Raw genomic sequence first — 144,179 nt, forward strand, 5'->3', positions numbered from 1 at the left:
CTTCTACTCTAGGGGCCGGTGTTCCACAGAGACCCAGACTCTCTACACCTTTCTTCTTGGATCCTGAACGGCGAACCCTAAAATCCAGAGGCCTGTCAGAGGATGTCATTACCACACTCCAGGCAAGCAGGAAGCCGGTGACCTCAGCGATCTATAACAAAATCTGGAAGCGTTATTGTTCCTTCCTAGGAGAGGTTCCTGTGGATACTTCAAAACCCGACATTCCCAGAATCCTCGACTTCCTACAACTGTTTTGAAAAGGGCCTCCGGCCTAGTACTTTAAAAGTACAGATTGCAGCGCTTAGCGTCTTTGATATGTGATTAGCCTCCCATCCTTGGATAGCAAGATTTTCCAGGGCCACACAGAGAATGAGACCACTTGTAAGGAAATCAACTCCTCCTTGGGACCAAAACTTGGTCCTTAATCATCTGTGTAAAACCCCATACTTGTTATCAGAAGATATGGACATAGCCAATCTCTCCTTTAAAACAGCCTTCCTAATTGCCATCACGTCAGCTAAAAGATTGGGGGAGATGCAGGCTCTATCCATTCAGGATCCATATCTTCAGATCTTTGATGACAGAATAGTCTTAAGACTTAACCCAGCCTTCCTCCCCAAGGTAGCGTCCTCAACAAATATAAATCAGGAGATAATTCTTCCCTCATTCTGCCGACACCCTAGAATCACAAAGTAAGGGGTCTACCATAACCTTGACGTTAGAGAGACTGTTCTAAAATACCTGGGGGCGACGGAAGGTTGGAGACGGGACACTAACTCGTTCAAACAGTACGGGGGTCCAAAGAGAGGTTGTAAGGCAGCAAAAGCAACCATTGCTAGGTGGATCAAAACCATGATAAACCTAGCGTATACAGACCAAGGGAAAGATCCCCCAGATATTCTTAGAGCCCACTCAACTCAAGCTATTTCTACATCATGGGCAGAGAAGGGGGGAGCATCAGCAGAGCAAATTTATAGGGCGGCGACTTGGACCAGTCTTTCTACCTTTGCCAGACACTATAAATTAGATGTCTCATCAGATCAGTTAGCTTTTGGTAGAAAAGTATTACATGCAGTAGTCCCACCCTAGTTTACCATCCTTTGGTATTCCTCCAATGGTGCTGTCAGGTGGTGGACTGGAAAACGGTAATTAGACCTACCGGTAATTGTATTTCCAGGAATCCATCCTGACAGCACTACTAGTTCCCTCCCACTGCAAGTTTGTATTATAGACTAATGTGATGTAACATTGGTGTATGACTCTTAATAAACTCTTTTTGCATCCATCCAGATGTGGTACTTAGAAAATCACTGGTGGGTGGAGTGGGGAGGGTCCTTTTAACCGCTTATTGTTCCTGTCCCGCTGAGGGTAAGAAGGACGTACTCCAATGGTGCTGTCAAGATGGATTCCTAGAAACACAATTACCGGTAGGTCTAATTACTGTTTTTTTACGGACCACCTCACATTTAAAGTCAGTTTGAGGGGTCTATATGGCTGAAAATACCCAAAAGTGACACCATTCTAAAAACTGCACCCCTCAAGGTGCTCAAAACCACATTCAAGAAGTTTATTAACCCTTCAAGTGCTTCACAGCTGCAGAAGCAACATGGAAGGAAAAAAATGAACATTCAACTTTTTAGTCACAAAAATGATCTTTTAGCAACAATTTTTTTATTTTCCCAAGGGTAAAAGGAGAAACTGGACCCCAAAAGGTATTGTACAATTTGTCCGGAGTACGCCGATACCCCATATGTGGGGGGGACCACTGTTTGGGCGCACGACAGGACTTGGAAGGGAAGGAGCGCCAATTGACTTTTTCAATGAAAAATTGGCTCCAATCTTTAGCGGACACCATGTCGAGTTTGGAGAGCCCCTGTGTACCTAAAGATTTGAGTTCCCCCACAAGTGACCCTATTTTGGAAACTAGACCCCCCAAGGAGCTTATCTAGATCCATAGTGAGCACTTTGGACCCCCAGGTGCTTCACAAATTGATCCGTAGAAATATAAAAGTACTTTTTTTCACAAAAAAAAAATTCTTTTAGCCTCAATTTGTTCATTTCCGCAAGGGCAACAGGATAAAATGGATCCTAAAATTTATTGGGCAATTTCTCCTGAGTACACCGATAACTCACATGTGGGGGTAAACCAATGTTTGGGCACACGGCAAGACTCGGAAGGGAAGGAGCGCCATTTGACTTTTTGAATAAAAAATTAGCTCCTATCGTTAGCGGACACCATGTCGTGTTTGCAGAGGCCCTGATGTACCACAACAGTAGAAACCCCCACAAGTGACCCCATTTTGGAAACTAGACCCACCAATGAACTTATCTAGATGTGTGGTGAGCACTTTGAACCCCCAAGTGCTTCACAGAAGTTTTTAACGCAGAGCCGTGAAAATAAAAAAAAATTTCTTTCCTCAAAAATTATTTTTTAGTAAGCAATTTTTTATTTTCACAAGGGTAACAGGAGAAATTGGACCCCAAAAGTTGTTGTACAGTTTGTCCTGAGTACGCTGGTATCCCATATGTGGGGGTAAACCACTATTTGGGCATACGTCGGGGCTCGGAAGGGAAGTAGTGACGTTTTGAAATGCAGACTTTGATGGAACGGTCTGCGTGCGTCATGTTACGTTTGGAGAACTCCTGATGTGCCTAAACAGTAAAAAACCCCAAGTGACCCCATTTTGGAAAATAGACCCCCCAAGGAACTTATCTAGATGTGTGGTGAGCACTTTGAACTCCAAGTGCTTCACAGAATTTTATAACGTAGAGCCGTGAAAATAAAAAAAAAAAAATTTCCCACAAAAATAAATTTTTAGCCCCCAATTTTTTATTTTCCCAAGGGTAATGGGAGAAATTAGACAAAGTTGTTCTGCAATTTTTCCTAAATACGATTATGCCCCATATGTTTGGGTAAACCACTGTTTGGGCACACATCAGGGCTCGGGAGGGAGCACCATTTGACTTTTTGAACTCAAGATTGGCTGGAATCAATGGTGGCGCCATGTCGCATTTGGGACCCCCTGATGAGCCTAAACAGTGGAAACCCCTCAATTCTAACTCCAACACTAACCCCAACACACCCCTAATCCGAACCCTAACCCCAACACACCCCTAACCCTAATCCCAACCACAACCCTAACCCCAACACACCCCTAACATTAATCCCAACCACAAGCCTAACCCTAATCTTAACTAATACCAACCCTAACTCTAATTCCAACCCTAACCCTAAGGTTGTGCCCACGTTGCAGATTTGTGTGTGGATTTTTCCGCACCGTTTTTGAAAAATCCGCAGGTAAAGCACACTGCATTTTACCTGCAGATTTCCTCCTCAATAGGTATCCGCAGGTGTAAAACGCTGCGGAATCCGCAGAAGAATTGACATGCTGCGGAAAAATACAACTCAGCATTTCCGCGCTGTATTTTCCGCACCATGGGCACAGCGGATGTTTTTCCATAGGTTTACATGGTACTGTACAATGCATGGAAAACTGCTGCGAATCCGCAGCGGCCAATGTGCTGCGGATCCGCAGCCAAATCCGCACCGTGTGCACATACCCTATTTCTAACCCTAACCCTAATTGCAACCCTAACCCTAGTTCTAATCTTAACCCTAGTGGAAAAATAAACAAATATATTTTCTTTATTATTTTCCCTACCTGTGGGGGTGATAAAGTGTGTGTGTGTGTGTGTGTGTGTGTGTGTGTGTGGGGGGGTTATTTACTATTTTTTTTAGTTTTGATCACTGTGATAGATTGTATCACAGTGATCAAAATGTACCTCGGGAATGAATGAATCTGCTGGCCGGCAGAATCGGCGGGCGCACTGCGCATGCGCCTGCCATTTTGGAAGATGGTGGCACCCATCACTAAAGACCGCCGGCACCGGGAGGGACGTCAGGACTCGGGAGGCACAGAGGGGGTGAGATCAGACAGCGGGGGGGCGGAGGACAGGACTGAGGGCTGACAGCGGAGGCAGATCGCCGCTGTCAGTAGGTGGCGGGGGTGGATCGGGGTCTCCAGCATGATATTGCAGCATCGGCCATGGCTGGATTGTAATTTCAGCAAGTTTGACTGGTGAAATATTACAAATTGCTCTGATTGGCTGTTGAAAGTGAAACAGCCAATCAGAGCGATCGTAGCCACGTGGGGGCAAAGCCACCCCCCCTGGGCTGAAGTACCACTCCCCCTGTTCCTGTAGGTCGGGTGAAATCACGGTTTACCCTTTCACCCGACCTGCAGTGACGCGATCATTCTGTGACACAGCATATGCGTCACAGGTCGAATTGGCACCGACTTTCATGACGCATAAGCTGTCACAGGTCGGGAAGGGGTTAAAAACGTCAGCTCGGCACGCAAAAATTAAGCCCTCGCCTGACCCCAGATCACGACAAATGGAGATGGTATTGGAAAATTGCACAATTTACTTATTTTTTTCAGCAAAGTTTGGATTTTTTTTTTACCACTTAGATAAGACATAAGCTAGACATATTTGGTGTCTATGAACTCGTAATGACCTGGAGAATCACAGCGGCAGGTCAGTTTTAGCACTTAATGAACCTAGCAAAAAAAGCCAAACAAAAAACCAGTGTGGGATTGCACTTTTTTTTGCAATTTCACCGCACTTGGAATTTTTTTCCCATTTTCTAGTACACGACATGCAAAAACTTGTCCCGCAAAAAACAAGCCCTCACATGGCCATATTGACGGAAAAAAGGTAATTAGACCTACCGGTAATTGTATTTCCAGAAATCCATCCTGACAGCACACTGGAGGACGTCCTTCTTATCTATCATGGGACAGGAAACACGAGAGGTTAAAAGGACCCTCCCCCTACCACCCTTCAGTGTTTTTCAAAGTAACACATCTGGATGGATGCAAAAAACAAGGTTTATTTCAATAAAATAATCAATCATACAAATGTTACATCACATGAGTATAAAGATCATACAATAGGGAGGGAACTAATAGTGCTGTCAGGATGGATTCCTGGAAATACAATTACCGGTAGGTCTAATTACCGTTTTCCAGGTCACCACCTGACAGCACACTGGAGAAATACCAAGGGAGAATGGTATTTAGGGTGGGACCACTGCTTGAAGTACCTTTCTACCAAAAGCCAACTGAGGCGATACTACATCTAACTTATAATGTTTAGAAAAGGTACTAAGATTAGACCATGATGCAGCCCTGCAGATTTGATCTGACGTAGCCCCCCCCCCCCTTTCTCTGCCCATGACGTGGTCATGGCCCTAGATGAATGGGCTCTGAGGTTAACCGGGGAACTCTGCCCTTTAGTTTTATAAGCTAAACTGATTGTGGATTTAATCCACCGTGCAATAGTCGCTTTAGACGTTTTTTTCCCTTTATTCGGACCCCTGAACTGAACGAACAAGTTATCCTGTCTCCAGGGCCTAGATAAATCAAGGTACTTGAGTACCGTCTCTCACGTCCAGATTATGGTAAAATCTTTCTTTTTGGTTTTTAGGGAACTGGCAAAATGACGGTAAGGCTACTTTCACACTAGCGTTAACTGCAATCCGTCACAATGCGTCGTTTTGCAATTTTGGAAAAAAAAAAACGGTCCGGTGACTAACGCCGCCGGATCCGTTTTTTTCTCATAGACTTGTATTAGCGACGGATAGCCTCACGTTTCTTCCGTCATTCACTGGATCTGTCAAAAATTGTTGATCCAGAGACGACTGACAAAGTAACGTTTTTTGTCTCCGTTGAAAAAAAATGGACAGCGACGTTGCCATCTGTCGTTTGCTAGAATGGAAGCTTATGGCGCTGGATTCCATTTTTTTTAACTGAGCATGCTCCGATTTTTAGGATCCAATTAGCCGGATCAGCTAGTCAGATCCATCGCATCAGTTTTTTACAATCTGAGACGGATCCGTCGAGCCAACAGATTGTGACTGACGGCAAACAACGGATATGTGAAAGGGGCCTAATTCGTCCAGTTTCTTATTCGGCAATTTTTTCTTTTCTGTTTTTTTATAGTTGTGACAACAAATAATAAGCATCACAATAATAACAAACAATGCAGCGAGGTGCCCTAATGTGAATACATTTAAAAAACCGCTACAAAAATGATAAAACTGGCACTAAAATGGGCATCAAAGTGGGCACAAAGGGCGTCAATGAAAGCGTTAAATAACTTTGGGCCACTGATATTACACTGCAGCCATTTAGAACAGGGAGCCCCACATCAAACCCAGGTCCCTCCAGCCTGGCGCAAATGGGTTCTGGGCATCAGAACTGGCATCAAAGTGGGCAGTCGATTTTGGCCATTTGAATAAGTAACTGGTGTTTAAGGGGTTAAATGACTTTGGGCCACTGATCTCGCACTAAAGGTACCGACACATTTAGCGACGCTGCAGCGATCTAGACAACGATCCCGATCGCTGCAGCGTCGCTGTGTGGTCGCTGGAGAGCTGTCACACAGACAGCTCTCCAACGACCAACTATGTGAAGTCCCTTGGTAACCAGGGAAAACATCGGGTTACTCAGCGTGTGCAGGCATCATAACAAAGAGCCACCTTGTCAGAATGCTGCATTAGTGCTGCACAAGGTGGCTCTTTTAGTTACAAATGCCTGGGGGGTGACAGGTTCCCTTTAAGGGATTAAATAACTTTGGGCCACTGATATCACACTGCAGCCATATAGAACAGGGAGCTCCACATCAAAACCAGGTCTCTTCAGCCTGGCCCAAATGGGTTCTGGGCATCAGAACTGGTATCAAAATGGGCACTCGATTTTGGCCATTTGAATAAGTAATTGGTGTTTTTAAGGGGTTAAATGACCTTGTTCCACTGATGTCACTTAAGATACTCAGACCTTGATGCCCTGCATCAATCCCAGGTTCCTCCAGCCTGGCCCAAATAGGTTCAGGGCATCATTTGGCATCACAGTGGGCAAACAGTCCATTTTCAAAGATTTGAAAAAGTACCTGATGTTTTTAAGGGGTTAAATGACTTTGGGCCACTGAAACCACAGTAAAAAAAAATACATAGATGTCATAACCCCTTAAAAATATCAGTTATTCAAATCTGTGAAATGGGCAGTTTGCCCACTTTGATGCCAGTTCTGATGCACAGAACCCATTTGGGCCAGGCCTGAGACCTGGTTTGATGTGTGGCTCCCTGTTCTATATGGCTGCAGGTTGAGATCAGGGGCCCAAAGGCATTTAACCCTTTCATTAACGCCCTTCGGTGCCCACTTTGATGCCCAGTTTTGTGTCAGGTGTTAAGTGTATTCACATCAGGGCGCCTCGCTGCATTGTGTGTTATTAAACCTATAAAAAACAGAAAAGAAAAAATTACCGAATAAAGAACCAACTGCAGCCTCGTTGTGTGGGAATAGTGATGCCACACTGTACAGCAGCAGCCGCCATTCCACACCGCATCCCCACAGCTGCCGAGTACTACAGACGCGCTACCGCCGTGTCCCGGATGTTGCTAGTGTTGTTCCCGCCGGATGTTGCTAGTGTAGTGTTGTTCCCGCCGGATGTGGCCGGTGTTCCCGCCGGATGTTGCCGGGTATACGCTGCAGCTTTTCTCTTCCTGTTCCAGCTTCCTCCCTTCGCTTTCTCGTAATGTTTGGTGACCTGTAGCGGCAGTGAACGTGTTACAGCAGAGCCCCGCCCCTCCAGCGTCACCACATATAACTCATTACCCACAATCCTCTCTCTCTTCGCCATCTTAGCCGGCGCTATGAAGTAAGTCCGCACTCCATCCCGTGTGAATCTGCCGCCATCCTGCCCGCTGCTCCCGGTCCTCTCCGCTCCATGGCGGGCAGGTGGCGGCGCCGGCTCCTCCGGTCTCTGACCGCTCCTCATTTTGTGTTTGCAGGGTCGAGCTGTGCAGCTTCAGCGGCTACAAGATCTACCCGGGGCACGGGCGGCGGTACGCCAGGACTGACGGCAAGGTACGGCTGGCGATGGTGCCAGGGCTGCTGGGCGCCTGCTGCGGCCTCACATGTGCCCTGTATGTAGGGGAGATGGTCTGGATGGGGGCGCTCCTGGGCTGGCACTGGCTTGTAGCATGGGGGGCGCTCCTGGGCTGGCACTGGCTTGTGGCATGGGGGGCGCTCCTGGGCTGGCACTGGCTTGTGGCATGGGGGGCGCTCCTGGGCTGGCACTGGCTTGTGGGGTGGGGGGCGCTCCTGGGCTGGCACTGGCTTGTAGCATGGGGGGCGCTCCTGGGCTGGCACTGGCTTGTGGCATGGGGGGCGCTCCTGGGCTGGCACTGGCTTGTGGCATGGGGGGCGCTCCTGGGCTGGCACTGGCTTGTGGGGTGGGGGGCGCTCCAGGACTGGCACTGGCTTGTGGGGTGGGGGGCGCTCCTGGGCTGGCACTGGCTTGTGGGGTGGGGGGCGCTCCAGGACTGGCACTGGCTTGTGGGGTGGGGGGCGCTCCTGGGCTGGCACTGGCTTGTGGGGTGGGGGGCGCTCCAGGACTGGCACTGGCTTGTGGGGTGGGGGGCGCTCCTGGGCTGGCACTGGCTTGTGGGGTGGGGGGCGCTCCTGGGCTGGCACTGGCTTGTGGGGTGGGGGGCGCTCCAGGACTGGCACTGGCTTGTGGGGGGTGCTCCAGGACTGGCTTGTGGGGTATGTTCCTGCACTGGCTGGTGGGGTGGGGGGCGCTCCAGGACTGGCACTGGCTTGTGGGGTGGGGGGCGCTCCTGGACTGGCATTGGCTTTGGGCATTGTGGGTGATGCTTCTGGACTGGTACTAAATTGTGTGGCGCTCCAGGACTGGCACTGGCTTTGGGGGGTGCTCCGGGTATCTAGCACTACTGTCGGCTCTGCTACATCTGTGTAACGTGGCCTCTGTTCTCATCAGGTGTTCCAGTTCCTTAATGCAAAATGCGAGTCTGCGTTCCTGTCCAAGAGGAACCCGCGTCAGATCAACTGGACGGTCCTGTACCGGAGGAAGCACAAGAAGGGGCAGTCGGTATGTGCTGCGCAGGCGGTGGTGCCCGTGTACCTGTGATGCCTAACATGCAGTGACGGCTGCTCTCCGGCTCCATAGCGCTGTGTGGAGACTCTTCTCCCAGCTCCCCATTATACAGGAGCGCTCGGCCCAATGCTCCGGAGCTCTAAGCTGCTGCTCTGCGCTGATCACCAGGGTCAGGTTGAATTCCAGCAGCAGGGACAGTCTGTAGGTCACTGTACACATTAGATGGCTGGCTGAGCCTGCAGCTATCGGTGGCACTGACCTATTTAATGTGTATAGGGACTGTAACATCTCTCGGAAGTGAGGCGCTGGATAACCCCTCAGATATGGGTGTATATACTGATAATCCAGGGTTTCAGTGTATGACATGAAATGGCAAAGGACCTTTTTGGCACACTCTTGAAATGTAGGTCTGGCACATGGGGTGAATGGTTCTGCAGTCTGAAGCTTTAAACTTGGGCCCCAATGTATGAAGGCTTTTACTACAACCAAGTGGGGTAAAACCTTTGAAAGCGTTACCAGTTTTTCCCTGCTCCAACTCATGCCGAGCTGTGGTATTTGTATGCCAGAAATGTCACTAGTCACTGACTGTAGTAAGATCTCTGGGTTAGCGAACACCATTCATCAGATGCCCATGTAGAGGCGTGCACCTTCATATATCAGGAACGTGTAACTCCACTGCACCCCTACATGAAGACCAGCAAGAAAACCATCAGTCCCGATGAATCAAGGCCTATGTCATGTGATCCTAATGGTGCTGTTATCTGATTTGACACATCTTGTAAGTTTGTCTAGTGCATGAAGGTGTAAGCAGACTGCAGTATTTCTCCTGATAGAAATGGCGTGGTCTCTGATACTTGGTGGGTATTTAAAGGGAAAATGTCTGCAGGTTTGCGTGATATAGGCTAAGTTCACATTTGCTTTGTGCGGTGCTGCGTCGGCGGCAAAACGCAGCTTTTTGTGACGCATGCGTTCATTTTTGCATGATTTTTGGCGCAGAAAAAAATGCATCATGTAGCGTCTTCTGCGCCCTGATAGTTGCGCCAAAATGACGCATGCGTCACAAAACGCAAGACAACGCATGTCCATGCGCCCCCCCATGTTAAATAAAGGGGCACAGCCTGACGCTGCCCCGCACAACGCTAATGTGAACGTAGCCATACAGCATTCTATAATGCTGTATATATGCCCCCAATCAAGACAAGAAAAAGACCTTTTATTATGGTCCGGTCTGAGGGTTTTGCAAGTCTTGGTCCGTTGCCTCCCTCCTTTCTTGCTCCTCCCTACATCATCCGCACTAAGTCTCCCCAGCATTGCGCTCCTGCTCAGGCGTACTTCTGTTCTGCAGTTGGCATGCGCTGGGCTATGCAACCTTTCCCTGCAGATTGCAGTACTTTGCTCTCGTCAGAGCACAGGAGAGTGATGCCAGGGAGACTGTGTGGATGACGTAGGGAATAGTCATCCACACGAAGCAAGAAGGGAGGTGCTGGACCAAGACATCAAAACCACTTGGACCCGTTCACCCAGCAAGTGAGATGTAATAAAAGGTCTTTTTCTTGTCTTGCAGGTTGGGCTGGGGCATATATATGGCATGATGGTTGTATTTCATACTAGTGATGAGCGAGTATACTCATTGCTTGGGTTTTTCCGAGTATTTGGATGTACTCAGATATTTAGCTTTCATTTTTGCAGCTGCATGATTTGCGACTACTAGCCAGCTTGATTACATGTGGGGATTCCCTAGCAACCAGGCAACCCCCACATGTACTCAGCCTGGCTAGTAGCTGTAAATCATTCCACTGCTGTGATGAAAACTAAATCTCTGAGCAGTCATAAATACTCGGGGGGGGTCACCCGAGCAACGAGTACACTCGCTCATCACTAATACTGCCCAAACCTGGTGACAGGTTCACTATAACTGCTTTATTGTATTGAGGACTTGTCTTATTTTCCTGGGTTGCCATTTTGGTAAATATTTCTCGAGCATCTTGTCTTTATAACTCTGTGTCGTACCATTGGTCTTATTTGGAAAAGAAAATATACTGGCATTAGTGTCTTCCTTAAAAATCCATATTTGAAAATGCAAAACCTGATGCATGTCCTTAATCATTGGCTTCGCATTTTATGAAGTATGGTGCAGGGGATCGCGTTTTCTAGAATATTTCAATAAAACATGTATTTTTATGGAAGACCCTGATACTGGAATATATCTGCTTTTCACTTCTCTGGTGCATCGCAGCTTCTGTGCCGTGGATCTCCATCTGGGTGAGCAGACAACAGGGGTTTCCTCCTCCTTTTTTTTTTTTTTTTTTTTTTTTTTTTTTACTATTGCTTATTTCTCCCAGAAATTTGTGAATAAATTAAGTTAGCACTTGATGTGACAGTGTCCAGTGAGTGATTTGCACCTCTGACATACTCTTCCAGGAAGAAGAACCAAACTGGAATATTGTAGAATTCTAAGGCTTGATGGTCCTTAATTATAAACTTATGGACTTCACTATAGAATACAAATATTTCCTAAATCAATATCTGATGATTTGATAAGTTCTGTGATTTCTAAGGCATTTTCTTTATAATATTTCTGTATTTGTTTTGTTTTTATAAAGTTGTTTGGTTTGTTAAAGCAGACAATGGGTTGATTTTAATACTTACTGATTTTATCCTCCTTTAGGAAGAAGTCCAAAAGAAACGTACACGCCGTGCTGTAAAGTTCCAGAGAGCGATTACTGGTGCCTCTCTGGCTGAAATTATGGCCAAGAGAAACCAAAAGCCTGAGGTGCGAAAGGCTCAGCGGGAACAAGCGATCAGGTAAAGCTGCTCACTAACATGAGCCAAATTGAGAGTTCGGTCCGCAGCTCTCTCCTGACTCCCCATACATTGGGGCGCTCAATTCGGCCAGAATCATCTGCCAGCTGCTCATCTCCTTGCAGCACAATGGATCAGACCGTTTAGAATCCAGCCGCCTGATGCATACGTCCTCCGATATAATACACTAGCTATTGAACCCGTTCTACGCCCGGGTGGCGAGCATTTATATTGGTATATGGTCTCCATCCTGGTATGTGCTGCCCCATCCTGTGTCCCCATCCTGTCATGCGCTGCTCCCATCCTGCGTCCCCATCCTGTCATGTGCTGCTCCATCCTGCGTCCCCATCCTGTCATGTGCTGCTCCATCCTGCGTCCCCATCCTGTCATGTGCTGCTCCATCCTGCGTCCCCATCCTGTCATGTGCTGCTCCATCCTGCGTCCCCATACTACCTCTGACCCGCTCAGCGCCGAGTGCTGGGGGGCCTGAGCAGGCGGGGACACCGGCACGCTGTGGGGGTCAGGTGCCGGTATCGCCGCCAGCTCAGGCCCCCCAGCACTTACTATATTCACCTGTCCTGCGTTCCAGCGCTGGGCGCCGCCATCTTCCCGGTCTCCTGCCTGTGACTGTTCAGTCAGAGGGCGGCGCCTGCGCGCATTAAGCGCGTCATCGCGCCCTCTGAACTGAAGGTCACAGGCCGAAGACCGGGAAGATGGCGGCGCCCAGCGGTGGAACGGGGACAGGTGAATATGGCCGATACTCACCCTCCTGGCGGTCCCTGCTTCTCTGTTGGAGATCGCGGTGTGCGTTCAGTGTGAACGCATACCGCGATCTCCCGGGAGCGTCACTCTGTGAGGCCCAGACTGCGCCAGTGCTTGCGCCTGCGCAGTCTATAAAGGCTTCGGACAGAGTGACGCTCCCAGCGTTATATTATAGATCTGTACTGTCAGAGGCCACCAGGCACATTAGATGTTTGGCTGATCTAATGTGTTTGGAGTCTTCTTGTTGTAACTTCTACGCCAGAATTAATTGTTGCATTAATCCTCACCAGATTGTATGATTTGTGCTGAATTCTATTGTAAAGCTAGTCGGATTTCATGATGTCTGTTTCATCAGCTCTAAAATGTTAAAGCGAACCAGTCAGCAGTCTTGGCCGATATAACGTGGCCATTGCCTTTCAGGGCTGATAATACAGCATTCGATAATGCTGTAGATAAGCCCTCAGTCTGACCTGAAAGATAAGAAAAATAGGTTTTATTATACTCACCGGGGGGCAGTCCGGTCCTATGGGTGTCGCGGGTCTGGGTCCGGCGCCTCCCATCTTCTTGCGATGCTGCCCTCCTGCTTCTTCATCACTCCCCAGTATTGCGCTCCTGCGCTGGCATACTTCTCTGCCCTGCTGAGGGCAGAGCAAAGTACTGCAGTGTGCGGGCGCCGGGAAATGTCAGAGGCCAGCGCACTGCAGTACTTCACTGTGCCCTAAACAAGGCAGATAAGTGTGCCTGCTCAGGAGCACGATGCTGAGGAGTGATGAAGCAACAGGAGGGCGGCATCACAAGAAGATAGGAGGACCTGGACCTATAGAATGCTGTGGATAGATGTGGCCGCTGCTTTTCAGGGCTATCTGCCAAAACTGCTGACAGGTTCGCTTTAAGTCTGCAGTCACTTTGTGTGACTGCAGACTTTTGAATCTCGTGTGCGCTGTAGGGATTTGTTGCTGCTCTTACACTGGAGTGGAGCAAAGCCATGCCCACTATACTGCTTCTGCCCAAGAGTATCTATATCACATACTTTACTGTCGTTCCTGGCTCAGAAACCAGCAAATCCTCAATGCGTACACTGGGGGGATACAGATACGTGCAGTCAGTGACTGCACACGTCTCACTTTAGACCAGACAACCCCGTTAATCCTCCTGGAACTACAACTGTACAAGTTTGTCAGTGGCTGAGTCCTTACAACTAACCTCGTAAGGTGGTATATAGAGAAATGGTAAAGCTTGTCAGTCTGATCATACAATCCAGGAGCAATTACTAGGGAATAGTGCTACAGAGTTCTAGGAAATCAAGCTCCACTACTGTTTAATGGTGAATTGAAGTACTTCTTAAACCAGAGATAATAGTCTGAAAAATAAGTTGTTGGTTTTTTTTTTTTCTCTAGTAACCCCCCACGACAGCACACCTGGAGGATGTTACCCCTTTCCTAATAGGGACAGGAAATGACAAGAGGTTAAATAACCCCTCCCTCATCCTCCCCTCAGTGTTCTTTCCTGTCCCTACTAGGGATGAAGAGGTCATCCCAGGTGCACTGTGCCGGCAGCGGTCACCGGGGGGAATACAGATAATCTGGCCGGGCAGCTGGGATCAGACTTACGTCCATTCCCTGTCGCTGCTCCCGTCTCCTCCGACTCGGGACTCCTTCGCCACCATTCCGCGCCTGCGGGTAAGGTCTGGGGCGTTCTTCGGCTGGAGGCCTCTCTGAGCTCTCCAGCCCTTCTCCTCCTCCGCACCGCGCGCGCGTGTGTGGGTACTTCCGGTCTGAAGCCGGCGGCCGGATGTGACGTCAGACGCCGGCCGGCTTCTCTGAATCAGGAAGTTCCTCGTGCGTTCCAGCCAGGAACGCTAGGAGATAGCATGGAAGACGTCGGCGTTCTCCCCCCACGTACTTCCGGACACCGGAGGAGGAGGTCCTCATCCAGGAGGACAGGTGCTGCGTCCGGTCGCCTATATATTCAGGCCCTGGACAGGAAGACATCGCAGGTAGGACCACTGTGTGGTGAATACTATGGAGATGTCTGCTTCCTCGCGCTCTGCACCTGCAGAACACAGCACCATCCCGGCCCCAGTGAGTAGTCTGGCCCCGGGTGTCCATTCCCTGATGTGGGTTGTAGTCTTATGATTCCTTCTCCCCTTTCTTTTTAGGGGGACAAGGAACCCACATCAGGAAGCAAAACAAAAACTACCCGCAAATGCGCAGTTTGTATGAAGAAGCTGTCCTCTTCATACAAGAAATCATTGTGCAAAGAATGCACAGACAAAATTATCAGCGAGGAACGGCCATCCCTGATAGAGGAGATTAAAACCTTAATCCAGCAGGAGATTAAAACATCTCTGGCCACTCTTTCTCAGCCTACACCATCTCCTAGTGCCCCTCCTGAGGCTAAGAAAAGGAAACTTAATCCACAGGAGGAAGAGCAGGAGGACTCTCAGGGAGAGACGTCGGACGAACCCCCAGAGGAGGGTGAATTATCCCTGGACTCTGAAACTGTCCAGCAAGAGAGATATTACTTCTCTTCATCTGATATAGAAGAACTCCTTACGGCTGTAAGGAAAACTATGGAGGTTGAGGAAGAGAAGACGGCACAGTCCGTGCAAGAAGAGATGTTTGGAGGACTTCGTTCTAGGAAGCGTCAGGTGTTTCCTATTCACCAAAACATCCGAGATTTAGTTCTGGACGAGTGGGAATCCCCAGAAAAGAAGCTGACTACTCCAGCGGAAATTAAAGACAGATTTCCTGTGGATGCCGAGACAGCGTCATGCTGGTCAGAAGTCCCAAAAGTGGACGTCCAGATTGCCAGAGTAGCCAAAAAGACCACGCTACCATTCGAGGATGCCTCCCAACTGAGAGACCCTCTGGAACGTAAGATGGACGGACTACTAAGGAAGTCGTGGGAAACGTCAGCATCTTTACTGAACATCAATTCAGTATCCACTTGCGTGGCTAGATCGATGCATCGCTGGCTGGGGCAGCTAGAGGAGCACTTGTCCTCAGGTACTCCGAGAGAAGATATTCTGGCCTCCTTGCCTATCTTCCAGAAAGCAACAGGCTTTTTAGCAGATGCTTCTGCAGAATCCGTGAGAGTGACGGCGAGATCATCCGCACTGTCAAACTCGGTAAGGCGTGCACTCTGGCTAAGATCCTGGTCTGGGGATATGACTTCCAAGATGAGGCTGTGTTCTATTCCCTTTAAAGGAAAGTATATGTTTGGACCAGCCTTGGATGACCTTTTGGAGAAGGCTTCAGACAAGAAAAAGACCTTACCAGAACCTAGAAACCCTAGGAAAAGACCCTTCCGCACTCAGCAGGAGCATACTCCTCAATACAGAGGAAAGGGTAAAACAGGTCGCTGGAGCTATCCGAAAGGAGGGAAAGACAGGAATCTTTTTCTTTCACAACCCCAAAACCAGAGAAAGCAATGACGCCGTCATAGTGGGGGGTCGAATTTCGAACTTCCTCCCAGTCTGGCAAGAGATCGGTGTGGATCAGTGGACCTTAAGATTGGTCAAAGAGGGGATGAAAATAGAGTTTACATCATATCCCCAAAAAAGAATGAAAACTACAACGTTATCAACACCGAAGCTACAGTCCACCCTGATAACTGGGATAGAAGATCTCTTAATCAACAAGGTGATCTCCACAGTCCCAAAAGACGAAAGAAACAAGGGCCATTATTCCAGCCTATTTCTGATAAGGAAACCAAACGGAACCCATCGGATGATAATCAATCTGAAACCGCTGAATCAATATGTAACCTACAGAAGATTCAGAATGGAGTCCGTCAGATCGACAGTACCCTTAATAGGGCAAGACTTCGTCATGGCAACCATCGACTTACAGGACGCATATTATCACGTCCCAGTCCATCCAACCTATCGGAAATTTCTAAGGTTTGCAGTCACCAGAGGAGAAGTTATAGACCACTTCCAGTTCAATGTCCTCCCATTCGGACTATCATCAGCTCCAAGGATCTTTACAAAGGTCATGTCCGAGGTGATGGCGTACATCAGAAGTCGACGGATATGCATAATCCCATACCTCGACGACCTCTTGGTAGTGGCTCCCACGGTTCCAATTCTACAGGAACATCTTCAAACAACAGTCCAGATCCTGTCATCTCTGGGTTGGGTGATAAACCCCAAAAAATCGGATATGGTTCCGTCCACAACGAAGATCTTTTTAGGGGTCTTATTAGACTCCCACAGACAAACATCTTTCTTGCCCGAACAAAAACTGTCCCTGCTTACATCAAGGATAAGAACATTGCGGGACAAGAAGAGAGTATCCCTAAGATGGGCCATGTCGGTTCTAGGTACCATGACATCTTGCATCCAGATGGTGGCATGGGCTCAAGCCCACACCAGGATACTTCAGACTCATATTCTGTCAAGCTGGGACGGATCCCCAGGTTCTCTAGACAAAAAGATCCGGATACCACCGCATGTAAAGTCCTCATTAACATGGTGGCTACAAAAAGAGAACTTAATGAGAGGAGTTCCCTGGTTGCAGGTCCCAGCAGTGACCATAACAGTAGATGCCAGTGGAAAAGGTTGGGGAGCTACGGTAGACCAGCACATATTCCAGGGATTCTGGTCAGCCGAAATAACACAACAATCCTCGAATTACAAAGAGCTAAAAGCAGTAGAAGAAGTTCTCAAAGCGGCGGTAACTCTTGTACAAAATTCCCACTTAAAAATATACTCAGACAACATGACAACAGTTGCCCACCTTCGCCACCAGGGAAGTACAAGACACGAAGATCTAAAAAGAATATCAGCAAGAATATTTTCGTGGCATGTTCTCTCCATATCCGCCCTACACATAAAAGGGGAGATAAACGTACAAGCCGACTTCCTGAGCAGAACAGAGGTCCATCCAGGAGAATGGAGCCTAAACCCAGAAGTCTTTCAGATACTAGTCAAAAGATGGGGACAGCCAGAAGTGGACTTGTTCGCGAACAGTCAGAACGCAAAGGTAGACCAGTTCTTCTCGCTAGATCCGATGAATCCGGGGTTAGCTGTGGACGCATTGGTCCAGCCATGGACATTCTCGCTAGCATACGCGTTCCCGCCATTGCCGATCCTACCAAAAGTCCTGCAGAAAATAAGGGCAGAAAAACTCAAGGTGATCCTAGTGGCTCCACTTTGGCCCAAAAGAGGTTGGTTTGGGGCCCTCATCAGTCTAAAGATAGATGGGCCAATAGCACTTCCACCGGTCAAAGACCTTCTCTACCAGGGGCCAATACTGCATCCAGATCCCGAGAGGCTACACCTAAATGCCTGGCTTCTGAATTCTCAATTCTGAGAACTAGAGGACTATCAAAGAGAGTAATTGAAACATTACAAAAAAGTCGCAAAACGGTAACTAATTCTATTTACCAAAAGATCTGGAAGACGTTCATCACGTGGTGTGCTCCTGAGCAACCTAACCCAGATAAACCAAACCTAGCCAAGATCCTGGATTTTCTACAAGATGGGCTGGAGAAGGGTCTCAGACCCAGCACCCTCAAGGTACAAGTGGCAGCCTTGAGCTCTTATTTTGACCAGTCTTTAGCCAACCATAGATGGGTAAGAAGATTCATGACGGCGGCATCCCGCATATCTCCAAGACCCATAAATATAGTTCCATCCTGGGACCTGAATATAGTCCTGAAAGGACTTACACTGCCACCATTTGAACCCTTATCTTCCATAACCATGGATAAACTCGCTTGGAAAACCACCTTCCTGGTAGCTATAACAACAGCCAGAAGAGTGGGTGAACTACAAGCCCTATCAATCAACGAGCCCTACATGAAGATTCTTCAGGACAGGCTTATCCTACGATTAGACCCATCCTTTCTCCCAAAGGTCGTCTCCGATTTCCACAAATCGCAGGAGATAATTCTTCCATCATTCTATCAAGAACCAAAGAATGAGGAAGAGGAACATTTCCATACTTTGGATGTTCGAAGAATGGTACTCTATTATCTTCATGCATCAGAAAAGATTAGAAAAGATCAAAATCTGTTTATTCATCTTCTCGGCCAGAATAAGGGGAAGAAGACTTCCAGATCCACAATTGCAAATTGGATCAAAAGAGCAATCCTGGAGGCTTATCAAATTCAAGGCCTTCCACCACCAGGAAAGCTTACAGCCCATTCTACTAGAGCAACAGCTGTCTCCTGGGCCGAGAAAGCCAGTGCTTCCATCGAGCAAATATGCAGAGCGGCCACGTGGTCCTCGGTCCATACGTTCTCCAAACATTACAGGCTTGACCTGATGTCAAAAGAAGACTTAGCCTTCGGAGAAAAAGTCCTTAGTGCTGTAGTCCCTCCCTAAAAATTACTCTTGGGTACTGCTCCAGGTGTGCTGTCGTGGGGGGTTACTAGAGAAAATAGAATTATTCTTACCGTTAATTCGGTTTCTAGTAACCCACCACGACAGCAGGAGTAATCCCTCCCTTTGCTTAATATACGTTCTGAAAAGAATAAATATAATTTGAAGCATTCATTCTCCTGTGGTCCTTTATAATAACACTGAGGGGAGGATGAGGGAGGGGTTATTTAACCTCTTGTCATTTCCTGTCCCTATTAGGAAAGGGGTAACATCCTCCAGGTGTGCTGTCGTGGTGGGTTACTAGAAACCGAATTAACGGTAAGAATAATTCTATTTTTTTAAGATTGAGCAGCAAATTGTAATGTACGAAGTTAGAATATGGAGGCAATAGCTGTTTCTCTGCAGTAGGTGTTCTACACATAGCTTTACAGCACACACAACACTGCTGCATGCACACTTCCATGCAGGTGACTGATCACATGACTAGAAAGGTCCTGCAGCATTAGTGATGTGCGGTTCCTGGAAGGAGCAGAGGAGAAAGCTATCAGATCATTGTGGAGCAAGAAGATTTCCCCAAACTGTGAAAGTGCTTTTTAGGCTATATACACAGGTTTTGGAGCAGAAACTCTGCAAACTCTCCTCAAACTTCTACTTTATACTCTAAAAAGACTGCACACACCTTATTGTATGTAAAGTTCATTAATTGATTAGGGGATATTCTCATCTTGCACACAGATGGTATAGGTGCAGCTTTTGCCCATCTTTAACAATTGTGTAATAAGTGCACCCTGTCCATGAAGCATCTCTGCACCTGCTCATTATTGACCAGTGTTGGGGAGTTGGAAGTCAGGGAAATCGAGGAGTTTTTTGGTTTGGCTTACCCACTCCACAGCCCTGCGTTTTGGATTCAGCTCACTTGTGCTGTGTCCGGACCGGAGCGTTCTACAATACAAGCAGTGGCTGGGATTTGTAGACATCCCATGCCCACCGTGTTTCTATTTGAGGCTGCGTAAACACACAAGCCGCGTTGGTTTACAAGCCAGTAACGGATGCGGTAATCATTCGGATTTACTTGCGTGATTGAATGCAGTTTTGGATGTATCTGAAGCGATGCTATTTCAGGATGGTGGGCATGTACGCTTAGAAATGTAGTTCTTGAGCCGTCAAAGCTCTTGCATCCAAATTCTGGTGTAAAGAGCTTTGAGAAGCCACAATGTTAGTGCAGTGCGAGGCTAGGCTATAACTTTGTGACGTTTGCTAGTCTTGTCATTTTCGCCCAGCTCTAAGCATGGCAACCCCTGCTCAGCAGCATTTCTTGCACTATGAGGCACACAGGCATGTACGGCGTGTCTAACCCACCAGATTCATTGAGGCTTGTCTCTTAATGAGTCCTGAGCGTTTGACTCCTGTATGCCTCCTCAAGACAACGTAAAAATATCTGGCCCGAAGTCCATAAGGCCAGTCTCACACCTCCAAATAATTCCGGTACCGGAATTATCCGTGTCCGTGTGCCGGTGCGTTTCCGTGGCACATCAGTGTGGCACACGTGTGCCCACTGGGTACCACACGCACCGTGCCGGAGACAGCGCTAGAGTTTAGCACTGTCCCCTGCATCTGGTGCTCAAACCCCATTCATATCTTCCCTGCAGCAGCGTTTGCTGTAGAGAAGATATGAATAATTGTGTGTAAAATCAAGATCCAGGTGTCCAACCCCCCCCACCTCCCCCCTGCTGTGATGAAAATACTCAACCAGCTCCATCGCTGGCTGGCGCTGCTTCGTGTCCTGGCCGCATCTTCTACTGTATGAGCGGTCACGTGGGGCCGCCGATTAGTCATGAATATGTGGCTTCACCTCCCATAGGGGTGGAGCTGCATATTCATTACTGTAAATGAGCAGCCCCACGTGACCGCTCATACAGTAGAAGGTGCGGCCAGGACGGGACGCTGCAAGGGAGCCGGGTGAGTATTTTAATCACAGCAGGGGGTGGGAGAGGGGGCGCACAGGGGGTGGGGACCTGGATCTTGATTTTACACATAGTTATTATTCATATCTTCTGTACAGCAAACGCTGCTGCAGGGAAGATATGAATGGCGGCTTCAGCACCAGTGGGGGGGACAGCGCTTAATGTAGCGCTGTCTCCTGCACGGCACACGGACAACGTCTGTGTGCGGTACTTTTTTACACGGACCCATTGACTTTAATGGGTCCGTGTAATCCGTGTGCTCCCACGAACACTGACATGTCTCCGTGTTTGGCACACGGAGACACGGTCTGCAAAAAATCAATGACATCTGCACAGATGCATTGATTTTAATGTGTCTACGTGTGTCAGTGGCTCCGGTACGTGAGGAAACTGTCACCGCACGTACTGGAGCCACTGACGTGTGAAACCGGCCTAAAGCTGGGTTGTAGAATTCCTATCGATCCACATGGTGAGAGCACTTTGATCACACATGGCTGTACTGCAGTGTCTTGTGAGTTTGGAATAATTTTTTTTTTTTTTTTTTTTTTTTTTTTAGAGACTAATCCTGCCTTCCACAGGAAGTCTATAACTGCTGCTAATCTTTTTTTTTTTTTTTTTTTTTTAAATTGTTTTGAGTTTCAAACAGAAGATTCAGTGAGTTATTCTTTTTCAGGGCTGCCAAAGAAGCAAAAAAGGCTAAGCAAGCATCCAAAAAGCCTGTTCCTGTCAAGGTGAGTGTTTATGGTGAGGATTTTTCAGTCAAATGATATAGGAAGCACAGTGGCTCAGTGATTAGCATTGCAATGCTGGAGTCCTGGGTTCAAATCTCACCAAGGACAACATCTGCAAGGAGTATGTATGTTCTCCCCGTGTAAAATAAAGATTATCTGACATCACAGGTAATGTCTAGTGATGAGCGAATATACTCGAGATTTCCCGAGCACGCTCGGGGGTCCTCCGAGTATTTGTAAGTACTCGGATTTAGTTTTCATTGCCACCAGCTTGATTACATGTGGGGATTCCCTAGCAACCAGACAACCCCCACATGTACTTATGCTAACAGATGTAAATCGTTCAGCTGTGGCGATGAAAACTAAATCTCCGAGCAGTAAAAAATACTTAGTCACCCCTGAGCGTGCTCTGGAAATCTCGAGTAACGAGTATATTCGCTCATCACTAGTATTGTCTATGAAGTGCTTAGTGTTGGCCGTTTTAGCTTTCAAAGGGAGTCTCAGACAAAATAACTGTTCAAACCAAGCACAGGAGCTGGGTTCACCTTTTGGCAAGGCCAAACAGTTCAGGGCATCTTTCTATCTACATGTATCTTTGTTAAACCAGTCGCCTCTTTAAGGCACCGCATAACCCACTATTTTGTTGCTGCTTCTCGTACACAAGAATAAGCCTGATGTTGCCTTTCAGCCTCTGAATGTGTGTGTAACGTTGGCATATGTAAAACCTAAATATCTAGCTGCTAGTTCCCACATACATGTAGACCACCTGCATATGTGTATTTAAGCCTCTATAAACATGACTGAGTGAACTGGAGGCTAAAGAACTATTTCATAATTTGTTGGGGTTTTTTTTTTTTTTTTAGGCACCAGCAAAGACTTCATCCAAACAGAAGGTCGCCAAGAATGTGAAGATGCAGGCTCCCCGTGTTGGTGGAAAGCGCTAAGCATTGTTACACTTGGACATGCTAATAAACTGTTTGTGAAAAATCTGAGACTTGGTGTGTGTGCTGCCATGTTACCACATTGTGAAATATGTAAATTCTCATGTAATATCCCTTTCTTGCAATTTTTACAGTGAATTGGTTTATATTGATCTCCAACTGTTTACCCTTAACTGAGCACCACAGAGCAGTCAACCTTGCATATGGCTGTAGACTGGCATGGTCCTCTGCTTCTATGGGCTGTGGGAACATTGTCCACATTACCCCCTTCACGACATATATTTCATTTTCCCGGACTCTGATGCTGAACCTGCATCTTTCCCCACACGACCGCTGATTTCATCAGCTGCCATGTATGCCATAACAGCCGTTGGTGAAGTGGTTAACCTGTTTGAATCCCACTGTCAATCTCAGTGGGATTTACCACACACTAACAAGGCACACCTTTTTTTCCATCAGCGCACCGTGATGTGATCAGTGTGTGGATGGGTTGTCATGACAGCTGGGGGTCTGCCAATGGGTGTCATTACAGTACTCCTGTTCATGCCTGCTCGTGGCCAGCGTTAATAGCAGATTGTGATTTCTGCTGTTATAGCACAAGTGACTGGACAATCGCAGTTTCAAGTCTCATAAGGCTATGTTTCCACGGTCAGGAAATGTAGTGCTTTGGACGCAGCGGATACCTGGCACCGCCCAAAGCGCTGCCCCTTTTTGTATGTGCGGTGATTCTGCCTCCTATCCATAGACTGCGTGATTTATCTTGGAGACAGCATCTCCACAAGATAAAGACCTGCTGCAGTCTAGAAGGACGTGCTGCATGTGTGTAAATGCAGGGCTGCCGGACACACATAGTGGAGATGGGATTTCATAAAAATACCCTCAACCATGCTGTAACATCTGGACGCTGCGGATGTATGCAGTTTCCAATACGCAGCAGATCCAGATGTATTACGCCATGTGGAAACATACACTCAGACTGAGCACACGTTGAGTAACATTTCTCCAGCTCTTGGCAGGGAAAATGTAGAACTTTTTTTTTTTACTGATTTGAATGAATTCAATGGGCAAAAATGTACAGCAAAATGACATGCAGCAGATTATTTTCTGCAAGTCAAAAATATTCAACATGTGCATAACACTTCAGGCTTCTCATTTACTTTGCTGGCATTAGGATTGCGTCAGGTTTATCTAGAAAATCTGCAAGGAAAAACGGCCCAAATCTGCAACGTGTAGAGAGCTTTAACCCCTTCCCGACCTGTGACACAGCGTATGCGTCATGAAAGTCGGTGCCAATCCGACCTGTGACGCATATGCTGTGTCACAGAAAGATCGCGTCCCTGCAGATCGGGTGAAAGGGTTAACTCCCATTTCATCCGATCTGCAGGGACAGGGGGAGTGGTAGTTTAGCCCAGGGGGGGTGGCTTCACCCCCCCGTGGCTACGATCGCTCTGATTGGCTGTTGAAAGTGAAACTGCCAATCAGAGCGATTTGTAATATTTCACCTAAAAAAACTGGTGAAATATTACAATCCAGCCATGGCCGATGCTGCAATATCATCGGCCATGGCTGGAAACACTAATGTGCCCCCACCCCACCGATCGCCCCCCGATCTGTGGTTTGCTCCCCCCGTGCTCCAATCACACCCCCCGTGCTCCAATCAAACCCCCCGCACTCCGATCACCCCCCCGCACAGCGATTTTCCCCCCCCCGTGCTCCGATCACCCCCACGTGCTCCGATCCACCCCCCTGCACAGCGATCCCCCACCCCGTGTTAGGATCCACCCCCCCCATGCTCCGATCCACCCCCCCCCCCCCCCGTGCTCCAACGCCCCCCCGTGCCCTGATCCCCCCCCCCCCCCCCCTTATACTTACCTCCCGGGATCCGTCCGTCTTCTTTCCTGGGCGCCGCCATCTTCCAAAATGGGCGCATGTGCAGTGCGCCCGCCGAATCTGCCGGCCGGCAGATTCGTTCCAAAGTGAGTTTTGATCACTGAGATAGATTATCTCAGTGATCAAAATAAAAAAAAATAGTAAATGACCCCCCCCCCCCTTTGTCACCCCCATAGGTAGGGACAATAAAAAAAATAAAGAATTTTTTTTTTTTTTTTTACACTAAGGTTAGAATAGGGGTAGGGTTAGGGTTAGGGGTAGGGCTAGGGTTAGGGTTTCGGGATGTGCACACGTATTCTGTTCCTCTGGCTGCGGATTTGATAAATCCGCAGTGCTAAACCGCTGCGGATTTATGGTGGATTTACCGCGGTTTTTCTGCGCATTTCACTGCGGTTTTACAACTGCGATTTTCTATTGGAGCAGTTGAAAAACCGCTGCGGAATCCGCAGAAAGAAGTGACATGCTGTGGAATGTAAACCGCTGCATTTCCGTGCAGTTTTTCCGCAGCATGTGTACAGCGATTTTTGTTTCCCATAGGTTTACATTGAACTGTAAACTCATGGGGAAACTGCTGCGGATCTGCAGCGTTTTCCGCAGCGTGTGCACATACCTTTAGAATTAGGCTATGTGCACACGGTGCGGATTTTGCTGCGGATCTGCAGCGGATTGGCCGCTGCGGATTCGCAGCAGTGTTCCATCAGGTTTGCAGTTCCATGTAAACATATGGAAAACCAAATCCGCTGTGCCCATGGTGCGGAAAATACCACGCGGAAATGCTGCGTTGTATTTTCCGCAGCATGTCAATTCTTTGTGCGGATTCCGCAGCGTTTTACACCTGTTCCTCAATAGGAATCCACAGGTGAAATCCGCACAAAAAACACTGGAAATCCACGGTAAATCCGCAGGTAAAACGTAGTGCCCTTTACCCTCGGATTTTTCAAAAATGATGCTGAAAAATCTCACACGAATCCGCAACGTGGGCACATAGCCTTAGGGTTAGGGTTGGAATTAGGGTTGTGGTTAGGGGTGTGATTAGGGTTATGGCTACAGTTGGGATTAGGGTTAGGGGTGTGTTGGGGTTAGTGTTGGTTAGAATTGAGGGGTTTCCACTGTTTAGGCACATGAGGGGTCTCCAAACGCAACATGGCGCCACCATTGATTCCAGCCAATCTTGTATTCATAAAGTCAAATGGTGCTCCCTCACTTCCGAGCCCCGACGTGCGCCCAAACAGTGGTTTACCCCCACATATGGGGTACCAGCGTACTCAGGACAAACTGCGCAACAATTACTGGGGTCCAATTTCTCCTGTTACCCTTGTGAAAATAAAAAAATGCTTGCTAAAACATCATTTTTGAGGAAAGAAAAATTATTTTTTATTTTCACGGCTCTGCGTTGTAAACGTCGGTGAAACACTTGGGAGTTCAAAGTGCTCACCACATATCTAGATAAGTTCCTTGCGGGGTCTAGTTTCCAAAATGGGGTCACTTGTGGGGGGTTTCTACTGTTTAGGCACACCAGGGGCTCTGCAAACGCAACGTGACGCCCGCAGACCATTCCATCAAAGTCTGCATTTCAAAAGTCACTACTTCCCTTCTGAGCCCCGACGTGTGCCCAAACAGTGGTTTACCCCCACACATGGGGTATCAGCGTACTCAGGACAAACTGGACAACAACTTTTGTGGTCCAATTTCTCCTGTAACCCTTGGGAAAATAAAAAATTCTGGGCTAAATAATTATTTTTGAGGAAAGAAAACGTATTTATTATTTTCACTGCTCTGTGTTATGAACTTCTGTGAAGCACTTGGGGGTTCAAAGTGCTCACCTCACATCTAGATAAGTTCCTTTCGGGGTCTAGTTTCCAAAATGGGGTCACTTGTGGGGGGTTTCTACTGTTTAGCCACATCAGGGGCTCTGCAAACGCAACGTGACGCCCGCAGAGCATTCCATCAAAGTCTGCATTTCAAAACGTCACTACTTCACTTCCGAGCCCCAGCATGTGCCCAAACAGTGGTTTACCCCCACATATGGGGTATCAGCGTACTCAGGAGAAACTGGACAACAACTTTTGGGGTCAAATTTCTCCTGTTACCCTTGGGAAAATAAAATATAGCGGGCTAAAAAATCATTTTTGAGAAAAGAATTTTTTTTTTAAATTTTCATGGCTCTGCGTTATAAACTTCTGTGAAGCACTTGAGGGTTCAAAGTGCTCACCACACATCTAGATTAGTTCCTTTGGGGGTCTAGTTTCCAAAATGGGGTCATTTGTGGGGGATCTCCAATGTTTAGGCACACAGGGGCTCTCCAAACGCGACATGGTGTCCACTAATGATTGGAGCTAATTTTCCATTTAAAAAGCCAAATGGCGTGCCTTCCCTTCTGAGCCCTGCCGTGCGCCCAAACAGTGGTTTACCCCCACATATGGGGTATCTGCATACTCAGGACAAACTGGACAACAACATTTGTGGTCCAATTTCTCCTATTACCATTGGCAAAATAGGAAATTCCAGGCTAAAAAATCATTTTTGAGAAAAGAAAAATTATTTTTTATTTTCATGGCTCTGCATTATAAACTTCTGTGAAGCACCTGGGGGTTTAAAGTGCTCAGTATGCATCTAGATAAGTTCCTTGGGGGGTCTAGTTTCCAAAATGGGGTCACTTGTGGGGGAGCTCCAATGCATAGGCACACAGGGGCTCTCCAAACGCGACATGGTGTCCGCTAACAATTGGAGCTAATTTTCCATTCAAAAGTCAAAAGGTGCGCCTTCCCTTCCGAGCCCTGCCGTGTGCCCAAACAGTGGTTTACCCCCACATATGAGGTATCGGCGTACTCGGGAGAAATTGCTCAACAAATGTTAGGATCCATTTTATCCTATTGCCCATGTGAAAATGAAAAAATTGAGGCGAAAATAAATTTTTTGTGAAAAAAAAGTACTTTTTCATTTTTACGGATCAATTTGTGATGCACCTGGGGGTTTAAAGGGCTCACTATGCATGTAGATAAGTTCCTTGGGGCGTCTAGTTTCCAAAATGGGGTCACTTGTGGGGGAGCTCCAATTTTTAGGCACACGGGGGCTCTCCAAACGTGACATGGTGTCCGCTAAAGAGTGCAGCCAATTTTTCATTCAAAAAGTCAAATGGCGCTCCTTCTCTTCCAAGCCCTGCTGTGCGCACAAACAGTGGTTTACCCCCACATATGAGTTATCAGCGTACTCAGGACAAATTGGACAACAACTTTCGTGGTTCAGTTTCTCCTTTTACCATTGGGAAAATAAAAAAATTGTTGCTGAAAAATCATTTTTGTAACTAAAAAGTTAAATGTTCATTTTTTCCTTCCATGTTGCTTCTGCTGCTGTGAAGCACCTGAAGGGTTAATAAACTTCTTGAATGTGGTTTTGTGCACCTTGAGGGGTGCAGTTTTTAGAATGGTGTCACTTTTGGGTATTTTCAGCCATATAGACCCCTCAAACTGACTTCAAATGTGAGGTGGTCCCTAAAAAAAATGGTTTTGTAAATTTCGTTGTAAAAATGAGAAATTGCTGGTCAAATTTTAACCCTTATAACTTCCTAGCAAAAAAAAATTTTGTTTCCAAAATTGTGCTGATGTAAAGTAGACATGTGGGAAATGTTATTTATTAACTATTTTGTGTCACATAACTCTCTGGTTTAACAGAATAAAAATTCAAAATGTGAAAATTGCGAAATTTTCTAAATTTTCGCCAAATTTCCGTTTTTATCACAAATAAACACAGAATTTATTGACCTAAATTTACCACTAACATGAAGCCCAATATGTCACGAAAAAACATTCTCAGAACCGCTAGGATCCATTGAAGCGTTCCTGAGTTATTACCTCATAAAGGGACACTGGTCAGAATTGCAAAAAACGGCAAGGTCTTTAAGGTCAAAATAGGCTGGGTCATGAAGGGGTTAAGGGTATGTTCCCACAGCCAGTATCAGCAGTGCTTTGGATGCAGCATATGTCCGCTCTGTCCAAAGTGCTGCTGGCTTTTGAACGCAGGTGATTCCGCATGTGTTCTCTGAACCGGACAAAGTGACACTGGGTGGTAAGTGATACTTGTGAATGTCAACATTTTAATAGGCCCTCTTGTTTTTGTTTAATCACTAGGATAGGCCTAAGAAAATAAAAATCTAGCACTAAGAAGAACAGAGGATGTGTGCTATGTAAAACTCGACTGGCAGAAAAATCTCTGTTCAGACTGCATTCACAAGACAATTAGTGAGGAGACCCCAGCCCATGCCTCAGGGCTAAGGTGGAAGGCACCCAATTTAAAAAAAAAAAAAAAAATCTAGGGAAGTATCTTCTGCATCTGACGTTTCTCCATTATCAGAAGTGGAATATCACTGAATCCTCATCCTTGGACAGTGAAATGTGGGCAATGTTTTCTGGTGGAAGATGCAGGTAGGCTAGTTAAGGCTAGGTTCACATTGCGTTAGCGCAGTCCGTAGCACTATGCGCTAAACGGACTGCCCTAACAATGTCCAAAAAGAGATCGCGTTTGCCGATCCCAATAGCGCAGATACCCGATCTGCGCTAGCGAGGAACGGACCTCGGACGCTGCAAGCAGCGTCTGCGATCCGTCCGAAACTAACGGGACATCACTAGTGCGTGCCGAAAATGGCATGCGCTAGAGATCCGTTAGCACATTGCTGTCAATGGGTGCGCTAACGGATCCGTTGCATGGCGTTAATTGCGACAATTTCGCCATGTAACAGTCCGCTAGCGTTAACCCATTAACGCAATGTGAAGCTAGCCTAAGGCTATGTGCACACGTAGAATGGACTTCTGTGGATTTTTCCGTAGCGGATTTTAGAAATCCGCAGGTAAAAGTTTTACCTGTGGATTTACCGCAGTTTTTATGTGGATTTTGTGCGGATTCCCCTGCGGTTTTACACCTGCGGATTCCTATTGTGGAGCTTGTGTAAACCGCTGCGGAATCCGCACAAAGAATTTATATGCTGCGGAATGTAAACCGCTGAGTTCCTGCATGTTTTTTTTCCACAACATGGGCACAGCGTTTTCTGTTTTCCATAGGTTTACATTGTACTGTAAACTCATGGGAAACTGCTGTGGATCTGCAGCTGCAAAATCTGCAATGTGTGCACAGAACCTCAAGCCGTTAGGTCAACAATGGGCTTAAAAGAGATGGCTAAATAGCTAGAAGATGTGATGTTCGGAGGGTTAGGGCAGAGGAAACTCACCTTTCTTGTTAATCATAAGATCCAAGCACTCATTAAGAGTGGAAATAACCTGAGAAAACTGCCTTACCCTTGTGTTCAAAAAGATAACCTTTTGAGGAGAAGGACTCTGAGATATAGGATTGATGGGGCTGTATCAAAATCCTCAGAGGTTGGTTCTACCCTTTGAAGACTCCTGGGTACTTGGGGATCTGTTAGATTTTTTTTTTTTTTTAAAGCACATGGGAAGTAGCAGCAGGGGTTCTGAATCCGATTGCTGGAATCTTTGCGGCCCGTTCTCATTATTTGTTATAGCGCCATTTATTCCATGGCGGTTTACATGTGAGGAGGGGTATACATAATAAAAACCGGTACAATAATCTTAAACAATACAAGTCATAACTGGTACAGGAGGAGTGAGGACCCTGCCTGTGAGGGCTCACAATCTACAAGGGATGGGTGAGAATACAGTAGGTGAGGATAGAGCTGGTCATGCAGCGGTTTCGTCGATCAGTGGTTACTGCAGGTTGTAGGCTTGCCGGAAGAGGTGGATCTTCAGGTTCTTTTTGAAGGTTTCGATGGTAGGCGAGAGTCTGATGTGTTGTGGTAGAGGGTTGCAGAGTAGGGGTGATACGTGAGAAAAATCGTGTATACGATTGTGGGAAGAGGAGATAAGAGGGGAGTAGAGAAGGATATCTTGTGAGGATCGGAGGTTGCGTGTAGGTAAGTACCGGGAGATGAGGTCACAGATGTATGGAGGAGACAGGTTGTGGATGGCTTTGTACGTCATGGTTAGGGTTTTGTAGTGGAGTCTCTGGGCAATGGGGAGCCAGAGAAGGGATTGACAGAGGGGAGAGGCCAGTGAATAGCGGGGGACAGGTGGATTAGTCGGGCAGCAGAGTTTAGAATAGATTGGAGGGGTGCGAGAGTGTTAGAGGGGAGGCCAGAGAGCAGGAGGTTGCAGTAGTCAAGGCAAGAGATGATGAGGGCACGGACTAGGGTTTTTGCAGATTCCTGGTTGAGGAATGTACGGATTCGTGAAATATTTTTGAGTTGAAGTTGGCAGGAAGTGGAAAGGGCTTGGATATGTGGTTTGAAGGAGAGATCCGCGTCAAGGATTACCCCAAGGCAGCGAGCTTGTGGGACTGGGGTGAGTGGGCAGCCATGCACTGTAATGGATAGGTTCGTTGGGGGGGGGGGGGACGCGTGGAGATAGGGGAAAGATGATAAATTCTGTTTTGTCCATGTTAAGTTTCAGAAATCTAGCGGAGAAGAAGGATGAAATAGTGGACAGACATTGAGGGATTCTGGTTAGTAGGGAGGTGGCCTGGTCCAGAGATGTAGATCTGTGTGTCATCAGCATAGAGGTGATACTGAAAGCTGTGAGAGTCTATGAGCTGTCCCAGGCCAAAGGTGTAAATGGAGAAGAGCAGGGGCCCAAGGACTGAACCTTGTGTAGTATATTGCACAGCGACGTAGTATATTGCACAGCGACGGAGTATATTGTCCAGCCACATAGTATACTAGCTATTGAACCCGTTCTACGCCCGGGTGGCGAGCTCCATAAGATGCTCCATAGTATATGCCCCGTACACTGCTCCATAAAGGTTGATGGCCCCCATAAGATGCTCCATAGTATATGCCCCGTACACTGCTCCATAAAGGATTATGGCCCCCATAAGATGCTCCATAGTATATGCCCTCGTACACTGCTCCATTATGGTTGATGGCCCCATAAGATGCTCCATGGTATATGCCCCTGTACACTGCTCCATAAAGGTTTATGGCCCCCATAAGATGCTCCATGGTATATGCCCCCGTACACTGCTCCATAAAGGTTTATGGCCTCCATAAGATGCTCCATGGTATATGCCCCCGTACACTGCTCCATAAAGGTTTATGGCCCCATAAGATGATCCATGGTATATGCCCCCGTACACTGCTCCATAAAGGTTATGGCCCCCATAAGATGCTCCATGGTATATGCCCCCGTACACTGCTCCATAAAGGTTTATGGCCCCCATAAGATGCTCCATGGTATATGCCCCCGTACACTGCTCCATAAAGGTTTATTTTATGGCCCCCATAAGATGCTCCATGGTATATGCCCCCGTACACTGCTCCATTATGGTTTATGGCCCCTATAAGATGCTCCATGGTATATGCCCTCGTACACTGCTCCATTATGGTTGATGGCCCCCATAAGATGCTCCATTGTATATGCCCCGTATGCTGCTGCAATATATAAAAAAAAAAATACCATACTCACCTATCGTCGCTGGGCGCCGAGTGCTGGGGGGCCTGAGCAGGCGGGGACACCGGCGCGCTGTGGGGGTCAGGTGCCGGTATCGCCGCTAGCTCAGGCCCCCGACACTTGCTATGTTCACCTGGCCCCGTTCCACCGCTGCGCGCCGCCATCTTCCAGGTCCTCTGGCTGTGACTGTTCAGTCAGAGGGCGGCGCGCATTAAGAGCGTCATCGCGCCCTCTGAACTGAACGTCACAGGCAGAGGACCGAGACACGGAGACGGAGCCGCACGCAGCGCTAGAACGGGGGACAGGTGAATATAGCCGATACTCTCCCTCCTGGCGCGTCCCTGCCTCTCCGTTGGAGATCGCGGTGTGCATTCAGTGTTTATGCATAACGCGATCTCCTGGGAGCGTCACTCTGTGGGGTCCAGACTGCGCCGGCACTTGCGTTTGCGCAGTCTATAAAGGCTTCAGACAGAGTGACGCTCCCAGCGTTATATTATAGATTGTCCAGCCACATAGTATATTTCCCAGGCACGTAGTATATTGCCCAGGCACGCAGTATATTGCCCAGCCACATAGTATATTGCACAGCGACGGAGTATAGAGCACAGAGTCACGTAGTATAGAGACTTAAAAAAAAATAAACACCTGCTATACTTACCATCTACCACCTTTCTCGCTCCTCGGGACGCTCCCAGGACCGCTCCATTGCAAGCGTCAGCTTCCAGTCCCAGGGCTGGTATGAGCAGGACCTGTGATGACGTCGCGGTCACATGACGTCACGGCAGGTTCTTGTCGCACGCCAGCCCTGGGACCGGAAGCTGCCGCTTGCAATGGAGCGATCCCGGGAGCGTCCCGAGGAGCGGGAAAGGCGACGGAAGGTGAGTATAGCAGGTTTTTGTTTTTTTTAAATTATTTTTAACATGACATATTTTTACTATTGATGCTGCATAGGCAGCATCAATAGTAAATAGTTGGGGACACACAGGGTTAATAGCAGCGGTAACAGAGTGCGTTACACCGTGGGCCGTTACCGCTGCCATTAACCCTGTGTGAGCGGTGAGTGGAGGGGATTATAGAGAAGGCGCCGGACAGTGAGTGCAGGGGAGTAGGGGAGGGACTAATCAGACTGTGCCCGTCGCTGATTGGTCGCGGCAGCCATGACAGGCAGCTGCCAAGATGAATCAGCGAATGAATAACCGTGACAGAAGGACAGACAGACGGAAGTGACTCTTAGACAATTACAGTGGGGCAAAAAAGTATTTAGTCAGTCAGCAATAGTGCAAGTTCCACCACTTAAAAAGATGAGAGGCGTCTGTAATTTACATCATAGGTAGACCTCAACTATGGGAGACAAACTGAGAAAAAAAAATCCAGAAAATCACATTGTCTGTTTTTTTATCATTTTTTTTGCATATTATGGTGGAAAATAAGTATTTGGTCAGAAACAAACAATCAAGATTTCTGGCTCTCACAGACCTGTAACTTCTTCTTTAAGAGTCTCCTCTTTCCTCCACTCATTACCTGTAGTAATGGCACCTGTTTAAACTTGTTATCAGTATAAAAAGACACCTGTGCACACCCTCAAACAGTCTGACTCCAAACTCCACTATGGTGAAGACCAAAGAGCTGTCAAAGGACACCAGAAACAAAATTGTAGCCCTGCACCAGGCTGGGAAGACTGAATCTGCAATAGCTAACCAGCTTGGAGTGAAGAAATCAACAGTGGGAGCAATAATTATAAAAATGGAAGACACACAAGACCACTGATAATCTCCCTCGATCTGGGGCTCCACGCAAAATCCCACCCCGTGGGGTCAGAATGATCACAAGAACGGTGAGAAAAAAATCCCAGAACCACGCGGGGGGACCTAGTGAATGAACTGCTGAGAGCTGGGACCAATGTAACAAGGCCTACCATAAGTAACACACTACGCCACCATGGACTCAGATCCTGCAGTGCCAGACGTGTCCCACTGCTTAAGCCAGTACATGTCCAGGCCCGTCTGAAGTTTGCTAGAGAGCATTTGGATGATCCAGAGGAGTTTTGGGAGAATGTCCTATGGTCTGATGAAACCAAACTGGAACTGTTTGGTAGAAACACAACTTGTCGTGTTTGGAGGAAAAAGAATACTGAGTTGCATCCATCAAACACCATACCTACTGTAAAGCATGGTGGTGGAAACATCATGCTTTGGGGCTGTTTCTCTGCAAAGGGGCCAGGATGACTGATCCGGGTACATGAAAGAATGAATGGGGCCATGTATCGTGAGATTTTGAGTGCAAACCTCCTTCCATCAGCAAGGGCATTGAAGATGAAACGTGGCTGGGTCTTTCAACATGACAATGATCCAAAGCACACCGCCAGGGCAACGAAGGAGTGGCTTCGTAAGAAGCATTTCAAGGTCCTGGAGTGGCCTAGCCAGTCTCCAGATCTCAACCCTATAGAAAACCTTTGGAGGGAGTTGAAAGTCCGTGTTGCCAAGCGAAAAGCCAAAAACATCACTGCTCTAGAGGAGATCTGCATGGAGGAATGGGCCAAGATACCAACAACAGTGTGTGGCAACCTTGTGAAGACTTACAGAAAACGTTTGACCTCTGTCATTGCCAACAAAGGATATACTACAAAGTATTGAGATGAAATTTTGTTTCTGACCAAATACTTATTTTCCACCATAATATGCAAATAAAATGTTAAAAAAACAGACAATGTGATTTTCTGGATTTTTTTTTCTCAGTTTGTCTCCCATAGTTGAGGTCTACCTATGATGTAAATTACAGACGCCTCTCATCTTTTTAAGGGGTGGAACTTGCACTATTGCTGACTGACTAAATACTTTTTTGCCCCACTGTATGTGTATAGATATTTTTTTAAACTTATATTTTAATTCAGGGTGTAGCCTCTGCAGGATCAGACAACGCTCTTTCAACACATCAGGGAAGAGAAAGATCCAGCCTGCTGAATTTCAGCGGTTGATCCATTTGCTATCCCTGAAGGTAAGCCACCGTTAGCAGAGTGTGCCATGTGCTCGCTAATAGGGAAGACAAGTGGGTTCGACGATGCGTTCCTGTGTACGTTGGAGTCCGGAGATCCATTATCCGGCTGATAGATACTAGAAGGCCTTAATGTGAACCTGCAACGTCAAATAACGCTATAGACCTGCAGATAGAGGGTTAATTGAGATATAAGGGTAACCGGCCACTGTACTGGAAGTGTGGCACCCCAGAGGAAATAAACTTAATTCTTCCAGGGAGTCGCTGGCTTTCAGTCATAGAGAGGTACCGACGCGACTATGGTGAGCACAGTATTGTGAGCCACGGCTATAATTACACCTTGATTGACAGCTAGATCTGTACTGATGTTGTGCACAGCCGATTTTCAGTTAACAGTGCAGGGCGTGCGTACAACCACAGCTCACAGTACTGTAAGCGGTGACTAGCCGCATCTAAATGACTGAAATCCCCAGCGCCATGCTCATGTTCCGGGTTGTTTTTGATGGGAAGCTGCTCAATATAGTTTAAGCAATAAGAAAAATACTTTGGCTGCCAATAACGCCAGAAACACAACAAAACCGCCAGTGACGCCCTTCGGGATAAAGGCAGATTTTTTTCTGAAGCGGCATTTTAACCCTTTATCGACATGACCAATTTCCATTTTTTCCTCCTCTTCTACTAAATGCCATAACTTTTTTTATTTTTCTGCCCAGATAGACATGAGGGCTTGTTTTTTAAAGGACAAGTTGTACTTTTGACTGAAATCATTCATTTTACCACATAGTGCCCTGGAAAAAAAATTCACTGAAAGAGGAAAAGAAAATTAACAATAGAGAGAAAGAGAGAGAAAAAACAGCCATACTTGCAGTACTATGTCCAGGTATAAATGCAAAAACAGGAAGCAACAGGTCCCCAAGATAAAAGCAGGGGCAGTACAGGCAGGGACGTATTAGCCACTACGCACTCGAGGGCACGTGCCTAGGGCAGTGACGATGCGGGGGGCGGCACCAGAGCAAGTTTTGGTTTTTTTTCCCTAAAGCCCGGCGGGGTCACTTTTTGCTGCGTACCTTGGTGTGGCACAAATGACCTGGCAATACGATTCTCCAGAACAGTATGATTACGTTGATACCAAATGTCCAGTTTTTAAAAAAAATCTTTTAACCCCTTTACCCCCAAGGGTGGTTTGCACGTTAATGACCGGGCCAATTTTTACAATTCTGACCACTGTCCCTTTATGAGGTTATAACTCTGGAACGCTTCAATGGATCCTGGTGATTCTGACATTGTTTTCTCGTGACATATTGTACTTCATGACAATGGTAAAAATTATTTGATAGTACCTGCGTTTATTTGTGAAAAAAACGGAAATTTGGCGAAAATTATGAAAATTTCGCAATTTTCCAACTTTGAATTTTTATGCAATTAAATCACAGAGATATGTCACACAAAATACTTAATAAGTAACATTTCCCACATGTCTACTTTACATCAGCACAATTTTGGAACCAAAATTTTTTTTTGTTAGGGAGTTATAAGGGTTAAAAGTTGACCAGCAATTTCTCATTTCTACAACACCATTTTATTTTAGGGACCACATCTCATTTGAAGTCATTTTGAGGGGTCTATATGATAGAAAATACCCAAGTGTGACACCATTCTAAAAACTACACCCCTCAAGGTGCTCAAAACCATATTCAAGAAGTTTATTAACCCTTCTGGTGCTTCACAGGAATTTTTTGAATGTTTAAATAAAAATGAACATTTAACTTTTTTTCACAAAAAATGTAATTCAGCTCCAATTTGTTTTATTTTACCAAGGGTAACAGGAGAAAATGGACCCCAAACATTGTTGTACAATTTGTCCTGAGTATGCCAATACCCCACATGTGGGGGTAAACCACTGTTTGGGCGCATGGCAGAGCTCGGAAGCGAAGGAGTGCCATTTGACTTTTCAATGCAAAATTGACTGGAATTGAGATGGGACGCCATGTTTCGTTTGGAGAGCCCCTGATGTGGCTAAACATTGAAACCCCCCACAAGTGACACCATTTTGGAAAGTAGACCCCCTAAGGAACTTATCTAGAGGTGTGGTGAGCACTTTGACCCAACAAGTGCTTCACAGAAGTTTATAATGTAGAACCGTAAAAATAAAAAATCATATTTTTTCACAAAAATTATTTTTGCCCCCAATTTTTTATTTTCCCAAGGGTAAGAGAAGAAATTGGACCCCAAAAGTTGTTGTACAATTTGTCCTGAGTACGCAGATACCCCATATGTGGGGGTAAACCACTGTTTGGGTGGATGGGAGAGCTCGGAAGGGAAGGAGCGCCGTTTGACTTTTCAAAGCAAAATTGACAGGAATTGAGATGGGACGCCATGTTGCGTTTGAAGAGCCACTGATGTGCCTAAACATTGAAACCCCCCACAAATGACACTATTTTGGAAAGTAGACCCCCTAAGGAACTTATCTAGAGGTGTGGTGAGCACTTTGACCCACCAAGTGCTTCACAGAAGTTTATAATGCAGAGCCGTAAAAATAAAACAAAATTTTTTTCCCACAAAAATTATTTTTTTAGCCCCCAGTTTTGTATTTTCCTGAGGGTAACAGGAGAAATTGGACCCCAAAATTTGTTGCCCAATTTGTCCTGAGTGCGATGATACACCATATGTGGGGGGAACCACTGTTTGGGCACATGGGAGGGCTCAGAAGGGAAGGAGTGCCATTTGAATGCAGACTTAGATGGAATGGTCTGCAGGTGTCACATTGCGTTTGCAGAGCCCCTAATGTACCTAAACAGTAGAAACCCCCCACAAGTGACACCATTTTGGAAAGTAGACCCCCTTAGGAACTTATCTAGATGTGTGCTGAGCGCTTTGACCCACCAAGGGCTTCACAGAAGTTTATAATGGAGAGCCGTAAAAATAAAACAAAAATTTTTTCCCACAAAAATTATTTTTTAGCCCCCAGTTTTGTATTTTTCCGAGGGTAAAAGGAGAAATTCGACCCCACAATTTGTTGTCCAATTTGTCCTGAGTGCGCTGATACCCCATATGTGGGGGGGAACCACTGTTTGGGCGCATGGGAGGGCTCGGAAGGGAAGGAGCTCCATTTGGAATGAGGACTTAGATGGAATGGTCTGCAGGTGTCACATTGCATTTGCAGAGCCCCTAATGTACCTAAACAGTAGAAACCTCCCACAAGTGACACCATTTTGGAAACTAGACCCCCTAAGGAACTCATCTAGATGTGTTGTGATAGCTTTGAACCCCCAAGTGTTTCACTACAGTTTGTAACGCAGAGCCGTGAAAATTAAAAAAAAAAATCTTTCCCCCCAAAATTATTTTTTAGCCCCCAGTTTTGTATTTTCCCGAGGGTAAGAGGAGAAATTCGACCCCAAAAGTTGTTGTCCAATTTGTCCTGAGTACGCTGATACCCCGTATGTTGGGGGAAACCAACGTTTGAGCGCATGGCAGAGCTCGGAAGGGAAGGAGCGCCATTTGGAATGCAGACTTAGATGGAATGGTCTGCAGACGTCACATTGCGTTTGCAGAACCCCTAATGTACCTAAACAGTAGAAACCCCCCACAAGTGACCCCATATTGGAAACTAGACCCCCCAGGGAACTAATCTAGATGTGTTGTGAGAACTTTGAACCCCCAAGTGTTTCACTACAGTTTATAACGCAGAGCCGTGAAAATAAAAAATCTTTTTTTTTCCCACAAAAAATATGTTTTAGCCCCGAGTTTTGTATTTTCCCAAGGGTAGCAGGAGAAATTGGACCCCAAAAGTTGTTGTCCTATTTGTCCTGAGTACGCTGATACCCCATATGTTGGGGTAAACCCCTGCTTGGGCACACGGGAGAGCTCGGAAGGGAAGAAGCACTGTTTTACTTTTTCAACGCAGAATTGGCTGGAATTGAGATCCGACGCCATGTCGCGTTTGGAGAGCCCCTGATGTGCCTAAACAGTGGAAACCCCCCAATTATAACTGAAACCCTAATCCAAACACATCCCAAACCCTAATCCAAACACATCCCTAACCCTAATCCCAACAGTAACCCTAACCACACCTCTAACCCTGACACACCCCTAACCCTAATCCAAACCATATTCCCAACCGTAAATGTAATCTAAACCCTAACTGTAACTTTAGCCCCAACCCAAACTGTAGCCCTAGCCCTAACCCTAGCCCTAACCCTAGCCCTAGCCCTAACCCTAGCCCTAACCCTAGCCCTAACCCTAACCCTAGCCCTAACCCTAGCCCTAACCCTAGCCCTAACCTTAGCCCTAACCCTAGCCCTAACCCTAGCCCTAACCCTAACCCTAGCCCTAACCCTAGCCCTAACCCTAGCCCTAACCCTAGCCCTAGCCCTAGCCCTAACCCTAGCCCTAACCCTAACCCTAGCCCTAACCCTAGCCCTAACCCTAGCCCTAACCCTAGCCCTAACTCTAACCCTAGCCCTAATGGGAAAATGGAAATAAATACATTTTTTTAATTTTTCCCTAACTAAGGGGGTGATGAAGGGGGGTTTGATTTACTTTTATAGCGGGTTTTTTAGCGGATTTTTATGATTGGCAGCCGTCACACACTGAAAGACGCTTTTTATTGCAAAAAATATTTTTTGCGTTACCACATTTTGAGAGCTATAATTTTTCTATATTCTGGTCCACAGAGTCATGTGAGGTCTTGGTTTTTGCGGGACGAGTTGATGTTTTTATTGGTAACATTTTCGGGCACGTGACATTTTTTGATCGCTTTTTATTCCGATTTTTGTGAGGCAGAATGACCAAAAACCAGCTATTCATGAATTTCTTTTGGGGGAGGCGTTTATACCGTTCCGCGTTTGGTAAAATTGATGAAGCAGTTTTATTCTTCGGGTCAGTACGATTACAGCGACACCTCATTTATATCATTTTTTTATGTTTTGGCGCTTTTATACGATAAAAACTATTTTATAGAAAAAATAATTATTTTTGCATCGCTTTATTCTCAGGACTATAACTTTTTTATTTTTTTGCTGATGATGCTGTATGGCGGCTCGTTTTTTGCGGGACAAGATGACGTTTTCAGCGGTACCATGGTTAGTTATATCTGTCTTTTTGATCGCGTGTTATTCCACTTTTTGTTCGGCGGTATGATTATCAAGCGTTGTTTTTTGCCTCGTTTTTTTTTTTTTTTTCTTACGGTGTTTACTGAAGGGGTTAACTAGTGGGCCAGTTTTATAGGTCGGGCCGTTACGGACGCGGCGATACTAAATATGTGTACTTTTATTGTTTTGTTTTTTTTATTTAGATAAAGAAATGTATTTATGGGAATAATATTTTTATTTTTTTTTTCATTATTTTGGAATATTTTTTTTTATTTTTTTTTACACATTTGAAATTTTTTTTTTTACTTTTTTACTTTGTCCCAGGGGGGGACATCACAGATCAGTGATCTGACAGTTTGCACAGCACTCTGTCAGATCACTGATCTGATAGGAGTGCAGGCTGCTTCACAGTGCCTGCTCTGAGCAGGCTCTGTGAAGCCACCTCCCTCCCTGCAGGACCCGGATCCGCGGCCATCTTGGATCCGGGGCTGGAGGGAGCAGGGAGGGAGGTGAGACCCTCGCAGCAACGCGATCACATCGCGTTGCTGCGGGGGGCTCAGGGAAGCCCGCAGGGAGCCCCCTCCCTGCGCGGTGCTTCCCTGTACCGCCGGCACATCGCGATCATCTTTGATCGCGGTGTGACGGGGGTTAATGTGCCGGGGGCGGTCCGTGACCGCTCCTGGCACATAGTGCCGGATGTCAGCTGCGATAAACAGCTGACACCCGGCCGCGATCGGCGGCGCTCCCCCCGTGAGCGCTGCCGATCGCATATGACGTACTATTGCGTCCTTGGGAAGTAAAGCCCACCCCACAAGGACGCAATAGTACGTCTAATGGCAGAAAGGGGTTAATGGTGAAAAAAAAAAAGAGAAACATAAAAAAAAAAAAAAATTGATTGTGTACCATTTTCCATGTCCCGTAATTTTAATTTTTCAGTCAATAGAGTTTTGTGAGGGCTTAACATTTGTGGGGCGTTTTATCGATACTATTTTGGGATAGATGTGAAATTTAGATTGCTTTTACAGCATTATTTGCGGTCTTGCAGAGACCAAGAAAAGGCTATTTGTTGTTTTGATTATTTTTCTGTTTATAGTATTTACAGATCAGGTTATTTATTTTTATAGATCAGACTTTTCTGGACACCGCAATACCACATTTGTGTATTTTTTATTATCTTTATTTTTAATGCAGGAAAAGGTTTGTTTTTTCATATTTTTTAAAACTCTTTTTCTTACTTTTCAATGTACTTGTTAGACCTGTTAGGGGACTATAACCTCTGTCTGATCGCTTGTGCTACATACAGAAATACCACAGTATTCCTGCATATAGGAAAAATCACGGTCTTCTTTGAAGCCCGGTCACAAGCTGGGTTTCAAGAGAGCTCCATAATAACAGGTTAACAGCATACAAATTGTCCACCCTGAAGTATAATGGGCCCCATATTGTCCTCTACCCAGCATAATGGGCCCTGCATAGTCCTTCATGTAGTATAATGGGCCCCATTCACTTCCATACAATTTATTGCACCCTACATTATCCTTCATGTAGAATAAAGCACCCCACATTGTCCTCCAAGTAATATATTGGGCCCCACGTTGTCCTCCATACAGTATAAATGGGCCCGCATAGTCCTCCAGGTAGTATAATGGGACCCCATTGCATTCCATACAGTATAATGGGCCCAACAGTCTTCCATAAAATATAATGCACCCCACATTGTCCTCCATGAAGTATAATACACCCTACATTGTCCTCCATGTAGTATAATACACTCCACATTTTTCTCCATGTAGTATAATACACTCCACATTTTTCTCCATGTAGTATAATACACTCCACATTTTCTCCATGTAGTATAAAACACCCCTCATCCCTCATTGTCCTTTGAATAATATAATGCACCCCACTTTGTCCTCCATGGAGAACAATGTGGGGCGCATTATACTACAAGGAGGACAAAGTGGGTGCATTATACTGTATGAAGGGCAATGAGGGTCATTTTATACTATATGGAGGACAATGTGGTGTGCATTATACTATATGGAGGACAATGTGGTGTGCATTATACTTCATGGAGAACAATGTGGGGTGCATTATACCACAAGAAGTATAATGCACACCACATTGTCCTCCATGTAGCATAATGCACCCCACTTTGTCCTCCTTGTAGTATAATGTGCCCCACATTGTTCTCGATGAAGTATGATGCACCCACATTGTCCTCTATGTAGTATAATGTGCCCTACGCTGTCCTCCATGTAGTATAAAACGCCATTCATTAACTTTCATACAGTAAAATGCACCCGTTTGTCCTCCTCGTAGTATAATGCGCACCACATTGTGTTGTTTGATTGGTTCTTATCTCTCCTCATGAATAGGTCTGATATGATTGGGCCAGAGAAAGAGTGCCAAATGTAAGCTAAAAATAGACCTGCATTCCTGTCACGGCTGCAGAGCAGCTAAAGATTTCTTTAAAGGGACACTGTCACCTGGATTTGGAGGGAAAAATCTTCAGCCATGGAGGCGGGGTTTTCGGGTGTTTGATTCACCCTTTCCTTACCCGTTGGCTGCAATATTGGATTGAAGTTCATTCTCTGTCCTCCGTAGTACATGCCTGCACAAGGCAATCTTGCCTAGCGCAGGCGTGTACTATGGAGGACAGAGAATGAACTTCAATCCAATATTGCAGCCAGCATGCAGTCAGCAAGTAAGGAAAGGGTGAATCAAAAACCCCAAAACCCCGCCTCCATGGCTGAAGATTGTTCCCTCCAAATCCAGGTGACAGTGTCCCTTTAAGTTCCTGCACGCCCTCCCTGACTTATGGAATTTGTTATTGAATACTGTCGAGTTCCTTAATTAGTGAGAATGAGTCGCCTATCAAAGGTTTCTGGTTTGTTGCTGTTTACAGGTAAAATCGCCCAGTAATTCTGGGCGGATTGGTACTGGTATTTTATTAAATTGGTTTATTCATTATTTATTCTATTTATGGATTGATTAATTAAAACTCATAATAATTTATTCAGGTAATCTCTTAAAAAAGACACCACGGCCAATTTTTTTACACCACAGCAGTTGTCGCGTGTCTTATTTCCCAGTTGTGTTAAGTGGGGTTGGTACAATAGGTCTTGTGTCATCATGCACACCCCATTTCCTCCATGTAGTATAATGCGCTGCACAATGTTCTTATTGATTAAATATACTCTCATTTCCCGCTTCTCTGATCTCTTAAGAGATCAGGCCCTCACTGCTCTAGGGGCCCCCAGCCAGTGGCTATGGGGCCCCTGATTCAAGGGGGCTCGCCCTGTGCCAGTGGAGCAGCAGCGGGTGACAGGAAGCCACACCTGTCCCCGCTGCTAAAGAGAAATTAATATTCACGCTTCCCCACGCCACCATGGGCGTGGAGAGTGAATACCATTTCACTTTAATAGCGGGCAGCAATAGCCACATGCTGCAGCTAACACTGCCCGTATGTAAAGCCCCACCACCACCGCACCACTCTCTCACACTCACAAAGCACCGCACACCATATACACACACGCACACAGACTCACAGCACCACCCACCTCTTGCAGCACATCCCGGCGTCCTGCTTCCTGCCCGGCGCTTCCTGTCTGAGACAGCGCAGTTAGATGACGTCATCATTCAGCGCGCGGCTGTTTCAGACAGAAAGCTGCCGGCGAGGAAGAGGCTGCTGGGATGTGCTGCGAGAGGTGAGTGGTGCTGTGTGTGTCTGTCTGTCTGCACGTGTATGTGGTGTGCGATGTGGTGCTTTGTGTGTGTGAGTAAAAGAGTAGTACGGTGCTGTCTGTGTGTGTTTTGGAGATTGGCGACGATGGGGGTGGTGGGGAAGGAGGCATTGATGGAGGTGATGAAATGGGCAATGATGTGGTGGTGGGGAAGAAGGCGATGATGGTTGTGGTGGAAAGGACAATGATGGTGGTAGGGGGAGGCAATGATGGAGGTGTTGAAATGGGCAATGATGGGGTGGTGGGGGAGAAAGCAATGATGGTTGTGGTGTAAAGCAGGGGTCCCCAACTCCAGTCCTCAAGGCCCACCAACATGTCATGTTTTCAGGATTTCCTTAGTCTTGCCCAGGTAATAATTGCATCACCTGTGCAATGCAAAGGAAATCCTGAAAACATGACCTGTTGGTGGGCCTTGAGGACTGGAGTTGGGGACCCCTGGTGTAAAGGACAATAATGGTAGTGGTGAAAAAGACAATGGTGGTGGTGGAATGGGCAATGATGGGAGTTGTGGGGGAGAAGGCAATGATGGAGGTAGTGGAAAGGGCAATGATGGGGTGGTGGGGGAGAAGGCAATGATGGTGGTGGAGGGGGAGAACAATGATGGAGGTGGAGAGGGGCTGCATTATACCCTAAGAGGGGGCTGCATTATATTCTGTGGGAGGACTTCATTATTCTCAGGGGACTACATTATATTCTGGGGGGCTACATCATACTATATGAGGGGGCTACAGTATACTCTATGGGGGGCTACATTATATTCTGTGGTGGGGCTGCATTATTCTCTCAGGGGACTACATTATATTCTGGGGGGCTACATCATACTATATGGGGAGCAGCATTATGCCCTATGAGGAGGCTACAGTATACTCTATGGGAGCTGCATTATACTATATGAGGGGGCTGCATTATACCCTACGAGGGTGCTACATTATATTCTATGGTGGGGACTGCATTATACCTTATGAGGGGGTTGCATTATATTTTGTGGGGTGCTGCATTATATTCTATGAGAGGGGGCTGCATTATATTCTTTGAGGGGGCTACATTATTTTATGAGGGGGGCTGCATTATATTCTATGAGGGAGGCTACATTATATTCTATGAGGGAGGTTACATTATATTCTATGAGGGGACTACCCCACCCCCTGCTACATAATTAAGACGTGTACTACCTTATATTATACCCTGATATTAGCGTGTTTTACCGCACAATTGGTGGTCTTGTATTTATTTCTATGCAGCTACAGAGTGGGCCCCAAGAATGATTTTCTCGGGTGGGCCCAAGGTGCTCCAGTCCGACGCTGAGTGATATAATCGCGCCTGTGGCCCACTGTGCTAGGATGTCAGATCTCAGACACTGAGGGAGAACAATGGAGGATTGAGCATCAGCTGACTGCCTCCCTCTTTCATCATTGAACTGTACCAGCATCCGGGACACCAATACACTTGCATGCGTGACACCGGGGGACCCAACTGAGACCCTTAACGGCTGCATGGTCTGCCACCATTAAGGGTACAATATTGGGCAGCCGCATGGTCTGCCGCCATTAACGATACAATACTGGGCAGTCGCATGGTCTGCCGCCATTAACGGTACAATACTGGGCAGTCGCATTGTCTGCCGCCATTAACGGTACAACACTGGGCAGTCGCATGGTCTGCCGCCATTAACGGTACAATACTGGGCAGTCGCATGGCCTGCGGCCATTAACGGTACAACACTGGGCAGTCGCATGGTCTGCGGCCATTAACGGTACAACACTGGGCAGTCGCATGGCCTGCGGCCATTAACGGTACAATACTGGGCAGTCGCATGGTCTGCGGCCATTAACGGTACAACACTGGGCAGTCGCATGGCCTGCGGCCATTAACGGTACAATACTGGGCAGTCGCATGGTCTGCGGCCATTAACGGTACAACACTGGGCAGTCACATGGCCTGCGGCCATTAACGGTACAACACTGGGCAGTCGCATGGTCTGCCGCCATTAACGGTACAACACTGGGCAGTCACATGGCCTGCGGCCATTGGCAGTACAACATTGGGTCCAGTCTCTTTGGCCCATATTTGACTACTAATACTAGTACTGACCCACGATAATCATGGGCCCTCACGGACATTTTGCATTGAGAGCCACAAGCTTCACTTAGGCTACGTTCACACTAGCGTTGTGCGCTGCTGCGTCGGCGACGCAACGCAAAACGCACGCAAAAACGCTGCGTTTTGCGACGCATGTGTCGTTTTTTGCCGAAAATCGGACGCAAGAAAAATGCAACTTGTTGCGTTTTCTTGGTCCGACGCTTGCGGCAAAAAAAGACGCATGCGTCGCACAACGCAACAAACAAAAACGCATGCGTCCCCCATGTTAAGTATAGGGGCGCATGACGCGTGCGTCGCCCGACGCTAACGCGACGCACACTAGCATAACGCTAGTCTGAACGTAGCCTAAGGCTACAAATGCAACAAGTTGCATTTTTCTTGCGTCCGATTTTCGGCAAAAAACGACGCATGCGTCGCAAAACGCAGCGTTTTTGCGTGCGTTGTGCGTTGCGTCGCCGACGCAGCAGCGCACAACGCTAGTGTGAACGTAGCCTAACATCCTCACACGTTTTGTGCCTGAACTGTATTAACCCTTCCAAAGCAAATGTCGCCTGCAGTCCAGTCCTCACTGCCAGTCTCCACGGTGTGAACTGATCATTCAGTGCATATACACTAGTAATGCTTGACCCACCGTGCCCAATAACCATGGCAGTGAGCGGTTCCTGCGCCCACTACACCAGCCCCTCCCCTGCAGCCGCTGCCCGCAATAATGGCTGCGTGAGTGACAAGTGCAGCCCAGCACCCTCCGGCCTCCTCCTCCTCCTCCTCCGCAGCAGCAGCAGCAGAGAGGAGGAGTCGGCTGCTCCACACCTGTGTGCTAGGCCGTGGTACTCAGCCCCTGTATGCCGGCGCTGAGGGGAGACTGTCTGGACGGAATGGACTCCCTCCTCGGCGGCTGAGGCCTACATGCTGCAGAGCGGGGAGCATCGAGAGCATCGAGAGCCGTCGCCAGGGGGCGCCCACCGCACGGACAGCTGCCGGATATGGAGGTACTGGCACAGCGCAGGGGTCCTATTTCTGTGGTACAGGCTGCTGCCTCTGACCGGCACAGGAGCGGGGGGAGGTCCATTTGGGGCAGGACAATCATTCCCATTGCCATGTGTGGCAATTATATGGCACCAGGCGCGGTGGCGATGTACTGCGGGGTGCCGTATAATGTGTGTGCCCCAAAGCCTCATCCAGTCACAGGTGTCTCTGCGCTTCATCTACAAAGAATGAGAAAGGAAACATAGATAGTGGTCAGAGCTGTATGGGACACTCCCTTTTAGGCTCTTCTCTGAGCAAGACTGATTTGAGCTGATTTTTCACAGTGGATTACAAAGTTTCTTAAAATCACCCATACTATTGCTTTATGAAAAGTTTGGTGAAAGCACAGTTCCGTTTTAAAGTCTAAAAAAAAAGCCCTAGTGGTTGCAATTTTTCAATTTCTATTTCCAGTTCACCACCTGACAGCACCATTGGAGGACGTCCTTCTTACCCTCAGTGGAACAGGAACAACAAGCGGTTAAAAGGACCCTCCCCACTCCACCCACCAGTGTTTTTCCTGTCCCACTGTGGATAGGAACGGCAAGCTTATCCTCCGACGGTGCTGTGCAGATGGTGGGGATCAGGGGGCCCAGCCTTTCCCTTCACTGCCGCAAGATATCTGCGGCTGATACCTGTGATGGGGGGTCCCTCAGCCTCCCCAGTGTAGCGCTGCTCCTGGGGTCGGATCCAGTCCTCCATACTGGGGGCTCTCGGTCCGGGCGCCTGTTTGCTGGGGGGTGTATGCGGGGGCCATCTCCAACACGGCGGCCGATCCCAGCATGCGGCCACGTCCATTCCCGGCGAGCGCGCTCAGCGCGGCAGCCGCTGCTCGCTCCGGGACCAACGGCTGCGTCACTTCCGGCCAACAGCCGTGTCACTTCCGATTGCGACGAGCGCTGGACAGAGGGATACCAGCAACAACGCCGGCCTCAGGAGAGGCCTTCCAGCACGGTCAGACCGCGTGGGACTCGGTAAGGAGGGCAGGATCAACCAGGGGAGATGGTTCGAGATTCTCCTTGTGCAGAGGTGGGAACTCGACCCCTAACATATATGTTGCTATCCTCTGGGAGTTTCAGGCATCCATCTTGAGCCTGAATCTTCCCCAGACCAGCCAGACAGAACCACAAACATCGCGGAAAAGACCGAGGGAGTCCAGCCCTTCTTCTGACCAAGAAGATACGGAGGGGTCAAATCAGGAAGAAAGAGAAGAACCATTAGGAAGAGGAAATAAATATCTCTTCTCGGCAGCAGATACAGATGAACTCCTACATGCAGTACGTAACACCATGCAGTTACAGGACACTCAGGAGGAAACCTCAATCCAAACTGAGATGTTTGGCGGTCTGCATGCTCAACTCAAGTTTTCCCGGTTAATAATCATATCCGTTCCATGATATTAGAGGAATGGCAGGAGGCAGAGAAAAGGCTAGTGGTACCTAGAGCCTTTAGACTCAGTTTACCTTATAATCCAGATGATATAAAGGTTTGGGATGAAGTTCCTAAGATAGATGTGCCATTAGCAAAAGTGGCAAAGAAGACGGCGATTCCGTTTGAAGACTCCTCCGCGTTGAAGGATCCGATGGATCGCAAAGCAGATGGACTGTTGAGGAGAACTTGGGAATCCTCAGCTGCAATAATACGTACTAGTATAGCAGCAACCTCGGTAGCCCGGTCCATGCATTTATGGATGGACGACCTGGAAGAACATCTCAGGGCTAAAACGTCTAGAGATGTTATCCTCAAATCCCTACTATTACTAAAACTGGCAACAGGTCTCATGGCGGACGCTTCGGCGTAATCTGTACGATTCGCCGCCAGAAGCAAATCTTTATCCAATGCAGCCAGAAGAGCAATCTGGCTAAAGACTTGGTCAGGCGATATTCAGTCAAAGAATAAACTTTGTGGGATTCTGTTTTCAGGGGGTAAAGTGTTTTGGGCCTATTCTAGACATATTAGAAAAAGCCTCAGACAAAAAGAAAGGGTTCCCTGAGGAAAATACTAAAAAATACCAGCCCTTTCGTAGATCCCGGCCTAGTCAGAAGACAGATTACAGGGGGAAAGGGAAGACTGGGAGATGGTCCTATCCCAAGGGTGGAAAAGGTAGAGACTCCATCTTCCAGGGTTCAGGTTCAGGGAAACCGAATAAATTACATCAGAGTGGGAGGTCGATTACAAAGGTTTCTGGGGGTCGGCAGAAAATATCCAAAAACCCTTGGATTCTGCAGGTGATTGCTCAGGGTTACAAATTAGAATTCACCAGTCCTCCGCCAGAAAGGTTCGTAGTAACCAAATCTTCTCCCCTCTTAAACTCTCCTATGTGGCCAGACATCCAGGAGTTGTTAGAAATAGAAGCAATCATCCCAGTACCCATCTCAGAGAGAGGCAAGAGCCATTATTCACACCTATTTTCAATAAAAAAAAACCATCGGGAGACTCCCGGATGATTATAAATCTGAAACCCCTGAACAAATGGATAAGGTACAGGAGATTCAAGATGGAGTCTATAAAGTCCACAATACCTCTCATAGACAAGGACATTGTGATGTGCACCTTGGATCTAAAGAGTGCATACTACCATGTCCCAATACACGCTTGTTACCAGAAATTCCTGAGATTCGCCCTGACGAACAGAGGGATAGTTTATCACTTTCAATTCAAGTGTCTCCCCTTCGGCCTAGCCTCAGCCCCAAGGATATTTACCAAACTAATGTCAGAAGTAGTCGCCTATCTAAGGAATCAAGGTATTGCCATAGTACCATACCTAGACGACTTTTTGATAATGCGAGGTCAGGGAAACCTCAAGATCGACTGCGACTTCACACTCTCCATTCTACAAGATCTGGGGTGGATTGTGAATTGGGAAAAGTCATGCCTAGTTCCAAATTCCAGAATAAAATTTCTGGGGGTCATATTAGATTCCAATACCAGAACATCTTTTCTACAAGAGGAAAGACAGAAGTCGTTAATCGAGAACATATACCGGTTCAGGAAAATCACTCCCTCTATAAGGGAAGCAATGAGAGTCCTAGGCTTAATGACGGCCTGTATTCCCTGTGTGAAATGGAGCCAATTTCACTCACGGGGGTTACAGAAGCAAATCCTGAAATATTGGAACAGAAAGCAGAATTCTCTGGAGAAGATGGTTCTTTCTCCTTCGGTAAAGAAGTCCCTAACCTGGTGGACCGTCCCGGAAAACCTGAAGGTGGGAGTTCCATGGATGCTCTATCCCTGTGTCACCATTACCACAGACGCCAGTCAGTACAGATGGGACGGGCACATAGGAAGGACATACTACCAAGGGAAGTGGAGTCCAGAAGTATCGGCCAAGTCATCAAACTTCAGAGAACTGTATGCAATTTGGAAAGTGCTCTATCAGGCCCAGTCTCAGGTCAGAGACAGACACGTGAGGATTCTGTCCGACAACGTAACAGCAGTGGCATTTCTAAGGCACCAGGGAGGCCCAAGACATCCATCTCTACAGCACTTGGCAGACCAAATTTTCAGATGGGCAGAAAAATCCATCAGGTCCATTTCGGCAGTTCACCTGGAGGGTGCCAAAAACCAGGTAGCAGATTTTCTAAGCAGAAGAACAGTAGATCCCAGAGAATGGGAATTGAATCCAGAAGTGTTCAGCAATCTGTGCCAGCGGTGGGGGACGCCTCTAGTGGATCTCTTTGCCACCAGATCAAATGCAAAGGCCAGAGCATTCTTCTCTCAATCCTCTAGAGGGAGCAGCGGGAGTCGACACACTGTCTCAACATTGGGAAGAAGGTCTTCTGTACGCTATTCCACCCCTGCCACTGATCCCGAGAACACTCAGGAAGATAAGGGACGAAAGAGCAACTGTAATCCTGGTGGTTCCATTTTGGCCCAAGAGGAGCTGGTTTTCTCTTCTATCCAGAATGACGACAGAAACACCTATCCTCCTACCGAATAGGCAGGACCTTCTGTGCCAAGGTCCAGTGTTACACAGCAATCCGGATTCACTACAGCTCTCTGCCTGGATCCTGAACGCCTGACTCAAGGATCCAGAGGCCTGTCAGAAGAGGTTATCACCACACTCCAGGCAAGCAGGAAACCGGTGACTTCAGCGATCTATAACACGATCTGGAAGCGGTTTTGTTCCTTCCTAGGAGAAATTCTTATAGATACCTCAAAACCAGACATTCCTAAAATCCTTGACTTTTTACAACTTGGATTTAAAAAAGGCCTCCAGCCTAGTACTTTAAAAGTACAGATTGTGGCCCTTAGTGTGTTTTTTGACTCATCATTAGCTTCCCATCTTTGGATAGCAAGATTTGTTAGGGCCATACAAAGAATGAGGCCTCTTGTGAGGAAATCGTCTCCTCCTTGGGATCTGAATTTGGTCCTTAATGCTCTGTGCAGATCCCCATATTTACTATCAGAGGACATGGACATAGCCAATCTCTCTTTTAAAACTGCTTTTCTAGTGGCCATCACTTCAGCTAAGAGATTGGGGGGAAATGCAGGCTCTATCCATACAGGATCCGTACCTCCGGATCTTTGACAACAGAATAGTCTTAAGACTTAAGGTACCTTCACACTGAGCAACTTTACAACGAGAACGACAATGATCCGTGACGTTGCAGCGTCCTGGATAGCGATCTCGTTGTGTTTGACACGCAGCAGCGATCAGGATCCTGCTGTGACATCGCTGGTCGTTGCTGAAAGTCTGGAACTTTATTTTGTCGTCAGGTCGGGGTGATTCGTCATGTTTGACAGCAAAAGCAACGATGCCAGCAATGTTTTTACATGGAGCTAACAACCAGCGAGAATGATAAGTACGTCACTGGATTGCTCCTGCATCATTCTGCGTTGCCGGTAGTTGACGTCTCCTAGCGACCTAAACAGCGATCGGCATCGTTGTCTATATCGCTGCAGCGTCGCTAAATGTGACGGTACCTTTAATCCAGCCTTTCTCCCCAAGGTAGTCTCATCTACAAACATAAACCAAGAAGTAATTCTTCCCTCATTCTGCCAACACCCTAGAAACACGAAGGAAGGGGTCTGTCATAACCTTGACGTTAGAGAGACAGTTCTGAAATACCTAGGGGCTACTGAAGGTTGGAGACGAGACACGAACCTGTTCATCCAGTATGGGGGACCAAATAAAGGTTGTAAGGCAGCGAAGTCAACCATTGCTAGGTGGATTAAGACTACTGTAAACCTAGAGTATACAGCCCAGGGGAAGGATCCCACAGATATCCTTGGAGCCCACTCGACCCGAGCTATTGCTACATCATGGGCAGAGAAAGGGGGAGCATCAGCAGAGCAGATCTGTAGGGCTGCAACTTGGACTAGTCTTTCTACTTTTGCCAGACACTATAAACCAGATGTCTCATCAGAGCAATTAGCATTTGGTAGAAAAGTATTACATGCAGTAGTCCCACCCTAGGTTTCCATTCTTTGTTATTCCTCCAATGGTGCTGTCAGGTGGTGAACTGGAAAACGGTAATTAGACCTACCGGTAATTGTATTTCCAGGAATCCATCCTGACAGCACTACTAGTTCCCTCTGTCATGATTCCAATGGCAGGGAATCACAAAAGGACAAGCACCAACGAGCTCTAGGGTGATGGAACCTGAGCTGACCGCGACCCTAAACCTGAACACACAAATAACAATAGCCGGGGAACGTGCCTACGTTGATCCTAGACGTCTCGCACCAGCCGAAGATCTAACTTCCCCTATTAGAAGAAACACAGACCTCTCTTGCCTCCAGAGAAATACCCCACAGAAATAGCAGCCCCCCACATATAATGACGGTGAAATGAGAGGAAGGCACATACACAGTATGAAAACAGATTCAGCAAAATGAGGCCCGCTAAAACTAGATAGCAGAGGATACAAAAGTAAACTGCGCGGTCAGCAAAAAACCCTTCAAAAAACCATCCTGCAATTACTTGAACTCATGTTCCAACTCATGGAACATGAGGAGCAATTACAGCCCACTAGAGCAACCAGCAGCAAAGAAACAATTATATGCAAGCTGGAAAAGACAAAAATAAAGCAAAACGTGGAACAAGAAAATCAAAAACTTAGCTTGTCCTGAAGATTACTGAAGCCAGAAGCTGAGGTAAGTAAACACTCTGATAACCTTGATAGCCGGCGGGGAAATGACAAGAAAGCCCGGTTAAATAGGAAACTCCCAAATCCTAATAGAACAGGTGGACACCAGAGACAGCAGAACACAAATCACCCAGTACCATCAGTAACCACCAGAGGGAGCCCAAAAACAGTACTCACAACATCCCTCCCACTGCAAATTTGTATTAATAAACTAATGTGATGTAACATTGGTATAAATTTGTTGAATAAACTCTCTTTTTTTTTTTTTTGCATCCATCCAGATGTGGTACTTGGAAAATCACTGGTGGGTGGAATGGGGAGGGTCCTTTTAACCACTTGTTGTTCCTGTCCCACTGAGGGTAAGAAGGACGTCCTCCAATGGTGCTGTCAGGATGGATTCCTGGAAATACAATTACAGTAGGTCTAATTACCGGTTTTTATTACAGATTAATACATGGAAAATAAAAAATTCCCCCCCTCCCAAAACCCCCCAAACATTTAACATAAAAACCTGATTTAAACAATAAGGGGACATGTTATCAGAACATGACCTAAAGCCTGGCAAGCTAAACTCTAGTCTTAATGAATCAGCATCTATGTTTTATCCAAAGTGCTGAAGACTTTTAGAGAACTTATAGAAGTTTTGAAATCTGGGTGAAGCTTCTGGCATGGATTAGCTTAATTGACACTTGATTTCACACCCTTGTTTTCTTTTTTTTTAATTTAAATAGATTTTTATTAACATTATAAAGAAGAACATCCGGATGCCATTTACATTGCTTTATATCACATACACATTTTCTTATTTTCTTATTACAATACACCCCAACATTACCCCAACTACCCCCCTCCCCCCCTAAGACTGCTCATTCCCAATCTACACCCCACTGAGGCCTTCTCTGCCTCGTGTAGTTTATCCTTAGCCAGGTCTTGAGAAACTCGACTTCTATACTCCTCAATCCAATTCAAGCCAAGGAGACCACATCTTATTATACATTTCTATTCTCCCCCTTTTTTTGTACACCCCCTTTTCCAATTTTAAACCATGTTGAACATATTGGAGAAATTCCCTTCTCGCAGGTGGTTCCGCATTAATCCAATTTCGTGCTATTACTTTCCTTGCCATGTAGAGTAACCTAGCAATTGCAATCTTCCAAGTATTGTCAACTCCAATTTCTTCCACATATCCCAGCACGCATACTATCGGGTCTCTAAGAACTCTGCACCTATACGCTACTTCAACCCGGCTCAAAACCACCACCCAAAAAGCAGCCAGCCTAGGACACGTCCACATCATGTGATATATTCCTGCATTCTCACTCGCACACCTCGGGCACTCAGAGTTGGCACGCAATCCCGCTTTGTATAGCACTTCCGGAGATTTATATACTCTATGCAGAATATATAACTGCGAGAGTCTATATGGCTCACTCAAGGATAGTCGCGGAACCCACTCCATCACCGATTCCCAGGTTTCATTCTCCATCGTCCCTACTTCCCTCTCCCACTTAGCTCTCGCCTTTATAGGGAAATCTAGCAAAAACGTGTGCATAAGGTCCTTGTACAGAGTAGAAATAACTCCCCTTGTAGTCCCGTCACCACACACATACTCCAACACAATATCTTCTTGAACTCTGATATCAACCTTCTTCTTCTGAACTCTAAAGGCATGTCTCATCTGCGCGTACTGATATACCCCTGTGGATCGCAGCCCAAATTCTACCTGCAATTGAGAAAAGGACTTCAATGCTTGCTGCTGAGTTATCTGGTGAACAAAACAAATTCCCTTATTCTGCAATTCCATCAGTCCTCCCAAAGCCTCAAATTCCTTTAAATTGTTATTAGACCATATCGGTGTGAATTTAGTCAACCCTGTAACCCCACGAATCTGCCTTAGTCTATTCCATAGTTTACGAATCAGGGACAGGGTTGGGTATACTTTTCCCAAAGCGCCCAAAGAGCCATCCTCCAAACACCTAGCCATCGGTCGTCGGTCCGTCACCTCTTCCATTAGATGTTGTACTGCACTGGATGACGCCCCTTGCGCCCAGCCCTTAAAATGCTGGCTCTGTGCCGCAAGGAAGTATATTTCCGGGTTGGGCAAAGCCAAACCACCATCCTCCTTGGGTCGCTGAAGCGTCTCCAGGCGAATACGTGGATATTGTCTTCCCCATATCAAACTTCTAAAGAGGGCATTAATCTGCCTGAACTTCCCCCAAGGGATCCAAATTGGTGCGTTATGTAGAACATATAGAATTTTAGGCATCAGGACCATTTTAATAAGGTTTACCCTACCGACGACCGATAGATGTAGTTTATTCCAGGCATCTACCTTCGCCTTGAGTACCCCCATAACAGGAGCCAAATTCCTTTGTAGGTACTCCGCAATTGGCACCGAGACATATATTCCAAGGTATTTAAATTTAGAAACCACCTGAAGCCTTTCATCACCAACATCCTCACTCACATTCTCTCCTATGTCATCCACCCTAAAAAGAACCGACTTATCCCAATTAATTGTCAATCCCGACACAGTACCAAATCTCTCCACAATTTCAATGGCCCCTCTTAGTGTATCGTCTGGATCTGCCAGGAACAGCAAAACATCATCCGCGTATAACGCTATTTTTTCCTCTATTTTCCCATACCTAAACCCAAGGACCCTATCAGACGGCCGAATCTTAGCAGCAAGAGGTTCTACAGCCAGCGCGAACAGGATGGGCGAGAGCGGGCATCCCTGCCTAGTACCCCTAGCCAGCCCTATAGGTCGAGACAGCTCCCCGTTCACTCTAATTCTAGCCGACGGTGATGAATACAGCAGCTGTATCCAGGCCACAAACTGCGGACCAAACCCCATACATTCCAACACCTGCCAGAGATATCCCCACTCAACACTGTCAAACGCCTTATGGGCATCTAGCGATACAATCACTCTTCGACCACCGTTATCAGACTCTACCTGCATATTTACATATAACCTCCGCAAATTGATCGCCGTGGATCTGTCAGGCATAAAGCCAGATTGGTCCGAATGCACCAGACTCGCAATAACACTAGAGCGTCGGAGAGCCAACACCTTGGCCAGAAGCTTGACATCAATAGTTAGTAAAGAAATTGGGCGGTACGACTCCGGTTTCCCCAAGTCCTTATCCTCCTTTGGAATAACCACTATTATGGCCTCTCTCATAGAGGCTGGCAAGCACCCACAGGACCTAGCTTCCTCCAGTACCATTTTTAATCTAGGAATAAACACTTCTGCCAACCCTTTATAGATCTCAGCGGGTAGCCCATTGACCCCAGGCGCCTTCCCATTAGCCATAGACATCAATGCCCGACTCAATTCCTCCTCAGTGATAGGGGCCTCAAGGCTCTCCCTATCTGCCTCATTCAGTCTCGGCAAATCCAGACCTTCCAAGAAAGTCAGTGTGTCCTCGACCGATTCACCAGCCCGAGAGGAATACAAATCTGCATAGAAGTCCGCAAAGGCCCTCAAAATTTCAGGCGTTTCCGTTATTCTACCTCCACTTACAGATCCCAAAGAGTGTATATATGAAGAACTTCTCTGAGCAGCAGCCACTACCGACAGCATATGACCCACTGTTTCTCCCTCCTGATAAAACAACACCCTTTGGAAATCCCGCTTCCTCTCAGCTTTGCCTAGCAGAATTTTTTCCAAATGATTTTGTGCGCTTTTCATCCTTCTCTCTGCCTCAGGGGTTCCCAGTGTGGCCATCCCATCTTCTGCTTCCTTCAACTCCTCAACTGCCGCTTTTTCTGCCTCTCTCGTCCTCCGCTTACACCTACTAATGTCCCTAAACAGTAGTCCCCTCAGGTACGCCTTCATTGCATCCCAAATTGTAAGAGCGTCGGTACTTCCATCATTTAAATGAAAAAATTCCGCCACCTCCCTTCCTATACTTTCCAACTCAATACTCTGTAACCAATTAGGATGAATCTTCCATTCTCTCCCACTTAGCGAGCGAGCCCCCTCCAATCTAACTTCTACTTCAATTGGACTATGGTCCGACAAGGCCCTTGGCAGATATCTCACCTCCCCAACCAGTGTGTCCAAAATCCTGTTACCCAGAGCCATATCAATCCTAGAGAGCGTGGCATGCGCTGGTGAATAACATGAGTACCCTCTCTCTCCAACGTGTCTAACCCTCCAAAGATCAATCATGCCTATCTCCTGTATATAGGTGCCAAATGTTGTTATATGTCTCTCCGACCTATTCTGAGTATTCTTATTTTTGTCCCAATAATCATCACAGATGTTGTTTAGATCTCCGATAATTATTAACGGTGTCGGTCCCCATCTTTCCACTCGCTCCATTACTTCTCTGATTTTCCTGCTAGAGTAGGGAGGCGGAATATACATCGCGGCAACACACAGCATCACTCCATACAATATACACTGTATTAGTACGTACTGCCCATCCACATCCACATATACCTTCACCTCCTCATACTGAACTCCCGCTGGAACCAAGATTGAGACTCCTCTTGCGTACGTGGAGAAGGTAGAATGATAACCCTTCTGAATCCACCGTCTATTCAGGACATCCACCTTCTCCCTTACCAAATGTGTCTCCAGCAAGCATATCATTGAGGCCCGTTGGTCTCTTGCATATTGCAAACACGCTGCACGTCTGGATTTCTCCCCTAGGCCTCTCACATTCCAGCTCAAAATTTTAAAACGGGTCCCCATCACTTGACTCATCTTCACTAAAAGTATCATCATTTTTGAAAACAAGCTGTCCAACTACCCTCCCCCCCCACTCCCAACTCCCCCTCCCCCCCATCCCCCCTCACATCTAACCTTTCCACCTCTTTTCAAGAGTGGGGCATCATCGCCCATAGCGAACACTCCGTTTGGTATTACCTTCCCAACCCTCCTCCCACCACTGTACATAACAGGATTTCAGACATTTTGAAAAATAACATGTCTCAAAATATTTCAAACATAGAATTATTTACACACGCAAGAAACCTGCATACACTTAAAATATGCCGCTTACGCTTCCTCCCTCCTTCCCAGCATCCATTACACCATCCCTTTAACTTTAACTGAATACAATCCAGCTCCCTTCTTCACCACCCATACCCCCTGGTTTGTCAATCACATGACTCTATGCCCCCTGACAAATAAGTAACCAAAATCAGACTCTTCCCACAGTTTCAGTCTCCTTTTCCTTTAAGCTTTTTAGCATTAATATCGATCCACTGGGTAGCTTCCTCCGGCTTCTGAAAAAAATTAATTTTATCAAACGCCACCACCCTCAGTCTTGCTGGAAACATCATGGAATACTGCACTCCCAGTTCTCTCAGCAGTCTCTTGATACCCGTGAACATCATCCGTTGTCTCTGCACCAAAGTAGAATAGTCTGGGTATATAGCAATCTTTTGGCCTTCAACTGTCAGATCCGTCATGTCTCTGGCCTTCCTCCGGATAATGTCTCTGTCTCTATAATTTAGAATTTTGGCAAGCATGGTACGGGGATTCGCTCCAGGGACAGGTGGTTTCGGTGAGACCCTATGCGCTCTTTCTACCGCGAACACTTTTGTTAGCGCCATATCTCCAAATGTCTCTAACAGCCAGTTTTCAATATACTCCGTTGGATTCCTCCCTTCAGCTTTTTCAGGGATGCCCACTATGCGGATATTATTTCTTCTGGACCTGTTCTCAAGGTCCTCATTTTTTTGCCGCCAATTCAGCTATTGCTTGAGTGAACTTTTTCTCTGCTTTTTGCAGCTGCACTATATGGTCTTCTGCAGTGCTCACTCTCTCCTCTACCTCCCCCACACGTTTGTCAATCTTCTGCATGGCTGCGTTTATCTGGGCTGTGTCTTCCTTAACCTCCTGTATCTGTAAGGTCAGAGACTGTTTACATGAAGAAACTAGCGCAAAAACGTCTCTTAGGGTAGGCTCAGCTTCTGGCGCCATTTCCTCGGGTCCCCCTTCTGCCACCGCCATTTTACTCTCCTTTCTCCCCTGTTGTACCTCATGTTCTCCTGCTGGGCTCTCCTCCTCCTCCTCCTCCTCCTCTTCGGTATCAGCTCCGGCTCTCTCCTCTGCGGCCTCCGCTCTCGCAAACTGCTGGAGCTTTGCCGCCACTTCCATGCGCTTTCTGCATGCGGCGTTCTCCTTGTCTGCCTTCTCCCTTGTGTCGGCGCCATCTTGGATAGCGCCTGCCTCCCCGGCTCCCGCGTCCTTCTGCCATCTCCTTGTCATTTTCGCCGGTTTAAGCGCTACCGCTCAGCGCTACCGGGCTCTACAAGTCTCCCCGCACCGATAAGCCCCTTCAGGGACCAAACAGCAGCGGCTCTGCAGGATTTTAAGATGTACAGCGGCGGGAGCTCACAGCCGCACGTCCGCTCACATGGACTCTCAGGCCACGCCCCCACACCCTTGTTTTCTTATCTGATATCTCCTGTGACCCGGAACAAGTTCATACCAACCATACGCACCGCACACTATCACAATCCAGAAGTCTGCCATCACATGCCTGCAGACCGTGATCTCATACTTGGATAGCTCCTTTACAGCTTGCAAACACCAGTTTGGCTATGGATACTATTAAATACAGCGCAATTGGAATTAAAACATAACTTTTACTAGAGATGGATAAAAGTCAAAACAAAAAGTCACCCAAAAGTGATATAAAAAACACCAGGGGTAGGGTCTCAACGAAGAGACACAAACAAAGCCCCTAATAGGATTGAACAAACTCCGCCTGCAGAGGCACTTGCGGATGAAAAATGCACCACCGTATGGTTCAAATAGCTGCCAGAAATACATATGAATCCTACAACGATATTTCATACAGTAGGTTGCATGTAAATGAACAATTATCAAAGAGTAGCAAATGATGACACCTATACCATGGTGTCACTAATGAAAATAAAAAATGGAAAACGGAACAATCTCACCGATTCCAGGGTGCATGAGCAGGAGTACCGGAAGGCCAGGTAAGGGAACACTCCGGAGATTGATGCAGGGAACTGACAATACCCTGCCGTTCCCTATGGGGCTAACAGTAGTCTATCCCCCAAGCTCCTGCTCTTACTTGCCCTGGTGTTTTTTATATCACTTTTGGGTGACTTTTTGTTTTGACTTTTATCCATCTCTAGTAAAAGTTATGTTTTAATTCCACTTGCGCTGTATTTAATAGTACCTTTTCTAGTGGGTTCATCTGTTGAGTATTACTGGTATACAGATTTTGCTATTCTATGGAAACCCATGCCATTTTGCCCCAGCACATAGTTTTGGTGCAGATGATAATTCCAGAGGTGGTTTGGAAATCAGCGACCCGGTTGTGTAACTGTACGTGGTCTGCTACGTCATGTCTGAGTTGTTTTGGTTCCCAAACGCCTCCATTTTTCCACAATATCAGTTGATCGTGGAATATTTAGGAAGGAATACATTTCACAAACTGCCTTGTTACAATGGTGGCGTCCTATTACATCACCACTATCATACTCCGTGAGCTCTTTATAACAACCCATTCTTTTACAAATGTTATTAAGGACTGGATGGCTAGCGGCTGGATTTTATACACCTCTGGCAATGGGACTGACTGAACGGCCTGAATTCATTGATTGAGACGTGGGTGTCAATACATTTGTCCAAATGGGCAGTCAGATACAGAATGAAGTGGTGCTGAGCTTGCGCTTGCGTCATCATTTCATGTAATTGGGGAAGCTTCAGAGTCCTGTTCACATTGAAGTCATCTTTAAATTTTTTTTTGTTTTGTTTTGTTTTTCTAGAGAATAATGGCAGTAGAGGAACATGCATCGGTGATCTAAACTATCCCAAATAAGCTGGGCCATGCTCACCCCAGAATATAATATGGATGTTGGAATATCTGCAAAAAAATGTGGTGCACCTTGTACAGGTTCCAGATATGTTTTGTGCTCATCTTCTTGTTGGTGGTGCTGGTTCTGGTTAGTAACATCCATCTGGTAGAGGTAAGGAAGCTCATGGAGGACTTGCCTCTGCGCGTTGGCTTTACAATTAAAGTTTTTTTGTTAAAAAAAATTATTTATTATTACTGTAATGGGGCATTATGGCCGATATTAAATGGAGGTCCTCCGTTGGGACCCTCATATATTAGACAGAAAGCAGAATATAAATTTTCTGTGGAGTTTCCTTTGTGGTGGCTTTGCAGAGGAATTGAAAGGAACCTGTCAAATTATTCATGCCACCCGAACTACAGACAATGTGAATCGGGGATCTGCTTCTCCATCCTAAACATCTCTATTTTACTTTGTGGTTTTCAGAGAAAAAACATTGTTAAAAAAGTGTGCCCAGCGATGAGGTGACTAGTCCAAAAGGCAGGTCCCTGCTGGCTATTAACCACCCACTCATCTAGATTGCTAGGTCTCAGGAGAGCAGGCCCAAAAAATCCAACATGGACCTGTGTCCTAAACTGTCAGGCATATTCCTCCAGAGCATATATGCCCATCATTTCATTTTTAACTTGCTTAGCTGTTCACAATAACAGTAATTTTGACCAGGGGTGACCAAACTAACTTTTGCATGCCACTGTATACTTGCTGCCAAATGTATCTCTTTAATCTCTGATTTAACCAGCCATCATGTGTCTCTAGCAGCCCTTGGCTGTGAACTTGTTAAATCCTGCTGTCAATCTCAGACAGTGGCACTTAACACACATGTACAGGTGGCTAGTTATTCCATTCTGCCTTCGGTGCTTCTATAACGTGATCGCCGGGCTGATGCTTTGTATACGGCCGGGATCACACATGCGAGAAACACGTCCGTGTCTCGCATGTGAAATCCAAGCTCTGGCGCCGGCACTGTGGAGCGGAGCGTGCGGCCGCATAGCAACACATGGAGCCGCACGCTCCGCTCTGGAGTGCCAGCGCCAGAGCTTGGATTTCACATGCGAGACACGGACGTGTTTCTCGCATGTGTGATCCCGGCCTACCACAGATGATCGCAGCTTCAAGTCCCCTAAGGAGACTATTAAATACAGTAAAAAGTGAAAGAAAAAACGTTTACAAAATATAAAAAAATCACAAGTTCAAATCGCCCCATTAAAAAACGAAACAAACATATATTTGATATTGCTGCATTCATAAAAGTCCGATTTATCAAATTATAAAATAAATCCAATTGGTGAGCAACATAACAAGAAAAAAATCAAAACGCCAAAATTAAATTTTTTGGCCGCCGCAACATTAGAATGAGAGGTGATTAAAACATCTTATCTACTCAAAAGGGTATCAGTAAAACATCAGCTCAGGGTGCAAAAATTAGCCCTCACACAGCTCAATATTTAGAAAAATGAAAATAATTGGGTCTTGGAAATTGAGACAAAAGCAGAATTTTTTTTGACAAATTTCTCAATTTTTGTTTCACCACTTAAATATTAACCCCTTCCCGACCTTTGACACCACGTAGGCGTCGTGAAAGTCAGTGCCAATCCGACCTGTGACGCCTGTGTGGCGTCATGAAGGGATTGCGTCCCTGCAGATCGGTGAAAGGGTTAACTCCAATTTCACCCAATCTGCGCATTTGAGCACCTTGAGGGGTGCAGTTTTTAGAATGGTGTCACTTTTGGGTATTTTCAGCCATATAGACCCCTCAAACTGACTTCAAATGTGAGGTGGTCCCTAAAAAAAATGGTTTTGTAAATTTTGTTGTGAAAATGAGAAATCACTGGTCAAATTTTAACCCTTATAACTTCCTAGCAAAAAAAAAAATTTTGTTTCCAAAATTGTGCTGTTGTAAAGTACACATGTGGGAAATGTTATTTATTAACTATTTTGTGTCACATAACTTTCTGGTTTAACAGAATAAAAATTAAAAATGTGAAAATTGCGAAATTTTCAAAATTTTCACCAAATTTCCATTTTTTTAACAAATAAACGCAGAAATTATCGACCTAAATTTACCACTAACATGAAGCCCAATATGTCACGAAAAAAACAGTTTCAGAATCGCTAGGATCCGTTGAAGCGTTCCTGAGTTATTACCTCATAAAGGGACACTAATCAGAATTGCAGAAAATGGCCAGGTCATTAAGGTCAAAATAGGCTGGGTCATGAAGGGGTTAAAAAAAATCAACAACTATACATGTTTGGTATCTGCATACTTTTACTGACCTGGAGAACATGGTAAATAAAAAAAACTCAAAAAACAATTGAATTGCATTTTTTTTGCATTTTCAATGGACTTGGAATTATTTTTCCATTTTCCAGTGCATCCCATGATCAAATGAATGATATCATTCAAAAGTACAACTCGCCCCACAAAAAAACAAGCCTTCATATGGTTATACTGAAGGAAAAAATTGTGACTCTTGGAAGAAGGGAGGGAAAAAATGGAAAATGACTGTGTCAAGAAAAGGTTAAAGGGATTCTCCGGGAATAGAAAATATCTAAAGGAAATGTAATTGTAAAGAAAATTCTCAATACTTTTAATTAGCAAATCACAATTGTTTGTCTACAGAGTTGATCACTGTAAAAATGGCATTGCAGACATCTTGTTACAATGACAGAAACTTGTCCTAGAATGTTGGGACATATGCCTATTCTACACTCCTTCCTTCTCCCTTCTTGTGTAGGAAAATGTGCTCCAAGTGGATATTCTGAACTAATACTGAAGATACCAGTGATATTGAGGTAAGAAGAGGCTACTGACATTGCTGCCACGATGTCTATCTGATCTAATACTGGAGATATAAAGAGTGTTAAGGTGAGAAGAGGCTGCTCACACTGCTGTCCATCTGATCTAATAGTGAAGATACCAGGAGTTCTGAGGTAAGAAGAAGCCAAACAGACTGCTGTCCACCCAGTCTACCTAATCTAATACTGGAGATACAAAGAGTGCTAAGGTGAGAAGAGGCTGCTCACACTGCTGTCCATCTGATCTAATAGTGAAGATACCAGGAGTTCTGAGGTAAGAAGAAGCCAAACAGACTGCTGTCCACCCAGTCTACCTAATCTAATACTGGAGATACAAAGAGTGCTAAGGTGAGAAGAGGCTGCTCACACTGATGTCCATCTGCTCTAATAGTGAAGATACCAGGAGTTCTGAGGTAAGAAGAAGCCAAACAGACTGCTGTCCACCCAGTCTACCTAATCTAATACTGGAGATACAAAGAGTGCTAAGGTGAGAAGAGGCTGCTCACACTGCTGTCCATCTGATCTAATAGTGAAGATACCAGGAGTTCTGAGGTAAGAAACAGCCAAACACACTGCTGTCCACCCAGTCTATCTGATCTAATACTAGAGATACAAGGAATGCTGAGGTAAGAAGAGGCTGCTCACACTGCTGTCCATCTGATCTAATAGTGTCCACCCAGTCTACCTAATCTAATACTGGAGATACAAAGAGTGCTAAGGTGAGAAGAGGCTGCTCACACTGCTGTCCACCCAGTCTATTTGATTTAATACTAGAGATACAAGCAGTTCCAAGATAAAGAGGCTTCTCACGCAGTGGTCTACATTGTCTTTGTGATCTATTACTGGAGAAACAAAGAGTGCCGAGTTAAGAAAACACTGGACACCATGTCTATCTGATATCATATTTGGGATACCAGGTATGCTGAGGTAAGAAGAGGCCACTCGCATTTCTGTCCAACTTGTGATTCTGAATGATAGCCTATACCATGTACTATCTCTAGGTCGCAGCAGTGGAGCTTCCTACTGCACATACTCACAGGCCTCTGTCCTAGCACTCTATGACAAGTTTCAGTCGTTTTAATTCTATAGTGATTACCTCCCTAGACAAAACTATTTACTAATTAAATGTATTTATTATTAATAAACTTAGTTGTTTTGCTATTCCAGAAGAACCCCTTTAAAAGTAATCTGGAATGTCAGCCCTCCTAGTAAGCTCTCTGAGAGTGACATATTGTCTTGACAGGTGCTGATTTCAGTAATTTGTCACCTATTCATGAAGATTTGCACAGATCAATAGTTGCAGCGTGCTGCTTCGGCTGTGGATATGGAGGCTGATGTATGATGTATTCATGAAAGCGGTGGGAGGGCGAGGTAGCCGCCTGGCAGACTGCCCTCATTACCCCACATAGGTTAAAGAGGTTTTCCACTACTAGGACCAGAATCAAGGATATATGGCCCACAGAGAGCTGAGCTTACAGGAGCTGGACAGGTAAGAAAAGTGTGTTAGAAAAGTGGTAGTTAGGACAAATGAAGGGGAGTTAAATTAGTTTTGGAAAACCTCTTTAAAGGCTGTCAACCATGGTTGGGTGGGCAGAAGGAGCCTGCCTCTCATGAAAGCATTATATGTATAGGAAACAATGTAACAAAATGATCAGGTGCTGTTAACACACAGGGCTTGCATCACATTGCTTTATTGATTTCTACATTTTCTTTGCCAGCATCTGAATCATAGGATGGGTCTGGAGCCAGAGTGGACAGACGCACACCGTGATGCTGCTCATTCTCTATCAACTGCAAAGAAAAGACATTGCGATTATCGACTTCAAATTCTGTCCAGATCTGAATATGAAGAACAGAAAATGCTACTGAAAATTCTGGAATGGCCCAGTCCACCACATGTCAAGACTGAATTTATGAAAAGTACCGATGCTGCTCATAGTCACTTTGTGATCTTACAGTCTCAGTCACCATTTAAGGTGGGGGATATTTTGGAAGTCCTAGTGAGAACATACGACTTTGAAGGAAATCCAAAGCACTATGGAGGAGACTATTTGCAAGTAAAAATTCATTCTCCTTTCTTGAAAGCTGGAGCAGTGGGAAAGGTCCTGGACCATCAGAATGGGTTCTATAGCGTGTGCTTTACATTACTTTGGCCTGGTAGGGTGACTGTTTCAGTAATTCTGGTTCATCCAAGTGAAGGGATTCAAGTTCTTCAACGATTACGTGAAGACAGACCAGACAGAGTTTACTTTAAAAGTCTCTTCCGTTCAGGTGACTTTTCTGAAACCACAATGTGCAATGTTTGTCTTCCTGAGAAGCAACCAATATGCAATTTCTCAGACATTAAGACTGGAGAACCTTGGTTCTGCTACAAGCCCGACAAGTTATCATGCTCAAATCGAGTAAATCATGCTAAAGGAGGCTACATGAAAAATCTTTTGACTTTCCACGATAACATGTTCTTTCAAAGGTACGGTATTTTCCGATTACCAGTAATTGTTTATTTAGTTGTTTTACTTTCATGATTCATTTATAATGCTTGGACGGCCGAATAGTCAAGGACAATGTCTGTAGTCTATATTCTGGATAGACAAATGTCCGTGAGGGGATGTAAAGTGAGCTTCTACAAATCTAGTGAGCCATCTTTCCTCTCTACAAATTCAACTAGTGTTAATCATCTAGATAAAGAGTTCTTTAAATTTGTGCTTTTATCATTCCATTTAAGCGGGGTGAACATCAAAGTACCTATCCTGGCAAGTGGTCCAGACACAGTGACTGTACATCCTTGGAAAGTGAAAGGTATTTCTTTTCATTTCTTCATAATAAACTGGATTGTTTTGGACTGTTTTAGGGCATGTTCACACATCATTTTTTAAGAAGTGTTTTGGCGTAGGACCACTCTGAAAATTACCTGACAAATTGCTAAAAAAAGAACTAACTTTTCATTTCTGTTGAAACTCAGCTTGGTGTTCATAAGTTCAGGCTTTTGATCATTTTGATTAGCTTCAGGTTTCCAAAAATGGCAGATGTTTAAAAGAAGTGACCTTCACCATTTTCCAGGCGTTTTCTGCTATGCAGCTGTACCATACACTTACATTAGAAGTCAATTGGAAGGTTACAAAAACGCTACAAAGACCCATCTGCATTTTTTTAAAGGTTTTGCAAGCGTTTATTGAGGTTTTTACACCTCATAAAATGACAGCGTTTTATTCATTGCTTAATGGATTAAAAAAAAATGAAAAGCTTAAAAAATTAAATCAATAAATTTGAAGAAGCTAAAAAAAGTTATGAAAACAATTCAGGAAACGTTATTAAAACGCCAACAAAAACTCTTTTGAATAGAAAAATGCCTGTCAAATGACACATAGAACAGCCTTTCTTTTATTTTAAAACCTAATTTTTATTGAAATTTTCAGAAAATACATTAACAGACCAGGCTGTGGAAGAATATCAAATTCCTGTGCGCAGACGGGGCAGATAATACCGACTTTTGCTAATTAAGCTGGCATGACATAAACACAAAAATTAAAATCTTTATACTATCATCAACTATTTGAACATGTGACTTAGCTGACATTGAGTTTTATTGAATAACAAATGAAAAAACTGTTCTTTTGTAATCAAATTATAAATTGTAAGCACTGACCTAGAAATAACCTCCCCTACTTTAATTCAGCCGCAATAGCCCCAGGTTGTACTTGATGTCCTCGAGTATATAAAATTTCCCTCAAAGAGCAACAATTCACAATAAATTGCCTCCATTTTAGAAGAAACTTACCCTCTTGCATTTCTTTATTGTAAAATGCACCCCTTTGCTCCACCTCCATGAAATGCTTCATTTGTGGTATCAATTCTACAATGGGGGTGGGGAGTTTGGATTTAGCCAATATTTAAGGAGCAGTTCCTTCCCCATTATAAGCAAGGTATGCATCAGTATAGTAGGACCACCCACCTTTCTGCCACGATTATCCACATCACTCCAGAAGTGTAATAAGGCTAAATAAGGAGATAGTGTACCCTGATATTGAAAGCATAGTTGGCCCCATGCATAATTTTATGTTGGGTTTCTCTCCACGCTTCATTTATAATGTGTTTTCGGAACACGCTCCATCCTGCCATGATCTTACTATGAATCTCCACATTGTCCAACTGATGCTTCCAATATTTAAAAAATGTTCGGGTGGACCCCCAATAAATTAGACCTCATTACAGAGTACAGAACCGATATTGAGGGAGTACCCATTGGAGATAGCAGAATGACGTCCAACTCATTCTGGGCAACCTCAAAGATAACATCTTTTAAGTTGACCATGATGGAGAGTTTAATTTGTTCAAACTGAAAATAATGTTGGAGAGGTAGATTATATTTCTTCAGACACTAAAAAGGCCTTTATTGAATCAATTTTTGCTTGAAAAATTGTAATTTTTTTGTCACATGAAAAAAAAAAAACTGTACACGTACCATTAAAGGGATTGTCCAGGCTTTGAATTTAAGTCTGCAGTCACTCAATGTGATTGCATACTTGTAAATCCTAACAGAGACCACACACTGCATGCTGTCAGGATTCTCTGGTGCCAGTGTCGGGTGCAATTTGCATACATACAGTCACATGCAGACTAGACATGCACCGACTCACTCTATAGGTGAATTGAGCAAGGTTGGGCAAGTCTAGTCGGAATGTGTCTAGAACGTCACCGGCTTATGACGACATTGTTATTCGCCGGCGAGTCCGCACTGAAATGCCAGGGATGGACATCGGCGCTGGACCATGGCCAGGTAAGGAGAAAGGTGTTTTTTTGATTTTTATTGAATGCGGCAAGCCGGGGGCAGGAATGGCGACACGGGAGCAGGTGATGGAGACACGAGGGCAGGAATGGAGACACGGGGGCAGGTGATGGAGACAACACGGGCAGGAATGGAAATGACACAGGGGGCAGGATGGAGACATGGGGCAGAATGTGAGACACGGAAGACATGGGGGCAGGATGAAGACAAATAGGGCAGGAATATGGAGAAAGATTGGGCAGGATGGCGGCAGATGGGGCAGGATCATGGTGCAGGATGCAGACACATGGTGCAGGATCACGAGGCAGGATGGATACGATGGAGACAGATGGGGTGGTAGGATCATGGGACAGATGGGGCAGGATCATGGGACAGATGGGGCAGGATGCGGAGATCATATGAGGGCAGAATGGATCCTCATGAGGGCAGAATGGGAGAACATATGGCTAGAGCCAGGAATGAGATACATGGGGGCCAGGGTGGGAAATATTATTACCATAGGGGCTAATTAAGGGATATTATTACTGCAGTGATGTACTTATTTTATTTTTTGAGGATACTGTTTTAAATGAGGGGGTGGTCGTGTTACTGTGCAGAGCGACATTATGTCGCTGTAACAACTCTGCTGGCATCACAGCATGGCCTCACATCTCTCACACAATCTTACCCACTGCTCCAGGCCATGATGTGCTTTCTCTTTAATGCCAGCTCCATGTTCTATGTCTCTGCTCTCTGCATGCCTCATGGCTATGTGTATAGGGGGCCGGCGCCTGAACTCTCTGGTTCTTATAGGAATCAGATGCACCTGTCCAATCAGTTCCTGACCAATTATCAAGAGGCCTCCTGTATATAGTGCAGCTCCACCCTGTGCTCTGGGCCTGTGCAATGTGTTAGCTCAGTTAGTGTTTAGCTGCTGAGTTTGCCTGGCCTTGCTCTGAGTTACTCCCTCTGAGCTTTTCTCTGTGCTTTTGCCTTGTTCTTGTAATCCGCCCTCCAGGAGGCAGAATATCCTGGTCCCTGTGTCTTTGTCCCTGTGTCTTGTTCTATTGCCTTGTCTGTACTTTGTCTTTTCTCGGTCTCCTCGTCTGTGGCTTCCTTCCCTGCTTTCTTTCCTTGTGTTTTCTGTTTGCTTACCCTCCGCACTCTTGCGGCTCTGCACTCAGACTTTGCTTCGCACTCTCTGGCTTTGCTCTGTGGCTCCGCTCTTTGCGGTTCTATCTGGCTCCGCTCTTTGCGGTACTATCTGGCTCCGCCTCCTGTGTTTCTGCACTTGGCTCCGTCTCTGCTCTTGGCTCCGCCTCCAGCGTCTCTGCTCTTGGCTCCGCCTCCAGCGTCTCTGCTCTTGGCTCCGCCTCCAGCGTCTCCGCTCTTGGCTCCGCCTCCAGCGTTTCCGCTCTTGGCTCCGCCTCCAGCGTCTCCGCTCTTGGCTCCGCCTCCACCGTCTCCGCTCTTGGCTCCGCCTCCAGCGTCTCCGCCCTTGGCTCTGCCTTCTTCTCTTTTCTTAGGCTAGGTTCACATTGCGTCAAGTACATGGCGTTAAACGGATGCGTTAAACGCATGTACAGAAACGGAGCCAAAATATGTGAAATTCGTCGTCACGGTAACGCTAGCGTTAACGCATGTGATCGCGTTTTTTCATTTTGATGTCCGTTTACGAAGTATCCGTTTGTCTGCGTTTGTCACTGTCAATAAAGTTGTTGTTTTGTTTTTTTTCCCTTTTGTCATTGTCGGGTGTGGGCACAGACTCATTCTCCATTTTGAAAGCATTGAGTGAACTTCTGCTAGCAAGATGTTTGTGTCTGAGCTCGTCAGATTTCGCTTGATGCGGTTGCGACTTTGGCAGAGAAAGCGTAGTTCGCAAAGGAGATATTGGATCCACGAAGTGAATTTCTTGCGGAGTACATATGGTGCCTTTCACACCCTGTGTGTGCAGCTTCGGGATCATCCCTTCAAATTCCAACGCTATCTACGGATGTCCATTGAGACCTTTGATGTTCTGCTCTCACATGTGAAGGATGAGATACATCATCATCGCAGCACTTTTCGTGAAAGCATCAGTGCGGAGCAACGTTTAGTAGTGACTGTGAGGTAATTATACATTTTTTTATCATTCTATTGACAAAGACTAGATCTCGGTATCGTGTGGCCTAATGTTCATTTTGCAATTGTATATTATATTGTAAACTAGCCTTTAGATCATTAAAATCCTATTTTTTTTTTTTTGTTTTTGAATGTCAACAGATATCTGGCTACCGGAGAAACTTTTGCGTCACTGCATTACCAGTTTCGACTTGGGAAGTCAACAATTTGTCAACTGGTTCGGGAAACTTGTGATGCCATTTGGAACAACTTGCAACCACTTGTGCTACCAACACCAACATCAGAAATGTGGCTAGCAATTTCCCAACAGTTCGAGGATGTGGCTAATTTCCCCAATTGTATTGGTGCCGTGGACGGAAAGCACATTCGGATTCAGAAACCTGCACATAGTGGTTCCCTCTACTATAACTATAAGAAATACTTTTCTATAGTATTGATGGCGATTGCGGATGCCAGGTACCGTTTTGTTGCTGTGGATATTGGAGCTTATGGCCGGACTAACGATTCCAGAGTATTCAGAGACTCCAACATGGGCCAATGTTTGTACAGCCAAAGTTTAAACATACCGTCATCACGACCTCTTCCGGGGACCGAAGGCCCAAGTTTGCCCTATGTTTTAGTTGGTGATGAGGCCTTCCAACTAGGACAAAATCTCCTCAAGCCCTACTCAAGCCGTAGTCTAGACTCCAGCAGGCGCATTTTTAATTATCGCTTGAGCCGAGCTAGACGTTATGTGGAGTGTGCCTTTGGGATTTTGACATTAAAATAGCGGATTTTACTAACCTGCATGCAACTACAACCAGACAATGTGGACCGTGTTGTGAAGGCATGCATCTGTCTGCACAATTTTGTGGCGAGACATGAACCCCAGTTGGTAGACCCCAATGATTGTGAGTCGAACCTCAGTAGCATTGAATCGACTACAGTTCGTTCTGCATCACAAATAATGAGGATTCGTGATCAATTTGCACACTACTTCACACATGAAGGCCAGGTTCCATGGCAAGACAGACACGTGTGAAAATAATTTAAAGTCTTCCTGATGTCGTGTAAAAAGTTACGTAGTGTAAAAAGTTATGTTGTTTAACCTGATGTCGTGTAAAAAGTTATGTTGTTTAACCTGATGTCGTGTAAAAAGTTACCTTATGTCGTGTAAAAAGTTAAAGTTAAAGTCATACAAGAATCTGAAATTTGAAACAGTTTACTAAATGTTTTTGTATTTTCCCAACAAACTGTTGGTACACAGGTGTAACATATGATATCCCATAGGTATGAAAAAAAAAAGGAAAATAGAAATTAACAACAAACCCCCCCCCCCCCCCCCAAAAAAAAAAAAAATTGCAACACGGTAATTGCACCTGGCTGTGGACAGTGAACTGTACTAAAGACTTTGGTACTGCACGGGAGTATTGTCTGCCCAACTATATGATGGACTGCTACATTGTCTTTGAGGTTCCACGCTCGTTTCACCCCGGCCTCTATATTGAGGGTTGTAGGCCGGCATGTCCATTCTTCTTCTTCCCGATGGAGCGGGTTCCTCGGTGCCCACAAATTCCTCTACAAGCTCGTTAAGTCTTTGTCGAAACATAAGGTTTCTATGTGCCGGGATATTTTGTACTACAGGCACATAGGATAATAAAAGTAGCTTCCACTCATTAGCAGAGTAGACAGACTCGCGTGCTTGCAGCTCGGTAATTTCTCGTCTCAGGTCTTTGAGCTCACTGCGACACATGTCCTCTACCCGTTGGAGTCCATCCACGATAATTGCATCTGCTTCATCTTTTTGAGATGCTCGCTTGCGTCCACGCTGTGATTGCAACCGGGCACTCACACCTGCAGCAACAGTGCTTCTATCCGCAGATCGTGGCTCGCTGATGCCAGACACATCTTCAGGTTGCGTTGGTTCCACTGAAGAAGGCTCAAGTTCCTCTGCTGGTCTAGGAGCAGCGGTACTGCATATCGTGCTGTAACCCAAAAAAAAAAATTACTTATTTTCCTTTAAACAATTTAGTCTCGCACACAGACCTTCTTGTACTTACGAGCGCTGAGACACTGTTTTCTGAAGAAAGAGCAGTTGGTCATAATGCACATACGGTGTCACCCGTTTGCCACTTGATCCGCTTGGTGCATTCTGACTGTTCCGGTAGTCACGGACAAAGCGATCGCGGATGGACTTCCAACGGGTATGGACAGCATCGGCTTTAAATTTAAAAAAAAAAAATATATATAAAAATAGTAGATTGTGTTAAGATATAGGAAAAATTGTTCATAGTTTGCTACGATAGTTGATATATAAATAGTAGATAGATAGTTGTTAGATAAGAAATAGTGTATAGATAGATAGATATATAGTGTACAGATAGTTGATAATTGAGAGATAGATAGCAGACAACAAGTGGATAGGTTGATAGGATAGAAAAAAATTTTTTTTTTAAACATTTTCCGATGTTACGTCACCAATATTTACCAATTTTTTTCTTTGAGGTTGTCGACTTCTCCATGTATCGGGGATCAAAGTGACAGATTATTTGATCCCACAATTTCCGGTTCTTCACGATGTCATGTTGGGAGCTGTCGCTCTGGTCCCATATGGAGGGGTTGGCTTCCACAAGGTTAATAAGTGTCTCATTGTGGATAGTCAATGGCTCTTCGTCAACGACAATCCTTTTTTTTTTTGTCGCTGACTTGGACTATGTAAACACAAAACGTTATGTTGATAGTGTCAATTTCACTGGATGGCCATATTCATATATACAGACATAGATAGATACATAGATATAGCAATATATAGATATATAGATAGATAGATGTAGATAGATAGATATAGATTGATAGATAGATACATAGATATTGATAGATAGATATATAGATAGATAGATACATAGATATTGATAGATAGATAGATATTGATAGATATATAGATAGATACATAGATAGATAGATATAGATTGATAGATAGATAGATTTTGATAGATAGATATATAGATAGATAGATAGATAGATAGATACATATATATTGATAGATAGATATATAGATAGATAGATACATAGATATTGATAGATAGATACATAGATATAGATAGACAAATAGATGGAGCGATAGATAGTTGATAGATAGTTTATAGATCTAGTAGATAGAAAGTGAATAGATAGATTGTTGGTAAATATTGGATAGAATATTTCTAGTTTTATATTTACCACTGGCAGTTGTGGCGACGACAGACGTCTAGGGACCTTTTTTCTTTTTTGTCCTCCTTGTGCCACAACCTATTGTGTATGTAAAATGTAAAAAAAATTATTTTAACATTAATGTTAACATTCATTGGATCAATAAATTTATGCCTGAAAAATTCAACATGTGTGCTATGTACCTTTGTGGTTGTTGCATGTTTTTTGGGGGGAGGTCTAGCAGCCTCGGGCTCAGAAGACTCCTATTCACAAAAACAATAAACAGGATTTTTATGCCTAGCTCAATACAATGGAGTTTCACACAACATTATTGTGGTTTTTTAAAGTGCAAGCCTACCGACTGAGACGAAAAAAATCGCAGACACGCTGCTGCTGCTGCTGACCTCTGTATCCGACATCTGTGTGCAACAAAACAATACATTTTTAGTACACACACATCCGACGGACATTACAGACTCCCATGATGTATACAGAGATATATAATATATAGAAATGTACTTACATTTTAGCTACGGCAAAACACTCTGTCACGTGCAGGAGACTTTGTGTGAGTGGGATATTTTAATGGCCGAAATCACATTTCCTGTCACATGACCACATGTGACCACCCTCAAACGCTATTAAAACGTGTGGTCCTATTTGGAAATTTTTCATGATTTGCGTCTGACTGCGTTTGCCATAGCCTTCTATGGCAGAATGAACGCTTCCGTTAGTAGTGCGTTAGCTTGGCCGGACCCGAAAACGCTGCAAGCCGCGTTGAAGGTCCGTCAGAAAAAAAACGTTATGTGACAAACGCATACCAATTTAGGGATGCGTCACGATGCGTCAGACAATGCAAGTCTATGGGCGCGTTAGTATGTGCGTTACATTGCGTTTTTACTACTTAAAAACGAGTCCGTTAGACGGACACACCTAGCGCAATGTGAACCCAGCCTTAGTTCCACCTTCTACTTGTTACTTGGTCCTCCTGTGTGAACAGGTCCCTACCTGTTTCTTCATACCTCATTCCTTTCTGCTTGTTTCCTTTCCTGCACCTCCTGTGTGAACAGGTCCCTACCTGTTCCTTCATTCTCCTTTCCTTCTGGCTTGTTTCTGTACCTGCATCTTCTGTGTGTACAGGTCCCTACCTGTTCCTTCATCACTCTCACAATAGGACTGCACTCGGGTGTAATCTGAGTGCAGCCTGATTCATACACCACATCAACCAGTCCTGTGTATCCTTTGTTCCTGCCAGTCCTGCCGTTCCTGCCCTGCCTTCCAGTCCTGTGTTCCTGCTGTCCTAGCCAGTCCTGTTTCCTGCCGTGTCTCTGCCAGCCCTGAGTTCTCTGCCGTGTCTCTGCCAGCCCTGTCTCAGCCGTGCCAGCCTACTCGTCTGTGTTCCAGCCGTGCTCTTCTGCCAGTCCTGCCTAATGCCCGCACTAATCCTGGTGTTCCTGTCTCCCAAGTGGGATCAGCAGCCACAGCCAGACACCACTCTGGAGTAGCACCTGGCAGCTGCCTGCTGCACAAGCCTGTCCTCACCATCAGAGGCTCTAGTGAAAACCCAGGCAGCTGTCATAGTCACGCCCCTTCCAGGGTAGTCTGGTTTGTGGCACAGTGGGGCCACAAACCCCCCGTGACAGTCGCCTTTTTTCTTCATCTGGTGCAGTGTAGTTGGGAAAAAATTAAGTAATGTGTTCTGCAAGCAGAGCTCTAGATAACTGTTATTTCCTGCAGAGACCCGCCCTGGCAGGAAGATGTGATGGCGGTCTGTGCTGGTTGAGGATGAAAAGCGAAGCTGAAGGATTTCACCTAGAGACGTCACCGGTGAGTCAGTGTGTTACCTGTACACTGTCACTATACACTATATATAGAGTTCCTGTGTACAATGTCACCAGTGATCACTGTATTACCTGTACACTGGCACTATTGTTGTGAATTCTGTTGTCGGGCTCCCTCCTGTGGTCATGAATGGTACTTCGGCTGGTTCTGTCCATGGACTTCCTCTGGTGGGTGTTTCTGAGTTTCACAGGTGACTAGGTTAATTCGTTAGCTGCTGCTCTATTTAACTCCACTTAGATCTTTGCTCCATGCCACCGGTCAATGTTCCAGTATTGGTCTAGTTCACTCCTGGATCGTTCTTGTGACCTGTCTTCCCATCAGAAGCTAAGTTCCAGCTTGTATTTCTTTGGTTTGCTATTTTTCTGTCCAGCTTGCTATTTAATTTGTTGTCTTGCTTGCTGGAAGCTCTGGGACGCAGAGGGAGCGCCTCCGCACCGTGAGTCGGTGCGGAGGGTCTTTTTGCGTGGTCTTTTTGTAGGTTTTTGTGCTGACCGCAAAGTAACCTTTCCTATCCTCGGTCTGTTCAGTAAGTCGGGCCTCACTTTGCTAAATCTATTTCATCTCTGTGTTTGTATTTTCATCTTTACTCACAGTCATTATATGTGGGGGGGGGGGGCTGCCTTTTCCTTTGGGGAATTTCTCTGAGGCAAGGTAGGCTTTATTTTTCTATCTTCAGGGCTAGCTAGTTTCTTAGGCTGTGCCGAGTTGCATAGGAAGCGTTAGGCGCAATCCACGGCTATTTCTAGTGTGTTTGATAGGTTTAGGGATTGCGGTCAGCAGAGTTCCCACGTCCCAGAGCTCGTCCTATATTATCAGTAACTATCAGGTCATTCCATGTGCTCTTAACCACCAGGTCCATTATTGTCCTGACCACCAGGTCATAACAGTACAGGTGGCCCAAAGTACTAATGCATCTCAATAGAGGGATAAGAGAAGTTCTGAGACCATTTTTTTTTCTTTGCAGTGTGTTTTGTCTCTATTTTCCCCTTTACCTCTGGGTGGTTCAGGACACTGGTGTAAACATGGACATTCAAGGTCTGTCCTCTTGGATGGATAATCTCACTACAAGGATACAAAACATTCAAGATTTTGTGGTTCAGAATCCGATGTCAGAGCCTAGGATTCCAATTCCTGATTTGTTTTTTGGTGATAGATCTAAGTTCTTGAATTTCAAAAATAATTGTAAATTGTTTCTTGCCTTGAAACCTCGCTCCTCAGGTGACCCTGTTCAACAAGTAAGATCATTATTTCTTTGTTACGTGGTGACCCTCAAGACTGGGCATTTTCCCTTGCGCCAGGAGATCCGGCATTGCGTGATGTTGATGCGTTTTTCCTGGCGCTTGGATTGCTTTATGACGAACCTAATTCAGTGGATCAGGCAGAGAAAATCTTGCTGGCTCTGTGTCAGGGTCAGGATGAAGCGGAGATATATTGTCAGAAGTTTAGAAAATGGTCTGTGCTCACTCAGTGGAATGAATGTGCCCTGGCAGCAATCTTCAGAAAGGGTCTCTCTGAAGCCCTTAAGGATGTCATGGTGGGGTTTCCCTTGCCTGCTGGTCTGAATGAGTCTATGTCCTTGGCCATTCAGATCGATCGACGCTTGCGTGAGCGTAAAGCTGTGCACCATTTGGCGGTACTATCTGAGCATGGGCCTGAGCCTATGCAATGTGATAGGACTTTGACCAGAGCTGAACGGCAAGAACACAGACGTCGGAATGGGCTATGTTTTTACTGTGGTGATTCCACTCATGCTATCTCAGATTGTCCTGAGCGCACTAAGTGGTTCGCTAGGTCTGCCACCATTGGTACGGTACAGTCTAAATTTCTATTGTCTGTTACTCTGATTTGCTCTTTGTCATCCTATTCTGTTATGGCATTTGTGGATTCAGGCGCTGCCCTAAATTTGATGGACTTGGAGTATGCCAGGCGCTGTGGTTTTTCTTGGAGCCCTTGCAGTATCCTATTCCATTGAGAGGAATTGATGCTACGCCTTTGGCCAAGAATAAGCCTCAGTATTGGACCCAATTGACCATGTGCATGGCTCCTGCACATCAGGAGGATATCCGCTTTCTGGTGTTGCATAATCTGCATGATGTGGTCGTTTTGGGGTTGCCATGGCTACAGGTTCATAATCCAGTATTGGACTGGAAATCTATGTCTGTGTCCAGCTGCGGTTGCCAGGGGGTACATGGTGATGTTCCATTTTTGTCTATTTCGTCTTCCACTCCTTCTGAAGTTCCAGAGTTTTTGTCGGATTATCGGGATGTATTTGATGAGCCCAAAGCCAGTGCCCTACCTCCTCATAGGGATTGCGATTGTGCAATTAATTTGATTCCTGGTAGTAAGTTTCCTAAGGGCCGATTGTTCAATTTATCTGTGCCAGAACACGCCGCTATGCGGAGTTATATAAAGGAATCCTTGGAGAAAGGCCATATTCGCCCGTCGTCATCACCGTTAGGAGCAGGGTTCTTTTTTGTGGCCAAGAAGGATGGTTCTTTGAGACCTTGTATTGATTACCGCCTTCTTAATAAAATTACAGTCAAATTTCAGTATCCTTTGCCGTTGCTGTCTGATTTGTTTGCTCGTATTAAAGGGGCTAGTTGGTTCACCAAGATAGATCTTCGAGGGGCGTATAATCTTGTGCGTATTAAACAAGGCGATGAATGGAAAACAGCATTTAATACGCCCGAGGGCCATTTTGAGTACCTGGTTATGCCATTCGGGCTTTCCAATGCTCCATCAGTATTTCAGTCCTTTATGCATGACATCTTCCGAGAGTACCTGGATAAATTCCTGATTGTGTATTTGGATGATATTTTGGTCTTTTCGGATGATTGGGAGTCTCATGTGAAGCAGGTCAGAATGGTGTTCCAGGTCCTTCGTGCGAATTCCTTGTTTGTGAAGGGGTCAAAGTGTCTCTTTGGAGTTCAGAAGGTTTCATTTATGGGGTTCATTTTTTCCCCTTCTACTATCGAGATGGACCCTGTTAAGGTCCAGGCCATTTACGATTGGACTCAGCCGACATCTGTGAATAGCCTGCAAAAGTTCCTGGGCTTTGCTAATTTTTATCGGCGCTTCATCGCTAATTTTTCTACTGTTGCTAAACCGTTGACTGATTTGACCAAGAAGGGTGCTGATGTGGTCAATTGGTCTTCTGCGGCTGTAGAGGCTTTTCAGGAGTTGAAGCGTCATTTTTCTTCTGCCCCTGTGTTGTGCCAGCCAGATGTTTCGCTTCCGTTTCAGGTTGAGGTTGATGCTTCTGAGATTGGAGCAGGGGCTGTTTTGTCGCAAAGAAGTTCTGATGGCTCGGTGATGAAGCCATGTGCTTTCTTTTCTAGAAAGTTTTCGCCTGCTGAGCGTAACTATGATGTTGGTAATCGTGAATTGTTGGCCATGAAGTGGGTATTCGAAGAGTGGCGTCATTGGCTGGAAGGAGCCAAGCATCGCGTGGTGGTCTTGACAGATCACAAGAATTTGACTTATCTTGAGTCTGCCAAACGGTTGAATCAGAGACAGGCTCGATGGTCGTTATTTTTCTCCCGTTTTGATTTTGTGGTTTCGTACCTTCCGGGCTCTAAGAATGTGAAGGCTGATGCCCTGTCAAGGAGTTTTGTGCCTGACTCTCCGGGTGTTCCTGAGCCGGCGGGTATTCTCAAAGAGGGGGTAATTTTGTCTGCCATCTCCCCTGATTTGCGGCGGGTGCTGCAAAAATTTCAGGCTGATAGACCTGACCGTTGCCCAGCGGAGAAACTGTTTGTCCCTGATAGATGGACTAGTAGAGTTATCTCTGAGATTCATTGTTCAGTGTTGGCTGGGCATCCTGGAATCTTTGGTACCAGAGATTTGGTGGCTAGATCCTTCTGGTGGCTGTCTTTGTCGCGGGATGTGCGTTCTTTTGTGCAGTCCTGTGGGACTTGTGCTCGGGCTAAGCCCTGCTGTTCTCGTGCCAGTGGGTTGCTTTTGCCCTTGCCGGTCCCGAAGAGGCCCTGGACGCATATTTCTATGGATTTTATTTCGGATCTCCCCGTCTCTCAAAAGATGTCGGTCATTTGGGTGGTTTGTGATCGCTTTTCTAAGATGGTCCATTTGGTACCTTTGTCTAAATTGCCTTCCTCCTCTGATTTGGTGCCATTGTTTTTCCAGCATGTGGTTCGTTTACATGGTATCCCGGAGAACATCGTTTCTGACAGAGGTTTCCCAGTTTGTTTCAAGGTTTTGGCGATCCTTTTGTGCTAGGATGGGCATTGATTTGTCTTTTTCCTCGGCTTTCCATCCTCAGACAAATGGCCAAACCGAACGAACTAATGAAACTTTGGAAACATATCTGAGATGCTTTGTTTCTGCTGATCAGGATGATTGGGTGTCCTTTTTGCCGTTGGCTGAGTTCGCCCTTAATAATCGGGCCAGCTCGGCTACTTTGGTTTCGCCGTTTTTCTGCAATTCTGGTTTCCATCCTCGTTTCTCTTCAGGGCAGGTTGAGTCTTCAGACTGTCCTGGTGTAGATACTGTGGTGGATAGGTTGCAGCAGATTTGGACTCATGTGGTGGACAATTTGACATTGTCCCAGGAGAAGGCTCAACGATTCGCTAACCGCCGGTGCTGTGTGGGTCCCCGACTTCGTGTTGGGGATTTGGTTTGGTTGTCGTCTCGTTATGTTCCTATGAAGGTTTCCTCTCCTAAGTTTAAGCCTCGTTTCATTGGTCCGTATAAGATTTCTGAGGTTATCAATCCTGTGTCATTTCGTTTGGCCCTTCCTGCTTCTTTTGCCATCCATAATGTGTTCCATAGGTCGTTATTGTGGAGATACGTGGCGCCTGTGGTTCCATCCGTTGATCCTCCTGCCCCGGTGTTAGTTGAGGGGGAGTTGGAGTATGTGGTGGAGAAGATTTTGGATTCTCGTGTTTCGAGACGGAAACTCCAGTACCTGGTCAAGTGGAAGGGTTATGGTCAGGAAGATAATTCCTGGGTTTTTGCCTCTGATGTTCATGCTGCCGATCTGGTTCGTGCCTTTCATTTGGCTCATCCTGGTCGGCCTGGGGGCTCTGGTGAGGGTTCGGTGACCCCTCCACAAGGGGGGGGTACTGTTGTGAATTCTGTTGTCGGGCTCCCTCCTGTGGTCATGAATGGTACTTCGGCTGGTTCTGTCCATGGACTTCCTCTGGTGGGTGTTTCTGAGTTTCACCGGTGACTAGGTTAATTCGTTAGCTGCTGCTCTATTTAACTCCACTTAGATCTTTGCTCCATGCCACCTGTCAATGTTCCAGTATTGGTCTAGTTCACTCCTGGATCGTTCTTGTGACCTGTCTTCCCATCAGAAGCTAAGTTCCAGCTTGTATTTCTTTGGTTTGCTGTTGTGAATTCTGTGGCAGAGCTCCCTCTTGTGGTCACAAGTGGTACTTCGGCTGATTCTCTCTGTGATCTTCCGTTGGTGGAGAAAAGTGGTACTGCGGCTTCTGTGTTTCCTTCCTCAGGTGATATGGTGAAGTCGTTAGGTGCTACCCTATTTAACTCCACCTGGTGCTTGGATCCTTGCTTCCAGTCAATGTTCTAGTGTTGGACCTGTTTCCTCCTGGAGTGTTCCTGTGGCCTGCTGATCTGCATAGCTAAGTTCCTCTTTGCTATTTGTTTGCTGTTTTTTCTATTCCAGCTTGTCAATTTGTTTTTTTCTGCTAGCTGGAAGCTCTGGGACGCAGAGGGTGTACCTCCGTGCCGTTAGTTCGGTACGGAGGGTCTTTTTGCCCCTTTGCGTGGATTTTGTAGGGTTTTGTGTTGACCGCAAAGTTGCCTTTTCTATCCTCGCTCTGTTCAGGAAGTTGGGCCTCACTTTGCTAATCTATTTCATCTCTACGTTTGTCTTTTCATCTTAACTCACAGTCATTTTATGTGGGGGCTGCCTTTTCCTTTGGGGTATTTCTCTGAGGCAAGGTAGGCTTATTTTTCATCTTCAGGCTAGCTAGTTTCTCAGGCTGTGCCGAGTTGCATAGGTAGGCGCAATCCACGGCTGCCTCTAGTTGTGTTGGAGAGGATTAGGGATTGCGGTCAACAGAGTTCCCACGTCTCAGAGCTCGTTCTTATTTTTTGGGTTATTGCCAGGTCACTGTATGTGCACTGACATCTATGTCCATTGTGGTTCTGAATTACCAGCCATAACAGTTTGCTATTTTTCTGTCCAGCTTGCTATTTAATTTGTTGTCTTGCTTGCTGGAAGCTCTGGGACGCAGAGGGAGCGCCTCCGCACCGTGAGTTGGTGCGGAGGGTCTTTTGCGCCCTCTGCGTGGTCTTTTTGTAGGTTTCTGTGCTGACCGCAAAGTAACCTTTCCTATCCTCGGTCTGTTCAGTAAGTCGAGCCTCACTTTGATAAATCTATTTCATCTCTGTGTTTGTATTTTCATCTTTACTCACAGTCATTATATGTGGGGGGCTACCTTTTCCTTTGGGGAATTTCTCTGAGGCAAGGTAGGCTTTATTTTTCTATCTACAGGGCTAGCTAGTTTCTTAGGCTGTGCCGAGTTGCATAGGGAGCGTTAGGCGCAATCCACGGCTATTTCTAGTGTGTTTGATAGGTTTAGGGATTGCGGTCAGCAGAGTTCCCACGTCCCAGAGCTCGTCCCTATTATCAGTAACTATCAGGTCATTCCGTGTGCTCTTAACCACCAGGTCCATTATTGTCCTGACCACCAGGTCATAACACACTATATACAGAGGTCCTGTGTACAATGTCACCAGTGACCACTGTATTACATTTACATTGACACTATATACAGAGCTCCTGTGTATATTGTCACTGGTGATCACTGTATTACCTGTACACACACTGCATGCTAAGTACTCCTATGCATAGTGGCACTTTTGGTGATAGTATTGTGTTTTTTGTTTTTTTAATTAATGTTCAGTATTGTAGTATTCAGTCACTATGTGGTGGTAATATGTGGTCCGGTCATGGTGTTGCAGTATTTGTCTCTTGTATGTGCTATTATTCGGTAACTGTGGTGGTAATATGTGGACTGGTCATGGTGTGGCGGTATTTGTTCCCTGTATGTGGTATTATTGGTCACATGCGGTGGTAATATGTGATCTTGACATGGTGCGGTGGTGTTTGTTCCTTGTATATGATATTGTTGGGTCACTGTGGTGGTAATATGTGATCTGGACATGGTGTGGCAGTATTTGTTCCTTGTATGTGGTATTATTGGTCACCATGTGGTGGTAATATGTGGTCTGGACATGGTGCAGTTGTATTTGTCCCTTGTATGTGATATTGTTGGGTCACTGTGGTGGTAATATGTGATCTGGACATGGTGTGGCAGTATTTGTTCCTTGTATGTAGTATTATAGGTCACTATGTGGTGGTAATATGGTGTCTCGTCATGGTACGGTGGTATTTGTCCCTTTTGGATGTGACATTATTGGTCATTTAAAAAATTGAAAAATAAATAAAAATATACCTAAATTGTATTGCATATTTTAACAAATTTTTAATAGGTTAGTGTAGAGTAGAGCCCGGCCAAATGAGTCTACCTTGTCGTGGTGGCAGATTAGAAAAATCTTTTGGCCAAAACAAAAGCTGCTGGCTATATGTGTGATCTGGTGATGGGAACTGTTAATGTGTGATTGGTGAGAAGTGGAGTTTTTCCAAGAGAGAGCGGTGGGACTGTAGACAGTTCGAGGGGTGGAGGCGAGGGTGGGATTGGAGCCTGGGCGGAGTCTCAATGGGCCCCGAAAATTTGGCCAGTATGGGGCTCCAAAATTCCTAGTGGCAGCCTTGTTTGAAGGTTCTGTATGGTGATGTTAAGGAGGTACTCTATGGTGGAGTTATGGAGGTTTTGTATGGTGCCGTTATGGAGGTGGGCGACGAACAGCGGGAATGGTGAGCAGTGATCCACATTTGAGCTGAAGATTACATGGCCTGACAAGGAGAGAGGAGGGAAGTGAGTATTGGGCAAAGTGTTTTACTGCTAGCACATTTCAAGGACTGGTGTGTGCGTGCCATTATGCAGTGGGTCTGTGCGTGTGTCATTCTATGTGACTGCAGACTTGTGAATCCTCACATTGCTCGCAGTGCTGTGGTTATTCGGCGGGTGTGTGACTGCAAGTTTGTGATTTGCATACATGCGGTCACATGCCGACTAGACTTGCATGGTCTAATGCAACTGTATTGAACAAGGCCAGAAACAGTCTTGTCGGAATGTGGCTGGGAATATATATATCGCATGCTTGCGGTCACAAGACCACCTGTTCCCGGCACCAGAGAATCTTCACAGCGCCCAGTGCGCACGATATGAGGATTCACACATAGTGACAGTAGACATGTAGCATAAGATCCGACAACCCCTTTAAGGATGGGCCGCTACTCATGGGCCACTGCTGTGTGCTTGCCCCCCAGGCTAAAATTTGCCAGCCAGCCCCTGAGTAGCACCTTATTAGTTATGTTCTTATTCCAGAAATGGCAGCTGCCAAAGAATGACCCTGTAAGATATAATCACTTCTATCAAAACCTGCCCCCTTGGCCTTGTCATAATTTGAGAAGCTTTGCCCTAGACAACAACTCTGCACATAATTGCTTTCGTTGTTCGGACCAGCCATAGTGTAAGGCTCGGGTGTTCATGTAAAGCTATATGAACCAGTTAACTGCCTAAGTATGTAACCGTACAGACACAGAGGGCTATTAACTGCATAAAGTGTATGAGAACATGATGCGAGGAACCTGATTATGGTTGAAGTTTTTAAATGGGCCACACAGGGATAGTTAGGTTAATGCGTTGAGTTGGTGCTGTCGCCAGAAATTTACGCCAGCTTACATTTATGGTGTAAGTTACAGTATGTCTTAATGCCCAGTGATGGGATAGTACGTCATATGCGATCGGCCGCGCTCACGGGGGAGCGCAGCCTATCGCGGCCGGGTGTCAGCTGCCTATCGCAGCTGACATCCGGCACTATGTGCCAGGAGCGGTCACGGACCACTCCCGGCACATTAACCCCCGCCACACCGCGATCAAACATGATCGCGGTGTGCCGGCGGTGCAGGGAAGCATCGCGCAGGGAGGGGGCTCCCTGCGGGCTTCCCTGAGACCCCCGCAGCAACGCGATCACCCTACCTTCCTCCCTGCAGCAAGGCCCGGATCCAAAATGGCCGCGGCATCCGGGTCCTGCAGGGAGGGAGGTGGCTTACCAAGTGCCTGCTCAGAGCAGGCGCTTGGTAAGCCTGCAGCACTGCAAGTCAGATCGTTGATCTGACAGAGTGCTGTGCAAACTGTCAGATCAACGATCTGTGATGTCCCCCCCTCCCCCTGGGACAAAGTAAAAAAGTAAAAAAATAAAAAAAATTCCACATGTGAAAAAAAAAAAGAAAAAAAAAATCCTAAATAAAGAAAAAAAAATTATTCCCATAAATACATTTCTTTATCTAAATAAAAAAAAACAAAAGTACACATATTTAGTATTGCCGCGTCCGTAACGACCCCACCTATAAAACTGTCCCACTAGTTAAGCCCTTCAGTAAACACCGTAAGAAAAAAAAAAAACGAGGCAAAAAACAACACTTTATTATCATACCGCCGAACAAAAAGTGGAATAACACGCGAACAAAAAGACACATATAAATAAACATGGTACCGCTGAAAACGTCATCTTGTCCCGCAAAAAACGAGCCACTATACAGCATCATCAGCAAAAAAATAAAAAAGTTATAGTCCTGAGAATAAAGCGATGCCAAAATAATTATTTTTTCTATAAAATAGTTTTTATCGTATAAAAGCGCCAAAACATAAAAAATGATTATAAATGAGGTATCGCTGTAATCGTACTGACCCGAAGAATAAAACTGCTTTATCCATTTTACCAAATGCGGAACGGTATAAACGCCTCCCCCAAAAGAAATTCATGAATAGCTGGTTTTTGGTCATTCTGCCTCACAAAAATCGGAATAAAAAGCGATCAAAAACTGTCACGTGTCAGAAAATGTTACCAATAAAGACGTCAACTCGTCCCGCAAAAAACAAGACCTCACATGTCTCTGTGGACCAAAATATGGAAAAATTATAGGTCTCAAAATGTGGAGACGCAAAAACTTTTTTGCTATAAAAAGCGTTTTTTAGTGTGTGACAGCTGACATTCATAAAAATCCGCTATAAAAAACGCTATAAAAGTAAATCAAACCCCCCTTCATCACCCCTTTAGCTAGGGAAAAATAATAAAATAAAAATGTATTTATTTCCATTTTCCGGTTAGGGTTAGGGTTGGGGCTAAAGTTAGGGTTTGGATTACATTTACGGTTGGGATTAGGGTTTGGATTAGAGTTAGGGGGTGTGTCAGGGTTAGGGGTGTGGTTAGGGTTACTGTTGGGATTAGGGTTAGGAGTGTGTTTGGATTAGGGTTTCAGTTAGAATTGGGGGTTTCCATTGTTTAGGCACATCAGGGGCTCTCCAAACGCGACATGGCGTCCGATCTCAATTCCAGCCAATTCTGCGTTGAAAAAGTAAAACAGTTCTACTTCCCTCCCGAGCTCTCCCGTGCGCCCAAACAGGGGTTTACACCAACATATGTGGTATCAGCATACTCGGGACAAATTGAGCAACAACTTTTGGGGTCCAAGTTCTCTTGTTACCCTTGGGAAAATAAAAATTTGGGGGGCTAAAAATCATTTTTGTGGCAAAAAAAAAGATTTTTTATTTTCACGGCTCTGCGTTGTAAACTGTAGTGAAACACTTGGGGGTTCAAAGTTCTCACAACATATCTAGATAAATTCCTTGGGAGGTCTAGTTTCCAATATGGGGTCACTTGTGGGGTTTTTGTACTGTTTGGGTACATCAGGGGCTCTGCAAATGCAACGTGACGCCTGCACACCAATCCATCTAAGTCTGCATTCCAAATAGCGCTCCTTCCCTTCCGAGCTCTGCCATGCGCCCAAACAGTGGTTCCCCCCTACATATGGGATATCCGCATACTCAGCACAAATTGGACAACTTTTGGGGTCCAATTTATCCTGTTACCCTTGTGAAAATACAAAACTGGGGGCTAAAAAAGAAATCATTTTTGTGAAGAAAAAAAAAAGAATTTTTATTTTCACGGCTCTGCGTTATAAACTGTAGTGAAACACTTGGGTTCAAAGCTCTCAAAACACATCTAGATAAGTTCCTTAGGGGGTCTACTTTCCAAAATGATGTCACTTGTGGGGGGTTTTAATGTTTAGGCACATCAGGGGCTCTCTAAACGCGACATGGTGTACCATCTCAATTCCAGTCAATTTTGCATTGAAAAGTCAAACGGCGCTCCTTCCCTTCCGAGCTCTGCCATGCGCCCAAACAGTCGTTTACCCCACATATCGGTTATCAGCGTACTCAGGACAAATTGGACAACAACTTTTGGGGTCCAATTTCTTCTCTTACCCTTGGGAAAATAAAAAAATTGGGGGCGAAAGATCATTTTTGTGAAAAAATATGATTTTTTATTTTTACAGCTCTGAATTATAAACTTCTGTGAAGCACTTGGTGCCTCAAAGTGCTCACCACACATCTAGATAAGTTCCTTAGGGGGTCTACTTTCCAAAATGGTGTCACTTGTGGGGGGTTTCAATGTTTAGGCACATCAGGGGCTCTCCAAACGCGACATGGCGTCCCATCACACCTCCGCCGCAGACGCCAGCATTTCTGTATCTTCAGCCCCCAACGGGACTTCTTCACCCCTCAAGGGACCTGCGCCCTCCAGCCCTATCTCTACTGATTCAAGTAAGGTTTGAAAAAGACCCTGTGGGTCGAAACGTTACCTACGAAACACTGACCTACGAAACACTGCGGTGATAACTTTTGTTCTGGTGTCTATAATAAAGAAAACCACGTTTTTCAGCTAAACCAATACTCTGAAAATTCCTTTTTGAGTGCGACTGTTGCTATATAGGACTATATTCTGGAGTACCCCTCCGTGTTCAGTCTGCACCACCACTAGCGAGAGTGCTCGTCTTTTTCTTTCCTACCATCTCAATTCCAGTCAATTTTGCATTGAAAAGTCAAATGGCGCTCCTTCCCTTCCGAGCTCTGCCATGCGCCCAAACAGTTGTTTACCCCCACATATGGGGTATCAGCGTACTCAGGACAAATTGTACAACAACTTTTGGGGTCCATTTTCTCCTGTTACCCTTGGTAAAATAAAACAAATTGGAGCTGAAGTAAATCTTTTGTGAAAAAAAGTTAAATGTTCATTTTTATTTAAACATTCCAAAAACTCTTGTAAACACCTGAAGGGTTAATAAACTTCTTGAATGTGGTTTTGAGCACCTTGAGGGGTGCAGTTTTTAGAATGGTGTCACACTTGGTTATTTTCTATCATATAGACCCCTCAAAATGACTTCAAATGTGATGTGGTCCCTAAAAAATATTGGTGTTGTAAAAATAAGAAATTGCTGGTCAACTTTTAACCCTTATAACTCCCTAACAAAAAAAATTTGGGTTCCAAAATTGTGCTGATGTAAAGTAGACATGTGGGAAATGTTACTTATTAATTATTTTGTGTGACATATATGTGTGTGATTTAAGGGCATAAAAATTCAAAGTTGGAAAATTGCAAAATTTTCAAAATTTTCGCCAAATTTCCGTTTTTTCACAAATAAACGCACGTTATATCGAATAAATTTTACCACTATCATGAAGTACAATATATCACGAGAAAACAATGTCAGAATCGCCAAGATCCGTTGAAGCGTTCCAGAGTTATAACCTCATAAAGGGACAGTGATCAGAATTGTAAAAATTGGCCCAGTCGTTAATGTGCAAACCACCCTCTGGGCTTAAGTGGTTAACTTATGATGAATTTGATTAGAGAATGTGACCACACATGCCTCACAACCAGATTGGTGTAGCTGTCCAAGACTGGCATGTACATGCCAAAAGCCACAATATTTTTGCGCAACTGCCGAGTTGAGTAGAAATATTGCAACTAATTAAGGTGTTTACACCTGATTTCTGGCTTAAACTGAACCTGTCAGCAGGATTGTGCACAGTAACCTACAGACACTGTCAGGTTGGTGCCGTTATACTGATTACAATGATCCGTCTTGTGGTTGTTGTTTAATCTTAATTTGTAGTTTTCAGTTAATAAGATTCTTGTGCTTCGGGGCGGCTTGTGGGGGGGTTTTATGTTGGGCTCTGCTTACATATTCATCTATATTGTTTCTGACAGGTCACTGATCCGTCAGTGACCTGCGTCCTATTATACATACTGCATATCATATTGTGTGGTTACAAAAAAAAATTAGTTTCTTCAGAATGGTGTCGCCACTTGCGCTGTAGCAGGATACATTGCCAAATATGCATTTATGCTTTAGTCCTATACTATTGTGGGGGAAAAAAATCTTAATCAAAATCTTCATCAAAATGGCGCCAAGTAAAAAAAATTTTTTATCCAACAGTATTATATGCATTATTCGATACATGTCACTACGCAGGCGCCGACGGCACCATTTTGCTGAATGAAAATTTTTTTTTTCTAACCCCACAATATTTTATACATTATATAAAATAGGAGGCAGGTTACTCAAGGATCAGTGACTCGTCATAAGCAATCAGTATGAATATCTAATCAGAGCACCACATAAAGACCCTCTCAGGCCACCCCGAAGCACAGGAAACTTATTAATTAAAAACTGAAAATAAAGATTAAACAACAACCACAAGACGGATTTCATAAGCCCAGATATCATTTTAGTCAGTATAACAGTGCTGACCTGACACTGTCTGTAGTTTACTGTGCACAATCATGCTGCCTGGTTCACTTTAAGCACCATAATGAATCGCCCCCCCTAAGGCTCTATAGATACTAAAAATGATGCTCATGTGAACATAAAGTTATAATATATAAATATTTATAGTGAGTTCATCAGCTCTTCTGTGTGTTCCAAGCTTTGATAGAGGGGTACATGTGGTGCTTGGGGATATATACTGGTAATTTTTCTTTTATTATATATTCAGTGTATTAACCCCTTAATGACTTATAACGTACTACAGTGGGTACGGAAAGTATTCGGACCCCTTTAAATTTTTCTCTTTGTTTCATTGCAGGCATTTGGTAAATTCAAAAAAAGTTCGTTTTTTTCTCATTAATGTGCACTCTGCACCCCATCTTGACTGAAAAAAACAGAAATGTAGAAATTTTGCATATTTATTAAAAAAGAAAAACTGAAATATCACATGGTCATAAGTATTCAGACCCTCTTCTCATACACTCATTTAAGTCACATGCTGTCCAGTTCCTTGTGATCCTCTTTGAGATGGTTCTACTCCTTCATTGGAGTCCAGCTGTGGTTAATTAAACTGATAGGACTTGATTTGTAAAGGCACACACCTGTCTATATAAGACCTCACAGCTCCAGAGATGGAGTAGGGAGATGTGAGAAAGTTCCACAAAGTCAACTATTACTGTAGCCCTCCACCAGTCAGGCCTTTATGGAAGAGTGGCCCAACGGAAGCCTCTCACTGCAAGACATTTGAAAGCCCGCAAAACACAAGAAGGACTCCTAGACTATGAGAAATAAGATTCTCTGGTCTGATGAGACGAAGATAGACCATTTTGGTGATAATTCTAAGCTGTATGTGTGGAGAAAACCAGGAACTGCTGGTCACCTGCCCAATACAATCCTAACAATGAAACATGGTGGTGGCAGCATCATACTATAGGGGTGTTTTTCAGCTACAGGGAAAGGATGACTGGTTGCCATTGAAGGAAACATGAATGCGGCCAAGTACAGGGATATCCTGTATGAAAACCTCTTCCAGAGTGCTCTGGACCTCAGACTTGGCTGAATGTCCACCTTCCAACAAGACAATGACCCTAAGCACACGGCTAAAATAACAAAGGAGTGGCTTCAGAACAACTCTGTGACCATTCTTGACTGGCTCTAAACAGCAAAAGTACAAAAAGCGCTGGGCAGGCCCGCCTGATCTAATAGAAGGGTGTCACTACTAGGCCTGCCTGGATGCTGTGCATCTCCATTGTGTGAACAGCGCCACATACAAGTTTTTATGTGCAGCTATGTGCCAAGCAGCCGCCCCCTCCATTAGTTTGGTAGCTGGTGAGTGGCTGTGTCATCGGTTATGCTGCACCTGTGTTTCTATTTTACCACATGGGTCCACTGCATCCTGTTAGTGCATTTGTTTGGAGGCCTAGGCAGGTAAGAACCTCTGCCGTGTTTTTCATTCTTGACTGGCCCAGGTAGAGTCCTGACCTAAACCCAATTGAGCATCTCTGGAGCTACCTGCAAATGGCTGTCCACCAACGTTCTCCATCCAACCTGAGGGACTGGAGAGAATCTGAAAGGAAGAATGGCAGAGGAACCCCAAATCCAGGTGTGAAAAACTTGTTGCATCATTCCCAAGAAGACTCATGGCTGTACTAGCTGAAAAGGGTGCTTGTACTCAATACTGAGCAAAGGGTCTGAATACTTATGGCCATGTGATATTTCAGTTTTTCTTTTTTATTAAATTTGCAAAAATTTGTACATTTCATTTTTTTTCAGTAAAAATGGGGTGCAGAGTGTACATTAATGAGAAAAAAATGAACTTTTTTGAATGTACTAAATGGCTGCAATGAAACAAACATTGAAAAATTTAGAGAGGTCTGAATACTTTCTGTACCCACTGTATGTCTGTCATATGTCGTGTCCCTGCCTAAAAGGTCAAATCACTCCCATAAAAAAATAGCAAGAAATGCACATATTTGGTATTGATGCGTTTATAAAAGTCTGATATATTAAAATATAAAATACATTAATCTGATTGGTAAATGGTGTAACGAAGAAAAATCAAGCCGCCAGAACTGCAGTTTTTTGGCCCCTGCAAAAACAGAAAAAAATGTAGTAATAGGTGAACAAAACATCACATCTATGCCAAAATGATATTAATAAAAACATTGGCTCCGGCTGCAAAAAAACAAGCCCTCACACTGCCCCATATCCAAACAATTGAAAATGTTACATCTCTCGGAAAATTTAATATTAGCAAAAGGGATTGTATTAATAATAAAACTTAACTTTTATTGTTAATATGATAAAAATGCATCATGAAATCTCTAAATATTCCTAAAAATACCTATATTAAGTATAAATGTAGCAAACACAGCAATAGGTATAAAAAACCTAAGTGTATGTTAATCCCATACTGACAGTCAGTCGTAACAAAGGTGGTCCGTACCAGCACAGACCCACCCTATCAGACAATTGTAAGTAATTAACAACCACAGTGATCTAAACTCAAATACACCTAAAAAAAAAAATGGCTTACAGGCTGACAGTGGTCAGTCCTAACAAAGGCAGTCCACATATACTGAGTCACAGCCTCAACTATGCAATAACCATGAAAATGGGGAGTACAAAAATCGGACGATCCCACCCATAGAAGTGTTACGGCGCGGTGCTAGATCTACGGAAGTCAGTTGCTATCCCTACAGAAAACCCTAAATGCTGACATGATCCTGGTGTATCCTAGTTACTCCCGTCCTAACAAGGGCAGTCCACTGCTCTCCCTAGATGAAAAAATAGCCCTAGACTGTCCCTCTGTCCTTAACCCGACACGTTTCTCCCAAGCATGGTTCATCAGGGGAGTTCAGCATGTGTCCATTTAACCATAAGAGTCTGGGCAATTTAAACTACGCACCCCCTTTCCGTCTATGAATGCATATACAGTGGGGCAAAAAAGTATTTAGTCAGTCAGCAATAGTGCAAGTTCCACCACTTAAAAAGATGAGAGGCGTCTGTAATTTACATCATAGGTAGACCTCAACTATGGGAGACAAACTGAGAAAAAAAAATCCAGAAAATCACATTGTCTGTTTTTTTAACATTTTATTTGCATATTATGGTGGAAAATAAGTATTTGGCCAGAAACAAACAATCAAGATTTCAGGCTCTCACAGACCTGTAACTTCTTCTTTAAGAGTCTCCTCTTTCCTCCACTCATTACCTGTAGTAATGGCACCTGTTTAAACTTGTTATCAGTATAAAAAGACACCTGTGCACACCCTCAAACAGTCTGACTCCAAACTCCACTATGGTGAAGACCAAAGAGGTGTCAAAGGACACCAGAAACAAAATTGTAGCCCTGCACCAGGCTGGGAAGACTGAATCTGCAATAGCCAACCAGCTTGGAGTGAAGAAATCAACAGTGGGAGCAATAATTAGAAAATGGAAGACATGCAAGACCACTGATAATCTCCCTCGATCTGGGGCTCCACGCAAATTCCCACCCCGTGGGGTCAGAATGATCACAAGAACGGTGAGCAAAAATCCCAGAACCACGCGGGGGGACCTAGTGAATGAACTGCAGAGAGCTGGGACCAATGTAACAAGGCCTACCATAAGTAACACACTACGCCACCATGGACTCAGATCCTGCAGTGCCAGACGTGTCCCACTGCTTAAGCCAGTACATGTCCGGGCCCGTCTGAAGTTTGCTAGAGAGCATTTGGATGATCCAGAGGAGTTTTGGGAGAATGTCCTATGGTCTGATGAAGCCAAACTGGAACTGTTTGGTAGAAGCACAACTTGTCGTGTTTGGAGGAAAAAGAATTCTGAGTTGCATCCATCAAACACCATACCTACTGTAAAGCATGGTGGTGGAAACATCATGCTTTGGGGCTGTTTCTCTGCAAAGGGGCCAGGACGACTGATCCGGGTACATGAAAGAATGAATGGGGCCATGTATCGTGAGATTTTGAGTGCAAACCTCCTTCCATCAGCAAGTGCATTGAAGATGAAACGTGGCTGGGTCTTTCAACATGACAATGATCCAAAGCACACCGCCAGGGCAACGAAGGAGTGGCTTCGTAAGAAGCATTTCAAGGTCCTGGAGTGGCCTAGCCAGTCTCCAGATCTCAACCCTATAGAAAACCTTTGGAGGAAGTTGAAAGTCCGTGTTGCCAAGCGAAAAGCCAAAAACATCACTGCTCTAGAGGAGATCTGCATGGAGGAATGGGCCAACATACCACCAACAGTGTGTGGCAACCTTGTGAAGACTTACAGAAAACGTTTGACCTCTGTCATTGCCAACAAAGGATATATTACAAAGTATTGAGATGAAATTTTGTTTCTGACCAAATACTTATTTTCCACCATAATATGCAAATAAAATGTTAAAAAAACAGACAATGTGATTTTCTGGATTTTTTTTTTCTCAGTTTGTCTCCCATAGTTGAGGTCTACCTATAATGTAAATTACAGACGCCTCTCATCTTTTTAAGTGGTGGAACTTGCACTATTGCTGACTGACTAAATACTTTTTTGCCCCACTGTAGCTGCAATGACACCAGGTGTCTTTCGGAAGGTGGTGACACAAGTAGCAAAAAAAATTCTCTTACGAATTTTCTTACAAATTTTTTATTTTTTTTACACATGTGTAGTATCTGCATAATCATAATGCGCTGTAGAACCATATTGCCATGTCAGTTTTAATGTAAAATCATCTCTATATAAAAAAACAAATTGCAGAATTGCACTTTATTTTGGTATTTCGCCACACTTTGAATTTTTTTACCGCTTTCCAGTACATCATATGATAAAATGAATGGTGACATTGAAAAGTACAACTCGTCCTGCAAAAGACAAGCCCTCGTACGGCTATATCGACGGAAAATTAAAAAAGTTATGGCTCTTGCAATGAGGAGACGAAAAAACGGAAAATTGCCTTGAGTCTTACTTCCTCCTGGTCAGCTGTCAATCACTGCGTGTGGATGGATGAAACAAGAATTTCCATAACCATCGGCAGCATTTCATTTGTTGCCAAGCGCCTATTCTGCACAGTCAGACATCGGCATGGAGAGTTGCTGCTGTACACAAACGGGACAATAGCCCAGGCGGATCTGAATCCAGCCCAGCGGGTCTTAGCTAGTTGATGACATGCTTATTCAAATAACAGAAAGTGATATATATGACATGGACCTGACAGGTCTGCCATAATTATGACTTGGGAAATTCCCTCCCTGCACATTTTTACTTTTCCTTTTTTTTTTCTTCCTAAAAATGAAACCTAGACCCTCTCTCTCTCTCTTTTCCCACCTTTTTTTTCCATTCATCAATATTAACATATGACCTATGTTTTTTGTCTATACATTATCAATGGTTTCTGGGTTTTTTATTTTGGTTTAACGCTAATTTTTGAAAATCTGTATTCTTTAAGCTGAGGAATAGGTCCATGCAACATAGAAACGCGTTGGGTATGAACTGTGATCTATTTCTGTTCATCTGAATCCTGTGAATTCTCGCCCTACAGTGGAGCACACCCGAATTTCTCCCTTTTGGTATTATGGCTGACTTTTTAGGATTTCAGAATACTGAGTAGATATTTTTTTAAGCAATTTTGGGTTTAAAATGTGCAGACGATCGATGTTTGTCAGTATGGTAATGTATCAAATGTATGATTTTCTATTCTTGTTTTTCAGAGAAATATTTTCTTGGCAGCTCTAAGTTTCTCCCATCGGGTTATTACTATCGAGACCAATGGATGTCTGGGAGGTCCATACTATGGCAGTTCGAGCAGTCCTCAGACATCACCGATTGTTTACAAGGGAAGGTGGTGCATTTGTATGGAGACTCGACAATCAGGCAGTGGTTTGAATATCTCACAGATGTGGTGCCAGGTCAGCCTCATTTTGTTTCTCATATATCACATTTTAAAAAGTACCTTGCTTTGAAATATCTTCTAGACCAGGGGTCCCCAACCTTTCTTACCTTGAGAGCCACATTCTGCTATGAAAGTTGGTCGAGAGCCACAATGCAGATAAAGGCGGCGCCCGGGGGAATGAGGGGGATGATGGATGGCAGCGAGGCGCTTGAGTCAGGGGGAGAAAACATACCTCCCTGACTCAATACAGGTATGGCACGCAATTATATTTGTATGGGCTGTTTTCCACTTGCGAGATACACGTCCGTGTCTCGCATGTGGAAACGAAGCTCTGGCGCTGGCACTCCAGAGCGGAGCGTGCGGCTCCATGTGTTGCTATGCGGCCGCACGCTCCCCTCTGGAGTGCCGGCGCCAGAGCTTCGTTTCCACATGCGAGACACGGACGTGTATCTCGCAAGTGGAAAACAGCCCTATTTCTGCATTACTTGTGATTAAAAAAAAAACATAAGAGCCACCTTCAGAGAATGCAGCCTTAGTGCTGCTGAAGGTGGCTCTTTTACCAATAGGTAATGGGGGGTGACAGGTTATCTTTAAAATGCTTGTTAGGACGCTTATATATACTTATGCTAAGTGCTTTACTTGGACTAGCCTGCCCTTCTATCCGGATTCCGCAATCAGCGACCGCATTCACTCCTGCGCAGAGGCGCGGCTCACTGTGCTCTATAGAAGCCGCAGTAACCAAATGCTTGCGAGATTTGTGAAGTCTCGCGAGACTTTGTGCGACTTTAACAGATCACAGTGACCCGCTCCACTGCGCAGGAGTGAATGCGGTCGCTGACGCTGGAGGAGCGGCAAATTACGGGGCAGGTATTGCAAGCGGCGGGGCGGCTCCTTTCACACAGAGCAGGAGCAGGTCGCGGGTGGGTATTACAGGCAGGGGGGCGGGTAATACAGCCGGCGGGGCGGCTCCTTTCACACATAGCAGGAGCAGGTGGTGGGCGGGTATTACAGGCAGGGGGGCGGGTAATACAGCCGGCGGGGCGGCTCCTTTCACACATAGCAGGAGCAGGTGGTGGGCGGGTATTACAGGCAGGGGGGCGGGTAATACAGCCGGCGGGGCGGCTCCTTTCACACATAGCAGGAGCAGGTGGTGGGCGGGTATTACAGGCAGGGGGGTGGGTAATACAGCCGGCAGGGCAGCTCCTTGGGGACTTTTTTCAGTGACCGTCGGCGAGCCACATGCCTGGAGCAGGCGAGCCACATGTGGCTCGCGAGCTACGGGTTGGGGACCCCTGTTCTAGAATAACATTACCACTGAGCACACTTTGTAGCAGAAAAGCTAAACAATAGGTGATAAATGCTCCTCATCACAGAAGCGTGGTGAATGGAGCAAGAGTAGGGTGCCTAGCCACTTCTTTTAATGTGTTTGGGATTTCAGAGACAGCCGATGCTGTCCTACCCTTTATGGAAATCACAGCATTGATAAACAGTGCTAATCATGATGAAAAAAATGGAAACAATATTATCAAATCATCTCAATTTATCCAGGATTGATTTTGAGCCCCACTCAATGAAATACATGCACTTACACACTCCAGCCTCCTATCAATGAGGTTATTAATGGCAGCTCACTTTGCAATTGCTGACCAATATCTCAATGGGAGATAAGGCCACAGTAGCACGTTTAGGCCACGCATGCTGCTCTAGTAGTACAAGTAATACGTGGCCTGATGTTGTGTTGAAAAACGGTTCCTGGGACACTTTGGAGACAAATCTGCCACTGGTTCCACAACCAAATCAATGTCTCACCAAGCTGTTACTGTACCTGGGGAATGAAGATTCAAGGCGTCTCCACACCATAATTCTGGAAGTAGGACTGATGTGACATTCCTCGTGAAGACCTCTTTTTTGACCTCACAACAATGTGTATCATGATGCAGAGCAAAACAGTAAAAAAGACTAGAAAGTAACGACAATCCTACTCCCAGGATTATGGTGTGTGGTAGCATTATATATGGTCGCCGGACCCCTCCAGTCTTCATTTCAGGTACTCTAACAGTTCGGCATTACATTGATTTAATCATGGAACCAGTGGTACGGCCATTTCTCCAAAGTGTCACAAGACAACAACACCAGGCTGCATGTTGCTCATGCTATTGTGCATGGCCTAAAAGTGCTACCATGGCCTGCAGAATCTCCGGACTTCTCACATCGAGTATAACAGGGATGTTATGTGTTTGGTAATTATACAGAGAACTGCCAGCAGCGGATCTTGATCTTATGGGCACAAATGCATTCAGAGTGGCAAAACATTCCTCCGACAGCCATCAATAACCTCAATGATCGCATGTTAAGGCGTGCAAGTGATTGTTGCGCTCAAACACAATAAATGAAAAAAATGGAGATGTTTTGAAAATGTTGTTTCTCTTTTTTCATCATTTTCATATGTCTAACGATCCTGTGATTTTTTTTTTTAATAATTCCACCACTTTCTTTTTCAATGTTAAAATGTGTATATACAGTATGTATGTGCAGGATCGGACTTATTCAGTGGGGTGATTTCCCCCCTTCCCCCTCCGCTCCCGGTGAGTCTTTGTGCAGGAGTAAGACACTAACACCCCCACCCCCAGTATGGGCAGTAGTATGTCAGATACATATGTTTCACTATATACAGACTATAGCAGCATCTCCTCATTCAGTCAACAACCTGCCTAGTCTATTAATATATAGAAGCATAAGTAAATTTGTGACCGAGGGTAATGTAATATTTGCATATCGTTGAAAAGTCAGTTACTTAGTGTTACTTTGCATAATATATATGCAATCTGGATTGATTCGGCAAATTATTCTTCTACTTTAGGTCTGAAGCCCTTTGACCTGGGAAGCCCTAAGAATGTTGGCCCATTCATGTCTGTTGATGTTGACCATAACATAATGCTGAAATTCCGCTGTCATGGGCCACCTATTCGCTTCTCAACTGTGTCAAGCAATGAACTGCGTTATATTGCCAATGAATTGGATGGTATAGTGGGAGGAAAGAACACTGTGGTCGCCATAACAGTCTGGTCCCACTTCAGTACATTTCCAGTAGAGGTGTACATAAGACGCCTTAGGAACATACGAGCTGCTGTTCTTCGCTTACTGGAGCGCAGTCCGAATACAGCCATTATCATTCGCTCCGCCAATGTCCAGGAGCTTGGACCTGAAGTGAGCCTCTTCAATAGTGACTGGTATTCCCTGCAGCTGGACACTGTAATGAGGGCTATGTTCTCTGGACTTCACATTAAAATTGTTGATGCTTGGGAGATGTCACTGGCTCACTATCTGCCACATGCACTACACCCTGACCGCATCATTGTAAAGAATCAGATAGATGAGTTTTTGTCCTTTGTCTGTCCCAATTGAATACTTGTTTCTTTTAGGTATTAATTTTATTTTTTAATAAATTAACTTGAAATGGCAAATCCTCAGTCAGTGTTCTCATAATACGACCCTGATGCATTTTTTGGTGATATTTCCACCTGGTTCTTTAATAAATGCACCCCCTCCCACCCAAAACCCCCAAACAATATCATGTGAACATGGCCTCCTAGTAACCTAAATTTATTATGGTATAGTTTTTTCTATATCTGCTATTTATTCACTCTTTTGCACTAGTTTGTTTTTTCGGAGCAGTCCCAATTTCTGGCTCCTGTTTGCAGATAATATTTTACTTTAAGGGGTTTGTGAATTTAATATTAATTTAATAGATAAACGTGTGCACAGCTTGTGGAGTGTGGTGCCCAGGTAGGTTCCAACACCTTAGTAATATGAAATGAAACCTGGCACTCAACTTGTACGTGAAAGCGGTTTTATTTACCAGCAACAAAAAAACGTTTTGGTCGTTAATCTGACCTTCATCAGTTACGTATAGATAGTGTTGTTCATTAGAAAAGGGGTGAATGTGCAAAATTCGGCTGTTGCAACTATGTAGGTTATGGAACTGTGCTATGTAGCTTCGCAACTCATCATATCCAACCGTCTCAATATTAAATTCACATATAGATAGTGTTGTCTATATTGAGTGTACGCTCCTGTGTGCAAAGGGCTATGTTTTACCTGTTATGAGAAGAGACCGGGTATGGGTGTGGACACCGCGTCATGTCACAAGCCAGCGGTTACCGGTCACATACCCGGTCTCTTCTCATAACAGGGAAAACATGGCCCTTCGCTCACATGAGCGTACACTCACTATAGACAACACTATCTATATGTGAATTTAATATTGAGACGGTTGGATATGATGAGTTGCGAAGCTACATAGCACCTACATAGTTGCAACAGCCGAATTTTGCACATTCACCCCTTTTCTAATGAATAGGGGCACATCTACAGAACCTCACTTGCACCACTCTGCAGTTGACGGAGCTTTTAAGTTTGGATGCGCAACTAAGCCTATCCAGCACAGGTACAACTAATTGCCGTCTGTCACCCCACCACTGAATTGGTATTGATGACCTATCCTAAGTATAGGCCATAAATATAAGAGGATGTGCACACATTGCGGATTTGACGCTGCAGATCTGCAGCAGTTTCCTATGTGGTGTACAGTACCATGTAAACGTATGGAAAACTAAATCCGCAGTGCACATGCTGCAGAAAATTCTCCGTGGAATCCACATGTGTAAAACACAGGCAAAATCTGCGTAAAAAAACTGCGGTGAATACTGCATTTTACCTGCGGATTCTGCAGAATCTGCGCGGAAAAATCCGCAATGGAATCCGCAACATGTGCACATAGCCTAAAAGTACTGGACAACCACTTTAATATGTTTGAGAGTGCACTTACTTGTGGAACCAGTGGAAAAAGTTGACACCCTTACACTAGATGTGAAGTCACACTGTGTATTCTCATTTTTAGCTTAGTTCAGTAGTTGGTAGAAGGTTCCTTTTTCGGATATGCCATCAATCTTCATAAGTCTTCAGAAGTTTCTGCATGATCCTGGAACAAGTCTTAGACATTCTATTTTTTTTTCTCCTGATCCCTTTCCTGTTTACTGACCATTAGTTGGTTGACCGTGAAAGCGTAACGGATAGAAATCAGACTGGGCAGGATCAAAGGATCAGTGGGCATGGCTGGAAATGATAAGGGCATGTGTGTCATGTATAAAGAGTAGGAAACATTTTTCACGTTAAACGTCACCAACCAATAGCAATAGTGAGCATTCATATATTTTAGAAAGGTGCTTGGAAAGGGTAACATGTAAAGAATAGTGATGAGCGAGTGTACTCGTTACTCGGGTTTTCCCGATCACGCTCGGGTGATCTCCCGAGTATTTGTGAGTTCTCGGAGATTTAGTTTTCATCACCTCAGCTGCATGATTTGTGGCTGCTAGACCGCTTGAATACATGTGGGGGTTGCCTGTTTGTTAGGGAATTCGCACATGTATTCAGCCTGTCTAGCAGCTGTAAATCATGCAGCTGAGGCGACGAAAACTAAATCTCTGAGCACTCACAAATACTCGGAGACCACCCGAGCGTGCTCGGGAAAACCCGAGCAAGGAGTACACTCGCTCATCACTAGTAAAGAACTGTTCACATATGCCAACCTTATTAACTTGAGAGTTTATTTCCAGTTTGCATGTTACTTTGCCCTTTGTTGCAATACTATAAGTCCCGTTACAATCATTTTAACAAGTTTTGGAAAATGTATTTTACTTTCTCCAAATACATGACTGTCCATGTGCCACGTTTGTGAATTTGATTTATAACCAATAAAATCTTATTAATTTTCATTGAAAAGTGAGAGTAAATAATAGGATAGCAATTGTTACATCTTGTGATTAGGAACATACCTTTTTGTATGCACCAACTCATTAAAATAAAAAATATTGTATTATTAAACAAGCCATTAAAAATTTTAGATATATTTTTCTTGATGTTGGAAAAATTTACTTTTCTATGTTTGTTTTATTTATTAGTACATTTTGCTCAAATTTTTTAGAACAAGTTTCTAGAACTTTCTCAAACTGATAAAATTTAATAAAGTGTTTTGTATTTTTACTTAATATATTTTGTCTTTTTTTATTTTTTTATTTTTAATTAGTTTATTAAACATCAGAAAAAAAGAGAACAATATGACATACATGTTTTGCTTGCGACCAAACCAGTACAAATGTAAACAATAAGTCTTAACAGTACACATCTTAGTACATAGACCTGGTCTCATAAAACTTAAAATAATACAGTATGTTTTAAAAAAACTGTAATAAAACTCTAAAACTGTTTTACTGCCAAAACCAATTCCATTTCGATAATATTTTAAGGATGAAATAAATGCAAGGCGTGAACCAGTGTAAATTCTGCCATTGATTATAGTGAAGCTAGGCTATCTGTCATGTGACGACATGGTGAGGTGTGATGAGTTCCATATATCCCAGATCTTAAACTTCCCCATACAGCCCCTATTTTGGTATAATGTGCACTCATAAGGTATAATTGAGTTCACCAAATCAATCCATGCCCTGAGAGATGGGTGACTGTTTCCCATCTAACGCAATGCTATTATTTTCCTTGCCAGAAGAGCGTTTCTCTCAAAAAAATGTGAACATTGTGTCCCCATGCCTCTTCTTCCAGTACCCCGAACAAGCATACTAGTGGATTCAAAAGAACGGAAATATGTACGAGGGAGGTTAGTAACGAGGTTACCTTGTTCCAAAAGGATTGAATAATTGGACATCTCCATACCATATGTATAAAGTCTGCTTCCCCTGCATGGCATCTCAGACATTCCGAAGAATTAGTCCATCCCATTTTAATAATTGTGACGGAGTTAAATCTAATTGATTTTATTATATACAGTTGGATTATTTTATTGTTGGCCGAGGGAGATACCCCAGTTGGGGATTCAAGAATTACCTCCCAGTCCTCATCTTGAAGATCAGGAACTAGAAGTTTCCATTTTTCTTTAACCGTCAATGCAGCAGAATCAGCACCCACGGATAGCACATATGTATATAAAGTGGATATAAGATCTCGGGGTCCCTGTGATTTAAGGATCCCTATTAATGGGAAGGATGATATTGTTAGCATGGTATTTACTCTGCGCATGTGCGATTGTATTGCTGATCTGAGCTGCATATAGTGAAAGAATTGGGGCCTCGGAATATTATATTTAATTTGTAACTGATCAAAAGACATTAGAATGCCTTGCTCATATAAATCATTAATAGAGACGACACCATATGAAGTCCAGAATTGAGTAGATGGGTGATTCAGTAGCTCTGGGAAGTACATATTATTCCATAATGGCATTTCGGCTATAATACCATCAAAATGAATGACTTTTTTCACCGGTTTCCAAACCAACCTTGCTAAGCGGAGAAGTGGTAATAATTTAGGGGTATTGGGTCTATCCACTTCCAAGAAGCCTATCGGGCAGTCAAGCTTTGCAGCATGGGCCAGATGGCTCTCCGAATTTGGTAAATAACCCCCAGGCATCCATTTTCCCAGAGCCCTAAGTTGTCCGGCCAAATAATACAGGAAAAAGTCAGGCAACGCCACACCACCCATTTGCTTAGACCTATGTAGGCTAGATAATTTAAGTTTAGGCCTAGCTTTCAACCATATAAAGGATGAAATTAAAGAGTTTAGATTTGAGAAAAAAAGATCTGGGAAGAGGAATTGCACTGTGTTGAAGGGAGTAATTGAGCTTCGGAAGTAATATCATCTTAATCAGATTTATGCGACCAGAGACAGACAATGGTAATTTACTCCACACCGCAAATTTATGCTTAACTAGATCCAGTAACGGAAGAACATTGAATTGTAGATCAAGTCTACTATATTTGGGTATAATTATTCCTAAATATTTAAAATGGGACACCACTGGCAATAAGGATAATTCTTCAAGGTGATCTGCTGAAGAATGGGAGAGAGGCATCAAAGCGGATTTATCCCATTTGATATACAATCCCGAGCATTTACTAAATCAATTTATGGTGGTAATCACATGTGGCAGTGTCTCCTCTACGTCATCCATGAATATTACCATACCATATATGGACAATGATGATTCCAGAATTCGCGGCAGACTGTGCCCGTCGCTGATTGGTCGAGGCAACCTTTATGACATCATCGTCGCCATGGCAACCATTATGACATCTGCGTCGATACTGTGCCCGTCGCTGAATCAGAAACGTGAGATGTCTACGTCCTTTATGACATCATCGTCGCTGTGCCCGTTGCTGATTGGTCGAGGCCTGGCGGCCTCGACCAATCAGACGCGGGATTTCTACGTCGATGCTGTGCCCGTCGCTGATTGGTCGAGGCCTGGCGGCCTCGACCATTCAGAGACGCGGGATGTCCAGGACAGACAGAAAGACAGACAGACAGACAGAAAGACAGACAGACGGAAAAACCCTTAGACAATTATATATATAGATCATAGGCGTATAAGCCAATAACTTCCACGCGGTCCGCTATCTTAATACCTTTAATGGTTGGAGTGGATCTCATACGTACTGCTAGTGCTTCAATCGCAAGAGCAAAAAGGGCCGGTGAAAAAGGGCAACCCTGCTGGGTTCCTCTTTTCAGGGAGAATGTCTCTGACATGGAGCTATTAATAATTATCCGGGCTTTAGGTTTCATATAAATTGCGCTAATCCATCTTTGAAATTTAGGGCCAAATCAGTATTTCTGTAAACATTTAAATAAAAAGGACCACTCAAGAGAATCAAATGCCTTGGCAGCGTCCAGCGAGGCCATAGCTCATCTATTCTCTAGTATCAATGAGCTATATTGAGCTACCGACTGGACCCTCCTAATATTAATGGACGTATTTTTACCTGGCATAAATCCGGTCTGGTCTGGGTGTATTATGTCCAATATTACCGTATTCAACCTAGTGGCTAAGATTTTAGTGAAAATGTTATAATCTACATTTACTAATGAGATAGGGCGATATGATCCACATTCTAGGGAGTCCTTTCCTTCTTTTTTTAACACTATAATATTTGCTTCATAATAGGAGTCTGGCTGAGAACATCCCCTCCATATCCCTTGGAACACCTTCAAAAGACTCGGTGCTAGGATATCCCAATATTGTCTATACATTTCTATGGGGAACCCCTCTGGGCCTGGTGCTTTTCCAGAAGCCATATCCGCTATGACCGTAATAATCTCTTCCAGAGTGAAATCTGCATCTAAGAAAGCTTGTTGTGTAGGACTCAGTGTAGGAAACTCAATGTCTGATAGGTAGTCTAAACAACCTGGTGTATCGATGTCCCCCTTAGAGCGATACAACTCTTTGTAATATTCATGAAAGCATTGAAGCTCGTGGAGGTGACTATTGCACCATCTGGTTTTCGGATTTTAAGTACAGTATTAGATGCATTGTGCTGTCGTACCATAAATGCAAGGAGTTTACTATATTGATTCCCTAGTTCAAAGTATGCCTGTCGAGTAAAAAAGAGTTTACGCTTAGATTTGGTATCTACATGTTGAGTGTATAGTCTATGGGAATGTAACCATTCAGCCCTGTTTTCGCTGGTTTGGCTAGCTATATAAGCCGCTTCCAAGTCTCTCAGACGTCTCTCCATCTCACCGTCTTCCCGTGAGGTCATACGTTTAATATAGGAAATTGTAGAGGACAAACATCCTCTTAGGTATGCCTTGAGAGCATCCCAAAACATATTTTATATTCTGCGGCTCCAGGTCAGATGTTATGAAACAGTCTAGTTGGTCTATAGTTCTGTCATTATGGCCTATCAGCTTTAACCAAAATGGATTTAGTTTCCAAACCACATTATGTCTTCTCTGACCAAACTGAAGCTTAAGTATTACCGGGCTATGGTCTGAAATACCCCTGTTCCCATGTGCTATCTCCCCCACCCACATTGCCAAATTACTGGATGCAAATGTATAATCCAAGCGAGATAGAGTGCGTCTAACGGATGAGTGGCAGGTGTACTCTTTTACATTCTCCACCGATCTAGCCACCCACTACCTTCCATAAATATTGACAGACGAGATGGAGGGGGAGTCACCCCCGAAGCCTCACCATGCAGCCTGAGCCTATCAAGGCAATCATCCATAACTAGATTAAAGTCTCCCATGACATATGATATATGCATCTGGATAATTCAAAGCAAAACTCAACGCCTTTTTTATAATGGACATATTATCAGGAGGGGGGTTGTATATACACATTATAACGTAATCTTTCAAGTTAACACACGCATGTACAAAGATAAACCGGCCCTCAGGGTCTCTCCGTACCTCCCCAACCTCCCATCTGACATCTCTATGTATTAATAGAGAATAGCTAGTGTGGAATGTATGTACGGACCATTGCACCCATGGCTTTTGCACATAGTGGACCAAGTCTCTGGTCAAGTGCATTTCAACTAGGATTACAATATGAGGATGGTGACGCCTTATTTGAGAAAATACCTTAACTCTCTTTTGGGGTGACCCAAGACCTCTCACATTCCAGGTCATACATGTAAGATCAAATGCCATACCCCTTCATCCAGACATAATATGCATTGCCACGCCAATTACACTTCTGATGTACAATGGAAAAGAACATGGCAGCAATTCCTATATAACCAATACCTAACAATACTAAAGAAAAAACACCAAAAAACAGGCAAAGATGCTTACCTGTCTAAATAGGCCTCAATACAAATGCACAAGCAGGGTGCAGCGGACCCAAACAAAATAGCAAGTGCACAGGTGCAATACCTAATGAAACAGCCAGCCTTCAATAAGGGCTTGGCCGTGTGGTACACCAATGCACTAAGATAAAATACTCTGTATGTGGCGTGTTCACACAAGGAAAACAAAGCGTCTGGCTACAGCCTATTAATGACGCCATATGGCGGGCTGCCCAGTGCTAAAATGCATCCCATGCGAACAGAGGCCACAGTGTACAGAACAATTTGGGCCCAGCTGCACCCTGCAAAAAATATACGTGCAAAAAAACATATAAATATATGTAAGGTATTAGTTGATATTAGGGCCATAATATGGAAGCTGGCAACCCACGCCAAGGGTCCTTACGTATTGCCAGTCCTACTCTAACATGAAAAACACCAAAAAAGGACACATTCAAGAAAAAACACCAAAAAACAGGCAAAGATGCTTACCTGTCTAAATAGGCCTCAATACAAATGCACAAGCAGGGTGCAGCGTCATTAATAGGCTGTAGCCAGACGCTTTGTATTCCTTGTGTGAACACGCCACATACAGAGTATTTTATCTTAGTGCATTGGTGTACCACACGGCCAAACCCTTATTGAAGGCTGGCTGTTTCATTAGGTATTGCACCTGTGCACTTGCTATTTTGTTTGGGTCCGCTGCACCCTGCTTGTGCATTTGTATTGAGGCCTATTTAGACAGGTAAGCATCTTTGCCTGTTTTTTGGTGTTTTTTCTTGAATGTGTCTTTTTTTGGTGTTTTTCATGCTAACAATACTAAAGCAAAGTAAAGCAAAATATGCTTCAAAAGGGAGCAAAATTTCATGCTCCTGTCACAGTCCAAAAAGAAAGAGGCTACCACCTCTAAGTACAGAGTCCGATATAGATGTTTTCCTGGACTTTGGTGGAAAGAGTTCCTATCATTGAAAAAATAAAATAAAAGAAGAAAACCAAATGAGAGCGTTCCATTTCCAGTGTATCTATACAAAGAGATGGCAGGTGATCTAGGATTTTTCCCCTCCATTCACTCCCATATGGGATCGCATCCAATCTTCGACTTCTGCTGGGGTCGTAAAGAAAAGGGAAGAGCCCTTGTAAACAATTCTAAGGCGGGCAGGATAGATCATTGAATATAAAAATGTTTTTTTTTTCCCTGAGTTGTCTCTTTATCTCCATAAATTGAGCACGTTGTTTTTGCTGTTCCATAAAGAAATCCGGGAATATTGAAATAGTAGCGTTATTAAATTTAATGGGACTTTTTTGTCTTGCCTTACGAAGCACTGCATCTCTATCTCTGCAATTCAAAAGGCGCACCAAAAAGGGTCTCGGGGCGCCTGGAGGAAGAGGTTTTGTTGGAACTCTATGGGCCCTTTCTACAGAGAATGTAGAGGAGAATTCATCCCCCAAAGTATCCTTGAGCCAGCTCTCCCGGAATTATTCCGGTTGTTGACCTTCTGAGCGCTCTGGTAGCCCAATAATACGGATATTATTCCAACGTAGTCTATTCTCTAAGTCGGTTGCCTTTTGTTTCCAGGCATTTATAGAGCCAGCCACTTTTGTCAGTTTAGTTTCCATGGGCACAGAATTGTCCTCTAGACGAGATACCTGTGACTCCACCTCCGTAATGCGACCCCTCATGGATTGCATGTCTTGTCATAGGCATCCCACCTCAGAGTGTACCTCCTCTATTTTCCCAGTTAAGGATGTCCTAGTTAGAGATATAGCTTGCATTAACTGCTCAGATGCTGCTTTCAAAGTTAGGTCCCCTGATCCTCATCCTTCTAACTATCAGAGGCACGGTTTTTTGGCTGGCTTGCGGTCTTAGCCCCAAATGAATTGTCTTTATTTGACCTCAGGTTATCAGGGGGATCAGAACGTGCATATTTTCTTAGCTTTTCAGTTGCACCCGAGGTTCTTGGACGGTGCATAGTTAATGTTTTAAGGAGTAAAATCCAATCATTATAGCACTTGAATAGGATACAGTCACTACTTGGTTAATGCACCAATATGCTACAGTGCAGATAGTTCTGTGCTAAACATCCGCACAGCATGCAAAAGGTCCTTACAGAAGGAATAACGTGTAGCACCAGAGATTTGCTGCAGCTTTTATACTTATTACCCTGGGGGAGGAGCAGGGTAAGTTTTGTCAGTTTTACTTTTGAGGGAAGACCATTCAGCGGATGGTAGCGTCGTGGTCAGCTGAGTTTCTATAGCTTGAATATTCTTTCGAATATCCACAATCTCCTTCTGGAGGTATTCCACAGTCAAAACAATAATATCTAAAGAACACTTGTTCAAGATTCTTTTATATTTGTCACAGAATTCCTGGTTGTCAGAGAACAATGTGGGGCGCAGATTGCTCCTGAGACCCCTAGGGATTTTGTTCTGACAATGGTACTCTGCCAACGTAGTGCAGTGAAGGTCATAAGATACCAATTTATTTTTGGCTCTTTCGTAGTCTCGTATCGTCAAGTCCAGTACTGGGACTTTGAGGAAATCAGTGGAACTAGTGACCTGGGATAAAATGGTGGTACTAGTTGCCAGATCGTAGGCAAACGTGTCGGATGTCATTTAGGAGGACAGGTGCAAACACCAAGAAATTACAATAATATACTGTAATAGGGTACTATGGTGTGCACTCAGTCAATTTAGAACGAGGTGCTAGTGTCACGGACTGGGAAGTCCTAGTAATCAAATATTATTTAGAAGACACTGCACACTCTAGTGATGATTTATGCAAGATCGTGTGATTTTATTAAACATAACTCAATATACGTAACACATGGGAGCACATCTACAAAACATTGGATAAGCGACCTAATGTAATAACAACATTGACGTTTCGACTCTCCCGAGTCTTAATCATACATCGCTAAAAGACAAAAAATAAACATAAGTAAATACAACATCTATAATATAACGCTGGGAGCGTCACTCTGTCCGAAGCCTCTATAGACTGCGCAAGCGCCGGCGCAGTCTGGGCCTCACAGAGCGACGCTCCCGGGAGATCGCGGTATGCGTAAGCACTGAACGCATACCGCGATCTCCACCGGAGAGTCAGGGACCGCCAGGAGGGAGGGTAAGTATACTCACCTTTCCCGGTTCCAGCGCTGCTTGCGGCTCCGTCTCCCGGCTCCTCTGCTCCCGGCTCCGGAGGGCGCGGACTGCGCAGGCGCCGATTCCTGCTGCCGGAATCGGCGCCTGCGCAGTCCGCGCTTTCCGGCGCCATTTTCTTGAAGACACACTCCGGCTCCACTGCAGGTGTGTCTTCAAGAAAATGGCGCCGGAAAGCGCGGACTGCGCAGGCGCCGATTCCTGCTGCTGGAATCGGCGCCTACGCAGTCCCCGCTTTCCGGCGCCATTTTCTAGAAGACATACCTGCAGTGGAGCCGGACGATAGGTGAGTATGGTATTTTTTTTTTTTTTTTATATGGCAGCAGCATTCGGGGGCATACACACTGGAGCGGGGGGCATATAATACAATGGTGGCGCAGGATGGGAGCAGCACATGACAGAACGGGCGCAGGATGGCAGCAGCACATGACAGAACGGGCGCAGGATGGCCGCAGCACATGACAGAACGGGCGCAGGATGGCCGCAGCACATGACAGAACGGGCGCAGGATAGCCGCAGCACATGACAGAACGGGCGCAGGATGGCCGCAGCACGACAGAACGGGCGCAGGATGGCAGCAGCACATGACAGAACGGGCGCAGGATGGCCGCAGCACATGACAGAACGGGCTCAGGATGGCCGCAGCACATGACAGAACGGGCGCAGGATGGCAGCAGCACATGACAGAACGGGCGCAGGATGGCCGCAGCACATGACAGAACGGGCGCAGGATGGCAGCAGCACATGACAGAACGGGCGCAGGATGGCAGCAGCACATGACAGAACGGGCGCAGGATGGCAGCAGCACATGACAGAACGGGCGCAGGCAGCAGCACATGACAGAACGGGCTCAGGATGGCCGCAGCACATGACAGAACGGGCGCAGGATGGCAGCAGCACATGACAGAACGGGCGCAGGATGGCAGCAGCACATGACAGAACGGGCGCAGGATGGCAGCAGCACATGACAGAACGGGCGCAGGCAGCAGCACATGACAGAACGGGCGCAGGATGGCAGCAGCACATGACAGAACGGGCGCAGGATGGCAGCAGCACATGACAGAACGGGCGCAGGATGGCAGCAGCACATGACAGAACGGGCGCAGGATGGCAGCAGCACATGACAGAACGGGCGCAGGATGGCAGCAGCACATGTCAGAACGGGCGCAGGATGGCCGCAGCACATGACAGAACAGGCGCAGGATGGCAGCAGCACATGACAGAACGGGCGCAGGATGGCCGCAACACATGACAGAACGGGCGCAGGATAGCCGCAGCACATGACAGAACGGGCGCAGGATGGCAGCAGCACATGACAGAACGGGCGAAGGATGGCAGCAGCACATGACAGAACGGGCGAAGGATGGCAGTAGCACATGACAGAACGGGCGCAGGATGGCAGCAGCACATGACAGAACGGGCGCAGGATGGCAGCAGCACATGACAGAACGGGCGCAGGATGGCAGCAGCACATGACAGAACGGGCGCAGGATGGCAGCAGCACATGACAGAACGGGCGCAGGATGGCAGCAGCACATGACAGAACGGGCGCAGGATGGCAGCAGCACATGACAGAACGGGCGCAGGATGGCAGCAGCACATGACAGAACGGGGACGCAGGATGGGAGCAGCAAATGACAGAACGGGGGCGCAGGATGGGAGCAGCACATGACAGAACGGGGGCGCAGGATGGGAGCAGCACATGACAGAACGGGGGCGCAGGATGGGAGCAGCACATGACAGGATGGGGGCGCAGGATGGAGCAGCACATACCAGGATGGAGACCATATACCAATATAAATGCTCGCCACCCGGGCGTAGAACGGGTTCAATAGCTAGTATAATATATACAAGTCTGCAAAGTACGTGCGAAATAAACAATATTCCCTATTCTAATCTAGGTCCTACACACAGGGCAGCGTACAGCCATTGGCTTTTGTCTTCTCTAGCAGCAACTAGGTATTTAAAGCAATGACTCCCTCCTCTTCTCATTACTATTAGCCAGCCGCACTGTTGTTTTCATGATACTGACCCTTATCCCCCATTAACCCTCTACAGCATTACCCATATATTCAAAACTAAGGAATTTCTACTTTTACGTATCATTACCACTATATTAAGGTAACTAGTACTCTCTGTCACCTCTCCTGTCTACCTCCTTCTGGTCTAAACCAATGCAACTTCTGGATCACCTGCATTCTCCACCTCTATGATGGTATTTACAGCTTTTTCACCTTGGTGTACTCATTGGTGCCTTGGAGGTTCTAAGGTTGCTGGTCGTACCTTTTCGATTTTCTTTTCGATAAACGGACAGTTTATTTCGCATGTACTTTGCAGACTTGTATATATTATATGTTGTATTTACTTATGTTTATTTTTTGTCTTTTAGCGATGTATGATTAAGACTCGGGAGAGTCGAAACGTCAGTTATTACATTAGGTCGCTTATCCAATGTTTTGTAGATGTGCTCCCATTTGTTACGCAAATTGAGTTATGTTTAATAAACTCACACTATCTTGCATAAAACATCAGTGTGCAGTGTCTTCTAAATAATATTTTATCAAGAAGTACAGACTCTTCCTCCAAACAGTGTTGGAATACAGTGAAATATTCTGTGTAAGTCTCCATATGGTTTTTAGCAGACCGGCCACTCATCAGACACTGCAGATTCTACAGTTATATTCCAAATGCCGGGAGCGGAGGGAGAAGCGCCAGTTTCAGAGCAGACACTGGGTCTAGCAGGCGTTATACTGTATTAAGAGTGGGGGGAGCCCGGGCCCGTTTCTCAGGGCTCACACTGCGCAGTCCCCCTTTCGTACCTCCCACAGCTTCACCTGCGTCCAGCTAACTCCTCCTGAGTCGAGTGCCGCGGGTCCACGTCCTTCACCGCCGCCCCACGTGGCAAGAAAGATGGCCGCCGTCTCCTGCAGGGTCCATCTTCCGTCCCAGCTTCTCCGGCGTTCACCCAGCCGGAGCTGCGCTTTACCTCTTCTCAGAAACCGGGTGCCTCCAGGTGCCCAGGGGAACACAGCCGCGGTCAGAGGAATCCTCCCGGGTGAGTATAAAACAGGATTACAATTAGGATCGTGGGAGCTCCAGCAAGCACGTCCTCTCCGCTCAACTACATCGCCACGCCCCCCCTTTTTTTTAATTATTATTTCTTGTAAGCGACATTCGTTTCCAGGTCGCTGTTCACATAAAATATAGGATGAATCTTTATTTACTGTAGAACTCATTCAGCCCCCAAAGCCACTTTATGAGGTAATAAGTCTGAAACACTTCAATGGATCCCACTGATTCTGAGATTGTTATTCTTGGGATATGTTCTACTTCATGTTAGTTAAATTTAGGTAAATATTGTTTGCGGCACAGTGACTTGCCTGCGCTGGAGATCCCTGAGTGCAGCACCCTTAAGGGTATGTCCCCACAGTCAGGGAACGCTGTGGGTTGGACACTGCGGATGTCCAACCCTCAGCGGCCAGATGTTACAGCAGAGTGGATGGGATTTGAAGAAATCCCATCTCCACTATGCGGGCACAGACTCCTCTGGCTTCCCTGCGGAGACGGACATCTTTCGAGACCGCAGCATGTCAATTTATCTTGCGGAGACGTCCAGTCTCCACAAGATAAATTTCCCATCCAATGTTTTGGGCTCGGTGATTCCACACTGTTCAATGAACACATGTGGAATCACCTGTGTTCAAAAGCCGGCAGCGCTTTGGACGGAACGGACATGTGCTGTGTCAAAAGCGCTGCCGGTGTCTGACCGTGGGAACATACCCTAGAAGGGAGGATGAGGTATGGATTTTTGAGGGTGTGTAGCACGCAGGTGCCGGATTTCAGTGCCATAACTGAAGTGCATGGCAGGGAGGGTAGTATTACAATGAAGACAGGAGGCAGGGATTTCTTCTGGGCACCGCACACCCCGGAGCCTGGAAGAAATCATTAGCATAAAGACAGAATATAAGATTTTTCAACAACAAGACCATTAATAGGAGGCATACAGGTAGGACTAGTTTAACCCCTTAGTGACAGAGCCAATTTGGTACTTAATGACCAGGCCAATTTTTGCAATTCTGACCACTGTCACTTTATGAGGTTATAACTCTGGAACGCTTCAACGGATCCCGCTGATTCTGAGACTGTTTTTTCGTGACATATTGTACTTCATGTTAGTGGTAACATTTCTTCGATATTACTTGCGATTATTTATGAAAAAAACGGAAATATGGCGAAAATTTTTAAAATTTTGCAATTTTCAAACTTTGTATTTTTATGCCCTTAAATCAGAGAGATATGTCATGAAAAATAGTTAATAAATAACATTTCCCACATGTCTACTTTACATCAGCACAATTTTGGAAACAAAATTTTTTTTTGTTAGGGAGTTATAAGGGTTAAAAGTTGACCAGCAATTTCTCATTTTTACAACACCATTTTTTTTTAGGGACCACATCATATTTGAAGTCATTTTGAGGGGTCTATATGATAGAAAATAATGAAGTGTGACACCATTCTAAAAACTACACCCCTCAAGGTTCTCAAAACCACATTCAAGAAGTTTATTAACCCTTTACGTGCTTCACAGGAACTGAAACAACGTGGAAGGAAAAAATGAACATTTAACTTTTTTTTGCAAACATCTTAATTCAGAACCATTTTTTTTTATTTTCACAAGTGTAAAAACAGAAATGTAACCATAAATTTTGTTATGCAATTTCTCCTGAATACGCCAATACCCCATATGCGGGGGTAAACCACTGTTAGGGCGCACCGCAGAGCTTGGAAGAGAAGGAGTGCCGTTTTACTTTTTCAATGTAGAATTGGCTGGAATTGAGATCGGACGCCATGTCACGTTTAGAGAGCCCCTGATGTGCCTAAACAGTGGAAACTCCCCACAAGTGACACCATTTTGGAAACTAGACCCCTTAAGGAACTTATCTAGATGTGTGGTGAGCACTTTGAACCCCCAAGTGCTTCACAGAAGTTTATAACGTAGAGCCGTGAAAATAAAAAATCGCTTTTGTTTACACAAAAATAATCTTTTCGCCCACAAATTCTTATTTTCACAAGGGTAACAGGAGAAATTAGACCACAAAAGTTGTTGTGCGATTTCTCCTGAATACGTTGATACCCCATATGTGAGGGTAAACCACTGTTTGGGCGCACCGCAGAGCTTGGAAGAGAAGGAGTGCCGTTTTACTTTTTCAATGTAGAATTGGCTGGAATTGAGATTGGACGCCATGTCGCGTTTGGAGAGCCTCTGATGTGCCTAAAAAGTGAAAACCCCCCACAAGTGACCCCATTTTGGAAACTAGACCCCTTAAGGAACATATCTAGATGTGTGGTGAGCACTTCGAACCCCCATGTGCTTCACAGAAGTTTATAATGTAGAGCCGTGAAAAAAAAATCGCATTTTTTCTACAAAAATGATCTTTTTGCCCACAAATTCTTATTTTCACAAGGGTAACAGGAGAAATTAGACCACAAAAGTTGTTGTGCAATTTCTCCTGAGTATGCTGATACCCAATATGTGGGGGTAAACCACTGTTAGGGCGCACCGCAGAGCTTGGAAGAGAAGGAGTGCCGTTTTACTTTTTCAATGTAGAATTGGCTGGAATTGAGATTGGACGCCATCTCGCGTTTGGAGAGCCCCTGATGTGCCTAAACAGTGGAAACCCCCCACAAGTGACACCATTTTGGAAACTAGACCCCTTAAGGAACTTATCTAGATGTGTGGCGAGCACTTTGAACCCCCATGTGCTTCACAGAAGTTTATAACGTAGAGCCGTGAAAAAAAAAATTGCATTTTTTCTACAAAAATGATCTTTTTGCCCACAAATTTTTATTTTCTCAAGGGTAACAGGAGAAATTAGACCACTAAAGTTGTTGTGCAATTTCTCCTGAGTACGTCGATACCCAATATGTGGGGGTAAATCACTGTTTGGGCGCACCGCAGAGCTTGGAAGAGAAAGAGTGCCGTTTTACTTTTTCAATGTAGAATTGGCTGGAATTGAGATCGGACGCCATGTCGCGTTTGGAGAGCCCCTGATGTGCCTAAACAGTAGAAATCCCCCACAAGTGACCCCATTTTGGAAACTAGACCCCCCATGGAACTTATCTAGATGTGTGGTGAGAACCTTGAATGCCCAAGTGCTTCACAGAAGTTTATAATGCAGAACCGTGAAAATAAAAAATATTTTTTTTTTTCCACAAAAAAGATTTTTTAGCCCCCAAGTTTTTATTTTCACAAGGGTAACAAGAGAAATTGGACCCCAAAAGTTGTTGTCCAATTTGTCCTGAGTATGCTGGTACCCCATATGTGGGGGTAAACCACTGTTTGGGCGCACGGCAGAGCTCGGAAGGAAGGAGCGCCGTTTTGAAATGCAGACTTTGATAGAATGGTCTGCGGGTATTATGTTGCATTTGCAGAGCCCCTGACAGGGCCGGCGTCAGCACCCGGCGCACCTGGGCAAATGCCGGAGCCCTAGAGAGAGAGGGGGGCCCACTCACGCTGTCATAGATACAGCTGGGAGAGCAGAGCAGGAGATAACATGCTCTCTCTGCCCACAAAGTCACTGCTGGCTGCGTTCTCTTAACCCCTATGTGCCTGCTCTGACACAAGCATCTTCTCACTCAGTCAGTGCAGCCAGGCAGGCACACATAGGGGTTAAGAGAAGGCAGCCAGTGTGACATTGTTTGTGGGCGGAGAGAGCACGTTCTCTGCTCTGATCTCCGCCCCTGGCTGGCTGCCGTGCTGCTGAAGTTATGAGGCAGATTCCGGAGGAGCTCCTAGTCCTACCAGTGCCTGAGTGAGTGGCGCTGCTATATACTACGTGGGCTGCGCTGCTATATACTACGTGGGCTACGCTGCTATATACTACGTGGGCTGCGCTGCTATATACTACGTGGGCTGCGCTGCTATATACTACGTGGGCTGCGCTGCTATATACTACGTGGGCTGTGCTATATGCTACGTGGGCTGCTATATACTACGTGGGCAGTGTTATATACTACATGGCTGTGTTTATATGCGATCATGAATCGGGGTATGTGTTAAAGGGGGGGCCCACTGAGACTCTTTCGCCCGGGGCCCTCAAAAACCTGGAGCCGGCCCTGGCCCCTGATGTACCTAACCAGTAGAAACCCTCCACAAGTGACCCCATTTTGGAAACTAGACCCCCCAAGGAACTTATCTAGATGTGTGGTGAGAACTTTGAATGCCCAAGTGCTTTAGAATGCAGAGTCGTGAAAATAAAAAATATTTTTTTTTTCCACAAAAAAGATATTGTAGCCCCCAAGTTTTTATTTTCACAAGGGTAACAGGAGAAATTGGACTGCAATAGTTGTTGTCCAATTTATCCCGAGTACGCTGATGCGCCATATGTGGGGGTAAACCACTGTTTGGGCGCACGGCAGAGCTCGGAAGGGAAGGAGAGCCTTTTTGGAATGCAGACTTTGATAGAATGGTCTGTGGGCATTATGTTGCGATTGCAGAGCCCCTGATATACCTAAACTGTAGTAACCCCCCACAAGTGACCCCATTTTGGAAACTAGACCCCCCAAGGAACTTACCTAGATGTGTGATGAGAACTTTGAATGCCCAAGTGCTTCACAGAAGTTTAGAATGCAGAGTCGTGAAAATAAAAAATATTTTTTTTTTCACAAAAAAGATATTGTAGCCCCCAAGTTTTTATTTTCACAAGGGTAACAAGAGAAATTGGACCCCAGAAGTTGTTGTCCAATTTATCCCGAGTACGCCGATGCCCCATATGTGGGGGTAACCCACTGTTTGGGCGCACGGCAGAGCTCAGAAGGGAGGGAGCACCATTTGACTTTTTGAGCGCAAAATTGGCTGTCGTGTTTGGAGACCCCCTGATGTACCTAAACAGTGGAAACCCCCCAATTTTAGCTCCAACCCTAACCCCAACACACCCCTAACCCTAATCCCAACCTGATCCATAATCCTAATCACTAACCCTAACCATAATCACAACCCTTACCCCAAAACAACCCTAATGTCAACCCTAACCATAACCCTAATCAAAACCCTAAATCCAACACACCCCTAATCCTAATCTCAACCCTAACCTCAAACCTAACCCTAATCCCAATACACCCCTAATCACAACCCTAACCTTAACCCTAATCCCAAACCTAACCCTAATCCCAAGCGTAACCCTAATGCCAACCCTAACCCTAATACCAACCCTAATCCAAACCCTAACCCTAATCCCAGCTCTAACCCTAACTTTAGCCCCAACCCTAGCCCTAACTTTAGCCCCAACCCTAACCCTAGCCCTAAGGCTACTTTCACACTTGCGTCGTTTTGCATTCCGTCGCAATCCGTCGTTTTGGACAAGAAACGGATCCTGCAAATGTGCCCGCAGGATGCCTTTTTTGCCCATAGACTTGTATTGCCGACGGATCGTGACGGATGGCCACACGTCGCGTCCGTCGTGCACTGGATCAGTTGTGTTTTGGCGGAGCGTCGGCACAAAAAAACGTTCAATGAAACGTTTTTTTGTACGTCGCATCCGCCATTTCTGACCGCGCCGTAACTCCGCCCCCTCCTCCCCAGGACATAGATTGGGCAGCGGATGCGTTGAAAAACTACAGCTGCTGCCCACGTTGTGCACAATTTTCACAACGTGCGTCAGTATGTCGGGCCGACGCATTGCGACGGCCCCGTACCGACGTAAGTGTGAAAGAAGCCTAACCCTAAATTTAGCCCCAACCCTAACCCTAAATTTAGCCCCAACCCTAACCCTAAATTTAGCCCCAACCCTAACCCTAACCCTAGCCCTAACCCTAGCCCTACCCCCAACCCTACCCCTAACCCTAACCCCAACCCTACCCCCAACCCTACCCCTAACCCTACCCCTAACCCCAACCCTACCCCCAACCCTAACCCTAACCCTACCCCCAACCCTACCCCCAACCCTAACCCTACCCCTAACCCTAATTTTAGCCCCAACTGCTGTTCTCCTGCCGGCCGGCAGATGGAGACAGATGGTGGGCGCACTGGGCATGCGCCCGCCATTTTCTTCTGCCGGCGGCCAGGAGGAGCAGCAAGAGGATCCAGGGACCTAGGTGAGTATGCTAGGGTCCCCGAATCCCCCTATTTCTCTGTCCTCTGATGTGCGATCACATCAGAGGACAGAGAATTACACTTTACTTTTTTTTTTGCGGTCGCCGGTAAACAGTTAATTACCGGCGATCGCAAAACAGGGGTCGGTAATACCGACCCCGATCATGCTCTTTGGGGTCTCGGCTACCCCCGGCAGCCGAGACCCCAAACATTCTCCCGGTGCCGGCCGGCGGGCGCACTGCGCATGCGCCTGCCATTTTGAAGATGGCGGCGCCCACCGGGAGACACGAGGAGCATCGGGGGAGCTAGATGAGTATTGGGGGGCCACCTGGGACCCCCTTTCTCTGTCCTCCGATGTGCGATCACATCGGAGGACAGAGAAATTAAAAAGAGATCGCGTTTTTTTTTTTTTTTGCGATCGCCGTTAAACGGTTAATTACCGGCGATCGCAAATGCGGGGTGGGTTAAAAAAAACCCGAATCATGTTCTCTGGGGTCTCGGCTACCCCGGCAGCCGAGACCCCGGAGAAAATCGGCCTCAGGGGGGCGCTATTGACTTTTTCGTATCGGCGGTCGCTAAGGGGTTAACATTTCTATTACCTGTATGCCCATGTTAATAGATCTAATATGCCCCAGGGGGTGACAGATTCCCTTTAAATACCTTTTAAAAAATCTCAGCTCCCCAGATTAAAGTGGTACTCTGGGATATAAAAAAGGATTCTAATGGCCATGCCTTCAGAAGCAATAAAGCTAACATGCATAGCACTGTTTGTAACCCTCATGGTACCTGCAATTCAGTGTGATGCTGGAGCTGCTCCTCCGTGCACCCCTCCCTTCTGGGATGTTACGTCACAGATCAGGTTGCATGGCCTGTTGAAAGTGAAGATTGGCGTCCCAGCTCTTTACAACAAATTCCTTTATTGCAGATAAGTTACAACATAATATACGGCATGATCCTCATAGAGAGTGGATGTGCACATAGGCACTGGCAGTTCAGCGACGCGTTTCGATCGGAGAGGACAGCATGAAGAAAACATTATCAGCGGGCTGGCTGGTACTAGCAACCAGGAACAGGCCATGCTTCTTTATATCAGACTGCAGACAAGAAAAGGAGACCTCAGGGGGCTGGCTGCTACTAAGAGCAGGCCACACACCCTCATCTCGGATTGCAGACATTCTCAGGAAACTGGCTGTAACAAGGAAGCGGGAGCAGGCCACGCCCCCTAATCATGAACTGTAATTGCCGTGGACTACCTATGAGAGACTGTTCCTTATTTGTTCCAAGTTATAATTCATGTTCCTGTTGAAGTAAAAGCAACTGTTATCCCCGAGAGCGGTGTGTGTCATAATTCCTTCTGCTGCGGACACCGTGTGGATAGCAGGGAACGTTCGGCCTGGTCATTACAACTGTCCCATTCCTGCCCCATAAATTGTAGGCTTTTTTGCCCAGGAGAGGTGACATATGATGATAGGGACCCATCTTTGAAGGATGCCTTGACATGGCAGTTGGGCTCACATATATTTGACAATCTATGCGCTAAGTACCTTCTTTTTTACTGTATTGTTCATAGCAATTTTGCAGATGAATAATTCCCACATTCACTACATAGCGCTTTTTTCCCATTTTCTATGGCAGTAATGCAGTTTCAATGTTCTAGAGTAATCATTCTTGGTAATTCATGATGCAGCCTTTACAGTTTTTCATGGTGCTGGCCTCGGCAGGTCGTCGACAAAAGGGATGCCTTCTCACGATAAAATGAATATGCCATGTTGTGAGTATATACCTAAAAGGTTCATTGTTTTCATCTCACGCTGTGGGCTTTTCCAACCCCCTTCTTTGCTCTGCCTAGAAAGCTCTGCTCTCTCAGCCTGCAGGCAACACCCTCCCCCCTAGAAAAAACAGAAAGGAATGGAGCGCACTTACCTAAGTAAAATTGTCACCACTTTATTAGGACATATATCAAAAAACAGCAGGGAGGGATGTGGATATGGAAGGACGACGGCCGTTTCGGACCCGTTGAAGTGCCATGGGCACGAAACGGCCGTCATCCTTCCATATCCACATCCCTCCCTGCTGTTTTTTGATATATGTCCTAATAAAGTGGTGACAATTTTACTTAGGTAAGTGCGCTCCATTCCTTTCTGTTTTTTCTATGGACATTGTGAATCTTTTTTTCTGGATGCAGCACCCTGTTGGTAATAAGGGGAATATTATTACGGCTACAACACAAAATGTTTGATATCATCAGGGGCTAACGTATCGCAGCTGTGCGGAGGTGTTTCTTCGTTGTTTGTGACTGCCTCCCCCCTGCTATCTCCTTGTAATGTGAGACGCGCCAGCACATTCACTGAAGAATTTTTATGGCTCGGTGCTCCGAAAGCCAGTCTCTGTGTAAATCCCTCCCCCCTCCCGCCTGATACTAGCTAAAACTAGTACAGCCTGTTCCAGAAGGCATGGGACTCTATTGTTCTTTTACGCTATGTGCACACGTTAAGGATTTTTCACTTTTTTGTGTTTTTTCGGCCGTTTTCCACAGCAAAAAAATGCTTTAAAAAATGCTTAAATTAAGCATCCCATCATTTCAATGCATTCTACATTTTTTGTGCACATGCTGCATTTTTTTCCGAGAAAAAAACTCATTGCGGTAAAAAACGCAGCATGTTCATTAATTTTGCGGATTTTTTGCGTTTTTACCGCTATATTATTGCATTGGGAAGCTCCGGAAAAAATCTGCAAAAAAAAAAAGCGGTGAAAAATAAGTCCGGTTTTGTTCAGGAAAATTCTGCAGACATTCCTGAACGTGTGCACATAGCCTTAACGTTATGTATACTGGCACCAATCCGGGCTTGAGAGATAAGGATTATATATTCCGGATGTCCATCGAGAGATCTATAGGGGCCCATATATTGTTCCAGTGTATAATGGGCTCCATATATGATGCTCCAGTGTATGATGGACCTCATATATATTGTGCTCCAGTGTATATTGGGACCCATATATTGCTCCAAACATAAAAAAATAAAAATGAGATACTCACCTCTTGTCCATGGCTGCTGCCCTGCCCCGGACTGCACGGCGTTGGCGTCTTCCGGCTCTCTGCACTGTTACTGCTCAGGCAGAGGGCGCACACTAGTCACGTCATCGTGCCCTCTGACCTGAACGCCAAAGTGCAGAGAGCTGGAAGATGCAGCGGTGGAGAGGGGAGAGGTAAGTATCGCAAGTGCCATGGTATAGCTCATACATTCCCGCCAGTCCCAGGTCAGAAACTGGCGAATCCCCGCAGAGCACAGTGCATGCACTGGGGGATTCAGATGTCTGCAGTTACACAGGAAAGGAAATGCTTCTCCTTTAGAGTTTAATTTAAGGAGTTTTTTAGTTTCTTTAAACTATTTTGGATTTTTAAGGGATTTTGCTCAGTTTGCTTTCTGAATAGTTCTACTTTTGTGGTCTTTTGATTGAACAGTGCCTAGGTTGGAACGTTTTTCATCAGGAGATGCAGCACCTAGCAATCTTTGACAATCACTTTCCCATTAAGTGTTTTCCACAACTTGATGTGGAAAAAAAATGTTTAATAGAATGAACATATGACAAGCAAAAGAAAAGGTAAAAATAAGTAAAGATGTCAAAAAATTATTTAAACAAGTTTTGTTTGTTTTTTTTCCAATGATACATTCCCTATGTATTTGGTGAGTTTTTGATGTTGCAGATCTTCTGTACCTATAAGGCTGGGTTCACATTGCGTTTATATGGCACGATAGATGGACTACGTTACACCACGGCATAACGCCGTTAATGCCGCCATTAAGTCCTATGTCAGAAGCATCGCTAGCACACGCCCACAATGGGCATGTGCTAGCGATGTGCTGTCATTGAGTGACGGACCCTGGGACGTGGGCTTCAGCGTTTCCGGGTCCGTCACCGCTAGCGCAGATAGAGCATCTGCTCGCTCTATCTGTGCTAGCGATATGATATATCGGCACTTGCGTTAATGGATTTGTCTCAGCACCTTAGCGGTTGCAATGTGATACTTTGTGGTGATTGTGCTATATGAAGGGTATTCCTGCCAAAGTCACCGTGTTCACCAGCTGTAGCGGAGGACCGTTCCTTTGAGCCGTTACTTCCAACATAGACATATAATACAGGGTGTGGGCTGTGGCCATGCTTCGGAAGAGAACGAGGGTGGATAGTGTGGCGAGCACATGCAGGATACTAAGTGACTCACTTATGAAGGACTTGCGGCCTAGCGGCAAATACTGGTGACCCGCATTACTGCCTGTGTAACAATCCAAAATGCCTGTAGAGAATACGACAGCACCAGGTCTAGTGTTGAGCGTGGCGTCCACTGAGCTAAGACAGAAAGGCAGTAACTTTTGAACCATAAAGATAATGTATACAAATAGAACGATGAATAAGATATTACATTTAGTTTAGTGTTGTAAAGTACAGCACCGCTCTTATTGTTATTACTCCCAACATTGTTTACTTGCTTCTATCCATATCTATCTATCTATCTATCTATCTATCTATCTATCTATCTATCTATCTATCTATCTATCTATCTATCTCCCTATAGTTAGATTTCCTTTCTGTGGTAGATAACTAGTTTTGGATGATTACCATTGTCCATTGATTGTCTGCGCCGTTGCTTACAAATAACCTGTTCACAAAGTATGTAATTGGGTGGGAAGGGATTAAACAGGCAGTTTGGATGACATCACAAAGCACATAAGCATCATAGACATCATATGACATCACAATTGGCATAGAATGGGCAAAGTGCAACACCTGAGCCATCTTGTTTCATTAGTGCCTGACAGCTTGAAGGAAACAAGTCCAGGTAGGGAACACTTCACTTAGGACCTCACTCACAAATTCTATCGATTGGGGGGTTAGTAGTGGGATTCAGAGCTACATCCTTCACCTGAAAATTCTATTATTTAGAAAAAAAAATGGTATTGACTAGATTCCAAGGAAAATATGAACATTTTGGTTCTTTATTAAGCCAGTGTGAGGTCGGCCTAACTGGGGTTACCAATCTGGACAACCCCTTCCCTAAATGAGGACTTGCTGGCGATCAACTGATCATGTGTCACTGGTCCTGAAGACCCTCATAATTCGGCTGGTTTTGCCCTCTATGACACCCATGTGCTCTAATAAAAACATATAGAAAGGGATGGACCAGGTGACACAACTCCATTTGGTTCCATTTTTGGGTAGCTTTGCGATTAATGTTGAGAAAATGTTATCATAACAAATTTAACCCCTTAGTGACCGGGCCAAATTTTTAAAATCTGATCAGTGTCAATTTATGTGACAATAATTCTGGAACGCTTCAACAAATCCCAGTGATTCTGAGATTGTTTTTTTCATGGTACATTATAATTTATCATAATGGTAAATGAAGGTCAATATGTCTTGTGTTTATTTATAGAAAATATTAGAAATTTGTCATTTTTTCAAAATTAGCAATTTTCAACCTTTGAATGATTATCCCTTTAATCCAGATAGTGATACCACAGAAAAGCATTAATAAATAACATTTCTCACACGTCTGCTTTACATCAGCACAATTTGTAAAATGTTATTTTATTTTGTTAACCTTTTAGAAGGTTTAAAAATGTAGCACTAATTTTTTCAAGGAAATTTACCAAATGTATTTTTTAGGGACCTGTCCAGGATTGAAGTGACTTTGTAGTTCCTATATATTGAAAAACCCCCAAAACTTATAACATTTTAAAAACAGCACCCCCTAACATATTGAAAACTGCTGTCAGGTAGTTTATTAACCCTTCAGGTGCTTTTTAGGAATTAATTCAAAGTGGCATGACAGAAATGAAAAAGTGTATTTTTACCACCTAAATGCCGCTAACTTCAGAACAGGACACTGTAGCCGAGAGACTCTAAGGCTGGTTTCACATTTGCGTTTAAAAATGCAGCATTTTAAACGCAAACGCATTTGATGAAAAAACGCGTTTAAACGCTGCGTTTTTTAGGTGCATGCGTTTTTGCATGTTTTAACGCAAACGTGGCATTTTGACGCGTTTACATGCGTTTTTTTCCTGCATTTGCATTTTTGAAACGCATGATGAGAAGTGTGTGACAGCTGCCAATCATCAAAATCAACTAGAAAACCCACTATAAACAGAAATACCTAGGGTTAGGATCCCTAGCAACCCTAGGAATCCTAACCCTAACCCTAAAACACAAACCCTAACCCTAAAACGAAAACTCTAACCCTAACCCAAACTCTAACCCTAACACAAACTCTAACACAAACTCTAACCCTAACCCTAGGGACCCTAACCCTAACCCTAGGGACCCTAACCCTAACCCCAGGGATCCTAACCCTAACCATAAGGGATCCTAACCCTAACCCCTAGGGTTAGGATCCCTTAGGGTTAGGGTTGGGGGGTGGCTTTTCAGTGTGTATTCTTGTGTTTTTCTATAAAAAACGCATGCGTTTACATAGACATCAATACGTTTTTTTTTTGCACAAAAAACCGCATGCTTTTTTTGCGGCAAAAAAACGCCGCTAAAATTACTACATGTTGCATTTCTGCAACACAACGCATGCAGAGAAAAAACGCATGCGTTGTCAAAACGCGTCAAAACGCATGCAAAAAAAGCATGCGTTTTTAATGTTAAAAATAGGGGAAAAAACAAATGTGTTTTTTTGTGCAAAAACGCAAAAAAAAACCGCAAATGTGAAACTAGCCTAAGGCCGTTATTTTGCTGTGAATTGCAATGGCAAACATCAGGGCCACACAATCATCATCTTAGGGTGCCAAAGGAGTGAAAGAGGAAGCCTCCACACTCTGTTAACCATTTATTTAATGTAGTCACTATTGACAACTGTATCTAAGGGGTAAGGCTACTTTTACACTTGCCGTTTTTTTTGCAGCCCATTTTTGCGGCCCCAATAGAGTTCTATGGGGCCTCAAAAACGGGGCCGCAATAATTTCACAGTGCGCCATATGGCCATGAGGGCCATATTTACACCCGTGGAAAAAGATCGAGCCTGCTCGATCTTTTTTTCAGCTTACGAACACGGCCCCCATTGAAAATCAATGAGGCTGCAAAAACAATGGAAGTTTGTTTTTACGGTGCACCGTGACTTCCGGTTTTGCTGAACTACTTTTTTTTTCCAATACTATTTCCATAGTATTGGAAAAACGCAAAATGTTTAATAAAAACAGTTTGGAAAAAAAAAAAGGAAAAACGCAAAAACTGTGATCCGCAAGTATTTTACGGTCCATTATTGCGGCAGCCCGTGAAAATTGCGGCGATACGGCCCGCAATAACGGGCTACAAAAAACACGGCAAGTGTAATAAAAGTAGCCTTAAACAGATATGGATGGTGCCAACACTGATCATGGCTGATACAGCAAGTTGTTAGCTATAGTGTACATCCGACAGCTGCTGAATTGTCACCTGTATGAGGATGCTAATCTCTTATATGTCAGGTCAGTAAAAAGATGTATTAGCGGTCATTAATTAATTGTAGACTGCTACAGTTCTCCATTATCTCCTCCCTTGGTCCTGTTAGATCAGGGGTGACTGGCAACTCACGGTTTATCGTGATCAGGATTTGCAGTATGGCATCCTGTGATTTCCTTTAGTTCATAGAAGAGTAGGTGATATGGATTAGAATAAAATGGTGGTTATGTTTAGGTTTTAACGTGTGTCGTGACTAGAGTTGAGCGAATTTTTCAAAATTCAGTCCCGATTACGATTGGTGGCGAATATTGTTACTGCAATATTCAGTGAACACAGCCGAACGTCATTGGAGTCAATGGGAGTAAAAGTGAACTAATGTGTTCGGATCCGATCAGCAAACATAAATTCGGCACGAATAGGGTATCAATATGGCACAAATACAGCAAATTCAGATTCGGATATGAATTCCGAACATATTCGCACAACTCAATGACTCAATTAAAAATGAGGCCGGTGGTTATTTGCAGCCTGTGATTTTGTTTTTTTAATTTTACTCTTGATGTTGGAAACTTGAAACATAACACACCAGCGGCAGTTATTACGATAGGGGACATGACAGACTAATTTGATCAGTTTCTATGAAGAGGTAAGTTCTGGATTGGACCAAGGGAACCCAGTGGATGTAGTGTATATGGACTTTTCAAAAGCTTTTGATACGGTGCCACACAAAAGGTTGATACATAAAATGAGAATAATGGGGATAGGGGAAAATATGTGCAAGTGGGTTGAGAGCTGGCTCAGGGATAGGAAACAAAGGGTGGTTATTAATGGAGCACACTCGGACTGGGTAGTGGTTAGCAGTGGGGTACCACAGGGGTCAGTATTGGGCCCTCTTCTTTTTAACATATTTATTAATGACCTTGTAGGGGGCATTCAGAGTAGAATTTCAATATTTGCAGATGGCACTAAACTCTGCAGGGTAATCAATACAGAGGAGGACAATTTTATATTACAGGATGATTTATGTAAACTAGAAGCTTGGGCTGATAAATGGCAAATGAGCTTTAATGGGGAAAAATGTAAGGTCATGCACTTGGGTAGAAGTAATAAGATGTATAATTATGTGCTTAATTCTAAAACTCTGGGCAAAACCGTCAATGAAAAAGACCTGGGTGTATGGGTGGATGACAAACTCATATTCAGTGGCCAGTGTCAGGCAGCTGCTACAAAGGCAAATAAAATAATTGGATGCATTAAAAGAGGCATAGATGATCATGAGGAGAATATAATTTTACCTCTATACAAGTCACTAGTTCGACCACACTTAGAATACTGTGCACAGTTCTGGTCTCCGGTGTATAAGAAAGACATAGCTGAACTGGAGCGGGTGCAGAGAAGAGCAACCAAGGTTATTAGAGGACTGGGGGGTCTGCAATACCAAGATAGGTTATTACACTTGGGGCTATTTAGTTTGGAAAAACGAAGACTAAGGGGTGATCTTATTTTAATGTATAAATATATGAGGGGACAGTACAAAGACCTTTCTGATGATCTTTTTAATCATAGACCTGAAACCGGGACAAGGGGGCATCCTCTGCGTTTGGAGGAAAAAAGGTTTAAGCATAATAACAGACGCGGATTCTTTACTGTAAGAGCAGTGAGACTATGGAACTCTCTGCCGTATGATGTTGTAATGAGTGATTCATTACTTAAATTTAAGAGGGGACTGGATACCTTTCTGGAAAAGTATAATGTTACAGGGTATATACACTAGATTCCTTGATAGGGCGTTGATCCAGGGAACTAGTCTGATTGCCGTATGTGGAGTCGGGAAGGAATTTTTTTCCCCAATGTGGAGCTTACTCTTTGCCACATGGTTTTTTTTTGCCTTCCTCTGGATCAACATGTTAGGGCATGTTAGGTTAGGCTATGGGTTGGACTTATAGTCTTCCTTCAACCTTAATAACTATGTAACTATGTAACTATGTAACTATGACATCACAGGGCACATGTGATGACTTGTATTGTTTAAGATTATTGTACTTGTTTTTATTATGTATACTCCTCCTCACATGTAAAGCGCCATGGAATAAATGGCGCTATAACAATAAATAATAATAATAATAATAATATCACATGACCTCACAATTGGTACAGAATGTATAAAGTTATTATCCTGAACCACCTTGTGTCCCCAGAAGCAGCAGCTTGAGGAAGACAAGTCCCTGTAGGTAGCTGTTCACTAAGGCTATGTGCACACATGGCGGATTGGTGTGGATTTTTCTGCACTGAGGATTACCCGCGGATTTACAGCGTTTTTTGTGCGGATTCCACCTGCGGTTTTACACCTGCGGATTCCTACTGAGAAGCAGGTGTAAACCGCGGCGGAATCCATTCAAAGAATTGACATGCTGCGGAAAAAACACCACTGCGTTTCCCGTGTTTTTTTTTTCCGCAGCATGCGCACTGCGGATTCTTTTTCCATACGTTTACATGGTACCATACAACGCGTGGAAAACAGCTGCAGATCCACAGCGTCAAGTCCGCTGTGGATCTGCAGCAAAATCCGCAACGTGTGCACATAGCCTTAAAGGGACTCTGTCACCTGAATTTGGTGGGCCCTGTGTCCGGTCCGATGGGCGATGTTTTCTCTTCTTTCATTCACCCCTTCCTTTCCCGCTGGCTGCAATATTTTCTTGAATTTGAGTAGGTTTCCTCCGTAGTACCGGCTTGCGCAATGCAATCTTGCCTTGCACACGCGCAGTATGCTTTGCCCAACTGCGGGCAAAGCCGAAAAGCATTCGTGCACATGTGCCGCCGCACTATGTCCCGGAACACAGCAAAATACTTGGGCAAAGCATACTGCGCGTGCGCAAGGCAAGATTGCATTGCGCACGCGTGTACTACGGGGGACACCTACTCAAATTCAAGAAAATATTGTGGCCAGTGGGAAAGGAAGGGGTGAATGAAATAAGAGAAAACACCGCCCATTGGACCGGACACAGGGCCCGCCAAATTCAGGTGACAGAGTCCCTTTAACACTAAGGCCCCATTCACACATTTTACAGCTGTGGGGTGTTTGTGGTGAAGTTTAGAACTGCACCATTTACCCCTAAAAAATCTCAGCAAACATCTCTGTGTGACGTGTTCTCTCTTGTGTATCAGAATGATTCCTTAAATAGGACCTACCGTTTAATCCTCTTTTTTGTAATAATACGTGTTATGTCTCATATAGTTCAGATGAGCAGCTGTAATGAAGCATGGACAGATGACGGCGGCGCAACAGGAAGGCTGATCAGAACTAATGGACAACGTAGGAGCTTGATGGCAGCAGGACCACCAGAACTGAAATCACAGAATATCACAAGCAGAATTGATTAAACGGGAACTGGCATAATAGAGTTACAAACTCTGATCAGACTCATATCAGAGTTTGATCAAAGTGGCATCAGTTTTTCTCTGACGTGGAGGGGGGAAAAAAAGGTTTCTCCACCTTCTCCATGATGTCAGTTTGTGAAAATTGGATCGCACTCAAGCTGGGTCCACCTTTTTCACGGGCCCATAGACTTGCATTGTTGGTTTTGATCTGGCACTGGGATCAAAATCAGACTTGTCTTCGATTTTTTTCCGTGGACTACTGGGTCAGAGGAAAAGGATAGCATTCAGATGATAAAACTGGTTGTGTGCACGAGCCCTTATGTGGAGTGGATCAGTGGGAGTTTGGGTCCTGAGAAACCCACTGATTGCTCCAAACAGCTGCTCTATAGCATGCTGCTCAACTGACAGAAGCACAGAGCTCCTGCCTGAACGGGCTCAAATCTATGTACAGGCTCGCTAGAAAGTTTATTAGCCTGTATACTCTGTGCACAGGCTTATAGAATTGCACAGATACACAAACACATATATATTTATTTTACTCACTTACATAGCGCCATTAAATCCACAGCGCTATGTATACATACTATATATAAATAAATTAAATATAAAGTATATATAAATAAATATATTTATACATATGCTCTCCGATGTTCACAGATTGACAAAATGGAGAAACTTTTTTTTCCCCTCTCCACCTCTGAGAGAAACTGATGCCACACTGATCAAATCCTGGTTTAGCCTTCTTCTAGTCTAGTTTAACGGTAGCTTGCAGGGGGCGGCATCACAGTAGGCAGGGTCACTGCTTCAGGACGCCAGGGGCAGCGTCAGGAGTAGGACGATGTTGTCGGCCCTGGGCTTCCATAAAATGTTTGCGCCGATGCGTTGACTCCCCTTTCTGATTGATTTCCCTGTGGTGAGCTTTGGGAAAATTGCTGCCGAAGGCCACACATGCATGGATTGAGATCTTGAGAGACGAGATCTTGGAAGAAAATCTTGTCTCCCGAGATCTCAATCTGCGCATGCGCCACCTCCGGTAGCCATTTTTCCAAAGATCACCGCGGGGAAATCAATGGAAACACGGGTATTACATACCTGGTAATGTGTTTTTTCATGAGACATGACGGCACCACGAGAGAGGGGATCCGCCCATCAAGGACAGGAAACCTTCAAGATAAAAGGGGCGGCTCCTCTCTCCACATCAGTTGTTTTACAGAGTACGAGAGGAACTCCACTGGTTAGTGTACACATAAATAATACATCCTATACGGTTCTATTCACCGATACCCCAGGGAGTGTATAATACAAATAATGCTAATAATGCACCCAACTAATGACGTGATCAAAAGGGTGGGAATATAAGGGTGCCGTCATGTCTCGTGAAAAAACACATTACCAGGTATGTAATACCCGTGTTTTTCCATCATACATGACGGCACCACGAGAGAGTTACAGAGATTTGTATTCTCTTCTAGGGAGGGATCACTGCTTGTAACACTCTTCTCCCAAAAGTGAGATCAGAGGTAGCAGATAGGTCTAGTCTATAATGTTTAAAAAATGTAGACGGAGAGGACCAAGTGGCCGCCTTACAGATTTGGTCGATGGTAGCATCTGCTCTCTCCGCCCACGAAGTCGCCATGGCCCTCGTGGAGTGGGCTTTCAGACCCTGTGGAACAACCCTGCCTGCACTACTATATGCTAGAATAATGGCCTCTCTCACCCATCTAGCTATAGTCTGTTTTGAGGCTTTAAGGCCCTTCCTTGACCCCTGGAATGAAACAAATAAAGCCCTCTGTTTCCTCCAGGATTTAGTCACCTCTAGATACTGTAGGATACATCTCCTAACGTCTAGGCAATGGAGTCTCTCCTCTTTTTTGTTACTGGGATTGGGACAGAAAGAGGGTAGGGTTATATCCTGAGCTCTATGGAATCTCGATACCACTTTGGGGAGATATGCCGGATCTAATTTTAATACAACCCTATCGTCCATAATTTGTGTGTAAGGGGGGTCAGCTGACAATGCGTGTAAATCCCCCACCCTACGGGCCGACGTAAGTGCCACTAACAAAGCTGTTTTTAATGTTAGTATTTTATCAGAAGTTGTATTTAACGGCTCAAAGGGGCTTTCCGTCAGGGCAGTTAACACTAGATTTAGATCCCATGGTGGAGGAGTAGGAGATGGGACAGAGTCAGTTCTACTACAGGCTCGGATAAACCTCACCACCCACCTATTACTTGCCAGGTCACAGTTGAATAGGGCTGCTAAGGCTGAAATGTGTACTTTGAGGGTACTAACAGCTAACCCCAGATCTAAGCCCTTCTGCAGGAACTCCAGTATTGCCACTATCGGGACCTCCCCTTCCCGTATTGGCCCTGAGCTGGACAGGAATTTCTTCCATATCCTCCCATAGATCTTGGTCGTTACTGGTTTTCTGCTGCTGAGCAAGGTGGATATTAACCCAGCTGAGAACCCTTCTTTCTCTAGTAACGACCGCTCAAATGCCAGGCTGTCAAATGAAGCCCGGAGTTCTGCGGGTGGTTGAAGGGACCCTGAGTTAGAAGGTCCTGGTCTTCCGGGAGAACCCACGGGTCCGTCACTGACATCACTCTCAGCCAGTAGAACCACGGTCTTTTCAGCCAGAAGGGCGCTATCACGATCACTCTGGCCTTGTCTTCCCTGACCTTCCTCAGAACCACTGGGATTAGACATATCGGTGGGAAGGCATACAGGAGTCCAGATGTCCATTTTATGCTGAAGGCGTCTACTGCCAACGGCCTGTCTGTAGGGTTCAGGGAGCAGCATTTTTGGACTTTCTTGTTGACTTTTGAGGCAAAGAGGTCCACCCTGGGTTTTCCCCACATGTGCACTATCCGTTGAAAAACGGACTTTTTTAGGGACCATTCCCCTTTTCTCAAGTGGTTCCTGCTTAGAAAGTCTGCCTTTATGTTGTCCACACCTCGGATATGCAGGGCCGATAATGACAGGAAGTGCTTTTCGGCTAGAGACATGAGTCTTGTGGTTATGTGCATCAGTGCCCGAGAGCGGGTGCCTCCCTGGTGGTTCACGTATGCGACCGCTGTTCGGTTGTCCAATAGGACTCTCACATGATGCCCTGCCAAGTGTGGAAGTAATCTCTCTAGCGCCCTTTCTATTGCTAGGAGCTCCCACTCGTTTGAGGATAGATCTTTCTCCTCTTGAGCCCAGGGGTCTTGGACCCATAGTGTGTCTGAGTGAGCTCCCCATCCCCATGGACTGGCGTCCGTTGTGATTACCATGGAGGCTGTGAATGTCCAGGGAACTCCTCTGGGGGATGACTCTATCTGTAACCACCATCTGAGAGATTGGAGCACAGAGAGTGGGAGAGTGAGCTTCTGCTCTAACTGTCCCTGAAGTTCTCGGTCATTCTGCAGCACACACCATTGCAGTTCTCTTGCATGGAACTGGGCCCATTTTACTGCCGGTATGCAGGAGGTTAGGGACCCCAACACCGACATGGCCCTTCTTAAGGTCATTTCCGGCTTTTTTAATGTGGCCATAATCATCTGTTTGATTTTTTCTTCTTTTTCTTCTGGGAGGCGGCACTCCTGTGCCACGGAGTCCACCGTTATCCCCAGGAAATTCTGGACCATTGCCGGCTCTAACTTGGACTTCTTGAGATTTAGTTGCCATCCCAGTGTCTGAAGAGTGTCCATCACTATCCTGACCTGCTCCTGACAGTGAGAAAAGTTCTTTCCCACTATCAGGAAGTCGTCCAAGTAGGGAATTATTAGAGTGTCCTTTTCCCTGAGATGTGCTGTGACCTCTGCAATCAGCTTCGTAAATACGCATGGGGCGGTTGCTATCCCAAAGGGCAGAGCCCTGTACTGGAAGTGACGCAGCTGGGACCCCATCTGAACTGCCACTCTGAGGAACTGACGATCTTGTTGTCTGATTGGGACGTGATAATAAGCATCCTTGAGGTAGAGGACGGACATGTAGCACTGGGGATAGAGAAGTTTCACAGCCGATTTTATGGTTTCCATCTTGAATGATGGTACTACAAGAAATTTGTTGAGGCCTTTTAGATTTATAATTGTCCTCCAAGAGTTGTCCGGTTTTTTTATGAGAAAAAGAGGGGAATAAAATCCTTCCCTCCTTTCGTCTATAGGAACTTCTTCCAAGACGTGCTTGTCTAGGAGTGATGTTACTTCCCCCTCCAGACTGTCTTGCTTCTCTTGGGAGGACTGTACTGGGGTCTGCATATACCTTCTTGGAGGCCAGTGGTGAAACTTTATTCTTAGGCCTGATCCTACGATCTGCCGGATCCATATGCTGGAGGAGATCCTCTCCCAGGCTGGAAGGAAGTGAGAGAGCCTCCCTCCCACCTGAGAAGGACCGTCACTGGGAGGTTTTTTGGTGTCTCTGGGGGACTTGCCGAAATAGAAGCCCTTTCCTCCCCTGGGTCGCTTGTCCAGGTTGCTTCTGTCTCGGTCCCTGTACTGCTGTCTTCGGAATCTTTGGCCTCTCCGAAAGGAGCAACGAAAGGGCTGAAACGGCTGTCTTGGAAAGTTCTTCTTTTTATCCCCGGCCTTCTCCAGTACCTCATCTAATGCTGGTCCGAACAGGAAGTTTCCCTCACAAGGCAAAGAACAAAGCTTCATTTTGGCCTGAGTGTCCCCTGGCCAGCATTTAAGCCATACGGCACGGCGTCCAGTGTTAGCTAACGCTGCTGATTTTGCTGCCAGCCTAGCAGAGTCTGCTGATGCTTCAGCCAGAAACATAGCCGCTGCCCTCATAGTTGGAAGTGACTCTAAAATAACTTCCCTGGGAGCTTTTTGCTCCACCTGTTCCTCCAGGTTGTCTATCCAGATCTTAAGGGATCTGGCGACACAAGTGGCCGCGATAGCTGGCCTTAGTGCTCCCGCTGAGGCTTCCCAAGCTGTCTTCAGGGAACTGTCCACCTTCCTGTCCAGAGGTTCTTTTAGAGAACCTAGGTCCTCGAACGGCAGGGAGGATTTCCTGGCCACTTTTGAGACCGCCACATCGATTTTTGGGGCTCTGTCCCACGATGAGGATGCTTCCTCTTCAAAGGGATACCTTCTTTTTAGGGAGGTAGTTATCTGGGACCTTTTTTCTGGCTTTTGCCATTCCCTTTTGATCAGTTCTTGTATTTGATCGTTAACAGGGAATGATCTCCGTTTCTTCTTTTGTAGGCCACTGAACATGAGTTCTTGGGCTGTCTTTTTGGCCTTCTCCTCTACCAGCCCCATGGTAGAGCGAACAGCTTTAATAAGTTTATCTGTAACCTCTGCTGGAAAGGTGTCTTCCTCCTCAGAGCTACTATCAGAAGAGCGGGCCGTATCAGAATCCTGCTCTGACCCCGAGGAATCCCTTTGGGATGCTATAGAGGGGCTGGATCTGTCCCTAGATCTGGCATCTGTGTCAGGTGTCTGTAATGCTCTTACGGACTTAGAGACTTCGGACTGAATCAGAGATCTTAGGCTGTCCGTAAAGGAGGGTGTTTCCTCCGCCACAGTCTGGTTAATACAGTCCTGACACAGTCTTTTACCCCAAGATGACATTAAAGGCTTTTTACATAAGGGACATTCTCTATTTTTAGTCTTCGCCTTATACTTTTTGGGGACCTCCTATACTCCACCCCGCAATGTATGTAAGAAAAGAGGGGAGAGACGGAGATAAGAGAAGAGAAAAGAACAGACATTAGCGTGCTGGACTTTCTCGTAGTTCACTCACCACTCGGACGTTTTCAAAGTACGGGTACCGGATCCGGAGGTTGGCTGGTTTTCTCAGTGTCTCCCAATGAGACTAGGGACCCCTCCTTGTTACGCCGATCCGTCCGTATACTGTCCGAGCGGCTTTTGCTGCTGACATGGCGGGTCTGGCTCTTTTCGCTTGAGCGAGACCGCCTCTCCTGCAACTCCTGCTGTGGCATCAAATGCTCTGGCGAGAAACTCTCCATTATACACACCAGCACACAACAAGAGTAGTCACCTTCAACCTGACCTGGTTTTAGTGACACAGGGCAGCACTTCTAGCTCGTTTAAATAGATTCACTTTTTTTTTTTTTTAAATGAATCACCTGGTTGATCCTGCCTTTATTGGCTGCTCAGCACCAGGTGTATTTAATCCAATTAACTACCTGGCTGATCGTGCCTGCACCACCTCCGTGCATGTAATCAATCAAACACCTGGTTGATCCTGCATCTGCCACCGCTAGCGCAATGCTGCTGTATAAACAAAGCGTGCCCCTGGCACCACTTCCGGGGCGCGCTCCTCTGTCGCCCTCCAGCGTCCATGCACTCACCTTCCAGGCGCGCATCTGGACCTTACTTCCGGTGCGCGCCGAAGATTCCTGTCCTCCTGCCCCAGTGCCCTGCACAAACGTTCCGAGTGCTGCTGCCCAGCGATGTGCGCACGCGCGGCCGCCTCCTGGAATCATGACGCCGGCCAGGCAGGAAACTCTGCAGTGTCCCCTCCGTCCGACATGCCACGCTCACCTCCAGATCCATGCTGTCAGATACCGCTCCACACCTCTCCGCTTGTCTCAGGTACCGATCCAGGAAGGAAGGAGAGGGGGGAAGGGGAGGGGGTGGGCTGGGGGGACCATCTGCAGTGCTCAACAGGGATGGCATAAAACCTCCAAGGAGCCTTACCTAGCCTGGGCACCGATGTGTCTCACAGGCTGCATGGCCACCATAGTCAACAGGGAGGGAGCACCTTTGTGACCTCCGAGGACAATTGGCAGGTGGATTTTTTTTTTTTTTTGTAAAAGGGAAGGCCTCCGAGGCTCCAACTTCACCCGGGCATTCGCCTCGCGGGCTGTGGCCATGCTTCGCTCAGGGGGGGCATGGTATACATTGACCCCCGAGGCGACTACGGGTACCTGGTGACGAGTGCAGCAGACAGCGCCTGCCCAAATCCACCCGACCCAGATCCCAGCATCCTCTTCAATCTTCATCAGATGTCTTCCATCTTGAGGGTTCCCCGTCAAGGACAGGAAACCAACTGATGTGGAGAGAGGAGCCGCCCCTTTTATCTTGAAGGTTTCCTGTCCTTGATGGGCGGATCCCCTCTCTCGTGGTGCCGTCATGTATGATGGAAAAAAGGAGACTCCACTCACCGGCGCCAACATCTCATGAGAGCCCAATATGCCTGCATGTATATTATATATTAGATTGTAAGCTCCCAGGAGCAGCATGCATATTGTATATTAGACTGTAAGCTCCTAGAAGCAGGGTGTATCGTATTTTTCTGTCTATAAGATGCACCGGACCATAAGATGCACCTAGGTTTTAGAGGAGCAAATTAGGGGGAAAAAAAACTGCAGAAAAAAATGTGGTCAATTCTGTACTTAAGATCACCTATCCTGGTAAATATTGTCCCCTCATCCCTATTCTGGTATGCATGGCCCTCATCCCCATCCTGGTATGCATGGCTCCATCCTTATTCTGGTATGATTTGCCCCATCCCAGTCCTGGTATGCATGGTCCCATTCTTATATGATTGATTGACCCCATCCTGTTCCTTGTATGATTGATTGGCCCCATCCCGTTCCTGGTATGATTGATTGGCCCCAACCCATTCCTGGTATGATTGATTGGTCCCACCAGTTCCTGGTATGATTGATTGGCTCCATCCAGTTCCTGGTATGATTGATTGGCCCCATCCAGTTCCTGGTATGATTGATTGGCCCCATCTCTTTGCTGGTGTGATCGGCCCCATCCCAGTCCTGGTATCCAGAGCCCCATCAGAAAAGATTACAAAAATCAAATCTTTAATCTTACCTTCCTCCGCTCCCTCGCAGTCGCAGCATCCTGCTCCGGTGCCATCAGCTGCTTAATTCTTGTAAGCAGCGCATGGCAAGGACATCATGCGCTGCTCACAAGCAGAGCACAGTTGCCGGAATACTCACCAGGACTGTTCATCGGAGATCGCGGTGAGTATCCATTCCTCTTCAGTAGTGCGCACTGTCAGTCGACTGCTTCCTGCTGTGGCCAGCGGTCATGTGTGCCAATACTTAAGAGAAATTAATATTCAGAATATTCAGGATGCTGCGACTGCGAGGGAGCGGATAAAGGTAAGAGTAAAGGTTTTTTTAAAAAAAAATCTTTTCTGATGGAACCATGGATACCAGGACTGGGATGGGGCCAATCATACCAGCAAGGGAATGGGGCCAATCAATCATACCAATCATAGCAGCGGGCACAGGAGTTAGCCAGAGCCGCTGGCTCCTGCCTCTTTGACCCTCTGCTCCTCCGATACCACTCCCCCACCTCCCCACCACAGCCAGAGCCAGTATATCCAGAGTATAAGACGTACCTCTCATTTTCCTCCACATCTTGGGATGAAAAAGTGTGTCTTATAGTCCGAAAAAAACGGTATATTGTATATTAGATTGTAAGCTCCTAGGAGCAGGGTGTATATTGTATATTAGACTGTAAGCTCCTAGGAGCACGGTGTATATTGTATATTGGATTGTAAGCTCCTAGGAGCAGGGTGTATTTATCTTTTCCCTTCCAAATCGACTCTCCTGATCTTATAATACATGCAGATATACAGCAATATGCAGCAGGACAGATGTGATCCAGGGAAATATCCGATCGCCACAATTGGGGTCAGGAAGGAATTTTTTTCCCCCTGAGGCAGAACTCTGGGGGGTTTGTTCCCCTTCCTCTGGATCTTTCGGTCCAGTGGCTCTTAGCCAGTCCTCAATGCCCACAGCTAGATCTGTGGTCTGTATAGGGACTGACCTGAGAGTCATTGTGATCATGGTTTAATTTCTTAAAGGGCCGGTAATATTTTTATTACAGTGTTGCTTATTGCTATTCCAATAAAAAGATTAAAAGAAAAAAATAAGTGTCATGGGAGTTTTTGTATTCACTTTCTTTTTATACAGTGTGAGACAGTGACCGGTGTCACATGTGTTATGATACGGTGGTCTAGGAGCAATATGGAACGAGCTCTGAAGGATGTGGTAACTGTACTGACCGCAGTCCCTAAGCTCAACACAACACTAGAAATAGCCGTGAAATGCTCCTAACTCTCCCTAGGCATCTCGTCACAGCCTAAGAGCTAACTACCCCTAAAGAAAGAAGCAGGAAAACTATCTTGCCTCAGAGAAAATCCCCAAAGGATAGATTAGCCCCCCACAAATAAGGACTGTGAGTGGAGAGGGAAAAGACATACACAGAATGAAACCAGGATGAGCACAGGAGGCCTGTCTAGCTAAATAGATAGGACAGGATGGAATACTGTGTGGTCAGTATAAAACACTACAAAAATCCACGCAGAGTTTACAAAAAAAACTCCACACCTGACTAAAGGTGTGGAGGGCAAATCTGCCTCTCAGAGCTTCCAGCAAGACAGAAAAAATTCACACTGATAAGCTGGACAAACAAAGAAAGCACAGAATGGATAAGTTCACAACCTATGGACAGAAAAGAGCAAGCAAAAACTTAGCTTAGCTGAACTGGTCAGGATAACAGGGAACTCCAAAGAGATGTGAATCCAACCAGAAACCATTTACAAGTGGCACTGGCTGAAGACAGAGCCAGACCTAAATAGCCGAGCAGAAGAGAAGATAAGTGGAGGCAGCTGATGACAGCTAACTCCAAGGAGCAGCCATACCACTAGAAACCACAAGAGGGAGCCCAAGAGCAGAACTCACAAAAGTGCCACTTACAACCACCGGAGGGAGCCCAAGAGCGGAATTCACAACAGTACCCCCCCCTTGAGGAGGGGTCACCGAACCCTCACCAGAGCCCCCAGGCCGATCAGGACGAGCCAAGTGAAAAGCACGAACCAAATCGGTGGCATGGACATCGGAGGCAACAACCCAAGAATTATCCTCCTGGCCATAACCCTTCCACTTGACAAGATACTGAAGCCTCCGCCTCAAAAAACGAGAATCCAAAATCTTCTCAACCTCATATTCCAACTCTCCATCAACCAACACTGGGGCAGGAGGGTCAACCGAGGGAACAACGGGCACCACATATCTCCGCAACAAAGATCTATGGAAAACATTATGAATGGCAAAAGAGGCAGGAAGAGCCAAACGAAAAGACACCGGATTAATAATTTCAGAAATTTTATAAGGACCAATAAACCGAGGCTTAAACTTAGGAGAAGAAACCTTCATAGGAACATAACGAGAAGACAACCAAACCAAATCCCCCACACGAAGCCGGGGACCAACACACCGACGGCGGTTAGCAAAACGTTGAGCCCTTTCCTGAGACAACGTCAAATTGTCCACCACATGAGTCCAAATCTGCCGCAGCCTGTCCACCACAGAATTAACACCAGGACAATCAGAAGGCTCAACCTGCCCAGAAGAAAAACGAGGATGAAAACCAAAATTACAAAAGAAAGGTGAAACCAAAGTAGCCGAACTAGCCCGATTATTAAGGGCAAACTCGGCCAACGGCAAGAAAGACACCCAATCATCCTGATCAGCAGACACAAAGCATCTCAAATAGGTCTCCAAGGTCTGATTAGTTCGCTCAGTTTGGCCATTAGTCTGAGGATGAAACGCCGAAGAAAAAGACAAATCAATGCCCATCCTAGCACAAAAGGCCCGCCAAAATGTAGAGACAAACTGAGAACCTCTGTCAGACACAATATTCTCCGGAATGCCATGCAAACGAACCACATGCTGAAAAAATAATGGAACCAGATCTGAGGAGGAAGGCAACTTAGGAAAAGGTACCAGATGGACCATTTTAGAGAACCGGTCACAAACAACCCAGATAACAGACATCTTCTGGGAAACAGGAAGATCCGAAATAAAATCCATGGAAATATGCGTCCAGGGCCTCTCAGGGACTGGCAAAGGCAAAAGCAACCCACTAGCGCGGGAACAGCAAGGCTTGGCCCGGGCGCAAGTCCCACAGGACTGCACAAAAGCACGCACATCGCGCGACAAGGAAGGCCACCAAAAGGACCTAGCAACCAAATCTCTGGTACCAAAAATCCCAGGATGACCAGCCAACACTGAACAATGAACCTCAGAAATTATCTTACTTGTCCATCTATCAGGAACAAACAGCTTCCCCACTGGACAGCGGTCAGGCCTATCAGCCTGAAATTCCTGAAGCACCCACCGCAAATCAGGGGAGATAGCAGAAAGAATCACCCCCTCCTAAAGAATGCCAACCGGCTCAAGGTCTCCAGGAGAATCAGGCGAAAAACTCCTAGAGAGGGCATCAGCCTTAACATTCTTAGATCCCGGAAGATACGAGATCACAAAATCAAAACGGGAGAAAAACAGGGACCATCGAGCCTGTCTAGGATTCAGCCGCTTGGCCGACTCGAGGTAAATCAGATTCTTATGATCGGTCAAGACCACAACACGGTGTTTAGCTCCCTCAAGCCAATGTCGCCACTCAAACGCCCACTTCATAGCCAACAACTCCCGATTGCCGACATCATAATTGCGTTCCGCAGGCGAAAACTTTCTGGAAAAAAAAGCACACGGTTTCATCAAAGAACCATCAGACTCCCTCTGAGACACAACGGCCCCTGCCCCAATCTCAGAAGCGTCGACCTCAACCTGAAAAAGAAGAGAAACATCCGGTTGACGCAACACAGGGGCAGAAGTAAATCGGCGTTTAAGCTCCTGAAAGGCCTCAACAGCCTCAGAGGACCAATTAGTCACATCAGAGCCTTTCTTCGTCAAATTAGTAAGGGGCTTAACCACACTGGAAAAAATGGCAATGAAACGGCGATAGAAATTAGCAAAGCCCAAAAATTTTTGAAGACCCTTCACAGATGTGGGTTGGATCCAGTCATGAATAGCTTGGACCTTAACAGGATCCATTTCTATGGACGAGGGAGAAAAAATAAAACCCAAAAAAGAGACCTTCTGAACTCCGAATAGGCACTTAGACCCCTTCACAAATAAAGCATTATCACTAAGGATCTGGAACACCATCCTGACCTGCTTCACATGAGACTCCCAATCATCGGAAAAAATCAAAATATCATCCAAATATACGACCATGAATTTATCAAGATAATTGCGGAAAATATGATGCATGAAAGACTGGAACACAGATGGAGCATTAGAGAGCCCAAATGGCATCACAAGGTATTCAAAATGGCCTTCGGGCGTATTAAATGCAGTTTTCCATTCATCACCCTGTTTAATACGAACAAGATTATATGCCCCTCGGAGGTCAATCTTAGTAAACCAACTAGCCCCCTTAATCTGAGCAAACAAATCAGTAAGCAAAGGCAAGGGGTATTGGAATTTGACCGTGATCTTATTAAGAAGATGATAATCAATACAGGGTCTCAAGGAGCCATCCTTCCTAGCAACAAAAAAGAAACCCGCTCCCAATGGTGACGAAAAGGGCCGAATATGTCCTTTCTCCAAAGATTCCTTAACATAGCTCCGCATGGCGGCATGCTCTGGCACAGACAGATTGAAAAGTAGGCCCTTAGGGAACTTACAACCAGGAATCAAGTTAATAGCACAATCACAGTCCCTGTGCGGAGGAAGGGAACTGGACTTGGGCTCATCAAATACATCCTGGAAATCCGACAAAAACTCAGGGACCTCAGAAGAGGGGAAAGAGGAAATTGACATCAAAGGAATGTCACTATGTACTCCTCGACAACCCCAACTAGTCACCGACATAGTTTTCCAATCCAGCACCGGATTATGTTCCTGTAACCATGGAAATCCCAGTACAACAACATCATGCAGGTTATGCAACACCAGAAAACGGCAATCTTCCTGATGTGCAGGAGCCATGTACATAGTCATCTGTGTCCAGTACTGAGGTTTATCCTTGGCCAAAGGTGTAGCATCAATGCCCCTCAAAGGAATAGGGCTCTGCAAAGGCTGCAAGGAAAAACCACAGCGCTTGGCGAATTCTAAGTCCATTAAGTTCAGGGCAGCGCCTGAATCCACAAATGCCATGACAGAAAAGGACGACAATGAGCAAATCAGGGTCACAGATAAGAGAAATTTAAGCTGTATAGTACTAATGGTAACAGACCTAGCGACTCTCTTAGTACGCTTAGGGCAATCAGAGATAACATGAGCCGAATTACCACAGTAAAAACACAGCCTATTCTGACGTCTGAATTCCTGCCGTTCTATTGTAGTCAAAATCCTATCACATTGCATAGGTTCAGGACTTTGCTCAGAGGATACAGCCATATGGTGCACAGCTTTGCGCTCGCGCAGACGCCGATCAATCTGAATGGCTAGAGACATAGATTCGCTCAAACCGGCAGGCGTAGGAAAGCCCACCATAACATCTTTAAGGGTTTCAGAAAGACCTTTTCTGAAAATAGCAGCCAGAGCCTCTTCATTCCATTTAGTGAGCACAGACCATTTTCTAAATTTCTGGCAGTATAACTCTGCCGCTTCCTGACCTTGACACAAGGCCAACATGGTTTTTTCTGCATGATCCACAGAATTAGGTTCGTCATACAATAATCCGAGCCCTTGAAAAAATGCATCTACATTCAATAATGCCGGATCCCCTGTTTCAAGAGAAAAAGCCCAGTCTTGAGGGTCACCACGCAGCAAGGATATGATGATTTTTAATTGCTGAATGGGATCACCAGAAGAACGGGGTTTCAAAGCAAAAAATAATTTGCAGTTATTTTTAAAGTTCAAAAACTTGGATCTGTCCCCCAAAAACAAATCAGGAGTAGGAATTCTGTTGTGAATTCTGTGATCAAGCTCCCTCCTGTGGTCATGAGTGGTACTTCGGCTGGTTCTGTCTATGAGCTTCCTCTGGTGGATGTGAGTGGGGCTGCGGCTTCTGAGTTTCCTTCCTCAGGTGACGAGGTTAAGTCGTTAGGTGCTGCTCTATTTAACTCCACCTAGTTCTTTGTTCCTGGCCTCCAGTCAATGTTTCAGTATTGGTCTTGCTCTCTCCTGGATCGTTCTTGTGGCCTGTCTGCCTTGCATAAGCTAAGTTTTGCTTGTGTTACTTTTGTTTGCTATATTTTCTGTCCAGCTTGCTATATTGGTTTTTCTTGCTTGCTGGAAGCTCTGAGACGCAGAGGGAGCACCTCCGTACCCTTAGTCGGTGCGGAGGGTCTTTTTGCCCCCTCTGCGTGGTTGTTTGTAGGTTTTTGTGCTGACCGCAAAGCTATCTTTCCTATCCTCGGTCAATTCAGTAAGTCGGGCCTCACTTTGCTAAAATCTATTTTATCTGTGTTTGTATTTTCATCTTAACTCACAGTCATTATATGTGGGGGGCTGCCTTTTCCTTTGGGGAATTTCTCTGAGGCAAGGTAGGCTTATTTTTCTATCTTCAGGGCTAGCTAGTTTCTCAGGCTGTGCCGAGTTGCATAGGGAGCGTTAGGCGCAATCCACGGCTACCTCTAGTGTGGTATGATAGGATTAGGGATTGCGGTCAGCAGAGTTCCCACGTCTCAGAGCTCGTCCTATGTTAGTAACTATCAAGTCACTTTGTGTGCTCTTAACCACTAGGTCTATTGTGGTTCTGAATCACCTGTTCATAACAGAATTCTGGGCTCTAAAGCCAGAGTCTGGACAACATAGTCCTGGATACTCTGTACTCTTGCAGCAAGTTGATCCACACGAAAAAACAAACCCTGAACATCCATGCCAAAGCATATATCCTGAACCACCCAGATATCAAGAGGAAAAGAAAAAAAAAAAAAGACAAACCAAAGCACAGAAAAAAAAATGGTTCAGAACTTTCTTTTCCTTCTTTTTCATTCATTTTTGGGCCACTTGTACTGTTATGATACGTGTTGTGGATTCTGTTTTTGGGCTCCCTCTGGTGGTTACAGATGGTACTGGGTGACTTGTGTTCTCTGCGGTATCTGGTGTCCACCTGTTCTATCAGGATATGGGAGTTTCCTATTTAACCTGGCTTTCTTGTCATTTCCTCGCCGGCTATCAATGTAATCAGTGTGTCTTGTTACCTCTGCTTCCCGCTTCTGTATGCTTCAGGACAAGCTAATTTTTTGATTTTCCTGTTCCACGTTTTGCTTAATTTTTGTCTTAGTCCAGCTTGCAGATATGTGATTCCTTTTTGCTGGTTGCTCTAGTGGGCTGATATTACTCCTCATGTTCCATGAGTTGGAACATGAGTTCAAGTAATTTCAGGATGGTTTTCTTGTAGGGTTTTTCGCTGACCGCGCAGTTCACTTTTGTATCCTCTGCTATCTAGCTTTAGCGGGCCTCATTTTGCTGATTCCTTTTTTTATAACTACGTATGTGCTTTCCTCTCATTTCACCGTCATTACATGTGGGGGGCTGCTATTTCTGTGGGGTGTTTCTCTGGAGGCAAGAGAGGTCTGTGTTTCTTCTAATAGGGAAAGTTAGTTCTTCGGCTGGCGCGAGACGTCTAGAATCATCGTAGGCACGTTCCCCGGCTACAGCTAGTTGTGTGTTGAGGTTCAGGATCGCGGTCAGCTCAGTTTCCATCACCCAAGAGCTTGTTTTGTTTTTTGTGCTTGT

At 45.3% G+C, this 144,179-nt stretch overlaps 2 protein-coding genes across 5 annotated transcripts; both read left to right on the forward strand.

The window, feature by feature from the left end:
- The first annotated feature begins 7,547 nt into the window (after positions 1 to 7,547).
- RPL24 (ribosomal protein L24) lies at positions 7,548 to 22,546 on the forward strand. The gene is made up of 6 exons (XM_069757738.1): positions 7,548 to 7,722; positions 7,856 to 7,931; positions 8,848 to 8,958; positions 11,633 to 11,769; positions 21,497 to 21,554; positions 22,418 to 22,546. The coding sequence occupies exons 1-6, from the start codon at positions 7,718 to 7,720 to the stop codon at positions 22,496 to 22,498; spliced, it is 468 nt and encodes a 155-aa protein (XP_069613839.1). The 5' UTR covers positions 7,548 to 7,717; the 3' UTR covers positions 22,499 to 22,546.
- Positions 22,547 to 46,525: 23,979 nt separating this feature from the next.
- On the forward strand, positions 46,526 to 101,064 carry NXPE3 (neurexophilin and PC-esterase domain family member 3). Of its 4 annotated transcripts, XM_069757745.1 has the most exons (8): positions 60,650 to 60,846; positions 63,468 to 64,080; positions 64,198 to 64,455; positions 64,772 to 65,017; positions 65,247 to 65,998; positions 66,254 to 66,327; positions 94,841 to 95,038; positions 97,883 to 99,025. In XM_069757745.1, exons 5-8 carry the CDS (start codon positions 65,262 to 65,264, stop codon positions 98,425 to 98,427), a joined length of 1,554 nt encoding a protein of 517 aa, XP_069613846.1. In that variant the 5' UTR covers positions 60,650 to 60,846; positions 63,468 to 64,080; positions 64,198 to 64,455; positions 64,772 to 65,017; positions 65,247 to 65,261; the 3' UTR covers positions 98,428 to 99,025. The 4 variants fall into 4 exon arrangements, with proteins under 4 accessions (XP_069613844.1, XP_069613846.1, XP_069613845.1 ...); XM_069757743.1 differs by lacking the exons at positions 63,468 to 64,080; positions 64,198 to 64,455; positions 64,772 to 65,017 and adding an exon at positions 46,526 to 46,752 and having other exon boundaries at positions 60,646 to 60,846; positions 97,883 to 101,064; XM_069757744.1 differs by lacking the exon at positions 64,772 to 65,017 and having other exon boundaries at positions 63,468 to 64,455.
- Positions 101,065 to 144,179: the final 43,115 nt, after the last annotated feature.

This window comes from Ranitomeya imitator, chromosome 3 (assembly GCF_032444005.1).
Source record: "Ranitomeya imitator isolate aRanImi1 chromosome 3, aRanImi1.pri, whole genome shotgun sequence".
Classification (NCBI taxonomy): Eukaryota; Metazoa; Chordata; class Amphibia; order Anura; family Dendrobatidae; genus Ranitomeya; species Ranitomeya imitator.

Bases quoted from the DNA above. Each gene is read 5' to 3' on its own strand.
- RPL24 (XM_069757738.1), top strand. The intron at 7,932-8,847 runs GTACGGCTGGCG...TGTTCTCATCAG, and splicing joins ACGCCAGGACTGACGGCAAG to GTGTTCCAGTTCCTTAATGC. The intron at 21,555-22,417 runs GTGAGTGTTTAT...TTTTTTTTTTAG, and splicing joins AAAAGCCTGTTCCTGTCAAG to GCACCAGCAAAGACTTCATC.
- NXPE3 (XM_069757743.1), top strand. From the start codon at position 60,754: ATGTGGTGCACCTTGTACAGGTTCCAGATATGTTTTGTGCTCATCTTC. The intron at 60,847-65,246 runs GTAAGGAAGCTC...TTTCTTTGCCAG, and splicing joins GTAACATCCATCTGGTAGAG to CATCTGAATCATAGGATGGG. The intron at 95,039-97,882 runs GTCAGCCTCATT...CTTCTACTTTAG, and splicing joins TCTCACAGATGTGGTGCCAG to GTCTGAAGCCCTTTGACCTG.